Source organism: Lepisma saccharinum, chromosome 15 (assembly GCF_977018435.1).
Source record: "Lepisma saccharinum chromosome 15, izLepSacc3.1, whole genome shotgun sequence".
Classification (NCBI taxonomy): Eukaryota; Metazoa; Arthropoda; class Insecta; order Zygentoma; family Lepismatidae; genus Lepisma; species Lepisma saccharinum.
This window is the reverse complement of record NC_139243.1, coordinates 51,015,798-51,159,976: the sequence shown is the minus strand read 5'-3', so window position 1 is coordinate 51,159,976 and position 144,179 is coordinate 51,015,798. Positions and strand designations below refer to the sequence as shown.

General features: G+C 37.8%; 1 protein-coding gene across 3 annotated transcripts; it reads right to left on the bottom strand.

Moving 5' to 3' along the window:
- Positions 1–49,169: 49,169 nt before the first annotated feature.
- LOC145999703 (piwi-like protein Siwi) lies at positions 49,170–134,193 on the bottom strand. 3 transcript variants are annotated; one of them, XM_083136960.1, is made up of 18 exons: positions 134,117–134,193; positions 126,012–126,141; positions 124,114–124,222; positions 120,305–120,424; positions 116,306–116,520; positions 111,186–111,542; positions 105,008–105,163; positions 102,589–102,731; positions 94,680–94,788; positions 91,152–91,314; positions 89,109–89,250; positions 83,114–83,268; positions 74,109–74,236; positions 61,549–61,717; positions 59,436–59,560; positions 57,132–57,277; positions 53,857–54,004; positions 49,170–50,004 (listed from the first exon to the last, which is right to left on the bottom strand). In XM_083136960.1, exons 2-18 carry the CDS (start codon positions 126,114–126,116, stop codon positions 49,888–49,890), a joined length of 2,607 nt encoding a protein of 868 aa, XP_082993086.1. In that variant the 5' UTR covers positions 126,117–126,141; positions 134,117–134,193; the 3' UTR covers positions 49,170–49,887. The 3 variants fall into 3 exon arrangements, with proteins under 3 accessions (XP_082993086.1, XP_082993087.1, XP_082993089.1); XM_083136961.1 differs by having other exon boundaries at positions 134,126–134,169; XM_083136963.1 differs by lacking the exon at positions 134,117–134,193 and adding an exon at positions 132,482–132,576.
- Between the last annotated feature and the right edge of the window lie 9,986 nt (positions 134,194–144,179).

Below are 144,179 nucleotides of genomic sequence, written 5' to 3'. Positions count from 1 at the left end.
CGTCGTCGCACACGTCGACTCTCGTTCGCGAGTTTTTGGCCAACACATGTCCTCGTTCAAGCCCCATATTCTCCAGATAATTCGTGTGATTTCTTTCTCTTTCCGCGACTCAGTTACCATGAACATGATTCCGATGACCTTCATCAGTTGCAGTTCCTCACCTTTTACTCCATTCTCTCACATAGCTGAGATTTCTTCAGCTTGGGTTTTCTTTACGAGTATGAACAGCCCAAGATCCCACAGTACTGATGTCTACACATTCATCCCCATAAAATGCCTTCAGTCTCAGATGAATGTCAATGTGTAGCACATTTTCTGCGGTTAGAAACTCGATCACTGCACGCTACTTCAGGCACTTCACCAACATTGCATGGTTACATGCTGCCATTTTCCTCGCAATAGTTCATCACCCCCTGGCGATAGAAGTTTAAAACCTTCAATGGAGAAGCGGGAAAGTCTTATAAGTGCAATGTATGGTTGCTCAAAGTCCAAAATGCGTTTACAAGGTAACAAAGAAAATAAAAATATAGGAAGCGTTACTTTTCAGCACGCCCTCATATATATACTTTATTGCAGAGCCATTTCAGGATTGTAATGTTGTTGATTGACATTTCAAATTACAGTTTGCAGAATTTCAACACAAAATGTTAATATGAAATGAAATTAGACATGCCATATTTAATGCAAAATATTGAATTTTTCACGAGTTTTGTATCTCTTAAACCAATTAAATCTCAAACTCAAAATTTTTACTGAAGTTACTTATCATGAAGTACTGTACAAATTTCAGACTTTTAAACAACTGCCCACCAGAGATATTTAACCCTGAACTTGGAATTTTTTAACAAAAAGTACATGTTTATGACCCTGTAGAGAAACAAATATTAAAGTCTCAAGCTTCAAATAATTTTGACATACTCTATTGGTACACAGGTACTTGCACAAAAAAATTCAAGTGTCAAACAAACTGCTTCCCCCCCCCCAAAAAAAATGTCCAAAAATGTCATTTTGAGCGATTAAAATACACAATTTCGACCTTCAAATTTATTATGAAGGAATAATATTTAGAAAATTACACAGAAATATAATTGTAGCCTATAATGTGCTTAACATGACAGATTTTGTCTCATTGTCGTAGGACTTACCAGAGCTGAGAAAAAAAAGTTTCTGCTGTTGCTTACGAATGGAGAAAATGACGCGCGCCATGATAAAAAAAATGCCCGCCATCTTCAAATCGGTGATAGTAAAAATAAAATAAGAGTGGTTCTGAACTGTCAATATATGAGGCTCATACCCTACAAAAAATAAACATTTTTAAAAATGGTCAAGCAACCAGGTTGTATGAATTCATATGGATTGACCCAGAAGGAACTCAGGGCGATACCGTCTTCTGCGTTTGAAAAGTGTTTTGAAGACTGGGTTAAGCGTTGGCATATGTGGCCTATTTTGAAGGCGACAAAATAAATGTTGATGATTAACCACGTATTTTGTGGGGTTTTTCACAAATTCCGGGTACTTTTTGTACGTAGTAGTATTAAGCATTAGGTGATAGGCACAGCCTTCGAACAGAACAACACATGTTATCTGTCTGTCTGTTGGACGTTCTTGTGTCATATGCCTCCGTGAATATCACCTATTGCCGAACTTTTTGCGAGGAGTGTATTATGTTTTGTTTCCCTCTGGACTCAGCTGATTAATTGTAATGAAAACTGTAAGAACACACACATATGCCAACGCTTAACTCAGTCTTCAAAACACTTTTCAAACGCAGAAGACAGTATCGCCCTGAGTTCCTTCTGCGAATTTACTTTAATGGATTCAATTGATTCAAAACGCCTTCCCCGAAGTGGTAACTTGAATCGCGGAAAGATAAAAAAATCACACGAAGCCATATCTGGAGAATATGGGGGATGAGCGAGGACATGTGTTGAGTTTCTGGCCAAAATCTCGCGAACGAGAGTCGACGTGTGCGACGACGCATTATCGTGGTGCAAAATCCAAGAATTGATTATCCATTACTCTGGTCTTTTCCGGCGAACATTCTCACGCAGACGCCTCATAACGGTCACACAAAACTTTTTATTCACAGTTTGTCCCGCTGGAAGGAATTCTGAGTGCACAAGGTATAAGTTAGTTAATAGTGAAGACACAAGGTAAAGCGAATTTTATAAATTTCATATCTTAATAAAAAGGAAATAAAATAAGTACATAGTACAAGATTTATCCACCCCTAATTAACATACCATAACACCAACATAGGTGTGACACGCACCCGTAAAAAAGTGTTCACAAAGGCATAATTTGAAAGTAAATTTGCCTCCACACCTAAAAAAAAAGTTTGTAAATCAGTGCCTATCAACCTGCTGGCCACTGCTCGGGCTTTGGCATCAATTATACCGAGCGAGTGTCCAGATGTTCTGAAAAAAAAACTTTTGTTCGATAAACTTCATTAAAATCAAATTAATTATATTGTTATCAATTTTCCGAGTGCAATAATACAGTAAACGATGTTCAAAATGCCAATGAAAATAAGTAGTTAGCACATAAATTTAATGATATGGACATAAAGAAACTACAAGATGTCTGGTTGACAACTAATTTGAAAATAATTTTACATTGTCAAGAAGCTTAGAAATAATGAAACTACATATTTCTCTTTAGAATTGCGTCATAACGTATTTATTAATGTTTGATTCGAACGGTGCATATTAATTAATACATACAAATTTAAAGAATTAGAAAGCTTTTCACGAGTATACGTTCTCTATACTTTGGGGTATCAGCTTAAAAGAATAAGCATTTATCTTTTAAAGAGAGTTCTCTCTCTCTTTCTCTCTCACTCTTTCTCTCTCTCTCTCTCTCTCTCTCTCTCTCTCTCTCTCCCTTCCCTTCTGTTATTTCTCTCTTTCTTTAAGAAAAGAAACAGCAGGGAGATAAAGATAAATATTCTCTCTCCCTCCTCCTTTCTCTCTCTCTCTCTCTCTCTCTCTCTCTCTCTGTACTCCCTCTCCTCCCTCCTCTCTCTCTTTTCTTTCTTTATAATTAAATTTCTCTCTCTCTCTCCCTTTTTCTGCCTTCTAACCCCTCCCTCTTTCTCAGAGTGAGAGAAGGTGAGTTGGATGAGAGAGAGAATTTTCTCTTTTTCCCTTCTCTCTTGTCCCTCCTATCTTTCTCTCTCTCTCTCTCTCTCTCTCTCTCTCTCTCTCTCTCTCTTTCAATAATAAAGATTTAGAACCAATGTCGTACATCCCTAGATTGAAATCTCGGAACAAACCCTCAACAACTTTCTTTGGGAGGACATTTGTTTGTAAAGGAGGGATTTTTAAGGTTGAGAAGGGAAATTTCCCCTGGGCCAGGAACCTCACTGGTTGGTGGTCCTGGAGGCTGAGCCAGCCGGATGTCGCCTTGGTCGGAGGCGCCGAAGACATCCCACTTTGTTCGCCGCAACATCATTAGACTTCAGAGAAAATGCGGGGGAGATTTATGATGGGCTAAAATCAGGCTGGAGAACATCAGGCTGCTTATTTGCAATCAATCATATTGTCTAGAAGTTCTCCAGTGTGTGTTCAATATAAATTAGTCTGCAAAACACGAACTTTTATTCCGGGGCTTTGCTTTGAAGTACGGGTTGCTTAAAATTTATTCAGGCTTTGCAACGCCTTTACAACCAACACACACACTTTATTGCATAAATTTAACAGCAACGAGCTTGCCTTTCATAATTAATTAACGAACTCTCTGACATGCCTAAACCTGAAAATTCATTTCCACAGCAAAACAAGTCTTCTCTCTGTCACCATTGTGCGCAATATCACGTCTTTCTTGACCATCTTGATCAATTTCAATTGTGTGCCAGAACTGGTGGAAGGGGAGGGGGCAAGGACAGTTTACTTTCTCTCGGTAGACAAGACTTATACCGCGTTTCTTGCAACCTGTCCCGCTTCCCGCGCTTGCTGATCGCTGGCTTTTCTAGCATAAACCAGGCGGCGTTGCTGCTGCAGACCGCGTGAACTGCGTGCTGGGGAAAGCCAAAGCCAGGCAGCACATTAAAACACGCAACGTGGCAACAGCGCCTACGTAAGCTACGACTTTTTCCTCGTTTCTCATTGGCACCGAAACTGTCGAGCGATCGCTAGCGCGGGAAACGGGACAGGTTCTCACAAACGCGGTATAGCATCAAGAGGACATAGTGCGTGGGCAAGAATTTTTGCTTACCTCCACGAAAGTATTATTAGGGGATGATATAAATACAATTAAGAATAATGCTAAAATATTTTTCAAAACTGCTAAAGAGATAGGTTTGGAAGTTAACAAAGAGAAAACTAAATATATGCTTACAGGCCGAAACCAAGTGTTAGGTAATAATCAAAATCTAATTATTGATAACAACTCGTTTGAACCAGTTTCCAAATTCAAATACTTAGGAGTAATATTAAAAATTGAAAATTATATTAAAGAGGAAATAAAAAGCAGGCTTAATTCAGGAAATGCATGTTACTTCTCTCTTCATAAACTTTTGTCTTCTCGTTTAATATCTAAGAAACTAAAAGTTAAAATATACAAAACAGTAACTTTGCCTGTGGTATTATATGGATGTGAAACTTGGTCCCTTACATTGAAAGAGGAACATAAATTGAGAGTATTTGAAAATAAGATCCTTAGGAAAATATTTGGACCTAAAAGGGATGAGGAGACAGGTGAGTGGAGAAGGTTGTGTACCATCTTCCTCTGGGGTCTTCGAAGCCGCAACTGCCACTTCCGCTTCCTTCGTCGTGTCTTCTACGGGATTTTTAAGAGTTCCGTCCTTCTCGGGGTTAGGGTGTCTTTCTGTAAGTATTTCAGTTGATTCCAGATGATTCTCCAGGCTAGTAGAAGGTGTTTCACTGGATGGAACTTCTTGGTATGGTCCCGAGGTTCCTACGTATCCTTCTCGTTCTTGCGCCACTTGACTGTAGTTTCGTTCGTGCCTGAGCGGAACTCTCAGGACAGTGGGTTGACGAAGGTCGCACATCCTACGTTCATGACCAGGCTGGTGACAAATCTGGCACGTCCGTTGTTGTCCAGCATAGATAACGTGACACTGAAACGAGCGGATTACTAGAAACGAAGGTATTGGTTTTGTGACTTCCATTTTACCCACTCGCACTCCATTATACACTGGGTATCGAAAGTTCCTCGACCATTGTTGTTTGTCTACACTATCGACAGTTTCAAATTCTCGCAGTTTTTGTTTCACACTATCATCGTCCATTTCCAATGGGAGATTAAAGACACGCACAAATTTCACTTCCCTTCCCGCATCTTGTAACGACACTTTCACACTATTGCCATCAGCGTAACGAAACTCCATGTCAGGCCCATGTTGTTCTAATAGTTTTCTCATTGTCGCTTCTCTCACAAATTTAATATACACACAACGCAAAATTGTCGGGAGTTGTATTCCCATCAATTCGTCAACATGCAGACGGAATTGTCCGTGAATAAATTTGTATATCCGTTGCCATCGGTTTAGGAGCATTCACTGGAAAGATTATCTTTATCGTGTTTCGTTATTATTACTTGTCACTATAGTACTTACTGGTTTACCGATTTGTCGCTTCTTTTACAAGTCAAATTTTTCAGACGTAGTTGACTCACTAGCTGCACTCGGGGAACGCACTGCCAGAGAACGATATCAGCACGTCCAACACCAACGGCGTCCGCCGACAAACTGGCCACTCAGTCACAGGGTCCGGCTACTATATTTACATAGCTAACCAAATCTATAGTGTCCTTTCTTTTATTCATCATAAATTATGCTTTATGAGAATTCTCTTAACTGGGGGAAAGAATCACTCCACTTTTCTCCTACTTTAAGCACTGCTACAACCTGAAAAAATCCTGCTGGCGGCCTTGCTTGCATCTACGCGTTAATAGAACAGAAAAATAGAATGAGATTGTGTCCCTCGCACACAAAGTGAATAAATACAGATTGATAATAAAAAATATTCCAAATATTAAACGAAAACCAAGCGCACCCACCCTCTCATATCATACATATATTGAAATGTATCGTACATTCAGGAAGATATTGACTTATATGTATAAATATATTCATACTACCTAGGTAAAACTCCAGGATTTCCTGTTTCCAAACACGTATGCGCATATATTACTGGACATTTAATGTCAGGATAAGTCGAAAGCTGACTTTCGCTTGTAACAAAACTTCAAGAATATACAGGGTGTTTCGTAAGTTCGTTTACAACGCTTGGGAGATGATTGTACGAGTGAAAATAAGGTGGAAAGTTCATGTAACGAAATTCCCGAAACGGCTTTGTTGCCGAGTTATTGACGTTTGAAAACGTCGGAAAATGATTTTCCGAAGTGAAGAATGGCAAAACGGGTGGAGAGAAGTCGTCGGTGTTGGGCGGTCTACTAAGAAATTGGGTACGCTCTTGTCAAAAAATCAAGCGGCAATGTTGTGCAATGTCGGCGCAAGGGATTCCCCAAACGACGCGAACGAAGTTGTTGACGGGAGTGGGGTGGGTGTGCGTTCTGTGTGAGTTGGTACCGACGAAAATTGGCATGTGTTGAATGACACCAAAAAAACAAAGTAAATTTCCTGAGCGAAGGGCACCATGACGTAAAACCGAAAAAATGAACTGTCATAGCTTGCATACCCTGAAGGGCAGATGGGTGTCCGTGTGATCTGACGTTAAGTACCACATTTCCCGCTAGGGGCGCCAACAGTGTAGGTTTCCTCATGAAGGAGCGCACGTGTCTGTGTAATTCGTGCTTCAGGTGATGTGCCAGCAGCAGGTTGTTAAACATTCACGGTTGAATGGAAAGACGTGAGGTTCTTGGACAGTATTGTTGGGCAAACATTTGACCTAGCAGTGTTACGTGTTAATTCTTAGCCACAGCCCATCGTGTTTTGTGAAGTGTACTAGTGTTAACGGCCATATACACTTGTGGCCCGGTGTAAGGGATGGCTGCATACACGTCCCAAGAGCTGGCGGACATGCATCTGATTTATGGGGAGGCTGGAGGTAATAGCCTTGCTGCAAGGCGTATGTATGGGGCACGTTTACCAAATAGGGTGTTACCATCGCACACCTTATTTCAAACTGTAGACACTCGACTTCGGGAAACAGGATCAGTGTTGCCACCTCGTCGAGAAGTTGGACGACCGCGAAGTGTGCGAACACGACGGTTTGTCGAAGATGTGCTAACTGCAGTGATGGATCATGCAGCCACCAGTACGCGCGCACTAGCCCACGAACGAAACATCTCCCATGATAATGTGTGGCGAATCCTGGCAGAAGAGGGGATGCACCCGTACAAATTGAAGAAAGTGCAAGACCTTTTACCTCGGGACTTTGGCCCACGTGAGAACATTTGCCAATGGTTTGTTCATCAAATTGAAACTATCCCCAATTTTCAGAATACGGTACTATGGACTGATGAGGCTATCTTCACGAAAACTGGTGTGTTCAATAGTAAAAACAGTCATGTGTGGGAACATGAAAATCCACATGCACTGCTAGTGGCACATCATCAGCACAGATTTGCAGTGAATGTGTGGTGCGGGATACTGCATGACCATTTGATTGGACCGTACATTCTCCCTGTTCGCCTATGTGGACCCACTTATCAAGCATTTCTCAGTGAGGTTTTGCCTGAACTACGAGAGGACGTGCCCTTGGCACTGAGACAAAGTCTGTGGTTTCAACATGACGGTGCACCCCCACATTTCGATCGGAATGTGCGCCATTTCCTCAATACCGTATTCCACAACCAGTGCATTGGCAGGGGAGGGCCTGTGCCATGGCCAACTCGATCGACTGATATTATGCCCCTGGATTTCTTCCTCTGGGGATAGATGGAACGCCTCGTTTACGAAACACCTGTCGTGTCAGCCGAGGACCTCGTTGAACGTATCAATGTAGCTGCAGCATCGATAGCAGAAACGCCGGGTTGTTGGGTCGCATTAGACAATCCTTGATTCTTCGTTGTCGCCTCTGCTGGGAAGTACATGGTGGACACTTTGAAAACCATCTGTGATGAGGTTCCCTTCACATCTCCATTAAGCATACTGTGTGCCCTTCAGGGTATGCAACCTACGACAGTTCATTTTTTTCGTTTTTACGTCATGGTGCCCTTCGCTCAGGAAATTTACTTTGTTTTTTTGTACCATTCAACACATGCCAATTTTCGTCGATACCAGCACACGCAGAACGCACATCCACCCCACTCCCGTCAATATCTTCGTTCGCGTCGTTTGGGGAATCCCTTGCGCCGACATTGCACAACATTGCCGTGTGATTTTTTGACAAGAGCGTACCCAATTTCTTAGTGAACCCCCCAACACCGACGACTTCTCTCCACCCGTTTTGCCATTATTCACTTCGGAAAATCATTTTCCGACGTTTTCAAACGTCAATAACTCGGCAACAAAGCCGTTTCGGGAATTTCGTTACATGAACTTTCCACCTTATTTTCATTCGTGCAATCACCTCCCAAGCGTTGTAATGAACTTACGAAACACCCTGTATACATAGAACTAGATAATACTATTTTAAAATGAATTACAAGTTTTCTCAGATTTTGGGCACATTTTGAAAATTCTGAGTTTTTCACGTGCCCCCCGACACCACATTTTATTCTGCGTCTCCTGTTTTGCCACTTGAACAAATCGAAGCGATGAGATGACTAGTGACAGGATAAAAGAACACTTAGAAAGTCGTCACCCATGCCCAGACAGAAGTCAAACTTGTAACCTTCGGTAGGAAAATCGAGAGTCCACCTTTCGACAGGCTTCGCCACAGAGACGCAGTAATGTGATTGGATGCTGTAGTTATGAAAACATTAAAATACATTCTAAATTTACATTGTTTTCCGGCATGCAATAAACATAATGTTAAGAATCAATGAGGCAATACAGCACAGGGGGTAACATGTAGGTATTTGAGCATGTTTTTCAATACGTTCCTAACAGTGTTATGTTTATTCTTATTGTACACTCGCCTCAATTAGTACACCGGCAGTTTGTTCCTTTATACAGCGTATTTGCAGAAGATCCAATTCAATTAACAGGTGTACGTAAAACACACCTTATTACTAACTTCGTTGACCCTGTATGACGTATGTATATTTTTTTTGGTTGTACTAGATACAACTTTTGTGTAAATTCAAATAGGGGCGTATGGGCTTGGACCGGTTAACAAACCGAAAAGTATGAGTTTTGATGAAAAGGACGAAGGCCCACGGGCGCCACCCTCGCATAACTATTGGAAGAAAATATATCTGACATTGTAGAGGTTTTCTCGGGCAATCAGCCAGGTGATTTCCGGAATGGCTTCCGAGCTTTAGAGAGCTAACGTCACTCTCATCTTCAGGGAATGAAGTGAAGCCTTTCCGGAAGTCACCTGGCTGATTGCCCGAGAAAACCTCTTCAGTATTCGCCGCCAGGAAAGCTTCAAGAATTATATCTGACAATTTGAAATTTCACGTTTATTATACAACAAGTTAATTTGCACATTGGACGTATATCTTCATCGCTCTTCTTCTTCACATCCTGGATCGTGGCGATTGCTATGTCGTGGAGTTCCAGTCTTGAGACTTTGCCTCCGAATATGCGTTACTCGTATTAGTCTTTTGATGTCACTTGCAACTGTCGCAAGTGTGACTTGGGATTTAATACTTGTCGTATGATCTAGGTACAGTAGTGCTTAGAGAAATTGAAGGTATAAAGGTAGCAGCAGGTGTGCTGCGAAAATATGAACGTAATGGTGGTGATGCCCCTGAGTGGACTTGTAAGAGGTATGTTTTTTTTTTGGGTAAGCTGTTTCTGGCTGAGTTGATGAGGTATATTTAGGTAGAAGGATACTTAGATCAGGGTGTTCAGGTGGGGTGAAAGTTGAATCTGGAAGTTCTAGAAGTTCTTGGAGATCGAACGAATTTCATGGTGAAAACAGTCTTCTCGTGTGGAACAGTTACCCATCCAAGTACTGACCAGGCGCGACACTGCTTGCCTTTGAATATCTACTTTTAGTGTAGTCTCGGCGTCCTGTATGTTCTTCTGGCGAGTGGGACCTGAACAATGAAATTGATTGTGGGATTTTGGTGGTGAGGTTGGAAGGTCCAAAATGTTGTTCTCTCCCACATCATGAACTCGAACAGAGTTTCCACGTCCAGGTCGTCGTGGATTTGAGTGTATCTGGTGAATCTGTCGGCGCCGTAGCTTATGCGGAGCGTTCTGTTTTGGACGGATTGGAGTCGGTTGATGTAGTTACAGCGTCTCCCCATGCTACACACGCATATATGATGAAAGTGCGAATAAGTATCTTGCAGAGTGCTACTCGGGTGTGAGGTGAAGTACCTGGCTTCGTAGTAGTGGGTAGAGGCTTCCCAGCAGTTCAGTTCCCTTGTTCCCTTTGTCCAGTATGACTCCGAGGTAACGTTTTCTAGAGGTATTGTTTCTTTGGTTTAATCTTAGCCTTGGGCGGAAATGTTTCCTTCTTCAGGTGAAGAGGACTGCTGAGCTCTTCTCTACGTTGACTTTATGCGCCATTGCGTTGCCCACTCTTCACGTTGCTGTAGATATCGCTGCATGCACATCTCGCAGTATGGAGCGTTGACGCTGGTGGTGAAAATCGCCATGTCGTCTGCGTATAGGCAGCTGTCATGCTTCTCTTGGGATATAGGCTTCGTACATTCTGTGGTGTGTTTGGATACGATTCTCTGCCACTGAAGTCTCGGATTGGCGGAGTTATAGGTGTTAACACGTGAAATTTTCCTCAAATAGAAACATAACAAGAATTAGAAATATGCCATATGAATATTGAGGAACACGTGGCATGCGTTTACTGTAAGATTGAAAGGAAATTTCCGCACCCTGTGTATTTTCTATCCATCATTATTTGAAGGGCTCGGCTGTAAAACATGGTAAGTGACATTTTGGTAATTTCTGAGTTAATTAAGAAAAAAGTTATTAGAAGCTATACTGTAGATAATTTTTTTTCGTGTTGTGTTTACCAATTTCAGAAGACTTCACTGAGTCCAATGCAAATTGTATGACATGGCAATTTCACTCGAAAATTGAAGGATGGCACATTTTACTTTGTAATTAAAAAATGGCCAAAATGTCATTTACCATGTTTTACTCCCGACCCCTTCATTTATTTTCCAACCAGTAAAAGAATTTCCCCATCTATATTTTCTATATATCACTTGAATGTTGGTAGAGACTTGTGTTATCAGTGAAACCCCACAGAATAACATAAACGGAAGCACAGTCTAATGTAAATGGCAATTCATGTATAGTTTAATGAAAGTATAGTCGCTTCAAGTACTAAGAATTTAGAACTTCTTGATAGTCTATAGTTTATTGATAGTCATGCCAAGTGTAAAAGGCACCATCACCAATTGGTTGATTGATTGATTTGTTGTTTTAAGTCCACGTTATGCACAGATAGGCTAATAGGGACTGAACCTACAGTTTAAAGTGAAATGCAAACCACTATGTACCTCCACCGGGTATCGAACCCGGGACCTCTTGATTACAAGGCGACGGCGTTACACGACCAATTGGTGTAATTATGATATAGTAGACGAGCCCAAGTCCTGAATTGTGACTTTTACCTTCATGCAATGCTAATAATAGGCACAAACAAGCTAGATCAATCAGTCATAGGTCAGATTTAAAAACTGAGCACTGTTGCCAACTTAGCTCTTTTGGAGCCCGATCGAGTTCTTTCGTGCACTCGTTTGGCATGTGACTGTGGCACCCCCCCCCCCCACTATGATGCCATCACTGGCTCCGCCCACATGGACCAACTTTTGCCATGAGTATACATTTTGCACGTGACGTGATATTGTTATATTGGTTGCGTCGCCCCACCCGTCTTATCTCCTCAGTTCCTTTTTCATGGCTATGTTACATTTCGATTTCATACGACCATCGGTGGATTATTGAGATGCATGATGCCGCCGGATCTAGATGTTGAAAACTAAGAATAAATTGTCTTCACTTAAAAGTCAACTGTAATAGCAGGAACCGTGGGGAAAATCCCGGATCGAACCTGGCTCTCTCGCATGGTAGTCCGACGCCCTAACGATTGAGCTACCGCGGCCATTTTCTACTGGAAATCGCTGCTACAAGCAAATAGAGTAGAGTCTCGAAAGAACACTACTTAATGCAGCACAAACACTAAGAAATATGTTATCAATCAATATTGACAGCTTCCGGCCCCTGTGGCGGAGTGGTTAGCATTGCGCTAAGACTCCAGGGGTCCCGGGTTCGAATCCTGGCCTGGGCATGGATGTTTGTGAGTGTCCATTCATCAATTTAATCATATCATCACTCATCCCCATCTTTGCAAATTAGCCAAAAGTGGCACAAAAGGCGAAGTAAAATAAAGCAAATAAAAAAAATATTGACAGCTATATATTTTCAAAATCACTATATCGAAACGCCAAACATGCATCTACCCCATTTTAGAATAGCTGCTACAAATTCCCCTTGCACATACGATTAGTCAATATATAATATCAAAGTTCGAAATATGTACATAAATATGTAGTATCAAAGCATATGTAATATTAATAATAATCGAGTATTCTAGCAATTTCAAGAATTCTACTCGATATTTATTTTATTTGAACATATTCCACATAATTTTAAGGACATCAGTTGTTCAAATTAAAATCTGTATCAAATTTATAAACTAAAAAAAAACACATCAACGTGTACATATTTAAACCAATTGTGTCAACTATTAATTATTTTTCGCATCGCAAGTTATTGTAGAATATGTAAATACGTAAGAGAGCTCTTTCTAACTATCGAAACAAATTTGTTTATAAAACCTTTTACAGAAAGAACACTTGAATGACAATACATAGCTACTTTTTACTTTTTGTACAAGGGAACATATTGTGTAACTTGCTACGTACAGGAAAATAGCCGTAGCTATTTTTTTTCAGTCGATTTTAGTTAACTAAGCATTATGCACCTCATTGATTAGAAAAAATGACATCACATGAGCTACAAATTTTCTTCATCATGTACATCGCTATAGGAAAAATATCAAAATAGGAAAAAATACCGAAATATGTTGTTTTATGTAAAGTAAATGAGCAAATATGTAAAATATGTAATATCCTGGCAAATATCTTATATAATAATAATAATAATAATCTTCATCACCAGAAATCAGTAAAGGCCTAGTACGAAGTGTGGAGATTAGTAAATTCGAGACGATTAAGGGTGGACAGAGAGAATGTCTTACTGGAATCCCAGTAGAAGAAGTGGGTAATCTCCGGACAGGTAGACAAAATTGTACTGTACTTCTCATACAATCATACGCAAATGAAACTTTTGATAAGTTACCTTTGAGAGCTGTTCAACAGAGAACAATTCAACTGGGGCAAATTACTGCAGAGTTAGGGAAGAAAACCTTAATATTTAGTTTATGGTATGGAACATTAAACAAAAGTTACTAACCAAAGAACTACTTGTCAACCTAAAATGAATAACAAATCTTTTCACCTTATATATACTAAGTATATAGACCATGCAAGGCAAGGGGCCCCTAACCGTCCACCTAACTGCGGGATTTCGCGGTTTGTAGATCGGTACTGTCTCCAGTTTATATTGCATATTTCGGGGCGTTTTTCGCGTTAAAGTGCAAATTTCTGGGTTATTCTAAACCAAAATGGCAAAATTCGCGATATTTCGAGATTCCAAAACACCGAAATTTTGTCTCCTTAACGTAGACCTACACTAATACATGTTTAACATTTTCGTTGCTGTCGTTAAAACGAGAACTTCATGTCTCTAGTAATGTGAGAGCGAATTACAGGCTTCCTCGTGACTTTAACTAGCGACACTAGCGCCACTGCTGTCGTTATATTAGTAAGTACATTCAATGTATTTCGCAAAACTGAAAAAGCAAGCTTAAAATTATGTCTACAATAATGAGGCTTTCAAGTAATATGAAACTTTCTCCCTACATTTAGTTTCATTAGTTTGAATTTTGTCAAGAGATGGGGTTACAAACACTTTCAAAAAAATAAGTTATTTCTTTAAAAAAAAAAGGATTATTAACAACATTGCAAAATAATTTTTGCAACATTTAGTTCAATTAAATTCACTAAATAAAGGTTAGAAGGTATATGAGTTTCATTGCCCCAGTTTTCGAGTAATGTAATTTTTCTTTCACGTTTCCACGTCGACTTTACCTAGTTCTTCCTTGAAGTAAGAGCTCCGGGGTTTTATTACTCCACAAGTTTCTATCTACCAATTCGCTGACGACACCGCATTTCTCGCCTGTTGTTCAACCATCCAAGCTATAAACAAAACTCTCCAACCAGCTATAAACTCCTTCCAAAGATGGTGTGACACATGGCGTCTCACAATTAATGCTCTCAAAACACAAGCATTGGTGTTTCTGCAGACAGGCTGTCGCTCGAAGATCCAAAGGAACCCAACATTATTAAACATCAAAATACGGGGAACTCCAATTCTGCCTGCCACCACTGCAAAATACCTGGGAGTCATATTTGACTCCAAGCTAACCTGGAAACCTCAATTGCTCAACATCGTCCAAAAAGCTACAAATCGTCTGAGCTTGCTCAAACGGCTAATTGGAACATCCTGGGGACTCAACTCCCAGGTTGTCCTACATACCTACAAGGCTTTCCTTCGACCAGCAATTACTTACGGCCACACTGCATGGATATCAGCCCCAGACTCATTCTATCACAAACTACAAGTTCTGGAAAGACATGCTCTTCGTTTGGCCTTCAGAGTAGTCCTACCAAGTCCTACACGACTACTGTACGAGCGAATAACCTTTCCCGAAATCACAACCCACATCGAAGCCATCCGTCACAAATATATAACTGGTCGAATGAACTCGCACCATCCACAACTTCTTAGCACAATGTACGAAGATGCTCTACACGACTGCCTTCCCACATACCACTGCACACCATTACAGCATCTCTTAACCATGTACACCTTCCTGATAGATCCACAGCATCCTGACTACCAGCTGTATAATATCCATCATCCTCCGGAACTACGGCACGTGATATATCCAACACATGCCGCACCATAGCAAATTATTACTTTCCTAACTGAAGTAATATTCCCACTACTGAATAAATAAGATCTAAGTGAACTACCCTCAGAATAAGTAAATATGTACCACTTCATTACTGAAAACACTTAGACCATCACCTTGCAAGGGAAAACATTTATGGAAACAATTCACTTACCAAAGAGAAGGTGTACCCTTCTAAATGGAAAACGAGGACAAAAAAAAAAAAAAAAAAAAAATTATTACTTATCCTATCCCTAGCTTTCTTATGTTTTGCAGTTTTTGGAAGGCACGAAATTGGTCGGCTACCCTGACTTGATTTTCTGCCTAATCAGGAAAATAAAAACATGTTTGTCTTTAGCTCCTGTCTCACAATGTGTTTTTACTCTTTCACTACAGACGTTTTATGAGGTACGTGTAAACATTTGGGGCTAGGTAAATGTTGAATGTAGTTTTATATGGTAACTAACGTGCATGAAAACAGCCCTCAGCGTCAGCAAGAATTTCCACTTCGAACAAAGTATTAAGAATTCTAAATTCGAATTATGTAAAAATGTATTTAAGAATTGTATTATAGATTCTGAGGAAATTCGGTAAAACTAAGTAGTAGAATGTTCAAATGTTCAAATTAGTTATGGAAACGTGTTACCGAAGGGAAACATCTGGAAACCTAACCTCACAAAATAATCTCTACAATTCCTTTTTCAGAAAATCAAAATGGTAAATAGTATCTTCCACAAATACTAAAAGATGCATTGATTATAAATTAATTGAAAAGTATAAAAATAAATTCATTATCGTGTATGAAATTGTCAAAAAGAAGACTTAGGTGGGCAGGCCATGTTTCACGAATGGAAGAGGAAAGAAGAGTTTACAGGATTCTTGTTGGGAAACCTGATGGTAGGAGACCAGTAGGAAGACCAAGATGAAGATGGAGGGATAATGTTGAGATGGACCTAAAGGAAATTGGTAGGGATGGAAAAGAGTATATAGATCTTGCTCAGGATAGGAACAGATGGAAGGCCTGTGTTGCTGCAGTCATGAACCTTCGGGTTCAAGAAGGCTAGTGAGTTAGTTAGTATCGTATCAGAGACTGTTTCTGTCGAAGAGCACCTGGGTGATATTCGAAAGAAAGAGGACAAAACAAACATGCCGTTACGCCCTGACTAGGCAGTGATAAAAATACTAAAATACTACTTTCTTCTTTTCTTCGTCTTGGTTTTCTTCTTTCGGTGACTATGGCTGGCAAAATGGCGTGGGCAACCTCTATACAAGATGAGATGAGACTTATCGCAGTCTCGTCTCGTGAATCAGGATGGTCATCTCGTCTCTTCTCGAGTTGGAAACGGTTGCCCCGTCCTTATTCTCGTCTCGAAACATCCGTCTACCTTCAGGTTAACGTTAAACAATAACCCAGATTCATGTACAGACATGGACACTTCTGGAATCCGATTCCATTGCATTGTTGCAACCCAGAAGTGTCCGTGACTGTACAACCACCCGGAGAAGTAGTTCAGTCTGTTATGAATAGCCCGGATTTCCATGCACAAACAAACAGCAAAATATGCATGCAAAGATGCACGAAAAATATCAAAAATATGCACTAAGATATGCATGAACAATATACAATTTTTTTCCCAAACATCTTACCTTAAAAAAAAAATTAAAAATATGCACTAAGAATGCATGAACAATATACAATTAATTTTTTTTCCAAACATCTTACCTTAATTACCTCTGTTGCAATGAACTATGAACGTCTTTGTTAGGTTTTCGTCTGTAAACCCTCTGCGTTTATCAGTGAGAAACGTTTTGTACATCGAGAAGTTCCTTCCTACATCAGCAGAAGTCACTGGTGCATGTGAGAAACACCCAACTTCCTCCTGTGTTAGGTCCTCTTCAAAGTCCACATTTTCACCATTCAGTACATTTCCAATGTCACAGATTGTTCTGTACCCGGGATTTTTGTCTAATACTTGGCGAAGTTTTTCTGACGCTATTTTGTCAACACCGTGAGTTTCACTGGACAAAGTTTGCGATACTTTGCCCAACAAGGACAGTGAATGCTGCAAAGGATTAGTTATTACGGGACTCTAAGTGTGTAATAATTGCCCACTTCTAGAGATACATTTCTGTGACACACAAATAGCGGCTGCATCTTCTGTTTTAGTGAGTATGACTGCCTTCACTTCATTGAAATTTTCTGCATAATACGACACAGCTTCTAGCCACGAGCCCCATCGTGTTAATACCGGTTGCAGAGCTAACGCAACATTTTTCGCCAGTTCGCGAAAGAGACGTACTCGCGAAGGAGCTTTCACAAATACTTTCTTTGCATTTGATACAAGTGCATCTACTTCCGGGTATTGGTATCTGATTATTTCTGCTACGCGATGAAGACGGTGTGCAAGACAAGTCAGATGGACTAATTTAGGATACAACACTTTCAAACCAGATGCTGCTTTGACAATGTACGGGGCCGCGTCAGTAACAAACAGTAACACATTGTCATACTGGATGTGATCTGGCCACAATAAAGTTAACGAATCGTTAAAGAATTTGGCAATTGTGGAATGATTCACTTTCTCAAACACCTCGATATTCAGTAAGTAGGGTTTACCAATCGCCTTCATTGCACCAACAACAGCATTGCAAACACAACGTCGCGCCGCGTCAATAGTCTCATCGATAGACACCCATATTTTCTCGTGCTTCAACGCTTCCCGAATTTCTCCCATGACCTCATTAAAACAAACAGGCACATAGTTTTTACGTAGCGTTGATTCATCTGGCATCTTCTTTCCCGTGTACTTTTCAAGGAAACCTCGTAGATGGGCATTGCTCAGTTTCCACAAATGAATATTAGCACTCACAAAGACAGGACACAGATCTACATACAATGTATCACTTACTGTGCATTCAGATGTTGAATTAGTGGACGCGGTAGTAAGCAGTTGTTGTTTACTGCGCAATCTTCTCTGAAGGGCTTCCCTGTGTCTTGCTGTATTGACATGTTGAGTAACTTGAAATTTCTTCTCTGCTAAAACTTTTTTCACACACCACACAGAACAAAACTGGTCCACCTTCTGTGAATACACCACTTCCAAATTATTGTACGTGTTTATGCAACAATACCGCCTTACTGGATTTTTCAGGTGGCATGTTTAACAGAACACAAAATAACATTTACACGTTCTTGAACTCCTTTGATACTGACAGTAGAAACCGTTTCGAAATAGTTGCCAAGTAGCGAGAAAGGCTTCGCGCTAGTTGACAGTTGTAAAAGCATCAGAAAGCGCTAGATCGCTGTTGCTTAAAAAGCGCTACATAAAATGCTGAAAAAAAACTTTAAAAATTATAGTGTTGGTATGTTCGCCATTCGGTTATCGCCGTGCAGTCGAAAGTGAATTTACCAACGATTGTGGGCGACAAACTCAACGCTATTTTCTCTTGATAGACTATGAAATATGCTAGTAGAATAAAATTCGAAATATGCCTTATCCTGAAAAGTTTAAGAAATATGCATGCACAACAAAATTCACTCAAAATATGCATCTCAAAAGACTCTTTACAAGTTCGTCGGAAAGAAAAAAATATTTTCCATAAGTTTTTGCATGCTACATGAAACATGCATTTCGCATATAAATCCGGGCTCTAGTTATGATCCTTCGTTCTATTCTCCTCAAACAAGCCTCGAAGGGTCTAATTTCGTTCTCGGCTCCATTTGCACCTACCTTCGTGACGGAGTGGTTAGCACAACGCACTACGACGCCATGGGAGGCGGTTTCGAATCCCAGCCTGGGCATGGATGTTCTTTGCGAGTGAATTTCATCATACCATCTCCCATCCTCATCGTCGCGATTAGCCAAAAGTGGCAGAAGAGCTAAGTAAAATAGACCAAATGAATCAATTGTTCGCAGTCTCGGTCCCATCTAATTTTGAGAAGAGATGGAGACTTCTTTCGTCTCAATACAAGCTCCTCATGATACGAGTATTACTTTCAAGGAAGAAAGAAATTTAGGCGGGATTATTTTGGTAACATCTGTGTAACTATTGTGCATTTGCAGCTTGGGAGAGAGTCATAACTCCCGAAGCAGCCAATCAACAAGTGAGCTGCTGACGTCATCTCAACCCTGCACCTATCGCTTTCACTCTATCTCACGCTCTACACTGTTGGTAGACTCGCTAGCCAGAAGAGCACACTCCACTGACCACAAAGTGCACAGATTAATCCAATGTGGAGATTTCAATTCAGAAAGTGTGGAATATATCGTATGACGGAGGGAAAGCAACTATTACTTCGAAAGCCTCATAATCAAAATATATTATAGAAACGAGTGGTATTTATGGCTTGGTATACGAGGGTCGTCTTCAAACTTCGAGAGATTCTTTATTTTGACGCAAAAATTTCATGTTTTTAAGACGACATAAAACAATTAGTGCCAAAAGTCATATTTACGAAACCACTGACGTTATGAAATAGACTAAAAAGGTTTTAACTATAAAACAGTAAATTTCTAGCCTAACCTGGGTGAATAGAGAAATAAAAGATAGTTACCATTAGAGATAGTTGACGCAATTGCCTTAGCTAACAAAAAGCCCACGCTGTGACGAATCTTAACTCATATTTAAATCTTTGTCGCCACAGAGGATATTGGGGTTAATACCTTCTGAACAACGATGAGAGGGAACAGTTCTTCACAGTAAAAATTGCAAGAAAATACTATAAAGACAAGGTTTGTGTGTCTATTGCATAGTACAGTTCCTTAGTACTCACCCTATCTCCTGTTGCCCTTACGTATGCATATGCAGATGAACGTTCCTGTAGCCAGTTTACCTAAGGACGCTTTCACTAACACTTCAAAATCATGTTCAAAAAATATTTGTTAATATACACAAAGAACACCACCTGTTCCAAAAAAAGTGTTAGTTTAAAATAATACTGAAATAGCAATTTACAATGATGTGCCTAACTAACAAAAAAAAAACTAACGCTCTAGTATTCTTAAACCCAAAGGTTTATGGTTGCAGGAACAGAGCGCTCCATCTGTCCCTGTCCTGAGCAAGATCAATCCAATCTTTTCCATCCTTACCGATTTCCTTTAGGTATATATTCGTCTTGGCCTTCCTACACGTCTCTTACCATCAGCTTTCCCAACAAGAATCCTGTAAACTCTTCTTTCCTCTCCCATTCGTGCCACAAGGCCTGCCCACCTAAGTCTTCTTGATTTAATCATTCTAATAATATATGGACAAGAATACAAATTGTGCAGTTCTAAATTGCGTAACCTTCTCCACTCACCTGTCTCCTCGTCCCTTGTACATTATTCATAAATTAATATTCGTATATTTATGAAAGTCATAAATTATTCATATGAAATAGATTATTTAGTTTAAATATTATAAATTAGTTCTAAATATATACAAGTTAGTGCTAAATATTGTAATTTAGTTCTAAACACAAAAAATCGAACAGCTGGTCAGTGTTATAACATCTACTAGTTTCATCATATCATCACTCATCCTCATGGTCGCGATTGGCCAAAAGCGACAGAAAAGCGACGTTAAATAACAAAAACCAAATCAAATGAGTGTATAATAAAACAATCTTGGCCAGCAACTGTAGTGTCTTTTTTATAACATGAAAACAAGGCTTAGTGTTACCCAAGTAGTGCATGCAATCCCTCACTCATAAAATGACCACCGATTAATATTTTTGTCTTTGAACAACTTTTAAAACTAAGATTAAAAATGGCAGGAAATATTTTATTGTGTATCCTGCCCCTCCCCTAGGACGCTGCGATGCAATGTCCACATTTACAATTCCAGCCCCCCTCGGAAAAAAATCCTGCATACGCTAAAATCAAGAAATTCGTACCTTATTTCTTAATCCAACAACAGTGTTTGTAGTAAATCCTCTTTCCAAATTGGAGATGGTTAGCCATATTTCTGGCAAGATATTGACGAATAAAACTGTATATGGCTAAAACATGTCGTTCCTCTGGAATTTTCGTAGTTTCATTGCCATGACTACCATTGTTAACAGATTCTTTTCTTTCACATTATTGCTACCTTCTGGTTTAATTGTTGTACACACAGCCATCGCCTTCGTTTGGGACTTAATTGAAAACGCGATTAAATTCTTCCTAGCTTATCCCGTAAGGCAACCTTACACCATATATTCTCTCTTGGTTTTTACCATTATCTGGCTTGTCTGATATAAGTCATAGGAATTTTGGGGTGTGTTTTAATTACGGATGGACGATATCAGAAATTAGGTATCGAGATATATCGTGTCAGACGATACCATATATTTTTTTCCGTGTCGTGTCGTGATATCGGCGATATATCATGTCCACGATATGTAATGAATAAGTTGATTTATTTTACTTTTCGTTCCTTGCCCCTTTTTGCTAATTGCGAAGATTAGGTTGAATGGTGACTGATTTATCCACACTTCCCCACTACTCCGCCCCCCTAAACACAAAATTTCCGTAACGCCCCCTAAATTATTTCCTTAACGAAGGCCCAATGTATGGTCATTCTGGCTCCAAATATATCCTTACACCTTCATAAACACGAACTTAACTTACATTCCAGAAAAAAAAAATCTGGATAAATCTCTCAATGGTGATATTAAGAAGTATGATTGATTGATCGATTTGGTGCTTTAAGTTCACTTTATGCACAGTTGATTAGAACCTCACGGCTCATATCCATGTGCCGTTAATAATTCTGGGTTATTTGATATTAGTTGGTTCTTATTATTTGATTATTAATATTTCGTATTTGTAATCTTTTATATTTCATAATTTTTGATAAATAGAAAGATTATTACTAGGCTTATAATCCACTAATATTTCCTTTATTGTAACAATAAGTGTGAACGCTGCCTAATGTAATAATCCATATGTTAATTTTCTGACCGAATCTTTAATATTGGATATGTAAATCTGTGTTTTTTCACGGCAGAAAAATGTTTATGATTTAGATTGACATAGATTTCCTTTAGCAACAATAGGAAGATCGAATCTGTTCTTTTAAGTTTAATGTATTCAATAAGGTTCAAGTTGCAACGGGGAATGATTCGAGTTTAGTCTTCATTAACAGAGATGAATCGTTCCCCTTATACAATTTTATTTGGTTTTGCTGCAACGTGGAAATTAGTTAAACTTTGATATTGAGATTGTGAATATAGACATTGATGAGTATTTAGTTTTTGGAAATGTCGCAAGTCGAGCTGTGCAAATTACGTAATGCTTTACAAGTGAGCATCGATTGGAAAGGTATATAAGTAAGCTTAGTTTGCACGCATTCCATCAGCGTCGGCTCTACGATTTAAAAATCTAATGACACTTGGGAATAAAGATACCTGTATTTCGCCAAGCACATTTATACTTCGAAATTTATAATGTTATGGGACGACAGGTTAGGATCGGCCGAAATCCTTTAAGGTTAATGACGCCTGCCTATTGGACATGTATTTGTCACTGTCGACCCATATGTTCTCATTCTTACGGATAAATGATAGAATTCCAAATCTTCGAACTTTATTTTGGCTTTCTTCAAAATTTATTCAACATAGACTTATTTGGGCAAGTAAGCAAGACTAGACATGTGATGCAATGTCTCTCGTTTTTGAATGGGAAATGTCATCATTGGCGTGTATCTTGATGCAAGCTCTGCCTACTAACGTTTCTCAATCCGAAGTACTCAGTGGAGCCCGTAGATTCTATTCTGCTTAAATCCTGCCCGTATTAAAATCGATACTCGTGACACATTTTGGTCGCAATACTGTAGGAAGGGGCATGTACGAAAGTTTTTGTCTGCTACTGAATGGTAGGCCGTAAGCTTCGTCTACGGTTGCAAAAACGACAGGGTTCTCTTCCCTGGTACGGCTTCCTCCTAGCGACACACATACACACGTAACTATTCCCTGCACATATACATATTTGGATTTTTTCCCGTGGAGACATGCAGCAAATTAGAATTCTGGATTCATCGAATCGAATATTAACGAACAGGGGATTCTGTATTTCTTTTAAATTTAAGGACATTTATGGATTGTAAATTGTAACTGAGTGTAATGTAAGCTTTCGTATGTATTGGAAATAAACCATCTCCTGGATAAAAATGAATGAAATGAAAGGTCAAAGTAACCTCCCAGAAGATGCAGTTGCCAATCTTAAAATTTGAGAGAAGTCGTTCATTTATTTCATGATTCACCAACACCTCCCTTAAGTTCTCAATGCTTTACTCACCAAGCCCGTACCTGAGAGGGATCAGAGTATCCCATTTAGCCGTCTGAGTTTTAGCCGAGGTGAAATTAGAACATAAGGTATATGGAAGATTGAGGCAGGCTAGGATTACCATAATTTGCAGCTCTGTGTGTGTGTTACTGAAATTCTATAGTGGAGAGTGTAATAATACACAGTTATATTTATATGAACATATATATATATATACGCAGATGAATTGCGTCTTACATAAAGCTAAGGTCAACCCTCACGCGTGAATAAGAGCGCGTAACGGCTATAGTAAGTCTCGCAGTTAGGTAAGACGAGCAGAGCCGCGCTCGCTGTGAAAGAGGTTGAGTTGACAGTAGCGTCGAGATGTTCGTCGCGTCCAGTCAAGCAGCTGCCGTGCGACCGATCAGCGGTTGTGGGTTTTTCTTCGCCTGTGCCTCATTTGTCTACACGTTGCTAAACGTGATAGCCCGTAGTATATTTGGGTATACAAACTGACGTCCGACCGGGAAATCACGTCGCCTTGGCAATTGGCACTGCCATTGCGGCGTTGTTGTTTGTTTAGTTGCATCAGTCGTCGTTCGTACGTGACACAGTAAGGCTACTCGGGACTGGACCTACAGTTTAAAGTGGTATCCGAACCACTATGAGCCTCCATCGGGGAGCCCCATGATGAAGTATGAGAAGGGAGAATCACAAACACATGGGGACTGCACACAACACAAGTTCCTTAGAAGAATATACTGGGTCCAGACGCCAGAGCTTCGCTATTTTGCAAAATGCAGTCCAAGGTGTATGCTACGTGGAAGTGTGATTGACATTTAGGTGGCCTCGCAAAGGATTACCGCTTACACCCCGAGAAATATTTTGTTATCCAAGCTTTCAATGGATCGCCTACAAAAATAAATGTAAAAGAAAGCACTGATTTCTTATTATTGTGCTTTGTTTCTTGAAAATTTTCTCGAAAAAGAAAATGCATACTTTTCCTTATACAAAATCGAATATAACACGTGGATAAATTAGTGTACAAATGTTTATAAAATGGTGCGAAATTTAAAAAAAAAAGAATCGTGAAAAATCATTTTCATTAATAAAATTTGAAATATTACAAGTGAGCATTTTATTTCATCTTTATTGCAGTAAATTATTAAATAAAATGTAAAAAATAGTTGTGCAGTGGAGCAGACCTCTAACCCCCCCCTCCCCCCTGTTCTCTCCACAAGGTAGGTGGAATCAGTTGAGAATTTTACAGTCAGCCTCCATGGTAGAGTGAAGAGTGCATTATGGCAATAGTGTTGTGAGTCTGAATCTCAGTTATGCCATGGAAATGTGGGGGTGGAGAAAGGAACGCGAGCATGGAAACGCAAAGGTGGCCGCAGTGAAAGAATCTAAAACGAAAGAGTCGTTGGCTGGCTTGTGGTAGCAGATCCAATGCGTCCGTGGATTTTTGAAACTGTCCAAGTTGACGACTCCTCCACTCTGTTTTCTTAACTGTAGAGGTTAGAGAGTCGGACATGAAAACCCCCCTGAAGTGTTTGATGCCTAACGGCTCGATCAAAGCTTCAATGTCGTGGTTGGACAGCGGTTCTTTTATTTTTTAAGCAGCAAAAGCATCGTGCCACCTTGAGCAAGCTTCTTTCGGCGGCGTGCCGCCCGCAGGCTTGGTCGAGTATCTCTGTAATCCCAACCTCTTCTACAACGACGAACGCATCCAGGGTTTGGAGGAAGCGAACTGCGGTCACCTTTGCGTTTCCATGCTCGCGTTCCTTTCTCGAATAAATAACCAAAGATTTCCAGAAAGCGCTGTGGCACCTGAAGCATCATGGGAGTGTTCCATCTCACCAGCGAGACTTCGGTCTTGAAACTCATTTTGCACGACATCATCTATCCTAAATCCATAGCCCTGCGTGCTTTCTACAGCATGTACCATATTCCCAACGTGACCGAGCACAACACCACCATCAAGGTCGGCAACGACAAGATCAGCATCACGCCCGGCCAGTACAACCTGTCCACCTTGCAAGCTCAGTTGCCGAGGGGGGAGTGGGTGCTGTTCTCGCAACTCCACAGGGTGGAGTTGGTGTCCGCAGAAGAAACCGTGGGTACCGTCGGCGAGCTCCTGAGCTTCGAGAATCACACCAAGCTCGAGGCAGGTATCAAGCACATCGGCGCCAACATTCCAAAATTTCTGGCCATCGAGACTTTGAACGTGCACTGCATGATCACCAAGGCCGACGGCATCGGCAGTCGCAAGGAGACGGGCATCATCGCAATTTTCAAACCTAATTCGGAGTTCATGGAACCGATCATCTTCACACTCTCTTCGCCCTTCTACTTCCCCGTGTGCCGCAACCGCATCGACCAGATCGCATTGGTGGTGACCAGCGAGAAGGGCGAGGTCAACGTGTAATAAATAACAATCATGGAGCAAATGAAGAGTTACGAACTGCAGTTCTTCCCTCCCAACCGTCGCACGTTCGCGAATCTCAACGAACCGAATCGAGAGATCGAGTTCGACGTGGACGTCGGGGATAGCTTCATCCACCCTCACAGGGCCTGACCTGTACGTTAAATTCGACGCGGTGAAGAAGTATAGCGGCGATGCTTTCCCGACCAACGCGAACCTGAGGCTCGTGGACAACTTCGTGCAACTCGCAGGTGGAAGTCAGGAAGCACGTCACCGTCGTAGATCGAGTCGACTACCCAGGGATCACCTCGACCGGCGTGGGAACGCTGGAACTGTCCAAGGCCGATGCCGCTTACTACCAGACGGGAGGATTCGAAGCGGGCGCGGAGATCAAAACCAAAAGCCGCACGCACCTGCTGCCCGGTTTCTTCTCTGACTACGTGGAGATCATGTGGAAGGGCGGTTCGCGTGTCACGTTCCGCAGAGCCGCCAACGACGCGCTGATACGTTACAGCTAGTGATGGGCATTAGTCGACTAATATTAGTCGTTTATTAAAACCATCGAGAAAAAAACATCGACTAATGAAAATTAGTCGACTGAAAAAATTATGCGACTAATATTAGCCTAATTAGTCGAACGACTAATATTAGTCGAACCATCAGTTGACTACATTTCCGACTGATTCAGTCGAAACCGAACATGACTCATTCAGATTCCAAACGAACCATCGACCAGAGGGCTTATTGTTAAGAAGTGAGCAGGAGGGCATTTCTTGGAAAGGTCATCACATGGTACCGCGCCACAGAAAAGGAAGTTGACCCCTACTGTGACATCTTCCCGTACCTCCAGTGCGTGATGGCTGTTGTCGTCATTCATGTCGCTACTTTTGTTTGCTGTACTTTCTCAAGGGATATTAATTCAGACTTCGAGAGTTCCTTGGAACTTACAGGCAGGTGACCATCCCTATCGTGGTTGGTGCAAGAAGGACATCGCAAAGCTCTCATTTCTGGCCTTCAGATTGTGTAATGTTAAAGGCATTGTACTGTATTAAAAAACATTCTTAAAATAAATCCCCGGTCAAATATAAGAACATAGTATACAATCCATTAATTAAAAATAAACACTATTTATGTTCGTGGGATAAATAGTAAAATTTACGCTGGGCAGTACGATCTAACACTTGATTTTTCGAGGGGTTTACTCATAGTTGTTCCCAAAGCCCTCGCAAGAAATTTGAATAATAGAAATAATGACAATAATAATTATTAAATAATAATAATTAATTTCAAAATAATTAACTAATTTATTCCAAACTTATTATTATTATTCCTGTCCTTATATCCTTGAGGAAACTTTTCTACTCTATCCATCAGAAGTGTGAATATGCAGCACAAATGTTTTTATTGATATTATTTTTACGTTTCATGCAGTGTGTACTGAAATGCACAGTTATTATATTTTGTTACTAAATTTTAGATACCTAAAAAAAAAGCTTTGAAAGTAAGAGAAAAATTTTAGTCATAATGTTTATGTTGTTTGATCATTCACATAAAACTTAATTTCTGGAATTTTGAAAACTGGGGAACCAGTTATTCTTTGGTTTCTTTATAAAATATTGCCTGGTGCCTGTATGGTAACCTTAATTTTTCTGTTTTTCTTTGGTTATTCTGTTCGAATACTAACTAACTGGACTTTATTTCCGTTATTATCAATAAAACTAACAAACGTTCTGCTATTTTGTAACTTGCAATAAAAGATGTCAATTCGGGGGGAGGCTTTAATTAATTATCATGCAAACAGCATGATATACAACCACTATGCACTATACAAGTATATGTTTTATGTTAAATGTATGTACTACATCGATCGCTGCGTGCTACGAAGCTGGATATCCTAGGTTTGAACTCTTATCGAATAAGGAATAAAAAAGTTGGAGCGGGAATTTTGTTAAAAAATAAAACATTCAAATGCTGACCAAGGGATTTATTGTATAAAAAATATACACTAAAAACGCAACGTTTCCACCCTCTAACAGGGTGTTCTTCAGCCAAAGATTCACAATTAATTGAAAGAGATTAGTTTATTGTGAATCTTTGTCTTAAGAACACCCTGTTAGAGGGTGGAAACGTTACGTTTTTATTGTATAATTTTTTATACAATAAATTTGCTTTGGTTAGCATTTGAATGTTTTATTAACATGGAAACAAGCCAAAACAGTGTTACCATTTGGAATTTTGGGATAATCACAAGGGAATTTTCAGTCTGATTCAGGAACAGCACTGGGAAGAGGACAGCAGAAGTGAGAATGAAGGGGTTGCAGGTTAGCTGCTAGAATTAAACCCGTTTCGCTCAAATTTCAGAATTCAAAATGTTTGAAAATTCTAGCTCGATCATTTCAGCATTGTCTCCCTATTATATTTTTGTGAAACTGCGAATAAATTTTTGAAAATGTGTTACAAATTTTGGTTTCTGAATTTCCATTAATACAACATGCCAGAAGTTTCGGGGGGGGGGGGAGTTGAACCCTAAAAAATCCTCTAAATACGGCCATGTCCACATGGGTGTTACTTTGTAAGTTCCACTCCTCAATTTTCTATAATCTCCATTCATTCTCATCGCCCTGTTTGTCTAAAGAGGCAGTAAAGTGGCGTAAAATGAGGAAAATAATAACGAAAGATAGTACCGGGTGGCCAGAATTAAAGTTACCCAACTCAGAGCCCTCTGTAGCCTGTTTGAGGCATCGTAGAACTCTGAAATTTGGTGAATCCACTCTGCAGATCATGGGGAAGAGGATGGCGATAAAAAATAGTTCAATTTTCCGCCACCAGGTTGAAATGTGGCGCTGTACTTCCATGATGGGTTGTAATAATGACGTAAACTGCTCCAATTGGTTGTGGATTTGTCTTTACCTTCCAATCTTGCAATAAACGAGAGATTATTTTCTCGCAACTTCCAGCCACTAACAAATGTCTTTGTAATTAATAACAGCTAAATCACTTAACGTGAGTGCTGAACAAAAGTTCGGAAGTGATCACCATGGCATTAAATAAGAAAGAACGTGCATTGCTGGTGAAGTTGTTTTATCAGAACGGTAGTAATAGTGCAGCTGCACGGCGAGGTTATCATCATGCGAAAGGACTTCGAAAGGGGCCCATGAGGACGCATGGGTTAAGAAAGATGATGAAGAAATTAGAAGTGACTGGAGATCTGGGTGTTGGAGCAGGAAGGGGCCGCCGGCCGATTGTAGAAGAAGTTGTCACCGAAGTGGCTGCTGCAGTGGCGGATAGAGCCTCTTGTTCCCAATATTCTGCGACTAGTGCGCGAGCTTACGTCATTATTACAACCCAACATGGAAGTACAGCGCCACATTTCAACCTGGTGGTGGGAAATGGAACAATTTTTTATTGCCATTCTCTTCCCCATGGTCTGGATAGTGGATTCACCAAATTTCAGAGTTCTACGATGTCTCAAACAGGCTACAGAGGGCTCTGAGTTGGGTAACTTTAATTCTGGCCAGCCGGTATGTCACTGCAGAAACTTATGACAGATAATTCTTAGGTAAGTACTGTGTACTAAGAGCCCAATCGAAATGTGTAACGGTATTTCAAATTGTTCCCTTATCGACATTTCACTCCACGGAATAAGCATATTTACATTATGATGTTGCTTGTAACCCTTTTTTTCGTAACGGAAAGTAATCACAACTCGAAGAGACTGCGTTGAAGCCCCCTGTTATTTTAATTTGTATTTTTATTATTTAGCGTCGCTTTTCTGACATAACAGATCAAATTTTTCCCATCAGACAGACACTTGAGAAAGGTGGGAATATAATCAAAATGTCCATCAGCTATTCATTGATTTTAAAAAGCATATGATTTGGTCAAAAGAGATAAATTATATAATGTATTAGTCGAGTTTGGAATACCTAGGAGAGATGTTAATATGATGAAAGTATGCACCAGTGAAACAGAAATTAAAATTCGTGTGGATATTAATATGTTTGACAAATTTACAATTCATGATGGGTTAAAACAGGGAGATGCATTATCTCCATTAATCTTTAATTTTGCCTTAGAATACGCTGTCAGGAAGGTAAAAGACTTAAGGACTTAATTTAAATGGTGTGACTCAGCTGTTAGCATATGCAGATGACGTAGACTTACTGGGGGATGATGTAAATACAATTAAGAATAATGCTAAAATATTTTTCAAAGCAGCTAAAGAGATAGGTTTGGAAGTTAGCAAGGAGAAAGCTAAATATATGCTTACAGGCCGAAACCAAGTGTTAAGTAATAATCAAAATATAATTATTGATAACAACAGGGTCCGGCTCATTTCAAAATTTTGTAGGATGTAAATATCTCAAACCAGGACATAAGAAGAGAATAATGAAGAACGCTTGATAGTGCGTGGGGGTACAACACAATTCTGCACGAGGAGCCAAAATATCTGCTGAACGTTTCCTCGTGTTAATTGTTTTAGAGGAAGGCACATTTGACAGCAATATCTTTTCTAATTATATATATTGCAAACCAATAATATGAGTTATTGGAAACCAGTATTTTTAGGTATAAATTTGATATTGGTATTGCTACATATTGTTACATATTATGTTTGTCCCGAGCTCTCTTCTCATAACACTGAAACATAGTCAAATGTCTTGCTGTTATCTACGAGTTTGATAACGTTACAAAATTCATATATTTTACAAAACTCGTACATTTTTCAAGAATTATATAATTTTTCAGGATTGGCTAGTAAGAAAATTTACCTAATCATCTCAGAAAACAATGTTTGTTATTTCAATAAATTCCCGTTAAAAATCAAGAGGAAAATTATTTTCTGTTTGTAATCATCACTTTAAGTTAGGAAAATTCGAACCTATTCGACGAGTTAGAAAAATTAACGCTCATAATAGAAAAATGGATTATATTTTCTCGCCAGGCACGTCATCGAACATTAGAGTTAACTTGTTAGTAACCTTATTCTATAAGAAAAGTCTTTGGAACAATAAACGAGGGAATGCATTTCTCGTATTTTTATGGCACTTTCTCATTTCTTTCAAAGTTCCAGTGTGACAAAGGAGGGAAAACATTGTCATCTTTTTCTCGTTTCACAAGTTACCTTCGTTGGTGTTGAACCTCGTCTGATTCGTCATACATCAATTAACGAATAAGGAAGAAAGAAGAGCCGAAAAAAATTCTGAGAGAGTTTCAAAAGAATCCAGAAACTACCTTCGGAAACGGAAAAATCGAAGTGGGAGTGACTTTATTAAACTTTCATTCAACAGATTGATTAATTGATCGTCTAATTTACATTAATGAAATTGGCATCGTTGCAAGAAAAATATCTTTCCGAAGGAACAAGAAAAGGTGGATGAAAACAAGAAAGGTTCCGAATAGATTTTGAGTGGAGACTTGATTGTAATTCATTGTTGTTTTTGTACATAGGCTAGAATTCAAATTAGTAGAAATTAATAAATTCTTCATTGATTACGGAACGATGCGTATTTAATATTTGTCTTTTAAATAGTTCATTCTGGTTTAGTTATTCAGTACATAAGTTCAGCCTCGTAGAAAACTGTGGACAACAATCAACCTACATATCTTAAAAGAAAAAAGAAAAAAGAAAAAATCTTTCTCGGGATATACCCTATTTGTTACAGAACTGTCGAGAATTGTGTAAAACAAAACATAATTAAAGATCAACTCTATCCGTGGAAATGAATTGAAGCTACATTTCTAACATATTTATTAATTCATTCCTTTATTTTGAATCTAACTGCTTTTATGCCGTTTTTTGTCCATTACAATATACATATAAAATATACATAATAGTTTTACATTAAAATTATCAGTCTTTTCCCCCTATTTTACATATATTAGATGGAGTTGTTCAAATAACTTACCATTTCTAATTTTAATGTTTACAACTGTTGTCAGACCTATAGTGGAATACAATATTCCGATTTGGTATTACGCATGTAGTGCTAAGATGAAAAAATCAATAGAAAAAATACAAAACAGATTTATCGCATTTATATATTACAAATTCAAGCTATTCAAATACTATTATGAGTATGATAACCTGCTGAATCACCTAGAAATAGACAGACTTGATGTCAGAGCTGAAAAGCGAATTATATCTTATATGGAAGGAATCTTGGAGGGAAATTATATGGTACCAAAACTCCTTCGTATGATATGGCTTAAGGTAAAATCATACAATTTGAGAGGAAATAGAAAATTATTATGTTTTGATAAGAACTATCTGTATCTCATAAACAGTTATAATTCGAATACCGTGAGATAGATATTAATAATGTTGTTAAAATAATTTCAACTTCATATATAAGGATAATTACTTAAGAAATCTTTTATAGTTCTATAGTTGAAATGTAACAATTGTATATTCTTTAATGCATTTTTAAAATTCTTGTAGTTTTAGATTATGTTTGCTAAATATTTTGAAATGCTCTCTTGTCCAATACTGTGGTTTTGGATACCTTGTAATATGTAACCTTGTAACATGTAATACTACTGTATTAAGATTGAAAAGCTGTTCTCGGCAGTTTAAAAACACTTTTAAATAAAAATAAAATATATATATATGTATTTTTTTTACAATTGTATGTTACACTTCCTTGAAAACGTTAACAAACAATAACCCATCCGCACATCTGAATCAACAACCAAACTTGACAAATTTATTGGAAACTGAACCTTTAGATTATATATATTTATATACAAGATATTTCTCTCTCTATTATATTTTGGGCATTCCAGTATTATATGCTGCGCGTCTGCACTTTCTCAGCCTCATTCACATCTCTTACTGTTCGTTATTCCAATTCTGGATAAATGTTGCCTAGTACACAAATGACCCGAATTCAGTCTATTAATTAAAACAATTACACTTCCTGTACTACTAACATGATGAAACCATGGTTTGTGTGGTTTGAATTCAGCAAATGGTCTGTATGACTCTCCAAATGTTACAATTTTATCCAATCAAACCATTCATTCAAATTTTCTTCTTTACTCTAGGGAGAATATCGGTATAGTACGTATAATGATATATCACTCATCAACATGGGAATTGCCTGTAATATTACTATGTGCTTTATTAACCCAAGTAAACTCGGTATAGGTGTAGTATGTCTCCACATTTAATCACGGCAGTATGTATCCACATTGTCGACATACGAAAATCGGAAGGACTGATCCTTTGTTCGGAAAGTATTCAACAATTATGTAATGTTCATTGTTTCAATGAAGGTTGGTTGTTAAGAATTGAAAGTTAATGTGTGTGTGTTGTTTGAAACGTGAATTGTGTTATCCGGATGTTCCAAAAGTTATCACCAGTGAACACTGTAAATCAGAAAACTGACTCAATCAGGACTTTTAAAATAATGATGAAAATGTTTGCTAAGAACATGACGAAGAGGAGCTCCACATTTGAATAGGTACGAAGTTCGTAATTTTTGTATGTTTTCTTTATTTTACTTTCACGTACGTAAGGTTAGGTTAAGTTAGGTTGTTATGTTAGGTTAGGAATGTTCACTGGTGATAACTTTTCTAAGTCATGTTTTGGAAGTCTTCTCTTAGTCATGTTCTTTGAAAACATTTTCATCTTTCTTCTAAAAGTCCTGATTGAGTCAGTCTTCTGATTTGCAGTGTTGATTTAACACTCCTAATCTAACTTAACCTAACCTAACCTAATCTAACCTAACCTACGTGAAAGGAAAATAAAGAAAACATACAAAAATGAAGAACTTCCTATCTATTCAAATGTTAAGACATAATACACTTATTGTCTTTCTTGTGGAGACATACTACACCTAGGTATACCAATAAACTCAATTTTTTTCAGTTTTTGTATTGTTTGAACTAATTGAATACAATTTATAATATAAGGAGATAATTCGTAAAGACTCTTGTAAGAGGATTTAAGCGCCTGCAATACACTTTGCGAGTCGGTCCGTACGAGGAACTATCTCAAATTTAATTTTTGGACATATACAGAGCATTCCCTGACATTCGCTACGAGACTCGGCGGCAAGCGGCCCTGCATCAGCGCTTGTCTTTCCCGGTGAACGGGTCCGCGACAGTCGCTAAAGTCGGCTATTAAAATTACAGTTTTCAACTTGTGTACTAACCTTGACTACAAAAAAGTGTTGAAAATGATGTCCCTCTGCTGCAACACATTCCTGGCATCTCCGAAGGAAATTGGCATTTATACGTGCAAGTTCGTCTACTGTAATTCTCCCGATTTCTCGTACAATACTCTCTTTTAACTCACGGATGGTGTGCGGATTGTCTTTGTATACTTTATTTTTAAGATTTCTCCATTTTTCTTTCCACTTTTATTCAGAACTGACCCTGTTACTCTAAACTTTTTTACGAGGTTTAATACAGTGGTCCTATGTGGAACGGGAACACCAGGAAATTTCGTTGCAAAACGTCGTCGCACTTCTCCACAATTCCTCATTCCGAAGTAACACTCGACAAGATAAATCCTTTGTTGTAATGTAAACTTTTGTGGTGCCATATTAAGCCAAAATCTTCAACACACGGACACGACACAACACAACTTCCGAGGGAGGATTATACTGGCTTCAGTCTGCAACGTCAACTACTGAAAGGGAAAGAGAGCGAAAAAAAAAAACAGACTAGCGTGCGACTGTCGCGGACCCGTTCACCGGGAAAGACAAGCGCTGATGCCGGGTCGCTTGCCTCCGAGTCTCGTAACGAATGTCAAGGAATGCTCTTATTAAAGCTTCGTAAATTACGTAATATTCTGCCGTAAATATTGAACAGTCTTGTGGAAGCCGAAATAATAGGTCTGTTTTATGTTGTGGATCGTACACTTCACATCCAACTCCTGACTCACTTTTAGATCCATCTGCGTATATGAAATAAAAAACTTTCCCATTGATTAAAATATTCCGATATGTGCGAATAACAAGGGAAATGAATATTATCCAGATACTGTTGAGGATAATCTAATGATAAAGAAGGTCGTTAATACATCTGTAGTACATCCTGGTATTCTTGAGAAAACGAATTGTACAATTCTATCCACACAGCATTTTTTTTCTGTTTGTTAACTTGCCTGTTTCATGTAAGTGTGTCATACAAATAGAAATACGCTAGAAATTTGGACAGTTACTTTGATATAATCAGATTCGATAATGCACACAGAAACAGCTTGGTAATCTCTGTAATTCTAGTGGATATCCAGGCAAGAAATCTAAATGACGCCTTCGAGCCTCTATTAGAAATCTTCTTGACGGATCTTGACCGACCTGAGATACATATATAGAAAATACTGGACTGACTCATTATTCTAAGGGCGATACAACTGTTGGTTGTGTTTTCTACGTATTCTCACAGAAAATAGTCCAACAATATGAACTACCGAATGATATGTCAGTTTTTTTACGGCCGAATGTTATGCTATTTATTAAACTCTTATCTTCGCCCATCAAAACGAAATGCCCAAAAACTTTTGTTATTACGACCTGAGAGAGGGTCGTTAAAGGTCCATCTACCCATAAGTTCTATGGGTTTTATTGGGTTTCGCTGCAGGACCGGAACCTTTTTACTCGCACAATTTAAATTCGGTCCAAGTTGCGTATTTAAAAAAGGACCGTATTTAAATTGATCTGGAAAAAAAGTTCCTGGACCGTATTTAAATTTATCCAGAAAAAGTTCCTGGACCAAATTGAAATACTTTACAGATAAAAAGGTTATTTACGGTCCAGAACCCATTTACGCTTGCTGAATTTCTCTCCTGGACCGGAATTGTATTTATTAAAAATTCCTGGACTTTTATCATCCCCGGCTGAGAGTCCTGCAAACGCTATCTCGAACGGGGATAGTTTTCCCTTACCTCATATTGAAAAGAGCCATTCAACCAAAAAAAAAAAAAATACAATGCAAGCAAGTTAGCTTGACCTACATTCGGGCACACAATGATCCAAATCCTTATCTTGATCCCACTGACCTATACAGGGTGTACCAAAAGTCCCATAACCCCCCACCCCCTCTTTGAATTGTAGACAAACCTGCAAAATATTATTTTAACAGCATGGGTATGATGAGAGGATGGTATACCATTAAATCAGACCAATGACCACCATTTACTCCAGAGGATCTATGTGCACACCGCCATTTTCATGGCACAGTATTATTCGCCTCCAGGTGCGATGTGAAATCCTCCGTAACATGGAGGATGGACATGGACGTAAACATGCCCATGCTACGCCACTGTTGGTAGGATTAATTGTTCTATCATTAACTATATTTTCAGCCAAGTAGCCAATTGATATCTGCGCTCCGACGGCCGCCATCTTGAAATTAATCCGCCATATTGGATACTTTTGATTTGATATAGCTATCTCGGTAACAGTGTCCCCTATCAACTTCCGGTTTTCTCAGAAATGTTCCAAATAGTGTAAACTTTCATAATAAATCAATACATCTATTTTTGGATAATAAGAAATAGAAGTTTTGCAAAAAAGAAACAACTCCAAAACATTTTATGAGAATAACTGCGAGTTGAAAGTCTTAATGATTCTCGAACCAAACAAAGGTATTTTCTATTTTGTAAGATTACGAAGTGTTTGTTAGAAGTCTTTAGATGAACTGAACCCCTGTTTCTTTTAGATTTATAAATTTACCTTAAAAAACGTACAAACAAGACAACAAAATTTCTGAAAAAAGGAGTCATTGAAATTTATACAGTATTAAATTGTATTTGGGGGAAGAATTGTTGAAAATAAGTTGAACTGCTATTCTCACTTTTTCAATTGAAGATGAAGTTACAAGGGAGAGGAGCAAATCTACATTCAGTGTACACACTTTATTGTCAACCTCACGCGACGCCACTGAGAGTTGCATCATTATTGCAACTGCCTTTTCTTTTGTTTCGTCTGTTCTAACGTGAACACGTTTGCACAAGAAATGAATGTGACTAGAAGATGAAAAATATTATCTAAATATCTCGGAAGTGCGAGACCCTGTGCGGTGGGAAGCGTCGCACACCCCTAACGTCGGCCCTGATCCAATAATATTACCTAGAGCTCGGGTTTGTATGTAATTACATACTCTATTCTTTCTAGATACATACACTCATGCTCATAAATTAAGGATAATGCTGAATCTTGTACAAATAAATATTTGATGTGCACGTTGCAGCTTGAAATGATGTCTGGGTACTGTACCAAAGAACCTGTGTTGACTATGACCTTGATCCAGTGTGTGGTGGCGCTGTAAGCAGACAAATGACTCACAGGAGCGAAACTGCTGACCAGAGTACAGTGCCTATAGGAAGTGTGCAGTTTTGTTCGGTTGTGCGAATGGTGAGTGTGTGTGTGAAATGGCTCAAGGAACACATATTGATGATGTAATGAGGGGAAGGATACTTGGACGGCTAGAGACGGGCTAAAGACAACAGGTCGTGTCACAGGTGCTCCATGTGCCACAAAGTGTCATCTCACAATTATGGCAACGATTCCAACAGACTGGAAACGTGTCTCGGCGCTACAGCAGTGAACGTCCACAGTGTACAACACCACGAGAAGACAGGTATCTCAACGTAAGTGCCCGGAGACACTGACGAAGTACTGCCGGGGGCCTTGCTCGAGACCTTGCAGCTGCCACTGGAACAGTTGTTTCCAGACACACTGTGTACAGACGACTCAACAGGCACGGTTTATTCGCCCGGAGACCTGAAATTTGCATTCCACTGTCACATGGTCACAGCGTAGCCCGTAACAACTGGTGTAGAGAACACAGGACATGGACAATGGAAGAATGGTCTCAGGTACTCTTCACTGAGGAGTCCAGGTATAGTCTGAACAATGATTCTCGTCGTGTAACCATCTGGCGTGAACCAGGAACCAGATACCGACACGGTAACATCGTCGAAAGGGACCAGTATGGAGGTGGTGGTGTCATGGTGTGGGGTGGCATTATTTTGGGTTCACGTACACCCTTTCATATCTTCGACAGAGGTACTGTAACAGGTCAGGTGCACCGGGATGTTATACTGCAAGACTACGTTAGTCTTTTCAGAGGTGCAGTCGGTCCTATGTTCCTCCCGATGGATGACAATGCCAGGCCACACGGAGCTGCTATTGTGGAGGAGTACCTTCAAACAGAAGACATCATACGAATTAAGTGGCCTTCTTATTCCCCCGACCTCAACCCAATCGAACATGCTTTGGATGCTCTAGGCCAACGTGTCGCCGCACGTCTTCCACCTCCTCGGACTCTTCAGGAGCTCCGACAGGCACTGGAGCAAGAAATGGAGGCCATGCCCCAACAGCTGCTCGACAACCTCCTCCAGAGTATGCCAAGCCATTGTACTGCATGTGTCAATGTGCAGGGGCATCACATTCCATACAGAAACCTGTGCACATGCTCAAAGAACTGTGGAACAACATTTTACAATCTCCCTTGCTTTGTATCCTATGTGCGCTCTTTGGCTTTTCTCACGTTTTCTGCAATAAACAGGGTTAAACAGGGTATGTGGATGTCTTTCTTGTGTGTTCAACATGTTCCTGTGCTACCACACCTAGTTTGTTTCAGTGCTGTATCGTGGGGCACCAAAACCTCTATTATCCTTAATTTATGAGCATGAGTGTACTTTGAACAGAAACATGTCAACGAATTTTATAACTGACATGATTTTGCATAAGTTTTGTTACATATTTTTGCATATTTGCCATAATATTATATATTTTACACATTTGCTAATTTACTTTACATGAAACAACATATTTCGGTATTTTTTTCCTATCTTGATCCTTTATCCTATATTTTCGATCTCAGAAACATGAAGAAAATTTGTAGCTCATGTGATGTCATACTTTCTAATCAATGAGATGCATAGATCCACGTTCACCTAAAATTAACTGTCAAGTCGAAAGACAGGCTGAAGACAAAAAAAAATAATAATAAATAAATAAAAAACTGGGACTGTTATTTATATAAAGCTGCTGGAGTTTCTCTCCCTATACCCTTTCTGATTACGTATTTTCGTTTCGCTTTTAGGTTCAGGCAAAACACCTAGAAACTTGGCATTCGGTGGACAAAGAAACTACTTTCCTGTACGTAGCGAGTTGACAATATGTTCCCTTGAACAAAAAGTACAAAAGCAGCTATGTAGCTAGTTGTTCACTCTGTAACAAAACATAAGTCCTGTATGCATTAATTCTTCTTGAATCTGTCCCTACATTTATATATTCTACGATGTGAAAAGTAATTAATAGTTGACGAAATTGGTTTCTTAAATATATACACGTTGCTGTGCTCTATGAGTTTATAAATTTGATACGAATTTTAAATTGAAAAACTGATGTCCTTAAAAGTATGTTGAATATGTTTAAATAAAATAAATATCTGGCACAATTCTTGAAATTGCTTGGATACTCTATTATTATTAATATTGCATATTCTTTGATACTACATATAATTTTGATAATACATATTTCGGCACATATTTTATCAATTATATTGTTACATATTTATGTCCATATTTTGTACTTTGATATTACATAAAAAAACCGGGGTTTAAATATTATATACAGTAAAAATCTCTTGAAATGATTGCTTCGCATTTCATTCGCAATGCTTCCTAGAAAAATCATAATTTGTAACCTGTACAAATATAATTTGTATTTGTCCGAAATGTATCCCAACTATTGATTAGGATTTAATATTGTTGTGTGTAAATGTACTTTCCTTAATTTATTATCAATTTAAGAACTTGGCGTTATTACCCTTTTACCTATCTGTGCGTACTACATAAGCTACTCTACCTTACCCTGTGATTGTTTGTGAAAAACGACTTTCATTAGTAGATACAATTGACAGAACCTTAACGTGGCGTTATTACCTCAAGGTACCTAAAATTAAATATTGTTTGTAACTTGAAAGGGAAACACTGCTGTTACACGATTGTCACAAATTTATTTTTCCAACAGTGTTGTTGTTATTATTATTTAGCGTTTGGCTAACAGGGACCATGAGGCTGAGTGATGATATGATGAAATTGAAGAAAGGACACTTAAGAATGAACACCTTTGTCCAGGCATGGGTATTTTTTTATTGATATTTTTGTTACATAATGTCAGTATGTAAACCGAAATTCAAGGTATAGTAGCGACGGAACTTTAGAAAGACAGTGTTGATGCTGAAATCAAATAGATAGCAACTGGAAGAACAAACAAAAGTGCGAGTTTGGCTACTACTTCCAGCACTAACGAAGTCTGGCTTTGCCTGCCATCTGTCGGCAACTACATTAACTAACCTTCATATCTTCTTCAGCTCAAGCTGCAAAGGCCTGCCATCTGTTGGCGGAGAAGGCAAATATTTCTCGGGTGTTTCGTGCAAAAGTGTGGAAAAATTTACCCTCATGCAACGATCGCTGATTGTTCGAATTTAATTTATTTCGCTTTTCTGCCACTTTTGGCTAATCGCGAAAATGAAAGACAGATGATATGATGAAGGGACACTCGCTCAGAACAGGATTCAATTCCCGGACCTTTGGCATTCTAGCGCGTTGTGCTACTTGCCACGGACGATGGATATACGACGATCGTGTTCGTCCGTCCGTCTGTCTTTCTGCCAGTTCGTGTCCACTACAGGCATCTCGGAAACTACGAGAACAATAAAAACAACATTTGGTGGACTGATCAGCTCATCAAAACAAACTAACTCGATCTACCTGTCCGTCTGACCGGGCAACAATCCATCACCATAATTTGTTGTTATACAGGGTGTCCCTGTTAAAAGTAGCTCGGCTCAGAACAACAGTTACATGCCAAGGATCATGAAAAGAATGAAGTGTGTGTACTGAAGACCTTGAGTACCTACCACGGTTCACGTTACAATGGACTATTCCATTTTACTGGTGGAATAAAGTCGTCACTTGGCCCATAGACAAATGTCTTTGAGCCGAACTACTTTTAACTCGGATACCCAGTATTTTAGGAATAAAGTACACTTAACAAATAGTTTCATAACTAAGCACTTAAAGAATTATCCTAACTTAATTACTGTATATAATATTTTAAAAGATCTCCAATTTCATACTTGTCGGTGTAATATTGTTATTTCGAAAATAATGGAGGAAAAGGACCTATGACATGTGTGATTTGTTGTACAATTTATACAACAAATCTCTGAGTTCAGCCCACCCAATGTTTTTCAAAAGTTGGCACCACTGTCTTGTTTGTGAATTGAACATATCAATACCAACGTTCTGTAGCTACTTTCTTAGTTTTTTATTTTGCTTTTCATATTCCACATCTGCGGCTTCATGTGTGGTTGTACAGTCACGGACAGGGCCGGATTAACCTATGGGCATGGGCGTCCGGAAGAGGGGGCAACGGGGAGCCGTGCCCCCCCCTGGAAAATGAAAGTCAACTAAAAATTATATATTTCACACATATAATTTCATTTCAGCCACAATAATATGTGTTAATTAATGAACGAACATGATAAATTGAAATTTAGGCAATGCTTTTTGAGGGAACAACATTATTATTGGGGAAAATGTGGCTTTTTGCCCCCCCCCCGGACAAAATACAATCCTTCCCCTCCCTGGAAAAAATCATGCGGACGTCCATGCCTATGGGCAACTGGGACAATTGCCCTGGGGCTCCCACCAAAAGGAAGCTGTGAAGGGCCTCCACCAAAAAAATCTTTAACCAGCTGGCTATGCTTATGAAAATTACATAAGAAGTTGTATTTTAAAAATAAAAAAACTTGAATATTGTCGTATGTCTACACTCTTCTGGATCCAATTGTAGCACAGCTCTCAGTCGATCTGCTTGTAGGGCCTCCCCGATGGTGCAGTGGTAGCGTCGTCGCCTTGTAATCAAGGGGTCCCGGGTTCGAATCCCGGTGGAGCCACATAGTGGTTTGTATCCCACTAAAACTGTAGGTCCAGTCCCGATTAGCCTTACTGTGCATAAAGTGGACTTAAAACACCAAATCAATCCAATCCAAATGGATCTGTTTGTACATATCTGAAGCTCAGTATACTTTATGCCAAGGATTGATTTGGCTGTGGTGTGGAAAAGGCACACTTATTCCCACAATCAATTCTCAGATACGATTAAGATAATAAATGATCCTATGAAGTACATAACTTTCTTTCGTTAATAACATCAAAAATGAAAATTAGTTAAAAACAGGCTTTGTGCTGCCATGGGACAGGATCGCTTATCCAATCTTTGTTTATTAAGCATTGAACATGAACTTCTTCGTGAATTTGGGGTGCTCCTTCCACGTAGTGCACCCTGGACTACAGACTAACGAAGCTCTGGCGACTGGCCACATGACTATGTTGACCTTATTTGTGCTGAGTGCCCTTTTTGGCCTCAGCTTTTAACCAAGTAAGGAAATTTTAGTTTTCAGACTCACTTTTATTTTTGTTGTGATAAGGGGCTGGATCCCGTATAGTGTGACGGGTGCAAAATACGTAGCCTCAGTGCTGACGCACCCAAAAATATTTAATTAAAATTCTTCGTGAATTGGACTTCGATGATATAGTAGATGAATTTTCGGCGAAAAAGGCAAGAAAGGTGTGTCTACGAGGATGTGAATAAATAATGTTGGACTGCAATAAACGTGCGTTCATGGCAATTGAGCCATTTTTTGTATTTTTCATTGATATTGGTTTAACCCATTAATGGCCAGCATACGATATTTCATACGCTGAGCATTGTGTGATACAAAAGCAGAACCAGCTTCTCTAAACTTTCTTTGAAGTTTGAAGGTTGGCATTATTGTCGATAATGGATGCAGCTGTGCAGTAGAAATGCACGTTGAAGGATTTATCGATCCAGTTCGTCAATGGAGTTCTCGAAAGTTAGGTGAAGATTTTATTTGCTCAACAATGACTGAGCAATAAGTTATATTGTATTTTGTACTTACAATGGTAGCCGTAGTAGTTCACTGTTATAAATAATATATTGTTATGAGCATGCTTGTTCCTTTAGTTGTTGCTTCGATTCATTTTGCGTTACATAAAATGTGAGCAAACTTGTATGAAATTTCATACGTTGGCCAAATACAGCTGACCGCTCAGGAGAAGATCCCTGACGGAAGTGAAGTGACGTAGCAGCAGGCGACTCTACTATTAGGGTCGGGGGCATGATCGGGGGGTGTGCACCCTGAGTGAAAAACACGTGTGGGCTCGCTGTAACCGGTGCACCGATGCAAGTCGTTTAGGGTTACCAGAAGTTCTCTTTTACCCGGACAAATCCTGTTTTTCGGGTACTAAAAATGCTACAGGTGGGTTTTTAGGAAAATTTGGAAATATCTGATTATTTGGGGAGTAGACAACTGCTTAACTTCAAGATTAGTAACAAAATGTTATTCGTAAACAATTGTTAATATTGTTTCCGTTTTCAATTTCAAAGTAAAGAAATACAACACTCTCAGTTGCAAGCGCAAAGAAAATAAACTTTTCTTGCAACAAAGAAAAATTGTTGGACCTTTGCGTCTCTTCTGTTGTCACCGCCGCGCCGCGTGAGGTTTTGATTTGAAAGCATTTGTGCATTTATCACGGCTCTTGGTGAGCAGCAAGTTTCTGACAATAGATAAGAATATGCAATTCGCCGCAGCTTACTTTGATTTGAGTTTCATGACAGAATTCAGAAATAAACAGTATTTTTTAACTGCCATACTCTTAGTTGTTACATGGCAGTGGAGAAATGAAATTCTGTCGATCAGCGATCTGAGCCATACCAAAATGCAAATGTGTTTTTAGTGACGTCTTACAAAAACGGTTTCCTGACTTTAGGCCTGGAAGAAAAAAAACCGAGGCAGAATGTCAATTTATGTTATTCTTTTAAAGTAAGAGACCAAGCTTCACAACCGTATAATATTAGGAGCATAGTGAATAAATATTAGAATATTCAGACATTTGCCTACAATAAGGCCTATTATTAGTTACGGAAACGGTGTAAAATTATTTTACAGGGGTGTGTGATCTATAAGCCCACCAAAACACCAGTAAGCACAAAACGTGAGTCTTGGTCTAAAGTTAACAACATTTTGCAATCTAAAAATGCCTTCATTTTTAAAGTTTGTCATGTGGTAACCCTAAAGTCGTTGCCGTATATTCTTTTAAAATTATTTGAAATGCAGTCTAAATAATGCACAGGATAAGCAATACAAAAGTATTCTGGCCACTGAAAGAAAAGCAGCAAACTGTTGCTGCGGACACACGCTCTGCGTGATTGACGCAAAACAACTCCCACGCACTTCGAAAAGCCGCAGCGGAAGGTTTTCTGGTACTCCTAAAATCTGCAAATGGACCGACCCTTTCCTTCACACTCGCTCCCCGTCACCCCTCGTTTGGGGATCTTCTCGTGAGCGGTGAGCTGTACAAGAACATTTTCGGCACAAAACGAGCTTTACACACAGCAAAACAGATGTAATGTAAATCAGCAAATAATCGTTTGTTCTTTGTATTTACTCTCTGTTATGTTTTGCTGATATCTACTCTTCTACAAGAAAATTTCAATGAAATCCATCGAAGGATGAAACAAAGAAGATTTATGCTTCATTTTTACATGACAATGTTTCAAGTGCAGGTGTACTTCTTTCCTACTTTCTTGTAATGGATAAAATATAGTTTTATTAGTATGTTTTCTGTGAAGAATTTTTACAATTATAAGAAAAAATCAGGTTGTCTTACATATGAAAATATTTGCTATTTTAGGTCGAACTTGCCTCTAGAAGAAGAGGCCATCATCAACATTCTCGCCGAATTGGATGAGGAAGATGAACTTCTAAATGACGTTCTGGGCGCTGATGAGCTGGAATTCATCCTTTGCTTTTGCCAGGATATTGTAAGGTTATGCATCGTATGTACTGGGAAACACGTCCTGATACAAACAATGCCCTGGTGCTATGCCTAGAAATTCATTTAGGCAAATTCATCGTTTCTTCCATTTGAATGACAATTCACAAATAGATAAAGCTGATAAAGTGTATAAGGTTCGACCTCTCATCGCACACTTAAATGCAAAATTCCGAGAACCGATTGCACCTCTTGGGATGGATTTTTCTCTGGTTGAGGCGATGGAACCTTACTACGAACGCCACTTTATGAAACAGTTCATACAAGGGAAGCCCATAAGGTATGGATTTAAATTATGGTGCTTAGCATCGTCCTCTGGATATCTCATCAAATTTGAGCCCTATGCTGGAAAAGGTCAGAAAGAACAGGGGAAGACTTTGGGAGCCTCTGTTACAGAACATTTCTGTGTTGGTTTCCTCCCACAAGAGAGCACACTGTACGTGGACAACTTTCTCAACTCATTTCAACTTCTCAGCATTCTCTGACCATAAAATCAACTGCATTGGTACAATCAGGAAGGATCGTGTGCAAAAGGCTCCGCTTAAAGACTTAAAAGATAAACCACGAGGTTCTCACCATGCCCTGGAAGACAGTAACAGCAATATTACATTGATAAGGTGGCATGATAATAGCCAGGTAACTGTAGCCACAAATTCCCACAGTGAGGGAGTAAAATGAATACGTTCCTGTCAGCGTTTTAGCCGTGCTCACACTAAGAAAATCTCCATCCAAATGCCAGGTGTGGTAGGAGAATACAACAGTGTCATGGGGCGAGTTGATCTATTTTACCCTTTTTTCTTCCCAATACAAGATAGATAATTAGCACATGTATGTATTTAACCCAATATAAATATTGGTTCCTGAGAGACTTTTGGGAATCTCCTTGCATAATACTTCTAAGTATAGTCCCAATATAAAGTTAGAGGTGGGAAGTCGTTAGCATTGTATTATTAATTTATTGGTCCCAATTACAGTAAACCCCCTCCCCGACTTATGTAAATTCACAGTTATAGATCCACCAAGCTTTCTGAAACTTTGCAAAGTATGTGAACTACAGGCTTCCCTGTAACTTTAACTAGCACCACTAGCGCTACTGCTCCAGCGCCAGGGTTTGAGATGGGTTGGTGGATCTATACATAATAACTGTATGTAGCTGTCACAAGAATTTTTTTTATTTGAAAAGAGTTATTTCAGTGTGTTTTTATATTATTATTTTATATATTTTTCATACTTTTATAATTTTTATCCGAGTAAATACTGCTGCATGATGTTTCATTTATAAAAGAATACTGTGTAAATAATATACATACATACACACACATATATATATTATATATATATAATATTGCAGTTTCTTATGAAGTTACACTTAAGCAATTTGCAAATTTGACTTATGTAAAGGTTTACCGAATGCATTACTACGTAACTTAGGGGGGTTACTGTATATCTGTTTGACACTTGACTAATTGGAACTCCTCGAGTATAAGCAATTGCAGTATCAATGTTTCATATTAATTTTCATATCAATTTTACACATGGGAATTTTGTACACTCCACTTCAACTTTGCCTGAAAAATCTCCTGTGAATCTTCGTGTGGTTGGCTTCACTGTTGTCTAAATATTCCCACGAAACATGCCTACGTAAGCCTATTTTCCATCAAGGATATCTAGCTAGACAACAGGTACCCATTGATTTCAGGCTGGGTGAGACCCAGAGCCTCTTTATGTTGGGACAAGGCTCGAAAGATTCCAACCTTAGATCAGCCACTCCGGGTCTCCTGTGAGGCAGTCATACACCCTACCAACATGCCCAAGGGGGTTGGTGGGGGGTCACTGGCCAAGTATTCCTTAAAAAAAATGTGCGAGGCAGGAAAAGATGGCAAAATGTGGGCTGTCTGGTAAAAATGTCCCCCCCTAAACGTTCAAAAATTCGGGGCATCCTACTGTTTCTTATTACTTCGGTGAACCCCTAGGAAAAAATCCACGAGCCACGCCTGATTGGTATTGAACAAAGGGCAATAATCGTTCATCTCCTGTGCATGTGTGTTGTACCAACCTATTTCAAATTCCAACCGCTGGCTGTTGTTTTCTTCATTGCTGAATTTTACTTGTACTAGTGTCAAATTATGTTGTAGTTTAGTGTGAGAATGGCACTGAATAATGTGTGTACATTGTGGAAATTTTTTATGAGAATTCCACTTCGGATGTTCACATTTAGTGACTATTTCAATCCCAAGATGTTTTTTTTGTTGCTATTTTTCATTAATTATTTCTAATACAGTAAAACCTCGTTAATCCGGACTAATGGGGGGATAAGCTGACCGGTTTAACGAAAGTCCGGATTAACTGAAATAACCTAAAAGAACAGTAGAAAGTGCATTAAAACTCAGTTTATAGCAACAAAACACGTTTATTATGGTGTATTTGAAGGGCATAGGCCTAAATACACTATACAGTACAGTCCAAAGTCTGCGGGAAACAGAATTTCATCAGTGGTTGACTGCCATTTCTTTTGTTGACTTCTAGCCACATTTAAAGCATTGCATTCTGTTTTCTTTTTTTTTCTTTGGCCTGTCCGGATTAAGCGAAGTCTGGCTTATAGTGGTCTGGATTAACGAGGTTTTACTGTATGTTTTCAGTAACTTTTACTTACTGTGTTTAATTTTGTTATTTCACACAATTATTACAGAATTCATAAATGTGAGAAAATTTAAATAAAATTATAACATGTACCTGTGGAAAGAGGTCATGTTGTAGATTTCAGAAGAAAACCTTGTCACACTTTTAGCAACTTATTTTCTGAAAAAACAGCAAAAAAGAACCTAAGACTACTGGGAAAAACTTGATATTTCCAGGCCCATCCAGAAAGAGTTAACCAGAGGGTAAAGAAATAGCAAAATATATATATACTTTATCAATGTTAAAATCATATTCGCCAATTGTTAACATTTGTTAAAAGTCAACTTTTAGTGAAGATAGCAAAACTAATAATCTCAATGACCCATTCATTATTCAAGTCCAACAACCCTTGCAATTTTTACATCACAGTAAAATATCAGTTATCGGTAAATTTATATCTGTACTTTACTGGTATTGACAAAAGTTTCATATCAATCCATCCCTAGGAAAAAGTGAAATCATTAACAGGGCGTTTACAATTTCGTAAAAACAAAATTCCATGACTTTCCAAGACCAAGTCATTATGTATTTAAACATGCATGTAAGGTCACTACATTATAGCTCAATATCACACTTAGAATCTGCTTAACCAAGTCCTTATTCACTTAAAAAGAAGGAAAACTCAACAGAAATTGACTGTTCGATACTTTTAAAAAATAATTGCCTTTTATTAACTAAACAGAAATAATTTTTTAAATAAAATCAAAAGTATAGTAAAATTTAGTAACACACGTATTAATATACAGGGTTTCTATAAATTAGTTATACAAAAGTAACCGTGAATTGTGAAGAAAGTGTATGTGTAACAGAAATAGTTTATACATCAATGAATACAGCATATCTTCAAGTTTATTGTCGCATGTCATTTGCTTCCAGTTGTTAGTTTCAGATGCTGCCTTGGTGTAAGTGTTTGCTTATCTTCTCTAGTATTCCGCCAGTCATCATAGAATGGAAGGCAGGAAATCAAATACCACTGGGACATTTGCCGTGTGGTGAAAGAATCACATATTGAACACTTATAGAGAAAACTTTAAGATATTCTGTATTCGTTGATGTATAAAACATTTCTGTTACAAATACGCTTTCTTCACAAATAACAGTTACTTTTGTATAACTAATTTATAGGAACCCTGTACTATATATTTTTATTATGATTATTATATTAATTGATCAACCGAACACAACCCAAAAATTCCAAAAATAAAGTGGTATATGACAAGAGCCACTTACTGTAGTAGATTTCTACTCTAAAATAGTTCAATATACAGGGTTAGTCAAAAAGGAGCAATTTAAAAATGTTATTTCAACAAACCAGACACGAAAGAAACGTACCGCACATCATTGTATAGATTAAGGTTCAAAGTTTTGTTGTACGACAATTGGTTTCCTGCACTAACAATGACTTTTTTCTTTCTAAATGACGACGCCACAGGAAAAGTCATTTTGTGTGCTAAAATTTGCAAAGCGTGAATCAATTGTGCAAGTGAAACGTAAATTCCACTGTAGATTCAATGAACAGCCGCCTCCTCATAAACAAATTTCAAACTTGGAAACTTCCTCTACCCAATTATGTGCAGATTATGTTCCTGACGTTTTTGGTTTGTTGGAAATAACATTTTGAAACCTGCTCTTTCTTTTTGACTAGCCCGGTATTGAAAATGCAATTTCTACTGTAACTACTCAGTGTATCAAATTGAAGTATAGTTTGTCCTTAATAAATTAAAAATGTCTTGCTTGTCCTTTGTTCAAAAACTCACTTTTAGTGCCCTACTACAAAAAATTTTTCCAGACAAATGGACACCCTGATTACCCTACACAATATAGGATTGTATATGGGAAAATAAAGCATAAACTCTATACTGGGATAAAGGAAACTTTATTTATCAACTTTTCTTAATAAAATACAAAGTTCCTTAACACACATCACCTCTAATTTGTACTAACAAGTTGCAACTTTGTATTGTATTCTTTCACAAAGAATAGAAGATGGGCACAACTGTACCACAAAAATAGGAACTGCCTTTACTGCAAAACTATTAATAGTTTCACATACATCTTTACAACAGTTTGTCTTTTTTATCTTCTCACTATATATTCATGTAAAAAATGACTATAACATAGAATTAGACAAAACATGAGAAAATACAAATATATATCTAAATTTCCATCACAGTGACAAATGCAAGAGAGCACTTTTGCTTTCTTCTCGCACCACTTAAGAAAATATTCCTATAATACTGACAAAAAGTAAATAATACTGTTTCTAGCTTATCACCAAGTGGTGGACTTTTTACTTTCTTCTGACATACTAGAATTAAAATTAGCGTACAAAAAATATTAAGTTATATAACGTCTTCTTGTGTATACTCAAGACAAATATTTCAATCTCTAATGAATCATATACTTTGAGTGAAAAATACTAACAAGACTTTTGACTAAAATATCACAAATAACTCTTCTTACAAAATATAATATATAAGAGTTACATAAAACAAACTTTGTACTTCACTTGGTCGAAACAACAAGAATTGGAACATTAAGCTTCACTTCACATGTTGACAAAACACAGTTTGTGTTTTACAGGAAGTAAAGCAATTCCTCCAGCATCGTGCTGGGGTTTCGATGCAGTGACTGACCAACCAAATAGGCCAGCTTGTGGGCATACTGGCAAGGTGCTGGTACTCTTACCGTTCCCTGAAATATAAATTTTATTATTTGCCACCGGATCAAAATACTAAAGTGAGATCTTTACATATCTGATAAAAACATAGATTAGATCAGAACATATGTTGCTAAATATATTTAATTGTGCTATCTTGACTTATTTATATTAATATTTTGTCTTATTTTGTTATTTTTATTTTTGTTCTTTTCATTGTTACTGATTTCAGTGTAACATGGCTACGTGCTGTATCTGAAATTTTCTCAATAAATAAATAAATAGAAAATCAGCAGAAATAGGCAAACTTGATACGGCATATCTTGACATTTTACCAATTTAGCATTTTTACAACATACTTTTTCAATTTTCTCGTAATAAGACATGTTTCTTTGTAATTTCGTAATTGTTTTGCATACAATGTGATTCTATAATTTATTCTTCATACCTATATCACAATGGATAGTTTATATTATTGATAGCAAGATAAGGAAATTGCAAAGCAATTAAAGGCAGATGCCATCTTTTCTTACCAACTAGTACAGAATAATAATATCTTCACCTATTTTTATCCCACCGACAATTGATAGCCCTGCAAACATTATCGACATTATTGAGGAAAATCGTTCTGTAGTCGTGCGGACACTAGAACCAACGGACAGGAAATAAACAAGTTTCTTATTTCCTTACATTCTTTTCGCATCTCACAAAATCAGTCAAAAGTAAAAATAACATTTGGTACATATTTTTGGTAAATAAAACAGCAAATTTTCGTTACGAGAAAAGGAGTCAATTTTGGGTTAAAAAGCGGTAAATAAAATAAAATTTCGCTGTTATAGCGGTGAAAAAGCAGTATATAAAATTACATTTTGGTTTTAAAAATGTGAATGTAATCCCAAATTTGATTTAGAAACTGCACTTATTACACAAAATAAACATATCCCTTCTAATAGCACATTTATATAGTTACCAGGATATTAAGTTTATTCCTGCATAAAGGGGTCCATTTTTGCTTCTCAAATAGTTACAGCAGAATTAATCAATTTTCCGTGAATTGCTCATAGGATAATTCTGACTTCAGAAAGTGTTGCGTCAGTAAATAAACTCTAAATTTCATGTTTAAGAGACTATTTTCCAATTTTGCAGTTCATTTCCCATTATTTTGTGACAAAACAGGGTAGGAAAATGCACCTCACACCTTTCAGAAACATGAAAAATTAACATTATGATGTGTTATTTCATATTTTGTGTTGTCGTCAAAAACTAATTACGCATGCCTCTATCTATCGGCAATCTAGTACCGGAGTTTCAAGATCTGTCATTTGAGCCAGGCAAGTGATTAGAATTCCATGAAGAGGCACTCCTGCGGCAAGATTGTAAGTGCAATGTGGAAGAGCAACCTGTTTAGTGTAACTTGTTCGGATAAAAAATTTGTAGGCTGTTTTTCAAATTCTATATAGTTAAAATCTGCATAAAAAAGTAGTTTGTTTGCCTAGATGTACCAGAGCTGTAGCGAGCTGCCAATTATGCTTGAGAGAGAGAGAGAGAGAGAGAGAGAGAGAGAGAGAGAGAGAGAGAGAGAGAGAGAGATAGAGAGAGAGAGAGAGAGAGAGAGAGAGAGAGAGAGACAGTCGTTTCCACAAATCTGACAAATGAAACTTACGATAACTGCAGTGAAAATACCAATATTTTCAGTATTTTCCCACTTTGGTTAAAGGGATTCTGACTTCATTTAATACCCCTCCTCAACCCTAGTTGATATGTACTAGATAGTACATTAAGTACTCAACTATTACTTTCAACACACACATACTTTTACCCTTTTGGGGGGAAAAATGCACAGAAATGGAATTATCACAGCCAACATACCATTTCGAACACTCTTCTGAAAATTAATTAATATGTTGCTACTGTACAGATCTCAATTTTTTTGTTAGAGTAAAAACTACAACTACAACTACTAAAAATGTTTTTGTATTTCCCTTCAAGTGTAAGTGTGGCAATCACAAAATATATCCAAAAATATTATATTTTTTATGTTTGTTCATTTCCCTTATAATGCTTTTACTATGTACTAGACAGACCTAAAATTTTGTGTAAAACTACGAACTGTTATGCTTTACAATAGAACTTACAAAAACTGTTATTTCAGTGTAAGAGTTGCCATCCCAGAAATATTGAAAATCTCAATTCTTCTTTATTCTTTCTATTACTGTGTACTGCACGGACCTTAAATTTTGTGTACAAATACAAACTACCCCACAAAATACTGAATATTATCATGGAAAAATATTTGCTGGAAGCAACTTGGAGCAGCTCTGTCAGTCAGTGCCGAATGAGAAAATGCACAGCACATATACCATATTAGAAAGCATAGCAAGAACACAGACCAGCACATGGGGTTAAGTTAGGAACTGAAATGTCAAACGTTTGATGCAAAAAGTGGCGGACGATGTAGCAACACAGTCACGTTTCCATAATCAATAAAAGACTGATAATGCATATTTACATTATCTGCGATTTCTACACATTATTGGAAAATGTAAATATGCATTCTCCACACTGAAAGAGTTAACCCACAATTTTCGCGTGAACTCCCCATTGGCGTAGTGGTACCGTCGTCATATTGTAATCAAGAGGCCATGGGTACGATACCCTGTGGAGGCACATAGTGGTTCCAATTCCACTTTAAACTGTAGGTCCTCCACTGGGTATCGAGCCTGGAACCCCTTGGTTACAAGGCATTTCTTTTCAAGTTACAAACCAAGTTGGATGAACAAGCTAATTGTAAATGTCTGCCATTACAAGCTTTGGTTCAAGTTTTATGTTCTGTTTGAATTTGCAATTCTCTAGTTGGCATGGTGATGCTAAAAGGTCCAGTTTCTGCCTTTGCTATGGTCTAGTTCACACTGCAAAACGTAACATTTCATCACACCAATCATGTGCATACACTAAAAATGCAGTGAGAACTCCCCGTGCAATCGTTGCACCCTGTTTTCTCAATCCAAAAATTGGCTTATAACCTTCCATCACACAATTATCACATCCACATTTGAGATAACAAAACTAATGTTAGTGGACCAGAATCTTTCGACAGAGAAAACTGCAGTAAGTGTAATATTTCTACTATAATGCACAAATCAATAACAACTTACAGTATGTGTTACCTTTTCGTTCAGACCGTAAAATGTTCGCTAAGTACCACGAAGAAATTATGTGCATCAATTTGGACTATATTAAATTTTTACGTGTATTCATGAGTATTCCGTAACAAAAGACAGTTTACTAATAAATGATTGTTAAGTACCAGTATTAACAGCACAAAAAAATTGCATAACAGATGAAATACTGTAACTCATCGCACACAAATGTATATTATTTTAAAGAAGGATGAGAGTACATTCAGTGTCTCACAATCTTTGAATTATAGTAAAAGAACATTGCCAGCTTGGTCACTGAGAGCATCGAGTTGTTTCAATCTTGGCATCAAAGTTACTGGGTTTGAGTCATGGCATGTGCAATCATGAGAGTGCCTTTCACTACTTTCATTGATTCATCACTAATCTCCATCGTTGTGATTAGCCAAAAGTGGCAGAAATGCAACGGAACATAACTAAAATAGAAAATATACTAGAAATACAAGTAAAACTGGCCACAGATTAATGAAGATCAGCAAGTAATTAACAAGAGGTAGTTCTGGAAGAGCAGAGTTAAACATGGGCCTTGTCTACAAAACTGTTATATACTGTGTTCAAATCCGAAAATCCACCAGCAGTCTAAAAACCAACCCTCCCTGGAGAATTTCACTTGTCATATCCACTACTAGTAAACAATTGTAGACATCCTCTATTCATAAGTTTAGGTAAATAGAAAATGCATGTACTTACCGACCAGTTGTAATAGAGATGCGTAAGCTTGTACGTCAGTCTCTGCAACTTGTCTGGATCGAGTCCGACATTGTCAGCGATCACGTTGTAAGAAGTGGGGTTCACTGTCCCCTGGCGGACAGACTGAGACACCAGATAGAAATCATACCTGAAGAAAAAATAGTAAATATTAATCTCGAAATAACTCAGTGTGTCTACATTATGCGTGAGAACAACTTATTTATGGTTGAAAACATAACATTACTCTACACTATATTCAATACAAGATTAGCAATGAAAAAAACGTTTTTCAGCTTTTGAAGGTGAAAGAAAAAAACATATTTGAAAAATTATAATGCAAGTTTATGTCATGTAATTATATTTATTGAAGTAAGATATATATGGACACTTATTGTGTGATTCAATTACATTTCTAACATATATATATTTTTTTGTTTTATGGAATATTTTAATTTTATCATGCAGCTGTTATATGATGATTAATGAAATAGCAATGACTACAAAGATCTAGTCTATTCCCAACAAAGTATGCTGTCAAACTATGTGTATGCTATGAGTTTGGTGAATTATTTCAGACTAACTAAATGACATACTAAACGACTCTCATAAGTAAAATTTGGGTAGTTCACCCCTTCATCCATTTTCCAAAACTCCATTCTTGACCTCCCCCACCATCACTAACAATTTTAGGCAAGCCTCATGAGAACAGACTGTACATTCCCCTGGAACAGGGTTTCCACATAAGCTCCGAATGTCCTCACTTTCTTTTATATTATTATTATTACAAGGGTCGTTCAAGGTTGACCGGGACTTTTATTTCTGCAGAGGAAATAGGTAGCAGAAGAAACACCAAACTATGTCAGTTTTCCAAAGTATTCTCCGTGCGCGCCGAGGCACCGTTGCCATCGTTCTGGCAGCTCCCGAATTCCTTTGACGTAGAAAGAACTTGGTTGTTGTCGTAGCCACTGGAGGACATCGCTCCGCAGTGCTTCGTCTGTCGTGAATTTCTTCCCTCCCAGATGGTCTTTAAGGGGTGCAAACAAATGATAATCACTGGGGGCTAAATCCGGACTGTAGGGGGGATGGGGCAGAACTTCCCAGCGCATGTCGGCCAGAGTTGTTGTTGTCACATTGGCCGTGTGAGGGCGGGCATTGTCATGGAGAAGAATGACATTTCCAGACAACATCCCAGGTCATTTCTTGAGAATGGACTTTCGTACAGCACCACTCAACAATGTGTAGTAATACTGGGCATTAATCGTGCTCCCTTTGTCCAGAAAATCCACATGGATAATGCCCTTCATGTCCCAGAAGACACTTGCCATTATCTTTCCAGCGGACGGCTGCGTTTTGCTTTTCTTGGGGGGCGGGGAACCTTTATGCCGCCACTCCATGCTGCGTCTTTTGGTCTCTGGGGTTGAATTGTGCAACCATGTTTCATCACCACGTGATGATGGATTGCAACAATTCATCACCTTCTGCTCGAAAACGATTCAGAAGCTCTTCGCAGACCGTCCTGAGTGTCCACTTCTGATCGAATGTCAGCTGGCGGGGAACCCACCTTGCACAGATTTTGCGTAAGCGTAAGTGGTCGTGAATGATTGTCTCAACACTCTCGACACTGATATTCACCTCGGCAGCAATATCCCGCACTGTTACTTGCCGGTTCTCAAGAATCATTTGCTCAACACGTGCGATATTCACTGGTGTGACTGCAGTCGGGTGAATGTGTCCATGTGCTTCATTTGTCACCAGCTCCCGTCCTTCGCGAAACTGCTCACACCATTCCTACACTCTTGTCCGCAACATCGTTTGTTCACCGTACTGTGCTTGCAATCGTCTGAAAATCTCAGCTGGTTTCACTTTCTCCTTCCCGAGAAATTTGATTACACACCGCTGCTCCACAGCCACAAACACACTGCTTGCTGCCATGTTCGCTGCAACTGCTGCGCATGCGCGAAATACGTCATGCAAGGCGCTAGTTACTCGCGAAGGAATACATTACATCACCCGCACGTTTCATCATGATCCGCTATTCATCGATTTTTTACGTACCTTAATTGTGTCCATAATATTACCTCAATATTAATGTCGTATAATAAAAGTATAAAACCTTGAACGACCCTTGTATTAGGAGGGGGTTAATTGGTACCCCATCAGTATTGGCCAATACAGGCATATCGGTATAACATTTTATCACTAAAATAATTGTAATTTATAAGTAGCCTCCAACGAATTTATAAGTAAGTAACCATCACCCCTCACTTCCGAGCACTTAACTGAAATAAAGCACTCAATTTTCTGCGAAACTGGTTTTTATGATCTATTATTTTCAGTGGTCACAACCACCATCCTACTGGGAACTTGTAACATTCTTGAATGATTCACTCAGGTTCCTCACAGAATTGCTTATGAATATTGGAAAATTTTATGTCAATACTTTATTGATAATACTAAAACTTTCATATCAATCCATTAAAACTTCAACATTCATCTATTCCTCTTTTTAAGCATTTGGAACAATTTCGAATTGCCATAATATTTAAGAATAAACATTGTCAGCAACCAGTAAGGTATTGGTTAGAAATAAATATTATCTCAGCCTCAGATTCAGGGTAGCCACTGTAGGACCATGATAAAGTTCAAGTATAATTTCCGGTTTTCAAGGTAAAGTTTAAAAAAATTCAAGGGTACAAGCAAATTAACAATATAAAAGGTTTGTGTGATTCAAAAATTACAATTCAATTAAATTATGTATATTTTGAAAATATTTAATTGTTTACATTTCCCATTTCACATGCTCAGCCTCGAAATATATCTACGAACACAAGTTCCAAATGTTACAGGACATAGTAATCTACAAAAAATTGTTAATTGTATAAAAATTTCAAACTGAAAATGTCCTAATCAACTTTAATATATCTTATCTTGCAATAATCTTCCATCTGTCAGTGTATTGTTCTGCAAAAGACACTCACAAAGTAAAAGAATTGAGAATTCTGTTATATTTTCTCCGCAGCTCTCTTTTTCTTCCCACTTAAAAATAAAAGCTGAATGATAAAAAAAAATGCTTAAGGTGGATATAAATAGTTAAATGGGATTTAGATTAATTAAAATTGCAATTTTTCATGTCTACGTATAAGAATTCACGCAGAATTTCCAGAGCCAATAATTCACATAGAATTCTTGGTGACTAGGCACCCTGATCTTGTATAGAATGATGATTTTACACTCAACAAAATAATAATAAAAAAAATCCCTTGAAGATACTTTACCTTTCTGGTAGGGTGATGCAGTCATCAACGACAGTGCCTGGCAAGGGGTTCCTTCTCTCCAGGAAGAACCGAGAGTTGATTCTCTTGGTGACGATGATGAACGCCAACTTGAACTTGTCACCTCCATAGATCTCCATCAGTTTTCCCTGCAAGACACCATTATTTTTAGTATTTCTTATACTCAAAATTTAATTATTCAATTGTATTCAGGTTTAACCCTTAGACGACTGTTTGTCCCCTATAGGGGACAGCAGGTAGTTATAACCAACGACGACCGTTCATCCCCTATAGGGGACAAGATGCTTTTGCGTGTAGTATCTGATTTTAGGGACATACTGTGACACTGTTTTTGTTTGGATATACGTGTTTTTAGTTCTGCATGAGCCTTGAGGTATGTGATAAATAACCAGTAAGGTTTAATTTCATTTGGGTTATATTGGTGGGGGGGGGGGGCAGACCTCCGAAAATTTCGTTCCATTTTTTCAAAATTTAATTATTGTTATTTTATCAGTTCTGGGATTTGTAATGGCACTTTTACGAAGAGAACAAACGCAGTATAATAATAATAATTTTGCACATTTACGTCATGGCATTGCTGCGTGGGGGCCTGCCCATTTTCAAATTTAAAAAAAAATAAATCTTTTTTCTTATTCTACCCGATAACGGAAAATTTGGTTTTCATGTCATAGGCTTATAGCCACATCTGTACTGAACAAAACTAGGTATAATTTGTAACTCCAGTGTTCTTAGTTTCAGAGTTAAAAAAAAATAATGTACGTGCGCCAAATTTCAAATATTCCGCTCAAAAAAAACACTGGTGCTTCACATTGGGAATTATTTATTTTCTGGAAAGTATCTCGAATATGTGTGATTTTTTGCGATAGTGCAAAACATATCAGGCAATGTGCTGGTACAATTTTTCACATTTATGTCACAGCGTCGCTGTGTGGGGGACCGCCAATTTCGTAAAAAAAGAAGTTTTTTCTTCTACCCAATAATGGAAAATTTTGTTTTTATGTCATAAGCTTATAGCCACATCTGTACTGAAAAAAACGAGGTAGAATTTGTAACTCCAGCGTTCCTGGTTCCACAGATATAAAATTTTATATAAAAGCATGCGGAAATATAAAATTCCCGCTGAAAATGCCTCAGTCGTTCGTGCGTTTACCGGGAAAACACGCTCGGTCGTCTGAGCGTTAATCTTACAACAAAAAATGAATTGTGTAATTTAAAAGCAGTAATTAAAAAAATGATTGATTCATTTAGTTTATTTTACTTCGCGTTTTGTGCCTCTTGGCTAATTTGCGAAGATGGGGATGAGTGATGAAATTGATGAATGGACATTCACAAACAACATAGCCCGAGCAGGATTCGAACCTGGGACCCTTGAGCAATTAAAAAAAAAACAACCTATAAGTTATATTTCTTAAATGAATAACATATATCAACAGCAAAATGTGTCTCAAAAGTCTGATTAATTTGTATAAATTTTTCGATATTAAAATAACTTGCCTTGAAAGAAAATCAAGTACTGGATAACATTACAGAGTACTTACAATCTCCAAAAAATTCCAATATTTCATATCTCTACTGACTAGTAATGTCCTGGGTTCCATGTAGTAAAATTGCAAGTTGGAGTTCAAACATGAGTACATTATGAATTATGGTAGTAGCTTTGTTAATATACTTGAGTACAAACTAATTATAACATATTACTGACATGCCTCCCCGATGATACAGTGTGGTAACGTCATCGTTGTAATCAAGGGGTTCTTAGTTCGAGACATTGTGCAGGTTCAGGTTGCATTTTAAACAGTCGCAATTAGCCTATCTATGCATAAAAGGGGACTTAAAACAAAATGCAAATGCATTAACGACAAATTCATCTAAAGTCTTTCACCCTTAAATCTATTGATACTATCTGTGAATGGTTATCGTAAAAAAATAATCATACAGTAACATTATAACCACTGATGCAACTAAATAGAAGTCACTAGCAAGGCATTCTGAAACCCAAGTAACCAAGTGGTTGATCAAACCTTAGGTGAAGCATACGAAAAGTGGTTGGCCACTTTTGGTCAAAAGAACATACTTATACAACAATGATTTTGACGCATTTTTTCAGGGTTGACAAGCATTGGAAACAAAAGTGGGGGAAACATACGACTAATTCCAATTTGTCAAGCAACGTAAGCGTAACCTTTATCACATTAAAACTCTAGTTGGCCCAATGGTTCTGGTTACTTGGGAACTTCCATATTCACACTTGTCATCAATATCAAATTGTTTCAACAGCTTACTTACCTGCAACAACTTCACTTCATGTTCGAACACGTAAGTAATCTGGCCTTCTCCTACGCCATCTCTGTACAGAACAATTCTCTGTGGCAGGTTACCATCGTTGTACTCCTTGTACTTGTGAAGTGCCTCTGAAATAAATAGAGCAAAAATTACTAATCACATACTAAATAGAAATTAGATGTTGCCTACTCCCTTTGAAAAAAGAGTGTCAGGGTCACAATGAATTAATTAGTCGTATTCATGGTTCTTTTTTGAATCCAGCTTCTGGATTGGGTCTACAGATGTAAAACTTATCTTTCAGGCCAGCTGCACACCAGATCCAACATGACACGGTGTGACAAGTTATTCTTTCATGGCAAGGGGAATAAACAACACGGTAAATAATATCAGACGTAAACGAGTTACTAAAGATATATATCCGCGAAACTTACTTGTAAATGTTACTTGTAACTTGTTTACCTCTTACAAGTTATTCTTGTTGAAAACAGCCTCAGGGAAGATTTTATCTCCCTTTTGAGCGGCTGCAGACCGGATGAAACAACTGACTCGAGTCACCTTGTGACAGGTTCCAACGGGTTGTGACAAAACAACGAAGGCCAGGGAATTTGGTCTCGCGTGGAGCAGCTTCCGATAAAATGATCTGCGCATGCACCAATGCCTTCTTTTCAGATACAGAAGCCAGCAATTACATGTAGTCATTTAATCTTACATTAAATGGTTAATATCGTATTCTCAAACTAATTATTTGCTAGAAACGAATTCACAACATATAAACTGATACATCAATTCTACATACACATTGGTACACTGATTCTGCTGTAAACTGTTATACTTTTAATGCATTGTTACCCATTTCCCAAATTATGAAAAGACTGACGAAGACCTACTGCGTACATGGACGAATCCTGCTATCAGAGTTTAGCAAACAAATTGACTGGTTTTGCCACGTTGTCTCAAATCCAATGTGTGGCTGGCTTTAGAGTGCATTTATACATGTGAAAAAATTAATAATTTTCAAAAAATTTGGTTAGTGGCTAACCATACAAGCTGTGAAAAAAATATTTTACAAATGTTCTGCTCAAACTATAAAACTGTTAAAACTATATAGCAAGAAATTTACATTATATCGAAAAAAGTATTATACCATCTAATAAACTAAATACCATACATACACACTGATCAAGGTTAAATATAGTGAAACCCTGAATAATATTTAATGTGGGAAAATTTTATATGATTGAATCAACATCAAGAACACTTTGAATGTGTTCAGTTTCCAGGTAGTGTTGTCGGCACACATTACTGAAAACATGTGTTTTTCAACCTAACAAGTGTCATCCTGAGTCTCATAAGTGTAATGGCAATTCAGTAATTATTTTACGGTTTGATACGCTTTTAGCATGAAGTAGTATAATGAAGTACCACACGATCTTCATTTGTTATTTTTCATTCTTATTGAAAAAACCTGAAATATACAATGGGATTGTGGCCAAAGGTTGCAGATTGATGAATCTGAAGACAGAACAATTATATTATCTACTAGGTAAATGATAACAATTATGTAATTACAGTGAAACACCGATATTACGTTTCTGCATTATAAGTTTTCCCACTTAATACGTCCATCCAATCAGACCCTGGCAAAAGGCTATGTTAAATAATAGGACCTTCACCTCTACTCCCGTTTCCCACTTTGTGTGTTTTCCGAGCATTGACAATGTATTAAAATTTGCCAGAAAGCTGTTCTGTTGACCACGTGACTTCTCCCTCCTTTTTCTTGCTTTCGTGACTGTTTCATTCACCACGTTGACCTTGAACTTCCAGATGTTAGGCTTTTCAGGCAAAGGGAGGGAGCGAAAAGGAATGGTTCAGTAGATGGACTTTAATGATATCACACTGCTGATTGAGTCACCTCATAACAATGTGATTAGGTCACTGAAGAATGTCTAATAAAAGTCAACTAGAGAGCACCACAGGCCAATATTTTTAAATACGGTTAAAATAGCACTTAAGTAAAATTGAAAGTGAGCACAGGACTCACCCGGGCCAATCACAGGTTAAATATTTATTTTCTGTTAAGTTCAATGTTATCGTAAAACTGTCTACTGAAACTTACTGCAAATGTTGACTGATAGCTCATTGCAAAGTTCCTCTCCTGTCTTGTGATAGCTGACTGTGCTGAAGTATCTGGACATGGGCTTATCCAGAGATGCCACCAAGGCTCCAATAGACACTCCCTTCTGTGTGGTGTCATGGTACACATCAAATCCCACAACCATCAATCCCTAAATAAAAATAGGCTTAAATGATTTACATTTTACATGACCTATAAATATATACACATAAAATATACCAGTCATTATTTGAAGCCCATAGGAACTTAGAAACAATCTACCAAGATAATATTGTAAAGAGCTTCCCATTTTCATAGACTTTTGAAGGATTTCCAGGCAATTTTGAAATTAATTTTACCAACCATCCTGTGGTCCTCTAACAAGTTTTAAGTGTTAAACTTCACTTGCTGTTCAAGAGAATAACAATTTATTCAATCTTTTTCAATAATACTGCATACTCTATAACAACATTTTTTCCACAGAATCTCTCCCATCAATAAGGACAATCTATTCATTCCCAAATCCTGGCATATATTGAATCTTTTCCTGATTTTACCAGGTATTTTTTCCCCCAAAATACCTTGGTCTCTGATTTTTACAGGTTCTTCACATCACTTGGATAACTGTGTGATTTAGTTTTGAGATAATAAATGAACTACCCAGTTACCTAATGCTGAGGGTGATTTTTCCCTTTGTAGGCCCCAACGCTGAGTGTGTTTTCAGTGCAAAATTAAAATTATGCAAGGCTTTAAACTATATATATACATACACACACACAGGGTGATTGGTAATTCGACCTATTCCTGGAAAGGGGGAATACTAGAGCACATTTGCAACAAATTTGACCCTATGCACCGGGGGTCGGAAATCAATGGGTTTCGTGTTATTGCAGTTTGTAGATTTTCGTGACATATTCCGACTTGCAACCAAAAACCTACAAAGTTAATCGACATGTTGCTAACATCTGACGAATGAGTGACTACTGGGGAAAAAATTCATGCCCAAAATTCCCATACCAACAGAAAGAAGCAGTCATTGGAGCACATGTCATGAAGAAATTTGGGAATTATCGTTTAAATCGAAGAGAATTACTCAAAAAATTGGTAACACACTTAGTGTAAAAATTACGGAAAAAACTTCCTCGTTTCATAAGCTCTCCAAAAAGATACAAATGTTGTCAACTGGCACACGGGTTGGGGGGAAAATCTGAATAAAAAGCGGAGAAGGTGCGTTTTAGACCTCTTTGTAAAGTGAAAAGAAGTTGTCGGTTGTGAGAAATAAAGAAACGAAAATGAGTGAAATAATAATGTTATTTACCATTCTCATGATTCCAGGTTGTCAGAAAAACTGTTCCAAAAACTACAAATCCTGTTAAAATTGCCTCCCCCTGTTACGTATGCAAGCATGCAGCCTGCAGCGTACTTCAGACACAGTCACTCGCGTTGACACTCTGTCTCTTATGTCTCAATTCTCTCTTAGCCTTACTGTGCATAAAGTGGACCTAAAACAACCAAATCAACCAACCACTCCATTTGACATTTGTCACATCTTGGCATTAGCAACATCAAAAAAATATGGTACATGTCACATCTGGCATCTGAGGTTTCAATTTAACAAGAACATATCCAATGCATTTTTTAAATTTTAACAAAGAACCAATACAAAAATATAAACACTAATTGATAAATTAATTTTTACAATACTAATATGTACTAAAAACTAATAATAATTGTTATATATAGTTACTATGAACTACATACAAATCAATATTTCATATTTTACAGGTTAAATCTATAGGGAAGGGGGTAACATGCTATGAAACTGGAGGTCCCAGGTTTGATCTCTTGTCGCTCTTATTCACAACACTGCATTTAAAGATTGGAAACATAATTTTTAAGCAATCGTTATAGATTTTTCAGTTTGAATCAGGAATAACAAATGAAAGAAGCTGGCATGAAGTAAAAGTGGAGGTGTTACACCAGTTTCTGGAACACCAAATACGAGAATACTGGATCTATTTCTCCAAGAAAGGTTCTCTCAGAATTGTCTTCCTTCCTGAATATTTCTAAAGCTTTGAATAAGTATTTGAAGATGAGTTGCAGATTTTGCTTCTTGAACCTGCATTAATCAACGTCAGAATTTTTTCTTGGGGGTCCGGGGTGCACCACCCTAACTCCCCTTTAAATATGGCAATGCAAATATCACAAAATATAAATTTAACCCTTTCCAAATGAGCCTGAAAATACAGTTTTTTACAAAATCATAGAAAATATGTCAACTGTGCTGTTGTTCAACATTTCTTTCTGAAATCTACAATGTGTCCTCTTTCCACAAAAATATATGTTACACAGTAATATTTTTTTTCAAGTTAAAAAAAAAATTAACATATTTTCAACACATAGTATAAAAATAATTAATGAAAATAACCCGAAAACTTCTTGGGATTAAAATAGTCACTTAATGAAATATCCGAAGCGGAATCCTCGTAACAAATTCCCACAACGTCCATTTAAATTCTTCAATGCTATTTCCAAAAGTATAAGCCAATGGACAAGGTAATTTGACACAAGTAAAATTCAGCAATGAAGAAAATGTGACATCTAGCAGATGGAATTTGAAAGAGGTGGTTACAACACGTGTACAAGACACACAGTGTGATTATTATGACCATTGCCCATCTTGTTGGACAGCATAGCCCGTCACCCATCCAGAAAGGGTAAGACAAAATGACATTCCTGTTAATCAGCAAAATTTTGCATGATCTAAAATAGTATGCTGTGACATAAATACTATGTCAGAATTGCTATTGACATACAGGGTGGTGAAAAAGTTCAGAAACTTTCATTTAAGTTATTTTTATCGTTTTTTTTTTTTTATATATAAAAAGTTCGTTCCTCATTTAATTTTAGACTAGAAAGTGTGATAGCATTCACTTCCTCACCAATGAAATGAAGCAAAAAGTGGGTGGACACCAGTGACTGTCTTCAAAAACTTATTTTTGCTGATGAGAAGACTTTCACAGTGGAGCATGTGCACCGTCATAACCACCATCAATTATTGAAGGTCAAAAGAATTCTGCTGCTACAAAACTTGTCGCTCTACATCATTTTCCAGCATCTGTTATTGTTTGGAGCAGCATTTGCGTGAACACTGCTATAACTTGACAAGTTTAAAAACAAGATGCTGCAAAAAGCTGTTGCGCATCTCGCACCACATTTCCCCACTCCATTCTTCGCAGCAACGTTGGGTCACAGTGTTACAACCTGGAGGGAGCGGAACGGTCTGAGGATTTTCAACGAAATTTGTATTCACTTTTTCCATGGGCTGTTTTCTACCTGTCGGAGTACAGAAATTCAGCTCACCTTTCGCCAATGACTCTTTTCCTTCTTTTAAAACTTGTCCTCCCCGATGGCGCAGTGGCAGCGCCGTCGCCTTGTAATCAAAGGGTCCCGGGTTCAATTCCCAGTGGAGGCACATAGTGGTTCACGATCCCACTTTAAACTGTAGGTCGTCCCGATTAGCCTTACTGTGCATAAAGTGAACTTAAAACAACAAGTCAATCCAATCCAATTCTTTTAAAACTTTAGAAACCATCCAATTAGATACTCCTGTGACGGCGCTTGTGGACTTGACAACATTATACTTAAGTTTTTGTAACTCCTTCTGATTTCGCAAATATGTTGGAACATTGTAAACAATTTATCTTGCCTGTCCTCTAAGGGGCTTTCCAGAGCAGATTGTGGATTTCGTTGGACACGGCATGATTTCACTTTTGCATTTCAAAAATATGCAGCCAAGAGTAAAGAGCAAGAACTTTTCAATGCTTTAAAAAATAACACAGGCAAGCGTGTTATCAGATTGCCTTCTCGTAGTGATTGTTGTACGATAAACAAAATAACCGGACCCCACTCGGCTTTAAATTTGTTCATCATATTTATAAGAAGAAGTATAAGTAGCAGCAAGTATTTTGAAGATTGTCTTCTCTAGACTCTAGAAGGTTCCTTCACAGGGCAGCTTCTTTATCTATACGTTAGCTGCCCCTGTTGCGACCTTGTCTTCTCTAGACTCTAGAAGGTTCCTTCACAGGGTAGCTTCTTTATCTATACGTTAGCTGCCCCTGTTGCGACCTTATATCGTTTTTTCTTTGGTTTTGCTTTTATTAGAGCACAATTTATATTCTGATCTCGAACAACGTCAATAACACAAAAGGAGACCAGCAGTGAATTTTTATATTAAAGTATCTAAGTATTCATACACCACAAAATACAGTATTAGAAATATTTATTAAAGGCCCAGGTACCTGACGTCTGTGGTTTACAAACGATTCCGGAATACACAGATTAGTCAGCTTCCGGTGTGAATTTGTTGAGACATAAGACCAAACTTAGTGGTTACTTCACTGAGTACTTACGTCTTCGATGTAACTTCTTAGGTATTCAATTCACTTGACGATAAACACGCTGAAAAACACTAACTGTGAACACTTAAGGGGAGTTGGGGGGGAAACACAAATCTTGCTGACACCGAGTTCGACGTCTTCAATCTTTTAATCCTCCTGTCGTTGGTTCATAATAAACATGTAGCCTCTCTTCTTTAGTAACATGTTCTGGTAGAGATACTGCACAGACCGATAGTTCACTCACAGTTTATTCTATAGACTCTATATCTCTTTCCGGCTGAGATCATGGCCATTAGTTCACTCACAGCTTGTTCTTTGCCCGCGAAACCAATAACCAACGTGATATGGGTCCTAACCGTATCAATGCTTGACTCGGACTGTCTTCTCTGCAACGCACATCAATCGTCCCCCAGAAAAGACGTTAACGTCTCTTGCCGCCCTTTTGTTTTTCAGCGAGGGCGGGTCAACTTTTATAAGTGGTGCGTCAAGATCGGTTACAACAGCCCCCTCCTCCAAAAAGTTATTAGATGGACATTTATGAGAGATAATAACATAACTATTACAATTCTAAACGACACCTTCAATTATTAGACAAGTCTCGTACATATTTTTTTTTCTTTTTTAGATTCAAAAATAATTACAAAATAAAAATATTTTTCCTTGAAAATACAAACCATATTTAATTTTATAAAACATCTTTAGAGATTAAATTATTTCTCTTGTTTCTTTACTCATCCAATACGTAAGTTGGCATTCTGGCGCCAATCTAGATAACAGCGAAACTTACAAATCAAACATTTTTCCACTCCCAACTTAAACATCTTGCATATTAATCCAATTATTCAATCAAGTACAGATCATATATACTCCACATACAATATAATTACATAGACACTAGTATGCTTACACAAATTTAGAAAACATTCTCAAACAATATTTATCAGAAGCAGCTTTTCTTTAGTATCAAGATTATACTTAATGAATTATTGCTGTAGTTTGCTATTACGTAAAATCAATAATTTTGAGTGTTCTTTTTAACTTAAACATATCACCTTTGTTTTAACCAGTTTGCTTTCATAAATTATTCAAATAATGTTTTTCTTTTCATATATTTAACATTCTAGTATTTTCTTTTGTTTCATTTTACATAAACCTTTCAACAATTTTCAGACTGTTCTTCAACCCTTCATCGGTTGTTCTATTTATTTTACCTATAACTCTTTTTCAATTCTATTTTAATTTTACTGCATCATCTTCATAACCCTTACTTTATAACAATAACATCCTCTTTTCCTTTTTGTATCTTTATTGAATATACTAACTTTTCTTTTCTCTAACACTCATAACCTGAAATAAACACTTGAGTGACCTTCGACAGAATTATTCCAAAAATAACTCTATTGCTTTTATCCTTAAAAAATATCACCCTACTTGATCAAAATAATCTTAACAGTAAACCTTCTTGATTTTGCCATAACCTCTACTTTCCTTTCTCTTATACAAAGTATCATAAAGCCCAGATCACTAATTTTGGGAAATTTCCAATTTCTTTACGATTGACCGCTTAATAGCATATTTCTTCTATGACTAGTAACAGAATCTTGAACATTCATATTTACTTCACGTCAGCACGTACTTTAATACACAACTGTAATAATTTCCAGTCCATCTTCGACCTTATTTTAAACAACTATTTACGGTTCGCCTTTGACCTTATTTTCAACTTTTGTGCATCTCTCGCACTTTAGTTTTCTCTTAATTCACACTGACTTTTTATCATTTGTATGTCCAAGAACTCTCGTTACTTCTTTCTTCTATTAATGCTATTTATCATTCCATTAACATTATATCATCTTTCATTCTGGAGAACTTCCCAAGTGTATCTACTTTGAGCGTAAATGTTCGATCTTCTTTCTCATTCGTTCTTCACTCTGTGCATAATCATAGATAACTTAGATGTTTACTTACATTTTTAAATCTTACTCTTCGCATTTTTTTTAAAATGAAATATTAAATCTCAAAACAACTTTAACAATTTCATAATATACCCAGTCGTTCAAATGTCTATTGAGATTAATAGTAACCAGTGCTTCTACCAAACGTATGAGTAAGAGAACAGTTTCTCATTGAACCATAACTAGTTCAAACAACTATCAAATAATATATATATATACACACACATATATTTACAGTTTACATTATATTTGACTCTTGATAACATTTATACATTTTTAGTAGCTTATTTCCATTAACAGCTTTTCATACACATAATATAACAATCACGAATTTATGTTAGACATTTAGAGCTTGTTGTTCTTTCAACTTTATTTATTTTATTTATTTACATTTTACTTGGGATTACCGCTAAGCAGTTTTTCCCATATCTATATATGTACTGTACATAAACTTACATTTTTTAGTACATTATTATTAAAAGATACTATCAACAATTTTTTTTTCTACTAAATAGTTAAGCCACATTTTCTAAAAAATGATAACAATATATATCCAACTGTAAGGTTAGGTTCACAAATCAAAGATTCCAAACACTGAGGAAAAGGAATTTCACAGTTTATAAGAGTTTTATAGAATGTCTCTCTTTCTACTGTGTATCTATTACACTCAAATATGATATGATGCATATCTTCCTTGTTGCCACATGTACAGTTTGGGTTTCGTACAATCCGGATCTCTTGTAAATGACTTTTAGTAGTTGTATGTCCTGACCTAATACGATTTAGTAATACTATCACATTCCGTGAACTTTGAACTTTTGTAAACCAAAGTCTCATTCTATTGAAATTAGCTATCCTCTGATAAAAGCTGACTTCAATTTTGTATGTGTCGTATATAGACAATGTATAATCAAAAGATATAGGTTCAAATGGAATGCTTTCATGAATCATAATTGCAACTCCTTTACTATCATCTTTAATCTTTTCATAAATTATGTGATAATGATTTACTTTAAAATAATCTATGTTTGATGGGTTCACAGAGATTTCCGATAAACATAAAAGTTCAGGTCTATATTCATCTATTAATTTCACCAGATTTTGCTTTCTTGCTTTCAGTGATCTTACATTCCAGTGTACCCCCACGAATGTTTTCCATTATTTTTCCTTCCACACCCTAAGGTGTCTCTCCAAAAATTTCCAAATCCTCAATAATTTTCTGCACCTGGCCATTTATTTGTGAGCATTCTGTTAGTATTTCTTTTATACTTAATAAGTCAGAATTTTTAGTTAATGTCGCCATAAGTTTCACCATTAATTGTAACAAATTATACATAAGATCCTTCTGAGATGTTATGTGAGGAAAGTACACGATTTTTTTCTGTTCTTCATTGTTGTAGATTCTGGTGCTCACCTCCTGCATGCTTCTGTTTGTACTATCCAGATCTTCCTAATTTTTCCTTGTCTTAATTACAGTTCCTATAGATTTTCCATTTAATTGTTTTTGATTACTTTGTAATTTCTTTAGAGAACCTTTACTTGATTCTCCTTGAGAATTTCCATTATAATTCTTTGTTTGTGAATAGGAATTTCGTCTGAAATTTTTTCCAAATTTATTTTCAAATTTGGAATAGTCTCTATGATCTTCTGGAGGAACCCTTTTCCATGAAACATTTTCCAAGTATGTATCTGATTTTCTTTCAACCCAATCACTTAAGGTTTCAAATCTGTTTTGTATTGTTATGCTATTTCCTACAACACCAGTCTTTCTTGTGTTAATTTCACTTACTTGACTTTTGTTTATATGTTTTTTTATTTGATCAGCATATGAGTTGCCTTGAACAACATAATTGCTTGGAACATTACCTGTTATTATTTTCCTTCTTGCTTCTTGCCGGGATAAATTATCATATGCCATAACTCTCATGATTTCTCTTTCCATTTCCCATTTTACACATGACTTATCAGTAACAACATGTTCTCCTCCGCAATTTAAACACTTCGGAGTTTCAATACAATTTTCATGTTCCTCTCTTCCACATCTAGCACACTTAGCTTTATCCTTGCATATGGCTGCTGAATGTGCAAATCTGTAACATTTCTTACATTGCATCACATTTCTAACTTTAGGAGTAACATCGAAAATGTGACTAACCACTATAATCTGTTTAGGCATTTCTTGAGATCTAAACGTGATTGATATTAGCTTAGTAGGAACAAAATAATATGAACCATCATCTTTTTGAATTCTCTTTTTCATTCTTTCCACTGATATTACTGTCGGGTCTTCAATACTTTCCTTAATTTCCTCCACTTCAAATTCAGTGGGCACACCATATATCAATCCTTCCCTCATCAATAAGGATTCTGGGATGAACACATCAATATTATTTTCTTTACGAAAATGCATATTTTTCATGAAATTGTTAGCTTCATTCCTGGTATAAAAATAAATCTTTGCTCTATATAAACCACTTGGTTGGATATATCTGACCCTTATATCTTTCTTTCGCAATTCATTTCCTATTTTCATAGAGTTAAATTTCTTTTCTGCACCTTTTGTACTAGTCATTATTACTAAATATGGCCCATTATGTGTATCATAATACATTTTACACTTGTCTACATTATTTTCTCTTCGACCTTCTCCAAACTTGTTTACTTTATTTCTATTATCTAACCTGTCCATCCTTACCGCTTTTGCTGGAACTTGATCATCTTCAGAAGATCTGACTCTTTTAGCTTGTTTTCTAGATGTTTCTTCTATAATGTTATCTTCTATAACAATATCATTGTCTTCTACCAAGTTCGTTATAATTTCTACTTGATTATTAAGTTCCATATAACCTATGGCATCCGCCATGACGTTAACAAGAACTGCCTTACGCAAATCACATTAATGAGTATATTTCCTTTTACCGTAGTTTTAAACTTCAACTTAAATAAGTGTATGGGTTTAACTCAATTCCAGTCACAAAATTCTCTCTCGAAAAACAGTACTCACTGAATTAACAACTGTTAATATTACCACAATATTACACAAACAGCTCAGTTTCCATCAACCACAGGCTATCTCCGTTCAGAAAGTAAAATATAGCCACACTAAATCGAAATGTACTTATAACAAAAATATCGTTCTTTCAACTTACTCAAATAAGAATTCCTCTGTCCTTTCTTTTTCTAAGCCAAACTTTTTCTTCTTCCAACTTTCTCCAAGTAGAGAAACTAATTTCTTCTTTCTCTTCTTCCAGTCTAGTTTCTGTCGCATCATGCTCAACCTCTTCATAAAATACATACACTCCTTGCTTTTTCTGTTTCACCTTCTTCTTACTTTTCTCCGGCAACGTAGTGTCTGAATCTGATTCGTCTGTGTTGGCATTCTTAGACCTTTCGTGAACTTTCTCCATTACTTTCTCCGACGTTTCTTCAGTTTTATCTAAATTCTTCGCCCTCTTCAATTTCTTTCGATTCAGTTTTTTCAGTTTTTCTACAAAACCATATCTAAGTCTTGCTCTATTTTTCTTCCTCTTATTGATCATAATCATTTCCTGAAATGTTCTGTCTGAAGTTACACATCCTTTCAAGTTGGAGAACAGATCATCATTTTTTACATTCGGTTCTCTAGAAATACCTTCATTTCCATTTTTTATCAGCTCATTATTTCGCTGCATCTCAATGGGTAATACATCCCCAACTTTATTCAGTTTTGTTTCTAATACACTCACTTGTTTGTGTTGAATCTTCACTGGACTTGCAAAAATCTCCGCTTTGAATTCTGAACTCGTCTTTGGTTCTTCATGCATAATCTGACAAGAATGCTTATGATCATGTAAACTACATTCTAACTCTTCCAATTTAAATACCTTAATTTCTAACTCCTCCAATTTATCTTCTAGCCGTACGCTCATTTCTTGCAAGGTTCGTTTATTTTCCTCGACATTCTGGTACAACATGTCAAATTTATTATTCTGCTCTTGCCTATCATTTTCTCTAAATTTAAGTTGCTCTTGCCTATCCTCTTTTCTAAATTTAAGCTGCTCTTGTTTATTCTTCTCCATAGTATGACACAATATATCCAATTTCCTATCCTGTTCTTGCCTACTCTGCTTCATAAATAACAAAAGTGTCGTGAGGTTAACGTTCTCTTCATTTTCGCTAGTTAATTTTGGAACACCCTGTGCACTTTTTTCTCCTTTTACTTCCTTGATATTTTCTTTGCCAGCAGGACTCTTACATTGTTCACAGCAAAAATCAGCCTGATCATCTTTGAATGCACATTTGTTCATTTCCACACAATCTCTGTGGAACTTTTGTTTACAGACTGAACAAACGATTCCGCCGTTTGAAATCCTCAACTTGCCGCAACAGGGACCTTTCCATATCGTTCAAGCCATGTTCGTACCACTGACTTACTTATCGCTAGCTTCCTAATCCCTTAATCCCTTACAGCTGCAGCGAGAGGGAGAGGAGAAAAAAGAAACCTGCTCTTCCGATCAAACAATACAGCTTTTTCTTCCATTTTCTTACGTAGAACACCAATATTTTACACACAAATAATCCGATATCAACATGATTTCTTAAATCTAACATAGTATCTCAACAAATAACCGAAGGATTTCGTGGGTACAAGGCACCATATATCGTTTTTTCTTTGGTTTTGCTTTTATTAGAGCACAATTTATATTCTGATCTCGAACAACGTCAATAACACAAAAGGAGACCAGCAGTGAATTTTTATATTAAAGTATCTAAGTATTCATACACCACAAAATACAGTATTAGAAATATTTATTAAAGGCCCAGGTACCTGACGTCTGTGGTTTACAAACGATTCCGGAATACACAGATTAGTCAGCTTCCGGTGTGAATTTGTTGAGACATAAGACCAAACTTAGTGGTTACTTCACTGAGTACTTACGTCTTCGATGTAACTTCTTAGGTATTCAATTCACTTGACGATAAACACGCTGAAAAACACTAACTGTGAACACTTAAGGGGAGTTGGGGGGGAAACACAAATCTTGCTGACACCGAGTTCGACGTCTTCAATCTTTTAATCCTCCTGTCGTTGGTTCATAATAAACATGTAGCCTCTCTTCTTTAGTAACATGTTCTGGTAGAGATACTGCACAGACCGATAGTTCACTCACAGTTTATTCTATAGACTCTATATCTCTTTCCGGCTGAGATCATGGCCATTAGTTCACTCACAGCTTGTTCTTTGCCCGCGAAACCAATAACCAACGTGATATGGGTCCTAACCGTATCAATGCTTGACTCGGACTGTCTTCTCTGCAACGCACATCAATCGTCCCCCAGAAAAGACGTTAACGTCTCTTGCCGCCCTTTTGTTTTTCAGCGAGGGCGGGTCAACTTTTATAAGTGGTGCATCAAGATCGGTTACAACCTCCCGTTTAGACAGAAATCTGTGACACTGATGTCATCATGCATATTCCCTCTGCATCTGCATCAAAGGTCAACAGCTCCCATGATTTGGAAACGAAGGGAAGTATCATTGCTTCCGCCGGGGGTGGAATGCATTGTAGGCACTATGATTGAATATTGTGCACTTTTTCTTGTGTGATATAAATATCTGTATCATTAAAAGCAGTATGGAGTGTGTAGTGAGGTATGATGTCAGTAGCAGTCAACACATCAAAAAAACGATGTTTTAAAAGATATAGAAAAAAATTAGTATTTGTATGATATTTCTAAAATTCATATAACTTAATGACCCCCACAGATAATTTAACTTCATTTAATACTGATAAACTTTTGAAAATTGGACTTGGTTTACACAGCCCGCCTGATAGCCTGTGAGCCCCCCCCCCCCTGAAGATCAATTCTAGCTACGGGCCTGAATACACTTAATATTCTGGTAACTACATAAATGTGGTATTAGAAGAGAAATGTTTATTTTGTGTAAAAAGTATAGTTTCTAAATCAAATTTAAGGTTTCACTCACCATTTTAACATCAAAATGTCATTCTATATACAGCTTTTCATCACGAAATATGTCTACTTTTTGCACCAAAATCTTGACCTTATATTCACCATAAATATATGGCTCAAGTTATTGTTAGTTTAATAAATGTTTTGAAAAGTTAGTGATTTAAATTTATATATTTATAGAACAGTGTAGGCTGTTTAAAAAATTGTGCCACCCTGTATATGGCATGACAAAATGGTAATAATTAAAATTACTTACACTCAGAGGCATATCAACTGTCCATGGAGCTCCTCCAATCTTGCAATTTAGCTGGATGGCCACTTTCGTTGCAATGGACATAACCCCTTTGCTCGTCAAATTCTTCACCAATATCACTTGGGTGGGCACTGGAAAAAAATCATAACAGGAGTCAAATTCATGTCTATTAAATATTACTGTTCAGTTTGAAAACACAAGACAGAATATAAGAATTATTTCAATTTAAAAGTGTCAATAACATTATCTTTTTTACAACTCATCATATCACACGATCACCATAACACTACTTGTACAGTCATGGACACTTATGGGTAGCAGCAATCCCTTCAACTTCCAAACCCAAAAGTGTTCACGACTGTACTAAAAGATTAACCATGTATTACTCAGAAATTATAGATTATTTTCCAGTGATCAAATAATGAACAATAGGTGTCAAAGAGTGTAGTGGTTCGCGAGATCATCAATAGATGTCTCGAGTGGGAAACAGCTGATGCTGCATGAAAAGTGGAAAAAACTGGTTTTAGGGGGTTGAACGTGGAGGAATGGACGCCTGAAATTGCAGGCGAGAGGTTGCCTCTAGTTTTCGAGACTTTGTGTGGGTTTTGGTATCATCCTGTCGGCGAAAGTGATTTTGGATAGCATTTCAGGAAGTATCTACAGCGGTGTGTCCCTGAAGTTTTGGTGGTATTATGGTAGGCCAAGGAAGAGAAGTGGGAAGGAAGGGAAGTGAGAGTTTCCCTGCTTGTTCACTGACACCTGGATTTGCATCTGGAAGGTCGACTGAAGTGATCCGGGAATGGTCACAGTAAGTTGTAAACTGACAATAGTGAAATAGTTCAGACTTTAACGTGAATTTTTTGGTGCAGTTTGGAAGACGTCAACATACAAAGACTCCACCATCTTCTATAAATGAGCACTTGATGTGATATATTCTAGTTAAATAGACTTTCGAGTGTCATAAGGTGAACGTAATTGAGATTAAGAAGCAAGATATATCCAGATTAGTTCCAAGGAGATATAATTAGGTTTTCGGAGAAGAAATACTTAAAAACTCTTATTGTAAAGAATAATATATGTACATTGGGTAACGCCAGGTGATGTTATTTCATTAGCATGAATTTCTATCTGCTACATGTAGACAAATTCGACGTCTGGATATTTGTTGTCAAGGATTTGAAATCCAACCAAGTCATTCATTTTGCCATTAATTCAAATCTGATATAATTTGCTACAGGTGGTAATCAATGACAGTCACGATTCTTGATGTGGCAAAATATATGGCAGCTTTGTTCATGCTGCATTAGTTGGGTTGGAATGATTTGATGAACTTATGTAGTGGTATGCTACAGTGCAATTACAGCAAATGTAACTTGAATAATATGACACTAAATTTCGATCATAGAGTCAATGCGGTACACCATTAAGTCTAATTTTATTTGCAAAGAACACTTGCACTCAACATAAATTACTTGTCACAACCTTAATTGAGTTTCGGTATATTAACTTTTGGAAATAAAAGTCATGTGACAATTATCAGCATATCATACACTTAGTTACAAAAATAACTTTAGTACATGTCAATGTCTCCACACATGTTAGTATTTGCTGTGTTTAAAATTTAATTTTCATGCTTCAGTGGAGTTTCACTTTTTTGGAGGGCTTATAATAAAATGTTGTTGTTTGTACACCAGAGTACATAATTTCAATAATTTAACCTATTCATCACCCAGGTGTTTGTATCTATGGTTGCTGGTGTACTAATTTGTGAATTCTCTGGCAGCAGGGAAATTCTCATTCGTGTTCTGGGAGTTAATAGTCATTGGTGAATATAAGCAGGGATGTCTCACCGTTTGCATAACATTACAAGGGCAATGGGGAGAAATTTGTAGTATAAACAGTTCTGGGAATTTTCTCTGCATAATTCTTAAGTATTCTCATTGTGGGTGGTGCTCGCTCCTTCCTACTGCATATTGAGACAAACAGGCTGTTCTAAAGATATTTTATTCACCATATTTCTAGTTTGAGCAAGTCAATATAAAATAAATCTTTTATATTATTTTAAGGGGAATTGTTCTTTGATCTATCAATAGTGTATATATCAAATTTCCAAAGATTGTAACCCTCCAGTCTGCGCTCCTCAAGCTAACGAGGGAGACGTGCAAGAAATCATTGAGTAGTGCAAACTTCAATGATGAAATATTAGTTTGGAAGGCGTGAATGCCACAAAGGACCGAAGTGACGCAAAAGTGAGCAAGACCACGCGCATTAGAAGTTTGCACTTTGGACTGTGCAGGAAAACAGTGGCACCAGACATTTTGCTTTCTTTATAGCTTTGAAAAATAACCATGGACTTGGAGGAAGGGAAATCGACAGAGAGAACGATTAAAACACGTGTATTGAATTTTTTCGGGACGATAGAAAAATGTCTGACACAAAAATACTGTAAAACCTTTAAAAATATAAAAACCTAAAAAAAAGGCTTCACTTAGGTGTATAAACCTAAAGTAGGTTCTAACAAGCAAAATAGGTTATTTTAGGCATTATAAAACTTAATCAGTTGTTGCGTTTTTTAACTTAAGGCTGGCATAACTTACTATTTCTTACATACCTGTAAAGGAAAAAAAATAGGTTAAAATCCCAGGTCTAGTTATGAGTGACACTTTGAAAATGATTGATTTGAATAAAGATGTATTTACTTTCATCCAAAAAAACAGTTATTTGAATTGCCATGCTTTGATATATTATTATAAATGCATTATTACTACCCTAATAACTTGATCTCAGGAGAATATTTCTTAAAACATAATTACAAGGCCTTATTACTCTATGAAAAGGTGCTCTAATGGCCTGTGGCAGAAAGGACTAAATATTATATATATATATATATATATATATATATATATATATATATATATATATATATATATATATATATATATATATATAAAAATCCAACATAAAAACAAAACAAAACAAAATCATGTTCCAAATTCTCTTCGTGGGACAAGGGCAAGGTGAATGTATTGTGTTCCATCAGCATGGGATGGTTATCCATGAATTTCATAACAGAAAAGGGTAACTACATTTTTCTTTTTAGTATGGCTTACTATCATTCAACGTGTCCGGCTTTTAATTGGAGGCACTCCTCCCGAAAGTCCTCTATTGTGCACACCCACGGTTACCATTAATTTTGCTTAAACTACCTTCCCAGTCTTTTAAAAAATTCTGGTTTTAGGTACAGTGATCTTTTCACTCCTTTGAAGTTTTCCATGTTCATGGGAACCTGACATCACATCAGCACGAAGTGAAAAATGCTAGCTGGAGAGGTGTCTGGTCTAGCTTTGGGGTTAGCTGGGGGAATTCTCTCATGGTTTAACATGGTGACAATGAGACAGCTGGGGATATATCATCCCCTCGACAGGGGTAGACAATTAAAATAAATCAGTTGCCAGTCAGCTTTATTTTGTTTTTCAAATATGGGCTACGTAAGCCACGAATCTTAAGATAAGCTATGAAATGATATTTTTATATATACAGTAGAGCGTCGATTATCCGAAGTAATTGGGGGACATGGGTGTTCGGAAAACTGGTTTGTTCGGATAATCGAACTGTACATGTTTATTTGCCAAAAAGAAGTACTGTACAGTAAATTTATTCATAAAAACAGGCATCTCTTTAAGTATTACAAAGTAACGTACAAAGGCAACTTTAGTAGGAATATATAGTATGTGGTACAGTTTATTAAACAAAAATATGTACATATTACATACGCATTTTGCATGAACAATACATACACCGACAGAAGTGTGCTGATTGTTGAAACACAGCGACTGGCGGCTTGGCTGGTCAGCAGTGCCTTATGAAGGCCCCATTAGAAGCAATGTTCTGCCAGCGGTGGCTCAGTGCGGTGACTACTGTGGGAAACTTGGTTTGGGAGTGAGGGGGATGATGGATGGTAGGGTGGGAGAGTAACAGGTGCGAGCGAGTACACAGTTCGGTTAAGCGGTCGTTCGGTTGACCGACGTTCGGATAATCGACGCTCTACTGTATATATATATAAAACTAACTAACTAACTCCCTAGCCTTCTTAAACCCGAAGGTTCATGGCTGCAGCAACACAGGCCCTCCAACTTTCCCTATCTTGAGCAAGTTCTATATACTCTTTTCCATCCCTACCGATTCCCTTAGGTCCATCTCAACGTTGTCCCTCCATCTTCGTCTTGGCCTTCCTACAGGTCTCTTACCATCAGGTTTCCCAACAAGACTCCTGTAAACTCCTCTCTTTCCTCTCCCATTCGTGCCACATGGCCTGCCCACCTAAGTCTTCTTGATTTAATTATTCTAATAATATCTGGACATGAATACAAATTATGTACTTCTAAATTATGTAACCTTCTCCACTCACCTGTCTCCTCATCCCTTTTAGGTCCAAAGATTTTCCTAAGGATCTTATTTTCAAATATATATATATATATATATATATATATATATATATATATATATATATATATATATATATATATATATATATATATATATATAAATTAATACAATATTTGATTAAATATAACTAATTCTTGCACCAGTGACCTTCATAAAGAAGGCTCAACTGATAACGACATGAATAATTATGCAATACATTCTAATAAGAGTCTACATGGCCAACTACCATATAGCTGCAATTTTTATTATTCTGATTTAATGATAGAAAACACACAAAATGGTGCGTTACGAAAGTCGTAACGAAACGAACGAAAGTAACTGGGCTCGTGAACCTGGTGAAACCAGTTATTTTTCAGACTTATGGGACGCTCTAGACGAAAGCGCAGGCACAGCATTTTGTTTATAGAAATTTCCCGCATGGCGTCCAGCGGAAGGCATGTCCTTCTGGCAGAAATAAACTCTGCTGCGAAAACTGTTACTCATTTTAATCACATTTTATGAACAGTTGAGGCACAGTCATCTTGTGCATGTGGCTTCATATCGCTCTGTTAAAATTATAATACATTTTCCGAACTAGTGCAGTTCGAAGCCATCCTGCACGTGACTTGTCTGTCAGCAGCAGACTATTCTCAGCGAACAAACCAGCCTCCTGCCCCGTGTGCGTTTGGTGTATCTCGTGGTAATAAACCTCACGAAACGCACGGAAGCACTTATGGGACAGCCAGTTACCATAACTTGTTTAACGTGTTAAACACATACGACTTTTGGAACGAGCCCTAAGAAACATGTACTAAACTAGTTAAAAAAAAAAAAAGTAATGGAAATTTCAGCAATTGAATTCGAAATATTAAAAAAATCTTTTTAGAACTGGATTCAAAAAATTCAGTTGGCAGGTGAAAATTTTCAGACACAATGGAGACTGATCCTGCCCTTGGATCACCACCTCACATCGAGCACTGCACCACATCATTTGATTTTTGAAGATAGGGAATTACATTCTCACCAATATACAGGGTGTTTCTAAAGGTCGTTTACAACGCTTGGGAGGTGATTCCTCACACGAAAACAAGCAAAAAGTCTAAGTTCCATTTTACGACTGAGGCTTCGTTTCCGAGATAGGAGCCTCGCAAAAGGTGACAAAGTGATCGTCACACCTAACTGGGACGAATACTATAACAGATAGAGAGGTGGTTCCAAGGGAATCATAAAGGAATCGTATGTGCTCAGTCCGGAAGTCACTATGAAAAGTTCACTGCACGCATGCGCAATGGAGTCCTCAAAGGAATTGGGGATTTCCAGCAAGAACAATACATGGAAAGGGTATGTAACGCAGCAAGAAGGACCGTGATAATGAGAAATGCGTTAAAGACAACACATCCCGACCTCAAACATCAAAACATGAGCACCGAACACAAAATCCGAAAAGTTGAGCACGGTTGCATACCCCAGTTACACGCGAGGAATGAACGAATCATGTCATGTGGCATACGAGAGACACATTACTCCACCAGGAGGAGGGAAAGAAAAACACATTATCAGGTGATTGCGACAACGTGTATTTTTACACGCGACAACTACGTAATATCCCCCCCCCCACACAAACACAACAAACAACAAATGCTACAATGTCTTATGCACAGACAGTGCGTGTCACTGTACACCAACTGAAGATGTCATTTTCACCACACAAAGGGGGTGGGGAGCAATACCAAAAGTGTTCGCACGCGATCATTGTGACGTAAAAGAGACCAGTTTTGGAAGCGCTGCACAGGCAAGTCTGGCTCTCGTAGTCTACGTTTGACCTTCATGACTGCTGTTCCCGCGAGAGGAGCTCGAAGGGTTGGTTCTCTCCGGCAGTCGTTCCAGTCGTGTTGCAGGTGCTGGGATATGATCAGCAGTTCGCTCTAGGTTGTCATACGCATTGAAGAGTACTAGTATGTTGTATTGAAAGAAGTTGACGTGGTGGAGTGGACAAGTCAAGTATCGCAACAATTGGTCTGTGGTGTTCGTACGGTGATACGGCCAATTTGTGCAGTGTGCCAGTGTTAAACAAAAACAATACTTTGCAGTTCCAGCTCCCTATTACACAGATGGCTGCGTATACGACCCAGCAGCTAGCAGACATGCATCTCATGTATGGGGAGGCACGTGGTAATAGCCGCGAGGCAAGGCATCTTTATGGAGAACGCTTTCCACATAGACCTTTACCGTCTCACACCTTCTTTCAGGTAGTGGACAATCGACTGCGTGAAACAGGGTCAGTGTTACCACCGCAGCAAGAAGTTGGAAGACCCCGAAGTGTACGACAACATCAGTTTGCAGAAGATGTGTTAACAGCGGTCGCAGAACATCCTGGAACTAGTACGCGCGTGCTCGCTCGGGCACGAAACACGTCTCATGTGAATGTTTGGCGAGTGTTGTCAGAGGAAGGAATGCACCCTTTTCAACTGCAGAAAGTACAAGAACTGTTACCTTGTGACTTTCGCCCTCGTATGGAGTTTTGCCAATGGTTGTTGCATCATCTGGACACAAACCCTCACTTCGGGGCAAACGTATTGTGGACAGATGAAGCCATTTTCACCAGGATTGATGTCTTCAATAGTAGAAACAGTCATGTATGGGACTTTGACAACCCACATGCACTTTTTGTGGCCCATCACCAACACAGGTTTTCAGTGAATGTGTTGTGCAGGATAGTACATGATCATTTAATTGGACCATACATTCTCCCTGTTCGCCTGAATGGTCGCACGTATCATGCATTTCTTAGTGACGTTCTGCCTGAACTGTTGGAGACCGTACCTTTGGCACTGCGGCAAGAAATGTGGTACCAACACGATGGTGCACCAGCTCATATCGATTGTAATGTACGACATTTCCTGCATGACGTGTTTCGCAATAGGTTCATTGGTAGGGATGAGCCTGTGCCTTGGCCACCGAGGTCGCCAGATCTCAACCCTCTCGATTTTTTCTTCTGGGGAGAAATGAAAACCCTCGTATACGGCACACCTGTCACATCAGCTGAGGATCTCGTTGTCGCATCAACGTCGCCGCCGCGACGGTAGCAGATACATCTGGCTTATTTGCTCGTACTCGACAATCCTTGAAATGTCGCTGTCATCTCTGCGTAGAAGTGAATGGCAGACATTTTGAAAACCGTCTGTGATTATTGCCCTCGGCAAATCTCAGTGAGAACACTCTTGGTATTGCTCCCCACCCCCTTTGTGTGGTGAAAGTGACATCTTCAGTTGGTGTACAGTGACACGGACTGTCTGTGCGTAAGTAATTGTAGCATTTGTTGTTTGTTGTGTTTGTGTGTGGGGGGGGGGGATATTACGTAGTTGTCGCGTGTAAAAATACACGTTGTCGCAATCACCTGATAATGTGTTTTTCTTTCCCTCCTCCTGGTGGAGTAATGTGTCTCTCGTATGCCACATGACATGATTCGTTCATTCCTCGCGTGTAACTGGGGTATGCAACCGTGCTCAACTTTTCGGATTTTATGTTCGGTGCTCATGTTTTGATGTTTGAGGTCGGGATGTGTTGTCTTTAACGCATTTCTCATTGTCACGGTCCTTCTTGCTGCGTTACATACCCTTTCCATGTATTGTTCTTGCTGGAAATCCCCAATTCCTTTGAGGACTCCATTGCGCATGCGTGCAGTGAACTTTTCATAGTGACTTCCGGACTGAGCACATACGATTCCTTTATGATTCCCTTGGAACCGCCTCTCTATCTGTTATAGTATTCGTCCAAGTCAGGTGTGACGTTCACTTTGTCACCTTTTGCGAGGCTCCTATCTCGGAAACGAAGCCTCAGTCGTAAAAATGGAACTTAGACTTTTTGCTTGTTTTCGTGTGAGGAATCACCTCCCAAGCGTTGTAAACGACCTTTAGAAACACCCTGTATATATATATATATATATATATATATATATATATATATATATATATATATATATATATATATATATATATATATATATATATATATATATATATATATATATAAATTGTATACATTAACTTTGTAGGTGTATATACTAGGGATAGGCAGACAAAAATTTTGCAGATGAAGTTTCAGTATAAAAATTACTGATATCGTTAAACAACATTCTACCAATCTGATATAAAATTAAAAATGAAGAATCCAGGGTGAAAACCTGATTAAGTCACATTTTTTAGTCCTTACAGGTGAAAAATATCAAATGGGTCATTGACCTCCTTAATAAATGTGCAATACCAGACGAACCAACATTTTCAAACATAAAAAAGAAGCTGCAAAGACTTTTACTTTTATAACAAAATAACAGAATATTGCTTTAAGATATTTATAGATATATTGGATCGGTACATGTATCAGTAATATTACTGATAAATCAATATGCTTATATCAGTCAATACCAATTGAGTACCGATTAATCTGTCCCTACGTATTATTGAAAATTAGAAGAAAAAATGAATTGGACGTAGTTGTATTATATCACATATTCTTAGTGCCTCCACCTAGACTTGTTAGAATTGTTTCCTGCATACAAAGTCGTAAAAACATTAACACCTTACCTGCTCTGTCAATGCAGCACTTCTTCTTGATGGCACTGTAGCGGTCCAGCCTGTTGTTGGGGAGGATGCACATGATGAGCTGTGGGTTGACTGAGCAGATGACACTTTCAATTGCTTCAATGTAATTGCCAAGACGATCTTCCCTGATTTCAACACTGGAAAGATAAGAAATAAAAAAAAAACCTGTAATGCAGAGTAAATATAATAGTTACAGTAGCAAGATGAATTAAGAGATTTCTTAATGTTTTCACTGAATGTAAACTGATCAATAGAGGCATGCATATTTCGTTTTTGGCGAAAACACGAAATGTGAAATAACACATTCTAATGTTAATTTTTCATGTTTCTGATAGGTGTGAGGTGCATTTTCCTACCCTGTTTTGACACGAAGTGATGCGAAATGAACTGCAAAATGCGAAAAACACGAAATTTACCATTTATATACAGACGTGACACTTTCTGAAGTCTGAAGTATCCTGTGAGTTATGCAATTCACGGAAGTGTCGATTAATTCTGCTATAAATATTTGAGAAGCAAAAATGGACTCCTTTACATAGGAATAAACTTAATATTTTGGTAATGATTTAATGTCCTATTAGAAGGTATTATTTTTTGTAATAGTGCAATTTTTAAATCAAATTTGGGATTATATTCACATTTTTTAGAACCAAAATGTCATTTTATATGGCACAGTGCATTATGACGCTAGGTTTTGATTGACTGATTTGCTTTATTTTACTTCACTTCTTGTGTCACTTTTGGCTAATTTATGAAGATGGGGATGAGTGATGATATGACGACATTGATGAATGGACACTCACAAACATTTATGCCTAAGCCAGGTTTCGAACCCAGGACTACAACGCATCGTGTGTCCCAGGTTCAAATCCCATCCTGAACATGGGTATTCTTCTTTGTGAATGTCCCTTCATCAATTTCATCATGTCATCACTCATCCTCACTGTCATGATTAGCCAAACGTTGCAGAAATAAATAACAAATATCAAATCAAAGTCTACATGGCTATTTATTGCAACCTCCCTTTGGTTCAATAACCAAGAAACGGGATGAAGTCGATGATCTCAAAAATCACCCACCTATAAAATGACATTGAAATGAAAGACCTGAAAATTTTCAATGTATTATAAAGATACTTTTACATAAAAATTCACAGCTGAATTCTTCATAAATAGGAAAAGTTTAAAGTACTTGAATAGTTCAACATATGGAGGTTTAAACTATTGAGGGGAGGGGCAATAAAACACCATTGTACTCTTACTGTCCAGTTACTTGCTACATTAAGCCTTCAACTCCTAGTTTCGTCATTTTCTGTGACCAGACCGCAAGATGATAATTACCAGCATATGGATTTATATTAGGGATGGGACCAATTAATCGGTGCTTTATCGGTATCGGCCGATATAGGCATATTGGTGTATCGGTAAAATTACAGATTATTTTACAGGTCCGATATATCGATAAATATCTTATAATTTAGTGCAAAATTCTGCCATTTTGTTGTAATTTTTATGGATAATTCCCATGCTCTTCTTTCTAAAAAGTAAATGTCTAAATATTTAGCTTCTCTTGCACTGCAGTCACCTCAAAACACACATTTATTAAGGAGGTCAATGAACATTTCAGGTTCTTCAAGGACCATTTCTAATTTTATATCGGATCGGTAGAATATCGGTTATCGGTATCGGTAAATTTTATATCGGTACTTTATCAGGTTAATTGGCCCATCCCTAATTTATTAGTTTTTTCACCAAAATATGGAGTTAAATATGGACTTAAAATTGTAAAAATTAACCTTTTTAATAATATCTGACACCACACGAGCTATACATAAAATAGTCTTAGCATTGTAATTATTACCATGAGTAGCATTGTAATTATTACCGTGAGTCTTGGAAGAGAAATCAGAAGCGAATCCCATACGTGTCACACAAAAATGTCATCGGGCATGGAACTAGTAGCAAGGGTGGGGTTAGCAATGGACTGCTCGACTTGGGACTCTCTTCCAACGTTTGTAACACCAGGAGCTCATGCTTGAGTCCTCATTCTCCTTTTTAACAACAATTGCAAATAAACAGGAAAGTTAAGTATTTTACAATACAATGGGAGGTGTACCATTATTGTTCGGATGACAGAAAACTTGTAATTAATGCAATTAGAGGGTACAAAAAAGGTCGTAAACGTTTCTTTGTTTAACGTTGCTTTGGATTTTTGTCAATCATTTGCAAGAAATTCACCCAACTCTTTCGGTCACACAGGGACATGTAGTTATTGCACGAATATGAAGTATATGTTGAGAAATGTTTTGAAATATGGAAATATGTAAAATATGAGCCAAAATCTAATATATGTACAAATATGAAAAATATAAACGTAATTTTTCGAATCAACATGCAATGATGCGCAAAGATAACACAAAATATAACTGATTTCAGCTTCATACATAAATATGTATTTACATATAGAGCCTTTCCCAGAGCATTAATCCTGCTTCATGTTCTCTCTCACTCTCAATGCAAGATAAAGTAAAGGATAGATTTCCCAATGTGGGATTTTGAAAATAAATTAATATGACTAACATGAAGGAATAAAATGCAGTTAAGAAATCACCAAAATGGGGGGACGGGAGGCATCCAGTAATCTTGCAGTCACATATCCTGGAAATTATGCACCAATATAGTGTCAAAAGTGTATTTCATAATTAAATAATAACAATTTATGCTCAAAACAGCATAAGCCAAAATACAGCACTGTGGTCATACACACACCCTATTTTCACATTTTATTGATTGTTTTTAACATTTTTGGGCCATTTGACACCCTTCAATATACAGAGTATATCATAAGTAATAGCGTAAACTGACAGTTGAAATTACACGATAATAGAAGCAAAAAAGTCTCAATAAACATGGGTCTGCAAAAGAGCCATTTTCAAGATAATTGCGAATGTGTGGTTACCAACCGCCACTGTCTTCATTGTTGGTAAACGTCGTCCTAGTTGGTAAAATGCTAATAATACAGTAAGAAAAGTCATTGGAGATCTCATTGCATTTATTGAACATTCTACTTACTTTAACAAGGAATACAGTACTACGTTAGTATGTTACATGTTACAATTACTGTACACTCGTACATGTTAAAGGAGGTGTTAAAAGTGGATGCAATACTGTATGCGATTCCGCATTGAGTTTCGAATTATTTCCAACACCCCCGGTTCATTTCGGAATTGGTCACAATCATGTACAATTCTCTGCATTGATTGTAGCCATCCTGTTTGATTATAACACCATCTCTCAGAAATGTTCTGTTTTGTAAATAAGACCAAACTTCAGAACACGCAAGGAGTAAAGCACTCTGTGTTTACAGAATGCAGTGACGGCATCTAACCACACATTCTTAGCATTTTACCAACTGGGACGACGTTTACAAACAATGAAGTCAGTGGCAGCTTGTAACCGCACATTCACAATTATCTCGAAAACAGCTCGTTTGCAGACACCTGTTTACTGAGACTTTTTTGCTTCTATTATTGTGTACTTTGAACTGTGTCAGTTTGCGCTATTACTTATGATACACCCTGTATATGGGGAACACAGCATGAACACAACATATTAAAAAGCTAATAATGTACTAAAATTTCCTCACAGACAGTGGAAGAGACCAGTTCTTCTCAAAGAGCTAAAAACGTTTGTTAAAACATTCTTTCCTTCTCCCAACATGGATGACACAACAGCTGGGAAGATTACAAAGTTTCCCTGAGAAAAGCAATGTCGACACATTCAAAAAGAATATGCTGAACACTTACAATGACATTACACATTAGAGGGTCTAGCTCTTGCAGCAAGTGACCATGCGTGAGATGGCTGTGTCCAATTTGAAGCCAAGTTAAAATGACTTCTTCTTGGCAGGAGGGACGGGACCGGATGAGGAACGCCATGTACCAGTGGTGGGCTTGATAGCACTAAGCTTGTTCCCCCATACTCCATCCCACTCAGTCTACCACGTCTCGACAAGAGAACAGTGGACAACATTCTGCAGGTCCCTACAGGGCAGAAGGTGGTTGAGAACGTCACCGTTTGCATCAGCTGCTTCGTTTCCCTTGACACCCATGTGACTAGGAATCCAACAGAAGCGAACTTCAGTTCTGCAGACAAGGGCACAAGTCATCGAAAGATGCTGCACTACAGGTTGTCTGGAATTCAGCAAGTCTAGACTCTGGAGTACATTGGTGGAATCTGTGCACAAAAGGATTTTCTTTATGGCGTGAACATCAGCAAAATCCAATGCCTTAAGGACTGCATATGGTTCTGCTGTGTAGATGGAAGAGGGAAGACTAATCTCTTTTGTAGTTCATTGAATATTTTAAAGCAAAAAACTGGTCGATTTATATGAAATGATTTTAATGTGATACTTATACTGATAGTTTAAAATATTCTGACATATAATAGTAACAATATTCAATCATTAATATCACTGGAGGGAATCGGTGTAGCTACACAATGTATTATGAGTACAACCATAATAATTATCACCAAAAGGATAATTTGCAAACCAAATCACAAAAACAACACCACAGTTAATTACTTATGTCATTGTTTTACAACTGATCCCTTGTACACATAGCAATGGAAAAGTATTCTTATTCAAGGTAATTTGAGGGGGCAGGCAGATTTGTGATATCACCATATTCTATTTCTTCAGTTCAAAAAATGGCTTATAACCTATTATTGTGTATGCATTGATGTGTCAGATATGATATAATGGACACAGAAGATTAAATTTTGAAGTTGGTAATTCACAACACCATAAGACAATTTTATCCAGTGCAACATTTCAGTAAAATGTGTGTTGATTTAGACTATTCAGTCTTAATGTATAGTAATGCATCCTTATCTTGCTCCAAATACAGTTTACCTAGTAATATATTATTTTTAAGCACTGTTAATAACAATAGAATTTCTTTTACTTTTTTTTTAAAAAAAAAAAGCTTCACTTTTTTTTTTTTAATGTATTGCACAAAATCTGTGATGATTATGGGGTGTGTGTATAAATATATATATATATATACTGTATTTACTGATGTATAATGCGCACTTTTCTCCAAAATTTTTCCCCCCGAAAACTGTAGTGCATGTTATGCACGGAATAATACGGATGGGCAACATGAAACCATGCATGTTTTCAGTATGTCACTGCGTATAACATGGATATATCAACAGGTGCAAATGACCAGGTTGGATATCTTTAGTAATAATAATTTATTTAAAAAACACTATAGAAATGAAACTGAAATGGCCGTTTCCCATGATTTTTCACTTTGTAATGGAACATTTTGTGACACTGAGAAAGTGGTGCACGGTATTTGTAGGGCAAGAAATAATAGAAAATAACTTCCTGAGCGCTGCAAATCCATAACATAATTTTGATCTTGCTTTCTTCTACAGAATAAACAAGGTGATTACAGGAGTGAAAGTTTTGGGATCCTAGACACATTGGAGGGAGAGGGGGCAGTGACGTGGCTTAGGAACTCATTGAATAGGTGTGATGACATTCGCTATTGATCAGCATAGCAACAGCTTTACAACCTACAACTAAGAAAGCCATTTCTTGAACCTGAATTGTACTGCGCATTATGTACGAGATATAATTCTTTGTCGCTTTACCACAGCCAAAACCACAGTGCGCATAGCACACGTGTAATTACGGTACAAACAAATAAAATCTGCAGGGTGTTACACACTGGCAGGATGTATATATTAAAATTCTGTATGTGAAAATACCAAGAGGACAATCCACAGAGCACCATTTAAGACTAGACACACTCTCACGTTTGTAACTGTATGCTATTCACAACTGGGCATGGTTTAATTCAGTTTCAGTTTGGCATCGTAACATGAGATTTAAGAAATAAACAAAATTTAAAATAATATTCATATAATCTCATGTAGTCTAAAATAATAATAAAACTCGTTCTTACTACTGTGGGTTGGGGATGTGGAACTTCATCAAACCCCCAGATTTCTGCACAGCACTGACGAAGGATTGGACATCTCGGATGTTCTTGCTTGGAGTTACAACAGCCCATGTCTTCAAGACAGCAATCATCAGCATAGCATTGTCTGGAAAAAAAAATTATTGTGCAATGAGAGACATTTTGTATGCACATTTAATTTCTTAGATACAGTAATTATGCACAAGCAGCATCCTACCTACAATTCACACAAAAAAGGATTGTTATGTTATAAATGCTCTAAAAGACAGACCAAAGTATCAAAAGTTAAATTAAAAGTGAATAAATAACTGGTGCATGAAACCAGTTTGATGCATAGCAATGTTAGAAAATTAGACATCAAACATGTGGAACAAATTGCAAGGAACTTAGCGACCAGTAAAGGTAGACGTAAAATTCTATTGATTTTTTTTATATATATTCTCTTTCATTTTTACAATGTTCTGTAATTTTGAGCTGGGCTCAGGAACAGATTAAAATTATTCCTGCAGTAACCTATGGGAAACAGCATTCCGCATACCAAATGTTGTCTTGGAATGGATCGAGTTTGTTATGTAAGGCACCAAAGTACATAGTTTACAGGTACATTACAAGTTCCTATTTGGTACTTTTCCTCCCAAATTTTCATGAATTGGTGTTCTTTGAGTGTCCGTTCATCAATTTAATCTGATTATTCCTCATTCCTCATTGTTGTGATTAGCCGAAAGTGACAGAAAAAGACATAAATTAACAAACAGTACCAGTTTCCGTTCCTTGGTGATGATAAAGAACATACAAATAACACATAATCAAAGATTCATCCTTAAGATTAAAACATATAGGTAGGTACCTAACCATCATGAATGCATAATTTGCTTCAATTCCATGATACTAACATCAAGTTTCACAAGGTGCCTTTACTTTCCAAGGCAAGCCTCAGCCATTGGGTGGGTTGGAGTTGGCAGATATTAAACAACTACCAGATATGGTGGTCAGTTGCGAATAAGGCATAGCCAAATAAGCAGTGTTATCAGGGTCTGGGAAGGATTATCTCTGGCATGACCATCCTCAGCAAAGTCCATCGACAGCACCTTGACATGGCAAGGAAGTGCTGCGATCAAATAAGCACTGCCCCTGCTGCCTTGCAGGGAGGTGGTATTCTCAGAGGCCAACCGAAGGATATGCTAACAAAAACCCAAAGTGGTGGGAGGAACTCTATAGGCATAGTGAAGTCAATCCTTCTAGGGGTAAATAACCCTGAAAAGAAAATTAGGTCGTCTAGTGGAGGTTGGGCATAGGGATAACAGCCCTACCCCATAAGAACCACCTTGTTCAAGAGTCAATAGAGCAATACCAGATGGCAGGAAGGTCCAAGGTTTGAATCCCAGCCTGGGTGTTCTTTGTGAATGTTCCTTCATCATATCATCACTCATCCTTGTTGTTGCAATTAGCCAAAAGTGGCAGGAAAGCGATGCTAAAGGAAGCCATTATGGAAAACGAAAAAGGCAATGTATGATGGGATGGGACCAATTAATCGGTACTATTGGTTTCAGCCATTATAGGCATATTGGTAAAATCACCAATTACTTTACCGATCCGATATATCGATAAATATCTTATAATTTAGTGCAAAATTCTGCCATTTTGTTGTAATTTGTATGGATAATCTCCATGCCCTACTTTCTAAAAAAGTAAATGTCTAAATATGCAATTTCTTTTGCACTGCAGTCATCTTGAAACACACATGTATTAAGGAGGGCAATGAACCTTTCAGGTTCTTCAAGGACCATTTCTAATTTTATATTGGATCAACAGAATATCTGTTATCGGTACTTTATCGGTATCAACCCATCCCTAATGATTAGACAATGGGGATAAGAAGATGGTGACAAAAGATGCAAGACTGAGAGATAAGGACCAGAATTGTTGAGAGGCCATACTACAAGGGCCGTAACATCAAATTTAAAAGAACTACTCTAATTTCATATCCTTCCTAGTGCAAATGTCAAAGGATTAAAAACAAGCACTCACTGCGCAGTTCTCTGGTCCAATCGGTGTTTGCTCCAGCGTCATACTTCACTTCGCACCCAGGCCTTCCTCCCTGGATGATCTTCTCCTGTGGAAGGATCCTAGCAGGGAACTGGATCAGTTCTGTGCTGAGTTTCATATTCCATTCGTTGAGATCAGTTACAACCTGTGGAATGATTACAGTTTAGTAGGAATAGACAAATATGTAGTTATTACTATTACAGGTAAAGTACCAAGAAAAAATGACCTACAACTGGCATTTACCAATGCAGTATAAAATTGAAAATGTTTCTTGAAGAACATGGTTCGTTCATATCCCTAACCCCAATTTAAGGGGGAGAGGGACAATTTCCCCTACGTCTTTCTCTCTTTGGCAGCTGCCGATCACTGTTGCCAGCTTTGCTCTCTTGGAGCCAGATCTGGCTTTTTCGAGCACTTTTTCCCCAGCTATTTTTCTTTATAGCACCTTTAGTTTCGATTTCACACGACCATCTGTGGATTATTGTGAAAACTAGGAATAAATTGCCTTCACTTTAAAGCTAATGGTAATAACAGCGCCCCCTTATGCACACCCCCACTCATTTGACACCTAAAATTACCCCAGGATGCACTTTATCCGGTTTCGTAAATCTAGCTCCTTAAAAGTTTTTACTCCATTTACGGTGAAATTTAGCTCTTTTGTGTGCATCAGGTTTGGCAACACTGCCAGGATGGCCATAGGAGGCAATGAAAAATACATTGCTCTTATAGAAGTATTCTTTTATTTGTTCTCTTGGGAATATCAAACTTCCGATGGCATAGAAAAATATATCAATGGAAAAAGGACAGACTGAAGTAGTAATTGGCAGGCGGAAATGTCGAAACTTCCATTTGATTAGCCGTAACTTTAAGTTGAAGTTGATTCCCCATAAGGAAAGAAATATGGGTTTCTGAAAATTCTTATTCATCATATTTTTCAAACATCGTATCTAGCATAATAATAAACTTTAAAAAACACTTTCACTTGCAACATGTGGAGAAATTCATACTCTATTGAACACCAGCTTTTTTCCTCAGTAGCATTGCCCATTCGGACGATATCGAAATAAATACACAACTGGTGCGAAATTGTTCCTCATCCCCTTAACACTTTCCTGCATTATACATTCAATCTGCATGGTCTCAATAAAAACAAAAAAAAAAATTATAAATTTTTCCTGGATTTTACTTTTCTCTGCACTTAATTTTCTTTCACGTTGATCCCATGAGGAACGTAAAATCAAAGTTAGACTGTAACTAGATGATGCTAATAGGTTTTACTTCTCCTTTTAGAAAAAAAGGAAAAAAAAAAGAGAAAGAAACAGAGTATGTAGAAATTTACCTTACTAATCCAGTGAATAAGAACAAGATTCAGACACATTCTGGTACCATAAATTCCCCAGGTTTTCCAGGAAATTGGAAAATTTCCCTTACAAATAACCAAGTTCTAAGTGTTAAACTCTACATGTTATTCAATAAAATGAAGATCCTTCAACTGCTACAAACCAAATGAACCAAAATGGCTGTAAATGTATTTTAAAATATCTATCTTCCGTAAATAAGTTAGGCCAAGATAAAAGTTCAATTGATTGCCATTTCCAAATCCTGACTGCTAATAACTTCCATGACTTTTTCATGTTTACCATGTGAGTTGGAAACCTATTAATACCTCTGCAGAGGTATAATGATTCAAGATACTAATAAATTAGTATGACAGTACTCATGTCAAGTGCTGGCAACATACTTGTTAAAATCAACACAAAATAACAAACAGCACAATAAAAAACACTAAAAGTTTTTTCCAAGTCTTCCTTTTACATCTCGGAATCATCATCATGAAGTTCATCCACTTCCTCGTCACTCGACCAGCCCTGATTATGAGTCCGAGATGGAATCGAAGGCTTGGAAAAACTTTTAGTGTTTCTTATCGTGCTGTTTGTGTGTTTTGTGTTGATTTTAATAAATTAGTGTTATGTCTTCAACTTTACTTTTTTTATTTAAAAATGATAATATAAGGAATACAGCACCAATATGGATAAAACTTTAAACTGAATCAACCATAAGAAAACAACAATTTAATATTAAATAATTTGATAAAATAAATCAATTGGGAGGAAACGTGAAGTATGTTATCAGCTTACAATCCTGCCAAGAAAATATTGTATTTCCTTGATTTTCCTAGTTTTTTTGTTTTATAAAAGCTTGGAAGTACTTCAATACTTTCACTCTACAATGACAAGACTGCAACTAAGAACTGCCACATGGAATGAACACTGCGAAGTCCAGCACGTGAAAGTGATATAACTAGAGCCGAGCCAGTATCACTTTGAATCGATACCGATGCTTGATAATTGTAATATTAAAAGTTTCTTTTAAATATTGATTAATGTTAGTGTAAATATTCCACTCTAATTATGCATATGCATCAAATAAACTAAGTTTTTTGATTTTAACACACTGCCTGCCACAGTAGAAAAAAAATTCCTTGGGGCCACAAAATTTTATTTCGAGAATATAATAAAAACTTGAAAGCAGTATGTTTCTTGATAAAATATTGTAATTTTTAATTCTCTTATGTGCACAAGTCACATGCAACTCATGTGTGCTAGACTCAATTATTATGCTGCACACCATGAATTATATTTGACTCACAGCCTTTCCGAGCATTGTTATTGTTTTTTTTCTGAGCATTGAGTCTTTCGTTATTTGTAACTTTAGAACTTAGAACTGCCATATACTATTGTACCCGTATTGTTCAGGGTGCTGGCCAGCAATAATTCAAGGCCTATTGCAAAATCAGAAAAACTTTAAAAAAGTTCACGAATGAAAGTGTTTTTTTCTTTACGTGTCAGATTTATGTGAAATTTAAAGGCAAAAATATAAATTTAAAAGAGGTTAATGTACATCTATTCAGTTCATCCATGCTTTTTAAATTGTTCATATTAATTGCAACAATATCAGCATCACTAAAGTAAGATGTTCACGAACCATTTGCAAGATTTTGTCCATGGGGCCACTCTTCACGTAATATGTATGTTACAGCATGGTAGCATGAGTTGCCTGTCCAGCACGAGGCTCCCAAGGTAGGTAAAGAGACATGTGAGTCAAATACGCTTCACGTGGTCCCTTGCTTAAAGCTAGTAAGAGTTAAATACAACTCACGTGGCAGTTAAAATGTTAAAATATTCAATAATTATATCAGAATATTAACTGACATTTTATAGTATCACAAAATTCGATTCTTTTTCACACAAGTAAAAATAAACTTAGATTTTTGCATAATTTTCAGGATAGACTGTGAAAGTGTCACATGGCTTTTTTTACGGAGCCTGTGAAACATCAAAATGCCATGAAAGTATAGGCAGTTATCGATACATCAACATCGGTATCAGCTCAGCCCTAGATGAAACAGATAACAATTTCATAGGTAAATTTCATCAATTGGTTTTGAACGTACTGGTATATTTTAAATGGCATAATTTTTTTTACTAAAGTACGGCTAAATGGACTTACACTCTCTTCACGGTGCAACCTCCTACTGAACTGGTTCAACCTGTCCATCCTGAGGTCTGGATTCAGACGAGTGTGATCAGCCAATGCCCTCATCAGAGAGAAGTTTCCTCTGCAAAGAAAAAGTAGAAATTAACAAACACGAAGTGAATAAGAAGTAGAAAAATTATATCGTAATGCTATGTTAAAGCTTTCTTTCCCAAATGTACAGTGTGTTTCACAAGTCCCTCTGGGATTTTGGAAGCAGGTAGCTCAGAGGCAACTTAGGCATGGGAATTAGAGCATGTCACTGAAAAGCGTAATTATCAAAGTTTTTAACCTATCTTACAAATAAATGTTTGATACATCCTCCCTTTGTGACTCTGAAGACATATATGTATACACATAAACGGTCCACAGTCTCGGGTAATGATAGTCCCAGCCTACCTATTTGTTTTGCACACAAACAGCCACTTGCCTCGAATTTTCTACACCAGTCTTATTTTTTTGTCTGCTGGTGGTTCTGTATGATACTTGGTTCGAAAATTACATTGCACTGTAACAATTGGCTCACTTTTAGTCAACTGAAGGGTACCAAAAGCTTTCTGTTCTGGTTTGAACACCACTGCCCCCTAGCAGAGAAACGTATGCTAAAACACAGTATACCACAAAAACTTGTACATTTTCCCTACCCATTGGCATGGTATTTCCTCTTCTATGCGAGTTTCTTACTGCAAACCCCAACTTTAAAATCCCTGAGGGACTCATGAAACACGGTGTCGGTGTTTGGGCTATTGGCAAGCGTGGCACTCTCGGCTGTATGTCGGCACTGTGGACTGTCCATGAATTAAGTGGACAAGTTTCCATAACTAGTTTAAAGAGTGATTTATCACGCTTGTTGGCACTCCAATGATGATTGTTTTGTGAACACACGTAACCATTGAGGTGAAACCAGGCCTCTGAGAAAAACACTAAATATGGGTTGTTACGGTCCGCCACTGGGTGGGTGCATACGCCTTCTGGTATTGTGAAAATTCCCAGCCATATTCTATCACCACCCAACTTCCCGTACACCTAACTTGCTCAACCTACAGTTCACTTCCACACCCAACTGTACGGTAGTACAGAAAACCAAATTGGAGTCTCAAGAAGCCTCCATCTTGCCATTAAAAAGATCAACTCCCCAATCCATATTAAAGTAAACCAGGTGACCCTCAAGTAAATATGACAAGACAATCTTAAAATAGTCGGTTCCACTTTAAGTCACTTGAGTCCACCTATTCACCAGACTTCCCCATAACTTGATTTAACTTAATTGGGTTGAATAGATGATCCCCGAAAATGTTGATCCTACATGTACACTATTTATACCATTTTCCCTAACAGATATGCAATTATTTTAACATTTATGATCTGGCTATCCAACAACTATGTGAAGTACTCTAAGATCTACTTATTAACACCCTCTCCACCCCTATGGGAAATTCAGTTGACTAATCCCACTTTACATTTTCCCTTCCCTAACAGGTTATGCGATGCTTGCTTGAGACATGCAGATGGGGAGTGTCAAGTGTCATACACGATCAGCCCACTGTTCCCCTCCTGGAAAGGAATATGAATATTAATGCACTAACTTATAGCATGCACCAGGCACGGCTCGTGCATTATTTTCCTGGGGGTTTCACCGAAGTCATATGACACATACTCAGTTTCCGGAAATACTTTCTTCGCGAAACAAAGGGATCGGGGGGTGGGGCTTAAAAGATTGGTACATAATTTTTTCATAGAATGAGGTTTCATAATAATTATCATAAATTACTGACTGAAATGAAATTATATGTGGATAATAAATAGTCTTTCCTGCAATTATAAAACGAATAAACCACAATGGTCCTACAATTATTAAAGGGAAATGGCAACCCATGGCATGTGCGTACCAGAAACCTGAGACCCTATCATTGAAACGCTAGAGCTTTTTTTTCTTTTTTTAAATTTGGAGTTGGTCAACCAGCACACGCATTATCTCTTATTTTCTTTCAACATACGAGAAAGTTTGTTTCCGTTAATTGTATGCATTTTAGCGGCCATTTCTTAAATGTGCAGACAGCAACGCCTACACTGCATCAAATGGCATAACATAGTACATCCTTTGGAAAATCAATACTTTGCAACAACTATCCAAGCACTTAGAAAACTTACAAACTTGAAATATTGACACCGACAGGGTTTGTCGCGTCTTCCTTTCTTGTCTAAGATCACGCCATTCTTTTACTTTCACATATCCGAAGTGTTTCCATCTTTAAGGAAAAGTCTGAATGCATGCACCAGTTATTTTAGTAATGTATTTCTTTTATTTTAATTCATCGTGTCTAATTCCAGCTTTAATTCATTTCTACTCATCCTTCTCTCCCACAATTTTGCATTTATGCCAAGAACTTTGGCACAAAAATTATTCAACAGAGAAGATTAAATATGTAACGAATGTGCTCCAAACAAACCTCACAGGGCAACACTGTAAGGGAGGAACCAGCTGGGTCTCACTGGCAGCAAGGACGGTGCCCTCTGGCTTCTGTGTTGGCTTCTGAGAGAGCACGAACTGCGCATGACCGTTGGTTGGAGATCGAGGTTCCTCAGTATCCTCTGCCATGTATTTTGCCCATATAGCTTACCCTGAGCTTCTGCCTGCCGCCCGAACCTTCACCATGGCAGGAGCTCTCCTGTGGCGGTTCAGCTGAGGGTTTGCACGAGGGTGGCCGACTCGCGGTTTCTCTTTCTCAGCAAAATAATTTGCCATGTTACGGACACAAATACATGACTTCTTGTGTAGAAATTTAGCGAAAAATTGTCAAAAGGTAAATACATTGTTTATTGTCCATTCTCGAGGTAAATGCCATATATTATAAGTGGGGGTACACTGATCCTGTGCGCTATAGGGCCAACTGCACCTGGCATGCACATAACATTGGCAGGAAAATGTGTACAGCAACTGATGGACAAGGGTATACAACCATATATTTAAATTTTTTTTGTTTTATTGCTAATTCTTGAACATAATAAATGGATGTAAAATGGACAACTAACTGACAAAGAAAGTGTATTGCAAAATCTTTGTTGCCGGACCCTGTGGCCAAGTGGTTAGAACACCATGCTGCGACGCCAAGGATCCTGGATTCGAATCCCGCTCAGGCTTGGTTATTTGTGAATGTCCATTCATCAATTTCATCATTTCATCAGCCATCCCCATCTTCGCAAATTAGACAAGAGGCACAAAACGCGAAGTAAAATAAACTAAATCAATCAAATCAATCAATCAATCAAAATCTTTCTTTGTTGTAGTTACAGGCAACCTTGATAACAAAATAAACTCTTGTTGCAACACTCTTACTGATCACGTGACCATAATATTTATAGTCACATTAATGAAATACCACCTGCTGCCAATTATACAGTACCTGACACGGATTAGTATGATGTCAATTTCATATCCTGCCGAACTCTCTCCATATTATTGGTAGTTTACTGAAAATTACTTATAAACCACAGTGTACAACTATAATTAGAAGTGTACTCCCACCATGGGCTGTTTTGACGCAACTTACTATAAACTATATAAACTATATGGGATTAAATAACACAATTTTGCTTTATCATGCAGATGAATGCCTATCTTTCAGAATTAGCACCGAAACAAATCAATTGTTTATTGATATATATGCTGCATTGCTGCCACACTTCTTTATATGTTACAGGCATGTGTTAACATAGATCACAAGTGCTATGTCTGAAACGGTGAACTGAAATCTATCAGTCTTGCTTTCTGAAACTTCCAAGAGACAACATGTCTAATGAAAATAGTTTATTTCACTTTTGATTTTCCCCTTGATATGTTAGAATATACCACTCTTCAATTCATTCCCTCTTTGAAAACTTTATGTCGAAATCATGTTGTCCATCATAACAACTTTTCGTTTTGTACGCGAAATGGCAAACAATCATGAATGTGGGTCACCTCAGTGCAGGTGCACTGACAAACCATATGAGTACAATAGATAGAAGCAACGTTACACTCACTCAAAGTATTTTTGCTGCACTTCGGAACAACGTAAACTAAAAGATCATCTTACTCATAGATCTCTACCAGATTTATGTACTTCGACGACAAAACATTTTGGTTCGAATTACTGTGTTCCGCTTCGAACATGAAATGGCATCACTCTCCTACTTTCAATTGACTGGGAGCATGCGCACCAATAAGACAAAGAGCATTATAACAACATGATATATCCGACATGTAATGCACTCGCAGAATTTAAGCACTGTGCAAACTATACCTTTGTTCGCTGTCAAAACGGCACTGATTACTGGATCGGATGAGCACAAAATTCTTACTCACGAAAATGGTAGCCTGCAGTCCTAACCAAGTAAGGGGCAAAGTTGCTTCCTTCGGAAGGGGTGTTTTGTCACTCACCTTGGCGACAAATACCGTTATTCGCTCCCTAATTTCCCATCATTACAGATGAACCAGTTACTACTACAGGTCGGGCTGTTGAGCCAATGCCTGCTATTTCAAACTAATTTGCGATCAACACATCATCCAACATGACACGTCCATTACCTTCTTCTTCCACCACCTCCCGCTCATTTTCTTGTTGGACGAAATGTCCACGCCCAAAAACAATCCATGCCCAAAAACAATTCCGGTCAGAAATATTCATCCAACCTCCGGGGTGGTAAATCAAATTTACTATAACATAATACGATTAATTGTACTTCATGACATCGGGTACATGTAAATGTAACTATTTCTTACTCAAATACATGTATAATTCCATTTGTATCCCTAAATACACTGCTAGCGGTATTCTGATCCTTGAATGCACTAGCGACATCTCTAGGGTACTCTTTAAACTACTACAAATTTTTAATCTTACGTTACACAGTATACTCACACTATCTGTGATTCACTAAACAAATTAAATGGACCGCAACTCTGTGGTGTACTCAAATCTTACCCACATAAGAGACTTTACGTAAGTCCCTTCTTGTTTTCTTTGCTTAAACAAGCCCTATGATTCATCATAGGGTCTATTTCTCCATTGTAGATATTAATCAACACTCACAATATGTGTACCTGCATGTAGGATTACCTGGCTGAAAAGCATGTGTCACAGTAATTTTATATGGCTTTAAATTTAACAGTATCACACCTCTCTGTACAGAGCCATAAGAATAAAATTTAGTATACAGAGTGTGGATTGTTTAACCACGTGGAACCTTTACAGCCAGGAATTTTGTTTCAATCACCTTTGAACTTCACGTGCCAATTGACACACATGAATCATAAATACATACTGTGCAGTAGAAAACATTCGCTGAGCAATAACATGCTTTGCAGTTGAATACACTAGAAAAAACCCAATACGTAACAAGTATCCTATCACTTCAGTTGCCAGACTAAGAACAGGCCATGCAATACAAAGCAAGGACCCGAATCATTTCACATTATCGTGTCTACTTTCAGGACCTCTGTAAAAACCGCTTTCTAGGCCCCCAGCTTACGTGTTAGTGGGTGTCTTAATAAAGATGTATCAAAAAGGTGTGAGCATCGAGAACAACTAGTTTCCTACATAATGTGCAGTACAATTCAGGTTCAATAAATGGCTTTCTTAGTTGTAGGTTGTAAAGCTGTTTCCACACTGATCAGGTGCAAATGACATCATACCTATTCAATAAGTAACCAACCCATGTCACCTCCCCCCTTCTCCCTCCACTGTATTTAGCATCCCAAAGCTTTTACTTCTGTAACCACCTTCTTTATTCTGTAGTAGAAGAGAGATCAAAGTTATGTTAGGGATTCGCAGCAGTCAGGAAGTTATTTTCTATTATTTCTTGCCCGATAAATACCAATGATACACATCCCATGTGACATACTTGAATTCTACAAGAATGGTGCCACTTTTCACAATGCCTCAAAATGCTATGATACAAAGTGAAAAATGGAAAATGGCCATTTCACTTTTATAGTGTTTAAAAAAAATAGTATTTTATTTAATTATTTATTTATAAACCACTCCAACCTGGTACTTTGTACAGTGCGTCCATTTCGATCTTCAGCCGAGAGATCGGGAGAAGCGTGGCGGGCGGTGCTGACGGAGATGCCAACATTCGCGGCCTGTAATGCCCGCTTATTTTTATGGACATATGCAGACATTTATATAAATATTGCAAAACGAGCACTAACCTGTGTTATAATTTATCATCTGTAATTCATCCAAGTTCCACCCTTATATACACAAAAAATACGATTTAGAAACAATGTTAAGAGCCATAGATAATAAAACATTTTAATCATAATTTTGACCAGTAACGTCCTGCTTAAGTTTATATCCTTGAAAGAGTTTTGTGGCGATGGGAATCGTTTGGAGGTTTCGAATGTGCAACACTGTATCAAGATTACGCTGTAGACGAAACCGTTAAAAGTGAATGGTTTTCGTAAACTTCCTTGCAATCCGATATCTCCGAGCTCGAGTTTTTTTGTTCCTTCGCGACTAGATGAAGACAGAGCTGTGAATATAGTGGCGAGCAATGTAAACCACGAGCGTGTTAATTACGTACTGTGCACAAGAGTGTTATTCTTGGTTACTTGCAGTTACTTGTTTGTGTTATTGTTGTATGTGTGTATGTGTGTTGTGTCAGTTAGACGATTTGAATGCCAGCCGCAAGGTTCACGTTAGAACAAAGATTTATTATGTATGACACGTACATGAAAACAGACTCGTGTCGAGACATGTGTAGGCAATTTGTACAGAAATTCCCAGGCGTTTGAACTCCACATAGAGATACGGTTAGACATCTTGTCCTTAAATTACGAGAAACTGGATCGTTAAATTTTAAAACACCTAAGCAAAAATGACAGATTCTAACCGAAGCAAAACTCAATGATATTGGTGCAGCGTTAGAACGTTCTCCAAACAAACCTCTACGCCGTGTTTCACAAGAGGTGGGCGTGTCAAAATCATCGGCACATACAGCCACTAAGCTACTAAAATTAAAACCGAAATCTTATAACACAGGTTAGTGCTCGTTTTGCAATATTTATATAAATGTCTGCATATGTCCATAAAAATAAGCGGGCATTACAGGCCGCAAATGTCGGCATCTCCGTCAGCGCCGCCCGCCACGCTTCTCCCGATCTCTCGGCTGAAGATCGAAATGGACGCACGGTATTTGTGCCTGTTGATATATACATGTTAAATGCAGTGACATAGCGAAAACATTCACGGTTTTATGTTTGCATGTCGAAATTATTTCATACATAATAAGCATCACAGTTATGGTGAGCAAAAAAATTTGGAAAAAAATACAAGAATAAATACAGTATTACATGTTAAAATACACTTGCTATTTAAGAGAATAAAGTAAATTCAACAATGATAAAAAACAAAACTAATAGTTACATGAAGTTTTTGTTGTATCTTTTCCTAAATTTCAATGTTATGTTTTACTACAATTTGGCATTATTTTACTATTCCTTATATGCTTAAAATTTTTAATTGTAGTTTTAACGACAAAAAGAACAAATTTGGCCATTTCCCACAAAGGTAAGTAATAAATTTGTTCTTTTTGACGTTAAAACTAAATTTATTACTAACCTTTGTGGGAAATGGCCAAATTTCTTACATTTGGAAAACTATCTCAACACATCACCCAATAAATATGAAATGTTTATTGAATGATATCACCCAAATCTTTGAACACATTCATACACATCACATTTCCCTGACAATGCCAAAAATCTCTCTGCGACCTCAAAATACAGTTTTGTGTACACACACATGCATGCCCTCTAAACCCCTCCCCTGCAACAACACAGCAGATGCATCTTGATGAAAATTTTCCTACTAACTCTAACTTTAGGTTTCAAGGCACCTACCTCATGTCATCATTCAAACCAGTCATTCTGCACAGTTCTGGGACCAGGTAGATTGGCTGCTTCACTCCTCGACGGCGGTCTCTCTCCTTTGGCATGGAAACCAACATTGGCTGGTTGTCATGGTTTATTTCAATTTCATAACGCTGAAGAAAAAAAATCAAAGACAATGTTTTTCAAAAGAATTCAAACAACTACAACAGTCTAATGAAAACATTTAAAGATTCTCATTTTAGGATGGGCCTGAAAATTAGGGTTATTAAAGGTCCAAGGACCCATAAATTCTAATGGGTTATATTGGGTTCCGTCATAGGACTGTAACCTTTCTTCACGCACAATTTAAGTTTGGTACAAGTTGTGTGTTGTTTTATTGAAAAAAGGTTCCTGGACTGTATTTCAATTGATCTGGAAAAGGCTCCTGGATGATTGATTCTCTCCCATACATACTAATGGGTTCTACAAAGGCTGTCGCAGAGAAGGTGAGACTAATTCCTGTATAGGAAAACAGCAACGTCCATTGGCTAGCAAATGTACTAGGGTGAAAATTTGGTTCATTAGCTGCCGATTGAGACCATAATTAGCACAATAGGTCAAACAGTCGTGACTGCGTAGCAGTTAAAAGACAAGCATGTACATGGACCCCTCCAAGAATCATTAAAATGAAACAAAAAAAATTACAAACCACAAAATTTTTCTTCAGAATCAGTCATATCGAGTAGACGTACATCTTTTTCAAAATAGGTACCATTGAGAGCTAAGCAATCGTCCACACGCTCCTGCCACTTTGTGAATGTCTTTGAAAATTTGTCGTCAGGTAGCGAACTGAAGAAAACTTGTGCTGCGGTGATCACTTCTTTGTTCGTCATGAAGTGACGACCACGTAAAGCGGCCTTTAAAAGTGGAAATAGCCAAAAGTCTCAGGGTGCAAGGTCTGGGATGTACGCGGGAAAATTTCCATTTTTCTCTTCATCGTGTAATCCTGAAAAGCCCGCGTGGTGTGCGGCTGTGCGTTATCGTGGTGCAATATGAAGGAGTTCTTCAAATGCGGCCTCTTTTTTGCTACGTGCTGGCGCAGAGTCTCAATGACTTCTTGGTAATACTGTGGCTCTAATCAGTCTGTCTTGATCGGCATATGCCTATTGAAACATTGTTTCCGCAGTACATTTCCCTAAACACCAACAAAATTTTATGGCACATCGCCGTTCATCTTGAATACTCATCGCGAAAAGCAATGTTATACACAAAAACCTGGAGGGGTAAACGAAACACGTTCCACGTAAATCAACACAGCTGCTCACTAACGTGGTTTCGCAACATGTGACAACTTGCTACGGAAACAGAATGAGTCATCCTACACGACGCAACTAGTGCCGAAATCATACGCAGTGTTGCCAAGCCAGGAAAAAATCTGTCTCACCTTGTCTGCGACAGCCTTTGTATTTGGTTCCATGACAGGACCAGAACATTTATGGTTGCACAATTTAAATTGGGTCCACGCTGCTTATAGTTTCATTTCAATACTGAACTTGGACCCTAAAAAACTGATCTGCATAAAAGCTTCCTGAACCACATTTTAAATTCATCCGCGAAAAAGGTTCCTGGACAGATTTGAAATACTTTACAGATAAAAAGATTCCTTCCAGTCCAGAACCCATTTAACCTTGCTAATTTTCTCTCCTGGGCCCAAATTGAATATATATAACGTTCCTGGACCTTTAACAACACTGCTTAAGACAAAAGTTATTCCCAGTTTTCATAAAATCATAGAAAATATGTTGCTAAGCATGTTACAATTTAACATTTTTTTCTGAAATGTACATGTTTTCCATCCATAGATATATAATTGTTACATTTCATGTGAATTTTGTAACACTTGATTTTTTCTGTAAAATCTTTTTGAAAATAAAAATAATAAACATTGTAATAAAACTTACTGCGAACATATTTTCAATACATAATATGGAAATAACTAATGAAAAATAACCTAAAAACTTCTTCTTGGGATTGAAATCGTTACTAAATGCAAAATCTGAAACGGAATCCCCATAAAAAATGTCCACAATATGCATATAAATTACTCAATGCATAAACAAAAGTGCAAAGTAATTCAACCTGAATAGAAGTAAAATTCAGCAACAAAGAAGGTGCAGCAAGAAAATTCATCAACATGACATCTAGCAGTTGGAATTTGAAACAGGCAGATCCTATGTGGAAAAGCTTTCCCTACGCAATGGGACATTTAGGAGCTCCATACATTCATGATCTCAGCATCTGTGAAGGTGGCATATTCAGCACCATTCTCTGGCCACCTTTATCCCCCCAAGTACACATTTTATTAGAAACTGGGTGAACACAAGAGCTACCAGGGAAATGGTCCGATTATTCCCACATGAGATATAATGTAAAAATAATTTGAAATCACCTTTCTGTAGTATTCCTTGTAAGTCATTTCACATCCATCCTTCATGTCAAACTTGGACTTAGGAGACACAGTGAAGTCAACGTCATCAACTCTGTATGTTTTGTTGCTGTAGTCAGCCAGGACAATGGCTCCAAGGATGGACTGCTTGAACAGCCTCTGCAATGAAAAATATATATTAACAATTTCACTAGTGCATACACACATTATTTAATGATAAGGATCTTTTCTTATGTATCTGAAGCAGGCGCAGTTGGCCCTATAGCACACAGGATCAGTGAACCCCCAGTAATATATGTCATTTACCTCGAGAATGGACAATAAACAATGTCTTTACCTTTTGACAATTTTTTGCTAAAATTTCTACACAATAAGTCATGTATTTTTGTCCGTAACAAGGCAAATTCATTTGCTGAGAAAGAGAAACTGCGAGTCTGCCGCCCTCGTGCAGACCCTCAGCTGAACCCCCTCAGGAGAGCTCCTGCCATTGTGAAGATTCGGGCGGCAGGCAGAAGCTCGGGGTAAGCTATATGGGCAAAATACATGGCAGAGGATACTGAGGAACCTCGATCTTCAACCAACGTTCATGTGCAGTTCGTGCTCTCTCAGAAGCTGCAGCAGAAGCCAGAAGGCACCGTCCTCCCTGCACGCTGCGAGTGAGGCCCAGCTGGTTCCTTACTTCCAGTGTTGCCCTGTGAGGCTCAAGTTTGAAGCGCATTTGTTACATATTCAATCTTCTCTGTTGAATAAATGCAAAATTGGGCAGAGAAGGATGAGTAGAAAGTAGAAATGAATGAAAGCTGGAAATAGACGCGATGAATTAAAATAAAAGAAATACATTACTAAAATAATTCGAGCATGCATTCAGACTTTTTCCTTAAAGATGGAAACACTTTGCATATGTGAAAGTAAAATAATGCCGCGATCTTAGACAAGAAAGGAAGACGTGACAAATCCTGTCGGTGTCAATGTTTCAAGTTTGTAAGTTTTCGAAGTACTTTCATAGTTGTTGCAAAGTATTGATGATCCAAAGGATGGACTATGTTACGCCATTTGATGCAGTGTAGGTGTTGCCGTCTGCGCAGATAAGAAATGACCGCTAAAATGCATACAATTAACAGAAACAAATTTTATCGTCTGTTGAAAGAAAATTAGAGATAAAGCGTGTTCTGGTCGACCAACTCCAAATTTGAAGATAGAAAAAAAAAGCTGTAGCATTTCAATGAAAGAGTCTCAGGTTTCTAGTATGCACATGGCATTGATTGCCATTTCACTTGATTAATTGTAGGACCATTGTGTTTAGTCATTTTATAATTGCATGCATGGATGTCCTAAGGGGAAAAGTGGCCACACACCCCTGGAAAATTAATGTCAACCTAAAACTATTTATTACACACATATAATTTCATTTCACTCACAGTAATTTATGATAAGTAATATAAAGGCGTTGCAGGGACTGAAGGAGTGTTTTTGAGAGAACAACACTATTACAGGGAAAAATGTGCCTCGTTTGTCCACCCTGGAAAAAAACTATCTTGCTTCCCATTCCTGGCACAAGTCCTGAGGACGTCCATGATTTTCTAATGAGACCCGAAATTTCTTTCATTGATGCACAATTTATTGTACTTAGTTTTAGTCCTAAATTTATTCGCACACCTCTACTATGAAACCTCATTCTATGAAAAAATTATGTGCCAATCTTTTACATCCCCCCCCTGATCCCTTTAATTCGCAAAGAAAGTTTCTTGCGGAAACTGAATATGTGTCATATGACTTCGGTGAACCCCCAGGAAAGTAATGCACGAGCCGCGCCTGATCTGAAGTTTCATATTTTTATGTTCCTGTTTTTGTTAATTGGCCAATTAACTTTGAAGGACCACTGTCTTCATTAACCTTTAGTTTGCCAATGGTCCACTAGTGGACCATCGAAATTATAGGCATAGTCCGCCGATGGTCCAATAGTGGACCATCGTGCAGGTTAAAAAGTTCATGTGCTTTTAGGACCTTCATACTTGTATGTGAGGTTGTAAACGCTGACAGATGTTGAGATAAAACTTTGAAATATCATGTGGAAGATAATCCACCCACCAGGACCTCCCTACCCCCACTCCTAAGTTACGTATGGAAGCTGGCGCTAATTTTAAATTTGTACATTTATTTGGCAAAAAATGTTATAACTCGTCGACTATTTGAACATTCTACTTCGGGTAACTTTTGTTTTGCCGCTAAAACATCAGGGCATGCAACCGTGCAGGAATCAAAAAGCCAAAGCCAATAAGAGGGGTTGGGTGGGCAGTGGCCCCCAACTTTCAATAAAAAAAAATCATAAAAATGGGGTTTGCCCCCTCTTCCCCCACTATTTCTGGAAGGGGAGGCAAACCTTAGCCTTATTTTCAAAGAATGGTCCTTTCTCAACTGAATGAAAGTCATTTCATGTTCCTGGGTGCATTACATTATAGAATATGTGAAAAAACTCCCCATTTTTATGATTCGGATTAACATATACACACTCACGTTAGTCTGAAAAGTTTTAATACTATTTTACGTATTTATTTTGTATAGAGTCAGTCATACAATGTTCCTTATCCCATAGGCCAGGGGATCCCAATCATTTTCGTTTCACAGCACCCTAAGTGTTTCAAGATTCTTCCACGGTGCCCAAGTCAGAATGTAGGCCTATTTAAAGCTTGCAATTCTCAGTTATTGCGGTTAGGTTGCTTGCCTTAAGTTAAAAAATAAACACAAATTTCAAATTCAGAAACATTTTAAGTGTAAAAAGTATTAAATAAGCAAATATTTGGAACAACCATATCTAAAACATTGTGTAGACTAACAAGTAAGTGATTTCAGTGAAAATAATATTGAAACATTTTGCAGAGCTCCTGTAAGCCAAACACGGCATGCCAGGGAGCCACAGTGCACACTTTGGGAACCACTGCCATAGGCTACCAAATCGGTTTAACATCTCAAACAAAATATATATCTTCAGCTCATATTTGTCTTCTATAAGCAACATACAAAAAATTGTAAATAAGCAATATTATTTTGAAACAAGTGTTTTTTTTGTTTTTTTAACACTACCTTCTTATTAAACTATTGTTTATTTCTAGTTTAAAAATGGCTTCTGCTGTACTGGAAATTTCAATGAATAAATACAGTGGTCCTTCAGAGTTAATCAGACAAAAACAGCAATGGAAATACAAAACTTTGCCTACACAATAGTTTAATTGCATTTATTGCACCATACCATACCCATCTTACTGGGCATAGAAAAATATATATGCAGGAGAAATTAGTCTTAAGAAAAAACAAAACTAACACTTTTGTTTGTTTTCATTATTGCAGCGATTCAAGACATGAGTGTTACGTTAACCACGAGTGCACGTTTTAAAGTTATGATCTGTGACCAGGTTACTAATGTATGGGAGAGATGATTAAACAGAAAATGAGCTATGGAGAAATTAATGCAATGGAATGCTGCGACATGCCTTGTCCTATTGGAGACATAATCTGATATGTTGAAAGTATCATTTTGCCAACTATATGTATTTAAGATACATCAAACCAGATTGATTGATTTGGTTTATTTTATGAGGCTCAGTCAATAAATAACGAGGCAGTGGATGTAACGCCACAACTATGGTAGTTAGAAATGGGTCGACGGGCCTGAAATGGAGGTGCAGGTGTGACGAAACTGATTCGTTACCTGTCTGGCAATGTATATGCAAAGGAGGAGTGGCCGTGTCCAGTCATTCCGTGTTTTCCCTCCACCAAAAAAGTTCAAGACCCTCCACACTAGTGCCAGCAAGGTCATGCCTTCGTTCTTCTTCGATCGCAAAGGATCGCTCCTCGTCGACTTCCTGGGGCATGGAGCTACGGTCAAAGCCCAGCAGTATTGTGAAACGTTAACGAAGCTCAGGAAGGCAATCACATCGAAACGTCCTGGTCACCTTTCTTGTGGTGTCATCCTATTGCACGACAATGCTAAACCACACACAGCCAACGCAAGAAAGGAATGTCTGAAAAATCCAAGTGGGAAGTCCTGAGCCACCCCTCTCTAGTCCAGATCTGTCGCCGTGTGACTTCCACATATTCGGTGAGCTCAAAGACACTGCAGGGACAATGGTTTCAATCGAACGATGACGTCAAGGAGTACATGCGCATTTGGTTCCAACAGCAGCCAAAGGAGTTCTACAAGCATGTCATTTTGCGACTGGTGTTACAATGATATAAATGCCTAAAGAGTGGTGGACAATACTTCTGAGGTTCGTTACGTAAGTACTGTGAAATATCCCCTGCCTCGTTATTTATTGACTGAGCCTAATACTTTGCTTTTCTGCCACTTTTGGTTCATTGCAACAATGACAAATGATGTAACTGGGTTACTTTTACAGTTAGTTTCTGCTGGAAATTTTCTTGAAAATTGCACAACCAACTGTCAATAATTGTTAAAAAAATAAACACAGTGCAACCTCGATTTTACATTTCCAGATTTTACATGTTCCCGCATTATACATTAAATTTTGATGGTTCCAATATAGCAAAACCGTTTTTTCCCTCTAAATTTTATTTTTTCATGCATTTTAAGTTTTCCCAGCTTGATTCCCGAAATGTAAAATTGAAGTTCCACTGCAGATTTACATGCATTTCATTCAAGTCTAGTATTTACTGCAATGAAACATGATGGAACTAAACACTGAAGTCTTGAAGTGCAATTAGAAACAATGAATTACAACAGAGATGTTGGATGTTCTAAATTTAACATGAAATGATGTATAGTTTTATTGCCTTAGGTAATTCCATGAAAACACTTTCACCTTAGCATCCATAGAAGAGACATGGTTGGAACAGGGTTGCCAAAGTTAGCTCTTCCCACATTGCCAAAACTAGCAATTCGCACACACTGCAAAAATAGTAACTGCTGCAGCTAGTTGTAGACAGTGCAGGAAAGTTTTGAGGGGTGGGATTCAGGGGTCCAAGCACAGCTGTTTTTATTATTATTTTACTAATTTTTACTCTCCTGGTATAAATAGTGTTTGTAATGTATGTGTGACTTTGACATGAAATTCTAATTTTGGAAATTTTAAAAATTGAAACCATTTATTCTTTTCTTTAAATGGAAGAATATGTATTGTACACTGCATTTTTCAATTTATGTTTTTATACTTCGTTAGTCTTTTCTTTTTGAATATATAACTGAACTTGATTTTCATTGTTAACAATAAAAATAACAAGCTTCTTGATATTTTTGCAACTTGAATGATGAAAATTCAAGGGGGAGAGGGAGGGGTTAATGGACCAGCTTGATCAAAATGCATCTACATATTTTTAACAGTAGCTAGTTACAGATATAATTCCTCAAAAAAAAAAAAAAAAAAAAAAAAAAAAAAAAAAAAAAAACTTAATTAGAGATACTACTGGCTTAGTTTTACTGAAGAGTAAAATTGTACTGAATACATCAGTTGAGGAAAATTCCTTTTTCTTCCTGGTGTCCGAAGACGAGGCCCAACGTAATATATGTTCATTTTGGGTCATTGTAGGCCAGAAAAGGGTGGGTTTTAATTGTCCTTTTTTGCCTTTTTCGGTGTCTTTTTGGCTTATTGGTCCTTTTTTAGCCTATTTTTAGGTCTTAACGGCTTTTTTTTGCAACTTCACTTTCCTTCGACTACGTTTTTACTGCCCATTCTCAATTCGAATCATCATCATCAGTTCATCACCTCTTAAACATTGTTTCTGTAGTAAAGAAATAAAATAAATACATTTGAACCATCCCTGAAACGAGAGAACTGTATACGACCAGACTGCATGCGCCTGAAAAGATCTCAAGTCAGATAAGGAGGTGTCGCACATATTCATTCCTTTTTTTCCCATTTTTAGGTTCTTTTTTTATATTTTTAGGCAGTTTTGTCTTTTTTTGGCAATTTATAGGTCTTCAACATCCGAGCCCTAGTAATAACATTACCAAAGAAAATTACAAAAATGACAGACTAAGATTAAAGATAGACTGTTTCTGACATTACTGGTCCTTTCCCACCCTTGCAAGCAAAAGCGTGAAAAAAAAGTCCCATCGATTCAGCTTCCCTAGCAAAAACAGGTTGTTTCTACTCAAAACATCTGCACTTGCTATGCACTTGAAAACCAAGTTTCAAACAAACGTAATGATGGCAGAAACTTTTCTTACCTGATAGTTCTCAGGGCTCTTGTGCACACACTCCGTCAGCTGGTCAAGCACAGAATCTTGCCTCATCACCTTGTGAGTTATTTCAGCACAAAGCAGGATATCGTGTTCGTGCTGCCGAATGGAAGTGATGTACCCAGGCCAGAGCTCCAGCTTGTAGTCACTCACATCAACCTTGGATCTGGGATCAAAGTAGTGTCTTCCCACCAACTGCAGGTTGAGGTAATCAAGGCACTTTCGCAGGAGGATGTTGAAGAACTGCAGGTAGTGGTGGTCTCCAGGGGCAAGATCACCTACCAGTCTGATGGTGATCATGATCTTCAAGTCATCTGACTGTCTCGTTGTGAGCAGTTCCAGAGGCTACAAAAGGCAAATTATGATAGTCAGAACTAATTCATATACAACGCTTAACTCTTAAATGCCGGGATGTGACATACGAGGGGCGTATCATAAAGAATTACACTTTATTGTATTCGATACATACAGACATAGATACATTTAATCTGCTATACGCACTTTCTCAACATAGTCCCCCTGGAGCTGTAGACACTTACGCCAGCGGTGTGGAAGTCGTTCGAGACCATTTTGAAACCATAGTTTTTCTTGTATGTACGCATTGCTTGCATGGTAGAATTATTTTCCTGTAGTTTACGGTTATTACAAGCATAAGAAAAAAAAAAAAAAAAAAAAAAAATAGACTGCTTTTTTCACAGTTAAGTTGCTATATTACAACAATGTAACATTGACAACATCCATTATATAACAATTTATTTTTGTTTAAAAATTACTAACCATTGTTATAACTGTATCTTTAGTCAAAATGAAAATAAATGTCTGATGAAAGGAGCGTGTGTTCTCCTGAAACGTCACAAAGAAAAAACTGTTTTCTTATGCTTGTAATAACCGTAAACTACAGGAAAATAATTTTGAAACCAGTTCTTTGGAGTTGTGTGCACCCATCGCTGGACAGCCTCATGGAGTTCCTCACAATTGTTGAAATGGTGACCATGCAGGGGCTTCTTTATGGCGCCAAACAAGTGAAAATCGGACGGTGCCAAATCGGGAGAGTATGCTGGATGTGGTAACACCTTGAAACCCAGTCGGTCAATAGCAGCTGTTGTTTCACGACTGGTGTGCGGCCGGGCATTGTCATGTTGGAGAAGCACACCTTTGCCCCATTTGCCTTGCCTCTTCTTTTGAATTGCACGACGCAACCACGTCAGTGTTGCCACGTAGACTGCACTGTTAACGGTGGTTCCCCTCGGTAGCCAATCAATGAGGATGATGCCATCACTATCCCAAAACACAGTGGCCATTTGTTTCCCAGCCGTGGGCGCTGTTTTGAATTTCTTGGGTGGAGGGCTACCCTTATGTTTCCACTGCATGGATTGGGATTTCGTTTCCGGTTCGTGGTAATGCAGCCACACTTCATCACCTGTCACAAGCTTCCCCACGAAATCAGCTGGATTCTGGTCGTAAAGTTTCAAAAGCTCCCTGAAAATGTCTACGCGTTGTTGTTTGTGGCATGCGTTTAGACATTTTGGTACCCACCAAGCTGACACTTTGCCCATTTTCAAGTCACTGTGCACAATGCGTTGCAGAGTTCGTCTACTTAATCCCGTAATCTTCTCCAGTTCCGTAAACGTCTCCAGTATGACATTTTCCACACGCGCGATGTTTGCGTCTGTTTTCACACTCACATGTCGCTCTGGACTCTTTCCCTTCTCCGTCGACGTTTGACCGTTTTTCCAGCCAGTTACCCAATTATACACCGTTTTCCGTGACACTGCATACTCGCCACACACAGCCACTAACCGTCTATGGATACGTACCGTTGTTTCCCCTTCCTTCCACAAAAACCAACTCGTCCATCGTTGACCACGTTCATCTTGTTCCATGTTGTCCGCAACAGCACTCGTGACTTGTGCTTCGACGGCTGCACAGGCCACAGACTACGCACTGTCACACGGTGCTGCCACCTGGCAGTAGACACCCATCCTGCGCAGTGCGTGGAATTACACCATTTCATTTTGCATTAAAACAGTAAAGTGTAATTCTTTATGATACGTTCCTTGTATATACCATATAAACTCGTATATAATGCACACTTTTTCCCAAAACCTGTGGTGCATATTATGCACGTAATAATTTGGAGCCAACATTAAAACCCAGCAGGTTTTTACTATTTCACTGCATATGACACATACATAAAGAGGTGCCAATACAAATTACCAGGTTGAATTTCCTTATTTATATATATATATATATATATATATATATATATATATATATATATATATATATATATATATATATATATGTATATATGTATGTATATATATATATATATATGTATATATATGTATATGTATATATATATATATATATATATATATATATATATATATATATATATATATATATATATATATGTATATATATGTATATATATATATATATGTATATGTATATATGTATATGTATATATATATATTATTTTTAAAAATAAATAAATAAATGAATGGCCATTTCCCGTGATTTTCACTTTGTAACGAAATGTTTTGGGACACTGAGAAAAGCAGCGCTGTACAGTTCTGGCAGAATTCGAGCAAGCACCTCCTGTCATCGGGGATGACGGTGGTTACAGAAGTAAAAGCTTTGGGAAGCTAAACATATGAGAGAGATAGAGAGAGAGAGATTTGCCTTGCCTCTTCTTTTGAATTGCACGACGCAACCACGTCAGTGTTGCCACGTAGACTGCACTGTTAACGGTGGTTCCCCTCGGTAGCCAATCAATGAGGATGATGCCATCACTATCCCAAAACACAGTGGCCATTTGTTTCCCAGCCGTGGGCGCTGTTTTGAATTTCTTGGGTGGAGGGCTACCCTTATGTTTCCACTGCATGGATTGGGATTTCGTTTCCGGTTCGTGGTAATGCAGCCACACTTCATCACCTGTCACAAGCTTCCCCACGAAATCAGCTGGATTCTGGTCGTAAAGTTCCAAAAGCTCCCTGGAAATGTCTACGCGTTGTTGTTTGTGGCATGCGTTTAGACATTTCGGTACCCACCAAGCTGACACTTTGCCCATTTTCCAGAGAGAGAGAGAGAGAGAGAGAGAGAGAGAGAGAGAGAGAGAGAGAGAGAGAGAGAGAGAGAGATGACATTCTCCTCTTGGTCCACATAGCAACAGGGGAATCATTAAACAGGCATGATGTCGTTCGCTCATGATTGCCATAGCAACAGCTTTACAACCTACAACTAAAGCCAATTCTTGAACCTGAATTATACTGCGCATTATATAAGATATAATTGTTTGTTATTTTCCTCCATAAAAAAAAAACATGGTGTGCATTATGCATGCGTAAATACGGTATATGTGCATCATATTTAGGTGAGGATGCTAACATGGACAAGTGACCGTATATGTCACACTTGGTTTCTCTAGACTTTTGGAGCATATTCTGACTCGGGTAATGTCTGGAGATACGTTTTGAGTGCTACACAAGCCTTGAAAGCATCATGTTAGTAATTAGTAAAATTTAATATCATTCTGGCTATACGTATTTTGGGGTGGGAGAATTTCACTGACATTAGAAATTATTTTTGCACCAAAAGTACCACCAGAAAGTGAACAATTTTAGTCACAAGAATGGAACACATATCAGGCAATATGCAGGTTGAACCCATCGAGCTCCTAATTTCTGCACATGTTCAGCATGTTTTCTTTATTTACATTATTCTATGTATCTGAAATATACCACTCAAAACCTGTGATTGAGGCGTTATAGGCCTATTTATAAAATCAATCTCATAATACTCAAGAGTGGTACTAAGCTGCTAACAATGGATATACTGATTTGTAATTTGTAATAACTTTATGTATATACTAAAGAAAAAAGACCAAACTGAAATATCATGCGTAATTTTCAAGATATGGCACAATAATTGCTAGAGGCACATATTTTTGGTAAATGAAAAAGCAAAATTTCGGTACAAAAACAGAGTCGATTTCGGGTTCAAAAGCGGTAAATGAAATAAAATTTCAATGTTATAGCGGTGAATAATCACATCAAAAGTGCTATATAAAATGACATTTTGGTTTTAAAATTTTGATTTAATCCTAAATTTGATTTAAAAACTGCACTTATTACACGAAATAAAGCCATGGGAAAGGTGCAGAAAGCGGGCAAATGGATTCCGCATGAACTGAATGAAAGACAGCAAGGATCCCGCAAGACCACTTGTCAAATGCTGCTCGCCAGATACAAAAGTAAGTCGTTTCTCCATCGCATAGTGACCGGCGATGAGAAATGGATATATTTGGAGAATCCTAAGCGTCGTAAATCGTGGGTGAATCCAGGTGAACCATCGACATCCACTGCAAGACCAAATCGCTTTGGAAAAAAGACACTGCTCTGTGTTTGGTGGGATCAGCGAGGCGTCATCTATTATGAGCTGCTAAAACCCGGTGAAACCGTTAACGCAGATCGCTACCAACAGCAAATGATCAATTTACATCGAGCATTACGTGACAAACGGCCGGAATATGAATCAAGGCAACACAAGGTCATCCTGCTCCATGACAACCCCTCACCACACACAGCAAAAAGGGTCCGGGAAACGATCGAGGCGTTCAAATGGGAGATACTAGGGCATGCAGCGTATTCTCCCGACTTGGCTCCTTCAGATTATCATCTATTTGCCTCACTGGGACACGCTCTTGCAGAACAGCGCTGCAACGTTTTTTTTTGTTTTTTTTTTGGCGTGGCATTCATAACCTGCCGGAAAGGTGGGAGAAATGTGTAACTAGCAATGGAGCTTACTTTGAATAAAATATTGTTTATCAAGTGCAAACACCAGCCGTTTACTTCTTGCAAACAAATTCCGGTTTCATATTTCTACACCTGGTACAAGCATAAGAAAATAGTTTTTCTTTGTGACGTTTCAGGAGAACACACGCTCCTAATAACCGTAAACTACAGGAAAATAATTCTATAATGCAAGCAATGCGTACATACAAGAAAAACTATTAGTCATCTGAAACTGACAGAATTTTCAATGCCACCTTTTACTATAAATGCAGACATTACAAACAAACTTATTGTGTGTGCAAAACTTACATCAGGCTTGATTCTGTGAGAGGTGAACATAACCGTTCCATCAAAGATGTATCCTCCTCCAATGCTTTGTCTGTGTTCCATCAACAAGGCTCGCTTCACAGCGGTGCGATCTTCTTCGGGAGCAAAGTCAACTCTGTACTGGTACAGGCACCAGTTGGTGTGGGTGAGGAGCTTGAAGTAGTTAGCAGTCAACATGATAGGATGGCCACAAGATCCTGAAAAAATTAAGTAGTTACACATGAATGCCTGAAGACACAAAACAAAACGCCTTTTTTGTAAGCAGTACCAAACATGTCTGGAAGGTCACTCACTATACAATGGCAAATCACTAAACACTAATCCCACATAACCAAGTTTTAGAATACTCACTTCACACTTAAAAATAATACTGTGAAGGGGACAATAGTAACTCACAGCGCAAAAGCCGTTGAAGGCCAAGCCCTACCTACTGACTGCCTGCATCACTCCCCCATGCCTCAGCAAAGGTGGGCCATCATCCAGCCAGTTACGGGGTGACAGTGACCCCCTGTTGTTGTAGTAGGTCTCCATGACTGGATTATGCTACTCATTTGTTACGTTTTTAAGGCCCTTCACCAGCTTAAACTGCTTGGCTGTGAGAGGTTGTGTGTATATATGTGAGTAGGCAGAATAATTAATGCTCTATGCCCCTTACCGCTATTTATTTGTAATTCATTTAATGAGGGGATGCCTGAGCCAGATAAAAGGTAAACCTGACAATAGAAGGACCAGTCGCCATCACTAGGGCCCGGGACTTTTTATAACATATTTTTCATTTGACTTCGGATCTAATATTGGGGTGAGATCTTTACATATCTGATGAAAATCAGCCGAAATAGACAAACTTGACAAAGCATATTTTGACATATATCACCAATTTCACGTTTCTACAACATATTTCTTTAATTTTGTTGTAATAAGACATATTTCTGTATAATTTTCTTAATTCTTTCCAACATAATCGGTAATTTCATAATTTTTTCTTCGTAGCTTTAGCACAATGGATAATTCATATTGTCGATGGCAGGATATGGAAATTACGGAGGAAGAAAGGTGCCGTCTTTTCTTAGTACAGAACAATAATACCACACTTTTTTATCCCCCCGACAATTCATAGCCATGCAAACATTATCGAGGAAAAATGTTCTGTCTCATTGTTGCACGAGAAGTAAAGAAGTTTCGTTCTCATTTCTTTGCCTTTTTCACTTTTCACAAAAACCAGTCAAAAGTAAATATAGCATTGGGTAAATTACAGTCCCTACTCTACTCTTTATCGGGTATGGGAGAAATTCGAGAGTACTGTTGTGCATATTTTTGGCTTTACTGGGAATATTTCTGCATTTTTCTGACATATTTGTAATTTTTCATGACATATTTTCCAATTTATATGACATAATTACATACATATTTTACACTTTTATAGGACATAAAGTCCCGGGCCCTAGTCATCACTGTACCTGTTGATGTTCCCGAGGGGCTGGCCCGCAGAGGGTGTCTATGTTGGGCAAAGCGCAAACCTCCACGTTGGCCCACTCTACACGGTGCACACACTAAGGCTACTCGTTTCCGACTCTCTTGGCCACCAACTTCTCACTGTCCCAGTGAACTCGTCACCGACGAGTTGGCTGGTGTTTGCTGATTTAGCATTTAATGCCAGCTCGTGACACATTCATAGCTCCCAAATTTCCCCATTGACGGTGACTTGTCACCAGTCCCATACACTGGCTGAAATCTCAGGAGAAATGTTGTCACGCTTCCACAAGGAGACCTGAACAAGTAGCTGGAGCCAAAAGCTTGCGCCTTAAACCGTACGGCCACAGAGTGGGACCAATGTGATGGAAACTGACTATTTTACTGTTGGGTAAGGGGAGAAAAGTAAGGAAGTATCAGGGGTGTAATTAACAAATTTCATTTTCTAAAAATTTGTAAGAAATATAGTGCAACTACATAATTACAGTATCTAACAATTAAGTAACAATATTACTCCAGATATACCAAACATCCTAAAAATACTGCACCAATAAACCAGTAAATATCAATAACCAACTACTTTAGCCAATTTCTACATGATCTGTGTTCCAAATATGGTTGATTGGTTGATTTGGTGTTTTAAGTTCACTTTATGCACAGTAAGGCTAATTGGGACTGGACCTACAGTTTAAAGTGGGATCTGAACCAGTATGTGCCTCCACCGGGTATCGAACCAGGGGCCCCTTGATTACAAGGTGATGACGCTACCACTGCGCCATTGGGGAGGCCTACTAGTGTTCCAAATATGACCCTTTTTCCTAGAGTAATGTACAATGTCTATTCTAACTAACACGAAGTACATTACACTGTAGTATGTCCACAGAATTTATTTTGTTTACTCTACTTGCTCTTGGTAGACAAGGAAGGCTTAGCATTAAGAGGTGATAGTATGGGAGGGGGGCAACTACCCCTCACACCCTTGTTGCCACCACTGCTCTTGACCTATTCTTTCTGCATGCAGATTTCAGTACCGAGACGGAATTTGTCAGATAATTTAAAATCCACATATCAATTATCTTTCTAGGTCAGCACATCTAAATTTATACCCTTTTTAAATTGAAGTGAACTAGTATAGTTAGTCAGGTTGTATTATTAATCCTTTTATAGAAATTCAATCCCACTTTAAATTATCCACATGCATTGGGCATTTTGATTTCCTATCTTTCACCTCATATACAAATTTCAATTTTATCTCCTACTGGACCCTGCATAAAATAAACTATAGACAAAAGCCAAAAAGCAGATACATATTAAGAGCATGAAGGGAGTGTACAATTTTGTAAATTGTCTTCTAGAAAGATAAACAAAACTAAAAACAACAACCTCTAGAGGGGGGGGGGGCAAGGCCTGCAAGGGCAGCTTTTTATTTGGGTGGCATGTGGTCAGCGCATAGAGTCCTGTTGCCTTTGTTTTCTGGTTTTTGAGACCGGAGCCAGATACTTTTTTCCAAGTAACTCCCTCACGACGCTGGGTCAATTCCGCAATTTTGGGGGTTCCCATCGGAAATCGAACCCAGAACCACTCGAATCTTGGGCAAGTGGGCTAACCATTTGGCTACACACAAGCTATTCTGGTCACTATATTTTAGCTAGCATGACGCTTAGAATCCCACTTAATCAAGTTTTTAGAATATTCACTTCATATGTAAAAGTGACAAGAGAAATATTGATTCTTAGTTTTGGACTTGTAACCAGTGTTAATTTTAAAATGCCAACATATGGCTGATTCTGCCTCCGTCTTCAGGGTAGTGAGTAATCTACTAAATCATACTTCAATCCCTGGACACATGATGTGTTTGAGGACGGTGTCTATATGGAGAGTGAGAATGAATGGTCCAGGGATTGAAGTATGATTTCGTAGATTACACACTACACTGAAGATGGAGGCAGAATCAGAACCCGAAAGGTTGGTATTTTTAGAATTAAGACAGTGGTTAAAAGCCCAAAACTAAGAATGAATGAATCACCACTGATCAGCTACAAAGAAGAATAGAACTATTGATTTATAGTTAACAAAGAATTTGGAAATAAAAAATTATAATGAAGGCATAATACAAAATTATAGTAACATTTAGTAATTCTAATATCTACTAAACGCAACAAGAAAGTGGGAAATTCCAATAGTCACTCACTGTAGTAGATTTCTAGATGAACACAGTTCAAAACATGACCTTCTTCCGAGAGAGGTGAATTAAAAATTTCTCCTGTAACTTCCGGTAACACTTATTACATCAAATTCAAGTATAGTTTGTCCACAACAAATTAAGAAATTTATGTTGTGGTTTCCTTCCTTGTTCCAAAACCTACTTTTAGTGCACTACTATAAAAGTGGGAATCCTCCCCCAAAAATAATTGCCTGACTTGTCCAGGATTTCCAGACTGGTCCACACCCTGACTATCTTTGTAAAAGAAACTCAATGCAATAAAATAATAATATACACTAAATACTTACCTTTCTTTGTCAACATCTGGCTTGGCCTTGTAAGCACAGTTTCCTGAGGACCCTCTCTCTTGGCAGGAGTTCGTGGGATGGCTCCTCGGGATGCTCCGGCATCAGCAGGTCCTGCATCTCCTGCAAGAAACAATGCAGATGGATATTATCCATACTCATGAACTGTGATAGAAAATTTGTGCACACCAAACCCTTCTGAAGACCAGGTATAAAATAAAAGGAAGAAAAATTTATATTTTCTGTGGAAAACACAATGGTTAAGCCAATGCCGATGTATCGGCCAATACCAGTCATACCAGTATTGTAAAGTATCAGTTGGAATTCACATACCGATTTCCGGCATTTTGGTCTTTCACGGGGTCCGCAAAATTGCCACGCGACACTTTCAGTCCAACTATCCTGGAAATTTTCTCTTCATTTTGCCCCAATTCTGCATGAAAAACTGATGTTGTGGTTATATCAGGTGTGCCGGTTAAAATTTCTTAATTTCGTCGCTGGATGGCGCTGGAAGCAACGGTTGGTGCACAGTCTCAACTGTTACGTCAGTGTGTTGCCAGGACAGTACCTGTCAAAATGCCGTGGATGTGCAACTGACTGCGAGTGATCGTGATATTGGGATTGTGTGGTAAACATGTTGACCTTCAATCCAAATAAGGAGCATATGCGGCACGTCCTGCTTTTCTTGTTCAATCAAAAGAAAAACACGAGTGAAAGCCATCATATCCTTTTGGAAACGTACGGTGACAATGTCCAAACGCAAGACGCGTGTGTGCGTTGGTTTTGACGATTTAGAAGTGGTGATTTCAACTTGAAAGACAAAGATTGCCCGGGCCAGCCAAAAAGATTCCAAGATGCTGAATTGCAAGCACTGTTGGACGAAGACGATACGCAAACGCAACAACAACTGGCAGAGACATTTAATGTTGTCCACCAAACCATATCTGACTGTCTTCATGCCATGGGAAAGATCCACATTGGGCGACAAGACACGGAAAAGTGCTTTTGCAGCCTCATCACACACAGCGAAAGGCGTCAAGAGATACCATTTCTGCACTTGGCTGGGAATTCTTTCACCACCCGCCATACTCACCAGACTTAGCCCCTTTGGACTACCACTTGTTTTCATCGATGTCTCACTCACTTTCCCAGCAACACTTACGAAGATGTCAAACAATGGCTTGTTGACTGAATCACCTCAAAATGTGAACGATTTTTCTGGTAGGGCATCCACAATTTGACGGACAGATGGGCAAAATGTATAGCTAGCGATGGCACACACTTTGAATAAAGCATTTGTTACCTTTCTCCCCAGATACACTTGTTTTCTTTCGGATCAATTAAGAATTATTAACCTGCACACCTGGTATAACATATAAATTTTAACATTCATATAATTCTTGAATATTCTAAAGGAAATTTCTTGGTAAATTGTTGCATATAATTGGAGAATAACATTTATAGACTAATATTCATCAGCGTTTTGAACAACCTTTTTTATTGCAATTTTCGAAGTATTGGTATCGGTGGGTATCGATTAGACTATCGACATCGGTATTGGTATCGGTTCAGCCCTAGAAAATATGCAATATCGCCGGAAAGTATACCTAAATGCAGAACGTGTACTGTGTTATTTAATTTAGTAACTATAATTTAAGTACCATATTTCACTGCATAATAGTCACACCCTGTTTTTCCAGTCAATTTTTTTTTTATAAGCTTTCATCGCGTAATTGTCATATTGGGCATGTCAGATAACAAAACCAATGACATAGGTGCAGAATCTCCACTTCAGATTAAAGATTAATTTTTTTAAGTCTGTACTTCGCAAAACTATAAATTTTCTCAAGATGTAATGTTTTGACTGTAATGTACAAATCAATAACTAATGTGTTCACTTTTTCTCTTACAGACCGAAAAATGTTTGCTGAACTGTTACGAAGAAATGATGAAAGTGAAGTTGGAATATTCAATGTTAATGTATATTCACAAGTATTCCGTGCAGCCTAATCTTGCATCAAAAACACTGCAGTTTACCTAGACATATCGTAAATGATTATCATGCACTGGCAATACCGGCACATTTTTTAAAACAAATTTCACATAATGATCGCACATATGAAAGAAACATACAAGAACATGCGGAACCTACTACAGAAATTAAATTACAAACAGTTTAAGTGGTGCATATGTGCTGACCTTAAGGTTATTGCCATCCTCACCGGTTTACAAGGAGGTTACACCAAAAACTGCTGTTTCTTGTGTCATTGGGACAGTCGAGCCAAAGAGCAGTACATCATCACAACATGGGCACCAAGGAACCAACTGGTCTCAGGAGAGATGAACGTGGCTAATGAACCTCTTGTGGATCCGGAGAAAGTATTCTTACCACCTCTCCATATAAAATTATGTCTAATAAAGGTATTTGTCAAGGCCCTGAAGCAGGATGGTGAAGCATTTACTCATCTCAGAAAACTGTTCCCAAGACTTAGCGAGGCCAAGGTGAAAGAAGGTGTTTTTAGAGGGCCTCAAATCAGACACGTTTTGAAGGATCCTACATTTCCTTCTAAGCTGAGTGATGTGGAACGTGAGGCTTGGGAGGCCTTTCGAGACGTGTGCAGTAATTTTGTTGGGAATCATAAGTCACCTAATTACAAAGACATTGTGGGCAGGTTAATTACTTCATTTCGTACCATGGGATGTAATATGTCCCTCAAGTTACATTTCCTGCATTGGACTTCTTCCCTCAACAGAACAGCTTGGGGGAGGTCTCCGATGAACACGGTGAAAGGTTTCATCAACAAATAGCTACCATGGAGAGGCGGTACAGCGGGAAATGGAGTGTGAATATGTTGGCAGACTTCTGTTGGAATGCGACACGCGAGACACCCTGTACAAATTACAAGAGGAGCAGGAACACCAACTGACATGTAAGTGTTGAACCTTTACTCTTTATGTAGTTGTATCTGCTTGTTTTATATTGAAATTCTGATGATAGCGTGCAAATTTATATGGGGGGAGAATAGTACCTTTGCGTGGTCATTGAACCCCCCCCCCCTCCCTCAAAACTGGCACCTTTTTGGAGAAAAAAAGGTTGCAGATTTCTACTCAGGACCTCGAAATCTATAAGAATCACCTATTTTGGTTCATGGGAGCGACAAAAAGTTTAATTTTGCCGAACAGTGTATGTAATCTTCCGTCTGTCAGATAGATTGTTCTGCAAAGGACACTAACAAAATATTTTTCCACGCAGTTTTCTTTTTCTTCCTTGATAAAAATAAAATCTAAACTGTGAAAAACGTACCTCAGTGCATTTATAAATATGTATAAATTCAATGGGACTTCGATAAATAGAAGTTGCAATTTTTCACGTCCATGGAGAAAAAATCACGCAGAATTCAAGCCTAATTCCCAGTGAGTAGCAACCCCGATAAAATATCAACATTTTGGTCTAAAACTGGACACATTTCAGGTTCAAAAGCTATATATAGAATGGCATTTCAGTGCTAAAATAATGAATATAACTCTAAATCTGATTTAAAAACTACACTTTTTTACACAAAATAACCATTTCTCTTGTAATAACACATTTTTGTAGTTATCAAAGTATCAAGTTTACTCCTGTGTAAAGGATTCATTTTTTCTTCTCAAATACTTACAGAATTAATAAATTTTCTGTCATTTCATGCTGTTATGACAAAATTTGGTAAGAAAATACACCTCACGCCTTTGTGTTTCTGTCAAAAACAAAATATGCATGCCTCTAGTAATAGAGCACAGGCCTCTAAAATACAAGCTATCAAAACACTTACGCAGGCTCATCTTTTCCATTGCAGCAGCAGCAAATGAAGGGTCACCAGCTTCGCTTCTTGGCACTCGCTGTGGTGGCATGCCCAAGGTGGGCGATTTTGGTCCAGATGCCTTCAAAAGAAAGGAAGTTACGATCTTACATTTAACTTTAAATTAACGTTTCATATTAATATATATATATATATCACTAAAATGTGTGATCGTCTAACCAAGAATAAAACTAACAAAGTAAATCAAGTCTACTAAAAATTCAGAAATGTACAAACAGTCAAATATATACGTAATACTATTGTCAATTTTCTTTATACATTACAATTAATAATTTCACTTTTGTGCCATCATTAAAATAAAAATTGTACAAATAAAATCAAAATTACTGTGGAAGGTCCACATGTTGAGAATATGTAATTTTCCCCACACATAATCACTTTAAAAGGGTAATCGTAATTCAAAGTAAGATGTAATAAGATATACAGAGATCATCCCTTGTATTAATTTCATAAGTTAAATGAACGTACAATTAAATAATTAATTATTAAAATTAAATTAAATTACACAAGTGGTCAAATAACAAAATCAAAATGCAAAAATTCTACAATAATTGTTTTGCCCAGGCCTTCCTAAAATTTCTCGGAACAAAATCTAATTATGGTAAATATAAAAATAAATAGATAACATTAGTCAAACAAACATTACACATGTGATTAAAATAAACTGCTCATGCCATGCAAAAATATCAAAAACAATAAAAAAATATTGATATTGATATATATTCAGTGAAAATAAATAAATACATCACAAATAAATAAGAATTAACACAATGTAATCACTCTCATATGCTGTCCACATATCCCCCCCTAAAAATGGCTTCAAAATATGCAGGAAAAGAAAAAAATAGGAAAATGCATATATATTCACGTCAATTCCTTCCCATCCAAAAAATGAATGAATCTATCTGCATTTTCATTTTGATTTTCAAGCAGCACATAAAAATAAAAACTATTTAAAAAGTAAGAAAAGCATGCAAGTCCCAGCCCCTCCAAAATAATAATAAAAAATCATCCATTAATGCATATCTTCAAATATAAGTAATTCAACACACATGTGATCAGATAAAATATACGTTCTGCCCGAAATCTTTCAGAAAAATCAGGATTGGAAAACAGTAAAACACACAATAAAAAATAAGCCAAAAAACCTTCATTAGGAAATATGCAACATAAATAAAAATATGAATTTCAAACTGCAAATACACATGTGATGACATAAATAAATGGCCTCCAGATCATCACAGAAAATTCATCACATACTGTATATCAATAAAATAAGATCACATTCAAATTAAAATTTCATGTGCTAAGATTACAATATAAAAAAATAGAAAAGTGAGTAGTTATTTTATGAATTCACTTCTTTATAATTTTCTAAATATATAAAAATAAAGGTAAGAAATATTATTTTATTTCCAAACCCCTCCAAAAAATCAACATATAATCATCAACCTAAATCTAAATAAACATATTCAATGAAATAAAAATAATTAAAACATAATTAGAAGAAAATGCACCCCCATCCAAAATAGTTTTAAAAACACATGCGAGCACATAAGACATAAAAATAACAATCAATATATGCTTTGCCCATGCCCTTTAAAGGCATCACAAAAATCTGAAGATATTGTAGTTAAACATGTAGGCAATTAATTGCAAATATGTGATTAGAGAACAAATAAAAAATACTTTATGGCGTAATTTATTCAAAGGGCAATGAAAAATCGAATGAAAAATCATTAGTTTCTGTTCTCTCCTCAGATACACTAGCATAAACATGTGTCGGAGCTATTTCTTGGACACCCTGTGCAATGAAATGAGAAACATAATTAATTAATTAAGTAGCCTACCTGTTGTGCAGCAAGAGATTCTCCAGGTCGCCTGACCTCTTGCTGTGACTGGGAGGCTCGAACCCTGCCCCTTGCTCTAGAACGTGCTCGTGGTTGATCAGCCATAATTGCCAATTTGTCAGTTTTATTCCTAAAATTGAATTTAAAAGAAACCAGCATTAGTTAACTACAACAATTGAGCAATTTAAAGAAAAATCTACATTAGTTTTTATTACAACAATTAAGCAAGCCTTATGTGGCAAAAAATATATATACAGGAAGAGGACTCAACAATACAAGACCTACTTTTTCTACACACACACACAGAAAATTCTACACTCAAAAATTTGAATCCAGTTCATATTATTATTATTTTCCACCACTACTATGATTCTTGGGTCTAAACATAAGGATAAGAGTGAACAATAAGATTACCATATTTCATCCCACAATCGTCCCCACTGCTTAATGGTCGCACCCTGTTTTTCAGTCCATTGCGTAATCATCGCATCATCTGACAGCAGCATAGATTCTTCAGTCACCGAAAAGTAAATGTTGTAAGTTGGTACTACGCAACACTGTAGTAAATTTTCTCAAGTGTAAAATTTTGACTATAATGCACAAATCAATAACAACTAACATCTTAAACTTTTTGCAGACCAGAAAAATGTTTGCTAAACTGCCACAAAGAAATTATGTGCATTGATTTGGAATAGTATTCCATGCATTTTAATCTAGCACTAATGACAGTTCACATAGTAATAATAATTTTTATGTGCTGGTAATACCAACATAATGTTTTCTTTTTTAAAAAAAGATTGACATAATGGTTGCACTGTACTTTTTTTTTCTTTTTGCAAAAAAAAATCGTATGCAATTTGCAACAATTATGCGGTGAAATACGGTAAATTGAAGAAAGTAATATACATATAAACAGCCATGGCCATGACGTGATTTGTGATGAGAAAAATTTCTTTCTGAATGTCTCCATCAATTCCATCTAATCATCGTAGTCCTAAAGACGACAAGAGGTGATGTAAAAAAAAACTAGTTTCAAGGCAAAGACATTACCAAAATTTAACCAATTCTATTCCAAATTTTATTATTATACTTGGCAAGATTTCTCTACCCGGTTCACCAGATCAACGAATATTCAGTACAACTGCTTTATTTTACTTTTATTATTTTTGTTATGTATTTTATTATCAATTTTAAAAACGTCATCGGCTCAGCTCTAATGAATAGAACAGTCACAACTGAGATACTTAGTGGCAGGTATGTCCATTGTAAAGTTGTTTTTTTGGTTGTATTCCCCCCCCCCAAAAAAACAATTTCAAATGTTTCAGTCTTTTTGAAAATTGATGTCTTGGGTATAGCTGTGGGCAGGGTAGAAAAATATATGGCACTCAGTCACAATGACATCTGAAAATGTTTCCCTGGTGCCTCAATGTTAAAATTCATTTATAAAAAAGATTAAATATGTAAGTTCGCTTTTGAAAATTTTCATTAACTTTTTTAAAACAACAAATACAGTATGTGCTTCTTAATGTTTGTGGGTTTTTCTGCATCATGTGACACAATATAATATACATGTCTTAATTTTTTTACACTATTGGTAGACGAATTTTGAAATCTGAAGCGATATGGTAGTGTCCGCCATATATTAGAATGTACTTCATAGTTAATTATGCTGCTACCGGCTAAGCCTTCTAAAGGTAAAGGTAAAGTGTTCCCCTGTGCATAGCACCATGCCATGAAGGCGTATAGGGGGTGTGGGGGTAACGCCCCACACTTTCTTGATCCGGTCGTGAGTGGGGGTGATGTGATCAGCATCACGCCCCTGACCGCCTTTACCCCCCAGGGTTTCCCCCAGGTACCCATGTTATTCGACGCTGGGTAGGCGCCGGAGCCGCTTCCACCGTTAGAAAAGTTCCCGGATTTGAACCGGCCGGGGATCGAACCCGGGACCTTTAGCATGGTAGTCAGACGCGTTACCGACTGAGCTACCGCGGCCGGCTAAGCCTTCTTGGTGCAATAATTAATTATTTCTAATCCAATCTTATATTAATAAATTAAATGTTTTGATTTCACATTTAGTCACATCTTAGTTGGATTCATGGCTTTTCGTACCCGTATTTGATAAATTTCACCGGGAATTGAACCCACGACTACTCACACCAAAGGCGAGAGCGCTAACCACACAGCCTTTTCTCTTATGGGTTCATAATATAATGAAGTAAACTCTTGAATTATGAACTAAATTATATAACATGCAATACCACAAAGAAGTACTTCCAACAGAATGATATAAGGTGCAGCTGGATATTTGGCAGACATGAGGGCAGCTGCTTACGAATTTTCTTCTTTTTTCGAAAAACCGCTATGCTATTCCAAAATCTGAAAAAAATATGCATGCTTAGAATTCTATCTAGAGCATTCAAGTGAAATATGTGTGTCATTCCTTTCCCTGTTTCCTAGCAATTATCAATGGCTTAATAGACTCTTGCATTTACGAAACTATTGAAAATATCTAGGCAACAGCAAAAGCATACCACACAAAGATTCAGGTGAATACTCAAGAAGGAATTCTAAACATATGTAATTTTTCAGATTTCGGAATATCATAACAGCTTTTTGAAAGGAGAGGACAATTAAAAATCAGCTGCGCCAAATGTTCTGCCAAGCGATAATTGTCACCCCATGAATAATACTAACAGCCAGCAAGGGTTAAGAAAGATATTTCACTTCGCATGACAATAAATAACAAAAAAAAAAAGGTTCAGGGTATACACGGAGGATTTACTGCTGTAACTGTTGTTCAATTTAGGGAGAGGTCTTAAGTTTATCAAGTCACACATACAGATTATTTATCAGTGGCATATTCTCCTGTTACCTGATTTACTGCTGTAAACTAACTTTTTTAATGTGCATAGAAATTTCACGAAAATTTGAAGTCGTTAGACTTCTGTTATCGTTTTACTTGCATGCCCACATTGGTATTTTATTTCTAGTATATCTAATATATAATTAATATATCAGAGTGACTATTTTCAACAGGTGGTGAAGCTAGCTTTTGAGCTATTTTAAGCAGATTTTAAACTGTGTATGTCCATGATCTACAACCTGGCGTGCCCTGCTATGTGGATGTGTACATTCTTCAGTTATTGGCGTGTACGAAGTTTGTCACTTATTTTTGTGTGGGTTAACAACTATTATTTTTTCTGCATGCCATGGAGTTGGAAAATACTGCAATGTTCTGATACAGACTGGTGCTGCTCAGTGACGTGCACTGAGGAGTAGCTAGTCTAGCAGAGATAGATCAATCAATCTCACGTCTCTAATTATTTTCAAATCACAATATTTTTTTGTCTTGTTAAAGCCACAGTTCATATGCAAAAATTTCTTTCTACGTGCTTCTCGTCCCTCAATGTGATCAGCTGGCAAGGCTGGATACCCTAGCTGGCTCTTCTTCTGCCTTACCAGATCCAAGTATAGACAACTGCTCAAAGGGAAAGGGAAGATTTCTGCCTGTACCTCCCTTGCCCCCTCGCCCCCCGCTCCCATGGTTTCAGGTCCTCCAGTCTATCTCCTATAGAACAGATAGGGGATAGGTTTCCCTTCGATTCGTTTGTAAATCCTCTAAAGAACTCAGGGGAAAATTTTCTGCAGTACTTATGTTCTCTCTATTTACACAACCTTTTAAACGTTGTACAGTATGTATGTATAATATGGGATGTAGTGTTATTTGTATATGAATGGGAACATACTTGTATTATGTGCAGACAAAGATGTTATGGTTTCTTTTCTCTTTTTTTCAAATATGGAATATATAATGATTAAATAACAAATATTTGCTCACACTCTCTCTCGTTCTTGTTTTAGTAGTGTGTTATTTATTTAAATATACTAATAATTTGGCCTCCAATAAAAAAATGGGTAAGCTAAACAGTCATAAATACGAATGTATTAATTTGGGCAAGAAAACGCACGTTCTAATTGTTGTTGTTGGTTTGGTTTATTTTACTTCACCTTTCTGCCACATTTGGTTATCCCGAAAATGAGGATGAATGATGATATAATGAAATTGATGAAGGGACCTCACAAAGAACAATTCAGGCTGGGATTTGAATCCGTGACGAGCACTCATTCTTGTTCCTATGTATTGTACTCTGCAGTGAATAATGAAATAATTTGGAATGTAAAATGTATCCTAGAACTAAAAAAAAAAGCCAAATGAATATTGTTGAAGAAACTACAAAAAAGTGTGTCTTGTTACCTGTTCATCCCCTCTAATATATTAAATTTTTGCCACCTTCCATCACTTTTTCTAGCTGTATAGATTTAATCGTGATAAGTAGCTAATGAGCTCATGGAAGTCAAGAGGGACAATCATAAACAGGGAACCCTGGACTCCTGATTTCACAGTGCCCTGCAGATGCACTGGGAGGAAATTATTTGTATTTTCTTTGTCCTTTCTTTAGCGTTGTTTTTCCATCACTTTACCTAACTTCTGCCATGATGATGAACGTTGATTAAATTAAACGGATGAACAGTGGTTACAAAAGAACACTAATGCACAGGCCAGGGCTCGAGCCCGGATCCTTCAGTAACCAGATCGTGAAATGAAGAAATTAGGGAAATCAAGCAATGCAATTTTTTTTTGGAAAAACATTAATCATATGCAAATATGGTGTTTCAAAAATCCAATTGAAATTTACGTACCACTGAGTAAATACGCAGTTTGCTTTACCGATACCCACGTATCCGAATATTTAGAGCTTTCCACTCATCTTTGTTGTCGGCCGACCTCCGTGGGGGAGTGCAGGTGGCCCCAAATCGGTACCAGGTGGATGCACATAGTGGTTTTGATCCCACTTTAAACTGTGGGTCCAGTCCCGATTAGCTTTTATGTACATAAAGTGGACTTAAACACCAAATCAACCAACCGCGGGGTAGTGGTTATCACTGCACGCTATGACACCAGGAGTTCCGGGTTCTAACCTCGACCTCGGCATGGGTGTTTTTTGTGTTTGTCTCTTCAATAATTGTATTGTACCATCTTCGCGATTAACCAAATGTGACAGCGATGCTAAGTAGCATAAATCCAATCATTGATTGATTGTTTCATTTGGTTTGTTTTACTTCACTTTTCCTACACTTTTGGCTAATCGTCAAGATGGTACGATAAAATTTATGAAGGGACAAACACAAAATAACACCCATGCCCAGGTTGGGATTCGAACCTGGGATCTCTGGCTTAATAGTCAAATCAACATGTTTTGGATTTTCGAGAGTGGGTGGGATTAACACGTGCTTCTTTTCAGTAGTCCTTCCTCATTTTGTAATCCTTTCCTTTCTTTGACGTTATATTTTTAGGAATACTGGGCCCTAAAGGGGGGGGGGGTTATGACCCACACCAACCTCCCTTGGGCACGCCACTGATCACACCAACCTCCCTTGGGCATGCCACTGATCACACCAACCTCCCTTGGGCACGCCCCTGATTGCTACTCCAAGTGTCGACATCACCGCACGTCACTGGTGTTGCTAATATGTCACATGACGTAAGTATGAAGGGGTATGAAGGGGTATTAAGTTCTTAAATACCATCATTGTTAGGTTACATAGGTAAGGTTTAGCATTAGCATTAAAAATACTTCCCAATACCTGATCTTGTAATTTCTGTTCTTGAGCACTTTCAATTCTCTTTAATTTAAATTAACTTCTTAGCAGCAACTCAAGTAATACTGCCAATGAGAGAAATTTAATTTAGAAGTCCACTTCATGCAGTTAGGCTAATCGGGACAGGACCTCCAGTTTAAAGTGGGATCTGGGTATCGAACTTGGGAACCCCTTGATTACAAGGCAACAACATTACCACTACTCTATCGGGAAGGTCCCCAATACTGCCAATGAATGTAATAAAATATGATAAAATACAATGTTACGGTATGATTCAGGTAATTACTTTTGCTGGTGAAAATAGCCCCATAAGTTGCTCCCAGCACCTGGTGAGAACATCCCTATATACTATTCTCACCCCCTGATGAAAATAGTTGTGACCTAAATATATACATACAATAAAATAATTGCCGTAAACCAGGTCAAATTTTCAGAACATGTCACTCAAACTCATATGAGCACCTGACTATAAAACATTAAGCTATAATGGGGGTAAAAGTTTGAACAAATTTCATGCTGTCAAGCAAGAATCTCGTTAGGCTTGAAACTAGAATTTCTGTCAAATAATTTGCCTCTATTATATATGTTTATCAGCATATTGTGAAGTTAGAACACCTGACTTGTTTTTATGAATCGGCACGGTATTTATGGCAGAATTATTGTTTAGCAAAATTTATCGCTCAAGTGCGCACACACACGGCAATCGGAACTGGATCTACTGACGCAGCATTCTCAGCACTCGAAATGGGCGGGAACGACTGGAGATGTCAATCTCTCCCTATTTATGATAATTTTGCACAAAGCATCACCTGCTACAATTTGAGGAAGCATCATGTTGAACACATAGAAATGTTCATTTCAAGCACTGCAAAGTTTGTATTTTAAGTTCACTTTATACACAGACGAGCTAAACGAAACTGAAGCTATGGGAAGTTAAAAGCTGGATCCCATTCGCTGAAAGATGTCCATTCATAGATAAAATAACCAACCGAGATGTCCCCACTGTCCAATTCACAACCTCTCGATTGCAAAAACGAGTGTGAATCAGCGCGCTACTCGAAGTTGAACTGTTGCGAAAGATTTTCTCGCGCAGTGGCTGAATGGCATTGCCGCAATCGCATCGCTTCTGCCCAGAAGCAGACGGATAAGACAAAATGCAAATTATTCGCGGGAAAATATTATTCCAAGCTTCCAACTTAATATCTATGGTTTGATCCCCATGTCGCAGGATGTCGAGATCGGTGTCGAACAAGAAAAACGAACAATTACTCAAGAGAATGTTTCACGAGAAAAAGTCTACACACGACAGATTTTCCCTCTATAAATTATGTAGGCCTGCTTTTGTATTTTCTATACTTTTTTTTGTTTCCGCTGGCCGAAAATAAGGTTGCTATACGATCACAAATAGTACTCGACTTGTAATAAAGGGGTTCCGAGTTCGATACCCGGTGCAACAATTTACCCCGTACTCCCTCCCAACTACACCCAACATGCCAAACCTCAACACCGTAGTAAAATTTTTAACGAAGGCCCAAGTTATGGTTATTTTGGTCCTAAATTTGCCCTTACAACTCCCGATGGAAAATTCTGGATAAATGCCTTCCCGGTGATTCGGATCCCACTTTAAACTGTAGGTTCAGTCCCGATTAGTCTTGCTGTGCATTTCATGAACGAACGAACAGTACTGATAACTCCAACTTTAGATGCGATAACAAATTCATTTCTAATTCGCTTTGCGTGTATCGTTATTCGTTTAAGATTTCAACTACAAGAAAAAAAAACAAGAATGCAAGACAGAGTTGCGATGTTTACGACGCTATTCGAACTTTTCATCTTTACAAGTCAGTCACGTTTAGTTTAGAACTCGCCTCGGTTTTGCGTATTCCGATCGTAAAAGCACGAACGAAAGTCCGTTAAGAAAAAGGAACAAAAGCGGCACATACGATGTTATTCGGGATCTATCTTTCAGCAAAATAGCTACATTATACCGAAATACTTAAAAACTCCCACATCTTATGAACATAAATTTAATTTCGTCAGCAGTTTGTTGTTTGTTGAGTTATATGCTCAGATAATAAGCGACCTGATAATATCAGATAGCAACTGACACAACCCCCACCCCCAACCTATCCGCACAATTTCTGTCATTTCATGTAGTAACAATCCCATTTGTCAGCATTAATCTGCAAATTTATCAAAGGCTTTAACGAAAAAATGTTGCTAAAACTTCCACGAAGCACCATCACAAAGAATTAATGATTGTTACTTGTGTTGGCTTCGCACAGGGATTGACGCGATTAACTTCCAAGCCCTAAATCAATCAGCGATGGTAACAAGTTAATGTCCAAATTCGTTGCTCACTTCATATATTAGCACACGTAATGCACAATTTTCACTGACACACGCGTACACAAACAACAGAACCACCGGGACAGCAACTTTACCTTACTTACAGGAGAGCACTCCGACAACACGTTATCCTAGTCTACAATCCAACGACGAACTGCGTAAAGGAAAGCGCTGCAACTGCTGTTATCCCGCTAATCCGTAAATAGCTACCAATCAGATCAAAGCGTTGGATTCACGCAACAATGACAATACGTTTCACTTTGCGGGGGTGATGAAGTAAAGGCAAGCTTAACACGAAGAAGGAAAGAAAAAAGGAGGGGAGGAAAGAGGGATAAAATTTTAAAACATTGAATTAACGACATTTGCAGTGCTAATTGTTTTAAAATTTCATGAAAACCGATAGACTGAAATCTAAACTACGTAATTATTTTTATCGACAATGGGAAAGAATGAGAAAGGATTTGGAAAATTGGTATTAAGTTTTACCACGCCATGTTTGTTCTCTAGCTAAAACTAGAATCGTTAGCTAATATTAATGAATTTTGAAGGAAAAAATATAGAAACTTCGCTGATATATTTTAACATATGTAAAGTTACACATTGTACTCCTCAAGTTATGGAAACACAATTACAGTTGCATAAAACCAATAATAAGTAAGAAATTACAAATTATATACATAAATTATACATTTTTGAATGATACAGTAATGAAATAGAACAGCATTTGACATAGGATATTTGTCTTCTATTTTCTCCAGAGACATTTTTACCTAATTACTGAATTGCAAATAAAACTCAAGCACTTTAAGATAGTTTCAAATTAATTATTTCGGTGAACCAATAGACGGGGAAAAAAAACGGATTGTCACATTAGAGGAAAATTAATGGATATTAATTATACGTTTGTACAATTTTACAAATATGGCTGCCATTGAAATATTTTTTTATTTAAATTTTACTGTTGTATTACTGCCATATTTTTTTGATGTGATTTTTGCTGCAAACGACATTCGAATTCGATTTATTTCTTTCGGTAAACTTGTAATTGTGAGCTGATGTATGTTTCGTTTGTGATTGCTACTGTCATATTTCACAGTAAAGGCAGCCATATTGATAATTTATTATATTATGTGGAAATACATGCAATGCAGTAAAGTGTAAACGTAATATTTAGCAGCCACGGATAATGGTTGTGTAATTCTTAAAATGTTTCTTAAGACATTGTACTTGTTTTAAATCATAATAGAGTATTTTAATAATCAATAGAGTGATATTCTTGCTAATAAATCTATATTATTAATTACTGTCAAGATCAAATGTAAGTAGTATAAAAAAATAAATATGTCAAAGATACATAGTGCGACACAGCAACAAATACAAATATATAAAATCCAAGAGCATGTAATTACCATAATTTATTATTTTGAGTACACAGAAAATGTTAGTAAATGCTGCAATTATGATGAAACTTGCATGTTCCGTTCTAGTACTTCGTAACTTGGGTGATTTACGTCGCTTTTTAGATCAACCGTAACGACGAGAATGGGCGAACGCAGCACGCTACGACGCCAGGGGTCCCTGGTTCGAATCCTTGCGTTGGCATGGGTGTTCTTTGCGAGTGTCTATTCATTAATTTCATCTAATCATCACTCATCCTCATCCAAACGTGGCAGAGAAGCAACGCTAAATAACAAAAATCAAATCAAAGAAGACGTGAGACGAATTGATGAAATGGACGATAGAAAAACCACAAGGAAAAGTCCATGGCTAATCCAGTGCGGAGTGGTTACCAAGGGATCCCGGGATTCGATCCCCGGTTTGGGCATACGTTTTCTTTGTGAGCGCCCGTTCATCAATTTCATATCATCACTCATCCTCACCGTCTCGATTAGACAAAAGTGGTAGAAAAGCGACGCTAAATAATAAAAATTAAATCAAACCATCAATCCTAACCCGGTGATTCGAACCCACGACCTCACCACTTAACTACGGCAACCGGCTTTTTATATTTTCTTGATATTGTCGTTATATTATTATCCAATTGTGTCGATATTACAATTATTTGAAGTCAAGTATTTCTCTGGTTAACAATGAAGAAGATGGAAAAGTTTTTAAAAAAACTTGAACAATGACATTTTTGGAAGAGAACGCTCGTAACCTGACGTGCCCCCCTCTTTCCGTTTTCGAACGATGTCGACAACAATTCGGTAAAAATTAACCATCAATATTGTTACATTGTTATCTGTTTTGTACTTCAACAATTAGAAGGCAACAATGACGAACGACGTATTTGGAAAAATGATTTAAAACCTATATCCATAACAATAATTCCTGTCTATTCACGACATTGAGTGTAGTTGATAATTCCAATTTTTATTCTTGAATCTAATATCTGTGAAATAAGGGGGAGGGTATTTTTTAATGTAAAGGAATTATATAGATTTTATATGTGTATTATAATGGACAAAAAACAGCTTAAAAGATGTTAGCTCCAAAATAAAAGAATGAATGAATGAATAATTCCAATGGCGCCAATCTCGTTAATGCTACGTCTACTTGAATATAAAGAAGTACCCAGGGGGGAGGGGGTATTTGTATGTTTCATATTTTGCGCCGCTTCTCTGTAACTTTCACCACGACAGTGAGGGTGATTGATGAAGGGGCACGTCCTTTTCTAGGCTGAGACTCGAACCTGGAACCTTCCGTGGCTAAATCGCGGGTCGAACACAAAATGTGTTTACTTAAATTCTACGACTGACGTTTTCAAAAATTGTCATAGCCCCTCTCCCACGAAATGCTATTATGAGGTTACTGAATTGAATGATTCATTTGGTTTATTTTACTTCGCTTTTCTGCTACTTTTGGCTAATTGCGAAGATAATTGATTGAGTTGGTTTTTTAGTCCACTTTATGCGCAGTAAGGCTAATCGGGACTGGACCTACAGTTTAAAGTGGAATCCGAACCACTATCTGCCTCCACCTGGTATCGAACATGGGACACCTTAATTACAAGGCGACGACGCTACCACTACGCTATCGGAGGCCCTCGCGAAGATGAGGATGAATGATGATATGAAGAAATTGACGAAGGGATACTCACAAGGAACACCCATGCCCAGGCTGGGATTCGAACCTGGGACCCTTGGCGTCGTAGTGCGCTTGCTAACCACTCCGCCACTGAAGTCTGATCGTTACAGAATATAAGCCTCAACGATGGCGTAGTGGAAACGCCGTCGTCTTGTAATCAGAGGGCCCCTGGTTCGATACCCGGTGGAGGCAAGTAGTTGTTTGGATTCCACTATGAATTGGCCTCCCCGATGGCGCAGTGGTAGCGTCATCGCCTTGTAATCAAGGGGTCCCGGGTTCGGTACCCGGTGGAGGCACGAGTGGTTCGGATCCAACTTTAAACTGTAGGTCCAGTCCCGATTAGCCTTACTGTGTATAAAGTGGTCTTACAACACCAATCATCATCAATAACAATCCACTTTGAACTGTAGGTAGAGTCCCCATTAACATATATGTGCATAATGTGGACTTCGACTCAAAACGTAACTGGATGCTAATTAATTGCTGCAGAAGCTTTCTTGCCGATTACGAACTCGTAGACCAACGTTTCTCAACCTATCACCCGCGAACCACCAGGGGTTGTCGTGCCCTTGTAAGGTGTCCGCGGTGTCTTGAAATGTTATGTAGACCTCGGTTTTTAGTTTTTTAACCTATATTATCCTTTGCAGGTACATAAGAAATAACAAGTTATGTCAGCGTTTCTTTAAAAAAGGCAACAACTGATGAAGTTTTATAGTGCCATAAAATAACCTATTTTGCTTGTTAGAACCTAGTTTTTGTGCCCATATCAAACTGGTTTTAGGTCTTTATATATATTTTTTTAAGGTTTTACAGGATTTTTATCACACAGAGATATTTCTTTCTGTTTGGTGACGAAAAAAAATAATGACTAACTTGTTTGAAACATTCTGTTAATTTCTCATCCTGCACGCCCAGCCCCCCATGATGTTTTTTCCGATGCTCGAAACAAAGCAAAATTTCTGGCGCCACTGTTGCCTACACACAGTGGCGTGCATAGCATTTTCGAAAGCGTTACGTATACTTTTTTTTTAGTAGTCAGTCCATATTTTGCAATCTTTTCTGCCTTTTTAGGAATACTGGACCAAAGGGGGTATATCACTCCACCAACCCCTTCTTTGGCACGCCACTGTCTGCATAGTACAAAGTGCAAACTTTTGGTCCTTGTGGGCTTGTTCATTTTCGGTACTTTGTGACATTCACGCCTTGCAAAGTAACGTTTCAGCATTCAAATTTGCACCACTGAATATGTTTCTGTTGAAAGATCATTTGCAGTATATAAGATGATCCTCACAGAGAAAAGGCGGATTTGTCTGTGGATATCGTGAAAAGATTGTTATGTATTGTAAAGGTAAAGTGTTCCCCTGTGCATAGAACCACGCCATGAAGGCGTATAGGGGGTGTGGGGGTAACGCCCCACACTTTCTTGATCCGGTCGTGAGTGGGGGTGATGTGATCAGCATCACGCCCCTGACCGCCTTTACCCCCCAGGGTTTCCCCCAGGTACCCATGTTATTCGACGCTGGGTAGGCGCCGGGGCCGCTTCCACCGTTAGAAAAGTTCCCGGATTTGAACCGGCCGGGGATCGAACCCGGGACCTTGAGCATGGTAGTCAGACGCGTTACCGACTGAGCCACCGCGGCCACTGTTATGTATTGTGCAGGTAGTATTACAATAATTTGTGGATAATTTTGAAAATGACGCATAGAAGTGAAAATTTGTTAGACAATTATTATACGCGACGTACTGTATATACCTATTAACATTTCTTATGGCCCCCTTGAAATTCAGCTTTTAACAATTGTACCTAATCAGTATTTTTCAGGAATTTTGAACAATTTAAAGCTGTGTAACCTTACTTAATGTTTTTTTAGAATTTTAGGATTTTTAAAGTCTATTTTAGGAACCTAAAAAGCACACTTTTTAGAACTTAAAAATCAGAGGTCTACTTATGGAGCTATACTTGTGAATGTTCAAGGAAAATAGTCTGGTGTATATTAGGGATGGCCAAACGGATCCGGATCCGAAAAATCCGGATCCGTTTGGATCCGGATCCGAGAAATCCGGATCTACTTGGATCCGGATCCGTAAATTCCGGATCCGGATCCGAGAAATCCGGATCCGGATCCGAGAAATTCGGATCCGGATCCGAAAATTCCGGATCTGGATCCGGATCCGAAAGTTCCGGATCTGGATCCGGATCCGAGAGTTCCGGATCCGAAATTTCCGGATCTGGATCCGGATCCGAGAGCTCCGGATCCGCGGATCCGGATCCGGGTCTGAAAGTTTCGGATCTGGATCCGGATCCGAGAGTTCCGGATCCGCGGATCCGGATCCGGGTCTGAAAGTTTCGGATCTGGATCCGGATCCGAAAATCCGGATCCGGATCCAAGAGTTTCGGATCTCAATCCCATTATAATATTACCACACCTTAGTCCTACAAGAATTTTTTTCAAGTGTTGTTCCTAAAATACTTTGCTACGCATCGGCTAACACACTCGTGCACAAATGTCCGAAGTGATTTTGTAAATGCCATTGAAACGAATATGTATTCATTCGAATGTATTGGAAATGAAAACACACATAAATGTGAGACATTCCATTCCAGGATGAAACCTTTAACACATATAACAAGATAGAAATGTTATAGAAAAATTATACAATTGTTCTACAGTTACAGTTTTACAAATTAAAATAAAACATTATAATATATGTAGTGTTAAATAATTACAAAGTGTAAGACTAACAAGAGAGGTTATCTAAAGGTCCCCCTCCGATTTCCATTAAACTTGGCAGTATAGTGGGGCCCAAAGGAAGAATTACGTGTTTTTTTGTTTCAGCTAAAAAACGGTTTTAGAGGGCAAAACCCCCTCAAATGTCAAGATGAGGACAAATTGAAGTGAGGATCTGACCCCTGTGTCTTTCCGATTTCCATGAAACTTGGCAGGTGTATAGTGGGGCCCAATGGAAGAAATACGTGTTTTTTTGTTTCAGATAAAAAAACGGTTTTAGGGGGCAAAACCCCCTCAAATGTCAAGATGAGGAAAAATTGAAGTGAGGATCTGACCCTGTGTCCCCCTCCGATTTCCATGATACTTGGCAGGTGTGTGTATAAACGGGCCCAAATGAAGAAATACGTGTTTTTTTTTTGTTTCAGCTAAAAAACGGTTTTAGGGGGCAAAACCCCCTCAAATGTCAAGATGAGGACAAATTGAAGTGAGGATCTGACCCCTGTGTCTTTCCGATTTCCATGAAACTTGGCAGGTGTATAGTGGGGCCCAATGGAAGAAATACGTGTTTTTTTGTTTCAGATAAAAAAACGGTTTTAGGGGGCAAAACCCCCTCAAATGTCAAGATGAGGAAAAATTGAAGTGAGGATCTGACCCTGTGTCCCCCTCCGATTTCCATGATACTTGGCAGGTGTGTGTATAAACGGGCCCAAATGAAGAAATACGTGTTTTTTTTTGTTTCAGCTAAAAAACTGTTTTAGGGGGCAAAACCCCCTCAAATGTCAAGATGAGGACAAATTGAAGTGAGGATCTGACCCCTGTGTCTTTCCGATTTCCATGAAACTTGGCAGGTGTATACTGTATAGTGGGGCCCAATGGAAGAAATACGTGTTTTTTTGTTTCAGATAAAAAACTGTTTTAGGGGGCAAAACCCCCTCAAATGTCAAGATGAAGACAAATTGAAGTGAGGATCTGACCCCTGTGTCCCTCCCATTTCCATAAAACTTGGCAGGTGTATAGTGGGGCCCAATGGAAGAAATAAGTGCTTTTTTTGTTTCAGCTAAAAAACGGTTTTAGGGGGCACAACCCCCTCAAATGTCAAGATGAGGACAAATTGAAGTAGGGATCGGACCCCTGTGTCCCCCTCCGATTTCCATGATACTTGGTAGGTGTGTGTATAAACGGGCCCAAATGAAGAAATACGTGTTTTTTTTGTTTCGGCTAAAAAACGATTTTAGGGGGCAACCCCCCTCAAATGTCAATATGAGGACAAATTTAAGTGGGCATTTGATTTGTGTGTCCCCCTCCGATTTCCATGAAACTTGGCAGGTGTATAGTGGGGCCCAAAGGAAGAAATACATGTTTTTTTTTTGTTTCAGCTAAAAAACGGTTTTACAGGGCGAAACCCACTGAATTGTCAAGATGAGGACAAATTGAAGTGGGGATCTGACCCCTGTGTCCCCCTCAGATTTCCATGAAACTTGGCAGAAGAAATACGTGTTTTTTTGTTTCGGAAAAAAATTTGTTCTAGAGGGCAACCTCCTCTCAAATGTCAAGATGAGGACAAATTGAAGTGGGGATCTGACCCCTGAGTTCCCCTCCGATTTCCATGAAACGTGGCAGGTGTATAGAGGGGCCCGAAGGAAGAATTACGTGTTTTTTTGTTTGAGCTAAAAACTGTTTCAGGGGGCAAAATCCCCTCAAATGTCAAGATGAGGACAAATTGAAGTAAGGATCTGACCCCTGTGTTCCCCTCCGATTTTCATGAAACTTCGCAGGTGTATAGAGGGGCCCAAAGGAAGAAATACGTGTTTTTTTGTTTCGGCTAAAATACTGTTTTAGGGGGCAAAACCCGCCTCAAATGTCAAGATTAGGACAAATTGCCGTGGGAATTATCTGACCCCTGTGTCCCCCTCCGATTCCCATGAAATTTGACAGGTGTATAGAGAGGCCGTATGCCCCCTGTTTCTTCCTATGCCATATTTACGTGGTTTCGGGGACTTCAATTTCTCCTCATCTTGACATTTGAGGGGGGGGGGGGCTCTATACACCTGCCAAGTTTCATGGAAATCGGAGGGGGAGACTTAGACCTCCCTAGTAAGTAAGTGTATTAATTAATTACAAACCGCGCACGCGAGCACACACACTATATATATATATATATATGTGTGTGTATGTATATTATATATATATGTATATTAGCAGGTAACAATATGTTATAAGCACATTCTTACTTTCCAAAGAAGCGCATGTGGGATGGCAAAACGGATCCGGATCCGAAAATTCCGGATCCGGATCCAAAAGTACCGGATCCGGATCCGAAAGTACCTGATCCGGATCTGAAAGTACCGGATCCGAAAGTTTTGGATCCGGATCCGAAAATTCTGGATCCGGATCCGAAAGTTCTGAATCCGGATCCGAAAGTTCTGGATCCGGATCCGAATCTGAAAATTCCGGATCCGCGGATCCGGATCCGAAAGTTCTGGATCCGGATCCGGATCTGAAAATTCCGGATCCGCGGATCCGGATCCACAGATCCGGATCCGAAAAATTTTAGGATCCGGATCCTAAGGATCCGGAACCAACCGGATCCGGATTTCGGATCCGCCAGGATCCGGATCTGGCCACCCCTAGTGTATATACATATCTAATGAATGATTTTAAAGATTGCACATGCTCCAAAGCATGCTATAAGTAAAATGGTGATAGAATTTTGAATTTTCAGATCTTATATAAATATCGGAGAGAACCGCAGTCGTGTAGTCGGCATAAGACGTCAAACTGCCACGAAGGAGATCCGGGTTCGATTCCCGGGGTGAGTTATTACAGGCAGGAATTTTCCCAGCCTCTATTGAATGGGTACTGGGGAGAGGGGGTTAAAGACAACCGGAGCGTCGTGCTGACTACATCAAGGTGACCATAATTTTAAAACAACAAAACTGGACATTTTTGATATTTTCCTGAAGGAAAAACGGACAGCAAAATGTACACATTTTAATGTAAGAACTTTTTGTCATAAATACTTAGGGAATAAGTGTGAAAACTAATAAAATAAATACAACAATTCTGTAAATAAGTTAAATAATTTGGTGATATGCACCGCACTCCAATCAATCAGTCCTTTACAATTAGAAGTCATTCATTGATATTTGCCGTTGAACGTATCTTCTTCAGTACATTCTTTCAAGTAGCATTTTGCAAAAGTTTACATACGTGTGATTAAAGTTCACCTAGCTATCAAAGTTTATACTGAAAGAACGCCCTTGTCACCAGAAGGGTAGGAAGGGCGATGTGGGAGACCCCTCGGGGCCTCGCGTCCCATGAGGCTTGTCATAGGCGTCCGCAAGGGGGACAATTGCCTCCCTAATCATGGACGTCCGCAGACTTTTTCAACAGAGGGACAAGGAAGGTATTTATCCATGGGGTATATTGCCTTAATGTAAATTACTATGACTGAAATCAAATTATATGTGTGAAATATATACTTTTAAGTTGACATTCGATTTCTAAGAGGGAGGTATGGCCCTCCTTGCTCCCTCTTCCAGACGTCCTAGAAATTTCGTGTAGAGGAATCTTATCGCCGTTATTAAACGATATACTCTTAAATAATATAAAGTATTTTCAAGCCGATTAAAATCCAAAGCAACTACCGGATAAAGGGAATGCCCCTCCTCAACCTTCGATCAATTCTAGGGGGCAAGGGGGGGCAAACATTGAGGTAAAAGAAAGCTCTAAGAGTAGCAGGACAAAAGAATACTCAAGATGAAATTCGTTTTCACTTCTTTCTTGCATTATTTCTTCCAGACGGCCAAGAGCACCTGTAGGGTGGCACAAAGGGAAATTGCCTCGATATAAAATTTAAACAATTAAAAATACATACCGCAAAATTTTCTTGCTCGCTTCGCACGCAATGCCTGCTTTTCTTACAGTCTTGTCAAATTCAGAGCCGTAGCGACCGGAGTTGGCCCTGGGCGCCGAACGATCTAAATGAAAAAAAAAATGTAATAGAGAATGCCATGTCGCCCCATGATTTTTTAGTGCCATAGTACATCAATATTGTTTTCAGTTTGCAAAAATTTGGATCTAAAAATTTTCTTGCTCGCTTTGTCGCAGTTTTCTTATTTTCTGTGCTACATTGTAAATTACCAGAGACAATAGTTATAACTACTAAGTACATCAGACTCTTGCTGCTGAACAGTTTTGTCTTAAATGCATGAACACAATTTTGGGAGGAAAACGATCGCGGCACATTACAGAGAACATTTATTTATTTGTTATGGTGCCTCTATGTTGCTGAATTTATATGGATGTTGATGGGTTGTATATACCGCCATCAATGCAATGA

What these genes read in the sequence shown, in the direction of transcription:
- LOC145999703 (XM_083136960.1), bottom strand. Translation starts at nt 126,116, where the DNA reads ATGGCTGATCAACCACGAGCACGTTCTAGAGCAAGGGGCAGGGTTCGA. An exon ending in GCTATCAGTCAACATTTGCA is followed by an intron (nt 59,561 to 61,548) that starts GTAAGTTTCAGT and finishes TATTTATTTCAG; the next exon opens with AGGCACTTCACAAGTACAAG. An exon ending in TGCATCACCCTACCAGAAAG is followed by an intron (nt 54,005 to 57,131) that starts GTAAAGTATCTT and finishes TTTTTTCTTCAG; the next exon opens with GTATGATTTCTATCTGGTGT.